The following is a 144179-nucleotide window of genomic DNA, read 5'->3' as shown; positions in this document are numbered from 1 at the left end:
ACTTTTTTTTCTTTTTTGGGATTTTTTTTAATTTAAAAAACTGGTTCTAAAACAGAAGAGCATAACAAGAAACAAAGAAACAACAAGTTTCCTTGTGGGAAAATGAAAAACAAGGATTTAAAATAAAAAAAATGTCAATGGTGGTTGGGTATGGCATGAAAAAACTCAGGGACAGAGGAGACCTTAGCAGAAAGGAGCACATGACACTTTGTGCCTCCAAGTTCCTCGCATACAGATGGTACTGTGATACAGCATTACAAGCCCCCAAGAACACGCTGATTGTTTTAGTACCAATTGTGCAATTTGGCACAAAGATGCAAACGTTCTTCAGATTTTTCTTAATTCAGGTGCGTCCTTTATTAAACATGCCCACAGCCTGCCAACACTTGTGTCGTCACTGGGTATTCACCCTACAACTTCATCAAGTCTCATTCTTAGTAAGGCCAAACAGACTAGTATCTTTAAATGATCCAGGCTCAAATCTCTTTCGATTTCAGAAGAGCTCAAACCGGGACAGTGTCTCGCACCCGGTTACAAAACAAAATTCCTTCTTTTTTTAAATGCCCAAGGGACCTGGCTCACCCGGGGGCTTTAAAAAAACAAAGCGCAGGAGACCGGGCTTGTTTTTCTTTAAAAAATGTACTGCAAAATTGCTGCGACATTTTCAGCAAAAATTATTTTAAAAAGTGCTTTTTTGCCCTGGCAGGGTCCCTCTGGGTCCCTAGAACCAGAGCTAAGGGCTCAGGGTGTCCCTAACCTGGCCCCTTTTCCTTTTTTGTGTGGTTTTTGGTGGGACTCTGCTGAAGACAAGTCCCAAGATGGCCGCCAATACTTCCTGGTTTGAAGGAAGAGAGACGGATGATGATTTGACATCTGAGGTGGTGTCCTTAGGCACAGGGGTGAAGAAGTATCCTAGGGAGGGAGAGCGGGGACCATGCCAGAATTAGAATACCAGTGTTAGGGCCTGTAGCCGGGCGATCCCGGCTACAAGTGAGGCGGATGACGTATCGGCCGAGGCCGATACGTCATTTCCGCGTCTTCCCGTTGCCAGGGAGACGCGGCCCGAGAGCAGCAGGCGGGACGGCGTTGCCCGGGAAACGACGTCAGTTTCCCGGGCTGGAGACAAACAAGAGGGAGACGCGCTGGGACGGGGAGGAGGAGAGAGGAACACGGAGACAGCGAGGCGCGAGAAGAGCGAGGAGGAACAGAGGACCAGGAGAGAAGCAGACGAGGAGCTGGAGGAGGGAGAGAGAGAAGAAGAGCTCCAGAGCCTGGAACCAGGAGACCAGCAGGAGGAACACTACCAAGCCAGCCACGACCCTGGAGGGTCGTGGCTAAACAAGGTACGGTCCTTTTGGACAAAAAGAAGGGAAATTGGAGGAAAGGGGACTGGGGAGGGGTCATAGAGGAGGGTTGGAAAGGGAGGTAGAGGGAAGGGCACTATCATTAGCTCACCAGTGTCACTTATTCCTACACTAAGGATAGATGTATTCACACTTGTCCCTAAAACACTCCTCACCGGCACCAACCCCCTCCTTTTGTGTGTACCGCCTCCCAGTCCAGAGATAAGAGAAAGGGAAGAACCCCAATTAAAAATCAATACTTACCTTAGCGTTTTCCCTTCTATTTCCGGCACCACCCTGGACTCCGACGAGCGAGCAAGACAGATGGCCCACCTGTAAAATAAGAAGCAAGAACATACAATCACGAACCTGGGGAAAAGATTCGAAAGAAGAAGAAAGCGACTAAGAAAGACAATAATACTTGTGGTTTTGTTAAACATATCCTACTTCCCGTATAACTATAAAAATAAACCACTTACCACTAACGAAACAACGCTTCAGTGGTCTTCGTACTGTTCGACCTGCGACAGTGGTGTCAGAAGTGGGATCAAAACCTGTGTGGCCTCCTCGCAGTAATCGAACAGTATAACAATGAGTGACCAACCCTCATTGGAGGATATGATAAAGCAATTGGCCGAGGGCCAACGTCATCTCCAACTGGTGTGGGAGGCCCACCAGCGAGAAGCCAAAGAGGACAGGGAAGCATTACAGTCGGCTTTGAAAAGTCAGGCGACCATCCTTGCGAATAATCAACTGGTCCATGAGACGGCCATGAAAAGATTGACTGAGACTATTGCTAGTAGTAAAGTGCATCCCAATGTCCCAAGTTCCGTGTTACAGAAATATCAAGACGGAGAAGACCCCGAAGCCTTTTTTACTAATTTTGAGAGAGTGGCATCATCCGCCCAATGGCCTGAGGATAGATGGGGTCAGTATGTCGCCCCCTTATTACAGGGATATTACAAGCAGCATATCAGGCAGCAAACCCGGGTGGAACCACGCCATACCAAGAGATAAAGACTAGTATCTTAGAACGTGTGGGACATGACATGGAATACTATAGGGTTAAATTTAGAAAAATCAAATGGGGACCGAATGAAGATCCCCGAACCTTTTATTATCGGGTAAAGGATTTGGCCTTAAAATGGTTGGGTTCTTCCGGAAATAGTAGGGAGGAAGTGATTCAAACAATTGTCCTTGAACAATATTTAGAGTCCCTGCCTACCACCACTAAGCACTGGATCCGTCAAAATCCCAAGGTGACTACTGACATGGCAATTGATCTAGCGTGTGCTTATCATCGCTCCACCGATGTGAGAAATATGTCAACCCGACCCAGCCTAAAGCCAGGACCTTCCAATCCTAAAATTACGCCAAGAACCTTTTCGGAGGAACCAGTACCTCACCGATTTCCTAACCCTCCACCGGTAGCAGGACCCCAATGTTACAACTGTGGGGAATGGGGCCACATTGCCCGAATGTGCCCCAGAAAACAGGATAGTAGTGAGCCAATGGAAATCGGAGTTACTAGGCGACGGGTACTGTGTACCGGAAGAGGTACCCAGAAGTTTAAACAGCTTCTGAAAGTCAACGGGAAAACAATATGGGCCCTTATTGACTCAGGGTGTAGCCAGTCGGTGGTGAGAAAAGACATAGTCCCCATAGTAGAGGAAAGAACAGAACAATGGGTGAATATATGTTGCATACACGGAGACAAGGAACAATACCCTTTATATGACGTCACAGTAGAATGGGGAAAACACCGGGATGTCTTACCGATGGGTATAATGTCCAATCTGATTGAGGAGTGTATCATTGGAACTGATTATGAACATTTCCAAGAAATACTGCATTATGTTCGACAGCCCAAACTGACACAGGATTGGTGGAGAGACGCTCCTTTTTCCGATAGCAGTATAGAAAGCCCCACAATCCGGAGGAAGTTATCACGCAGAGAGAAACGAATGGAAAAATTGAATTACTTGGGAAAAGAGAGATCAGGATCAAACACAGGCATTATTGCAGAAACCCATGAAGTCCCTGTCAGTTTTCCCCATCAGCAAAGAGCAGATCCTTCTCTCGCCCACGCCTGGAAGTCGGCCAGAGAAGAAGAAACTGAAGAGGTGGGTCCCTACTTTCTCATTAAGAAAAACCTCTTATATCGGATAACCACTACTGGTACCGGAGAACATAAACAACAATTAGTGGTACCCGATCATTATAGAAATCATGTCCTAACGATGGCACATTGTCAACCCGGGGGAGGTCATTATGGGAGGGAAAAAACAGAAGAATATCTTCTAAGACGGTTCTATTGGCCGGGAGTGTGTGCTCACATACGTAAATATTGTTCCCAATGTCCCAGATGCCAACTCACGGAACCCGGCAGACCTAAGAAAGCACCTCTGATGCCCCTACCCATCATAGACATCCCCTTCAGTAGGATAGGAATGGACCTGATTGGGCCTGTAGTACCATCCACAAAGGGTCACACGTATATCCTAGTCATGGTTGACTATGCCACACGATACCCCGAGGCCGTTCCCTTAAAAAGTATGACAACTAAGACAGTGGCCCAGGCAATGATAAACATTTTTTCCCGAGTCGGGTTCCCGCATGAAATACTCACTGACCAGGGGACTCCTTTTATGTCCACTCTCATGAAGCAAGTATGTAAGATCTTAGGTATTTCCCAAATCCGTACCTCGGTATATCATCCACAGACGGATGGACTAGTGGAACGATATAACCGAACAATAAAAACCTTATTGAAAAAAGTGATGGAAGAGTCAGGGAGGGACTGGGATCAAAAATTACCCTTAGTATTATACGCTATTCGAACACATGAACAGTCCTCTACAGGTCACAGCCCATTCGAGCTGGTGTTCGGAAGACAGCCGAGATCTCTTCTTGACATGGCCATCGAAACATGGGAGGAAGAGGCAGAAGAAGGGGGAAGGCCCCTTCTAGAGTATGCCCACAATTTAAGGTCACAGCTACAAGGTCTATGGGACACGGTCAAAGTAAATATGGAACAAGCTCAAAACATTCAAAAACAATATTATGACCGAGGGAGCAAGTTACGGGTTTTACAACCAGGAGATCAGGTTTTAATAATGCGTCCAACCTCAGAACAAAAACTAATCGCCAAATGGCAGGGCCCCTATAAGATAATAAGAGCAGTATCTCCGGTTACCTACCTGGTTGAATTATCGAACACTCCCCAGAAATCACAGATTTATCACCTAAATCTCCTTAAAAAATGGGAAGAACCAGACCCCTCGAACACTGCCAGCGTATTGGCAGGATTCCTATGTCCAAATAATAAGTCAAGTATTGAGTTCTGTCCAACCGAACACAGCCACGGGGAAGATCTACCCCCAGTAAATGAAACCTTAACAAAAGCAGAAAAGGAACAGGTATACAGCTTACTAGTACACTTCCAGGATTTTTTTTCAGCATTACCAGGTAAAACCACCTTGATAACCCATAAAATAAGAACCATACCAGGGAAAATTGTGAGGTTACGGCCGTATCGTATTCCTGAGGCGAGGAAGCAGATTATGGAGGCTGAAATACAGAAAATGTTAGAACAAGGGGTGATTGAACCGTCAAATAGTCCCTGGTGCTCCCCGGTTGTTTTGGTGCCAAAACCCGATGGTACTATTAGATTCTGTATTGATTTCAGGAAGCTTAACGAAAACTCCATGTTCGACACATATCCCATACCCAGAGTTGATGATGTATTAGAGAAACTAGGAAAAGCCAAATATATGACTACCTTAGATTTGACAAAAGGGTATTGGCAGATTCCCTTAGCCACAGAGGATAAAGAGAAAACAGCGTTCGCCACCCAGTCCGGTCTTTATCAGTTTACTGTGCTACCCTTTGGTCTCCATGGAGCACCAGCTACATTCCAGAGGTTAATGGATAAACTCTTAAATCCCTTCCAGTCTTTTGCAGCAGCCTACCTAGACGATGTAGTGATTTTTAGTGAAACCTGGAATGATCATCTAAAACATTTACACCAGGTTTTCCACACTCTTATCACCGCTGGATTAACTGCCAATCCTAAAAAGTGCGTCATAGGAACACCCGACATATCATACTTGGGCTACAAAATTAGTCAAGGGAACCTAAAACCTCAAACAAAAAAAGTAGAGGCCATACTAAATGCACCTACACCGACAACAAAGAAAGAGTTACGATCCTTCTTAGGATTAGTAGCCTACTATAGAAGATTCATACCTGATTATTCAACATTGGCCGCCCCTCTCACGGACCTTCTGTCTAAATCCCATCCTAATAGGCTAGCACCCTTTTCGGATCAACAGAAAACCAGCTTTGAACAACTAAAATTCTTCCTAACCAAAGACCCGATACTCCGATGCCCGGATTTTTCGAAACCTTTCCATCTCTATACTGATGCCTCAGATGTGGGTTTAGGGGGAGTATTGGCCCAACCCGACGGGGAAGGTAGGGATCATCCGGTAGTCTACGTCAGTAGGAAGCTGTTTCCCCGGGAACAACACTATCCGACCATTGAAAAAGAATGTCTGGCCATAAAATGGGCCGTGGATACATTACAATATTACCTTCTAGGCCGATCCTTCGTACTTTTTACGGATCATGCTCCCCTCACGTGGTTGTCTGCCCATAAGGATACCAATTCTCGGATTTTACGATGGTTCCTTGAACTGCAACCATTTTCCTTTCAGGTCCGTCACATCCCAGGTCACCAACAGGCCCCGGCTGACTATTTATCTCGCTTCCCAGACGCTGCTACGGTCCTCGAGCAGGACCTTTCATGGGGAGAGGTATGTAGCCGGGCGATCCCGGCTACAAGCGAGGTGGATGACGTATCGGCCGAGGCCGATACGTCATTTCCGCGTCTTCCCGTTGCCAGGGAGACGCGGCCCGAGAGCAGCAGGCGGGACGGCATTGCCCGGGAAACGACGTCAGTTTCCCGGGCTGGTGACAAACAAGAGGGAGACGCGCTGGGATGGGGAGGAGGAGAGAGGAACACGGAGACAGCGAGGCGCGAGAAGAGCGAGGAGGAACAGAGGAACAGGAGAGAAGCAGACGAGGAGCTGGAGGAGGGAGAGAGAGAAGAAGAGCTCCAGAGCCTGGAACCAGGAGACCAGCAGGAGGAACACTACCAAGCCAGCCACGACCCTGGAGGGTCGTGGCTAAACAAGGTACTGTCCTTTTGGACAAAAAGAAGGGAAATTGGAGGAAAGGGGACTGGGGAGGGGTCATAGAGGAGGGTTGGAAAGGGAGGTAGAGGGAAGGGCACTATCATTAGCTCACCAGTGTCACTTATTCCTACACTAAGGATAGATGTATTCACACTAGTCCCTAAAACACTCCTCACCGGCACCAACCCCCTCCTTTTGTGTGTACCGCCTCCCAGTCCAGAGATAAGAGAAAGGGAAGAACCCCAATTAAAAATCAATACTTACCTTAGCGTTTTCCCTTCTATTTCCGGCACCACCCTGGACTCCGACGAGCGAGCAAGACAGATGGCCCACCTGTAAAGTAAGAAGCAAGAACATACAATCACGAACCTGGGGAAAAGATTCGAAAGAAGAACAAAGCGACTAAGAAAGACAATAATACTTGTGGTTTTGTTAAACATATCCTACTTCCCGTATAACTATAAAAATAAACCACTTACCACTAACGAAACAACGCTTCAGTGGTCTTCATACTGTTCGACCTGCGACAGGGCCCTAAAGTGGTCTCTGCAGTAGACTGATACTCTGACATTCTGGAAGTGATGGGTGAGGGTGTTGTTGAGCAAGTGAAGCTGTATAGTGTAGAGGTAGCAACGCATAGACAGTCACAGGGTTAAAAGGGGTATGGTGGGATCCCCAGGAACTATTTCACTTAAGTCTGACGGGAACTAATGCAATGAGGTGTTTGGCACCGTGAAGGTGGAGGTGGGAAGGTTTCTGCAGATGTTTAGCAGATGGTGTCATGCAGAGGTTTTCTTAAAGCAGAAACAGTCCAGGGGTCACCAAGACTGTGGTTCAAGGAGTGGAGTTTGATGCAGGTTGGAGAAGGAGAAGGCAGCTGAGGTGGCTTTGAGGGAAGGTGACAAAAGGAGACAAACAACTCCTATCCTGATGGGGCTGGCCGTAGGACAGAATAAAGACAATACATCCAGGGATGCAATTTGGGTATCAAGGTAAAAAGACATTATGGGGGTCATTTCGACCCCGGAGGTCAAGGACCGCCGGGGCCGGGGTCGGCGGGAGCACCGCCAACAGGCTGGCGGTGCCACGCAGGGCATTCTGACCGCGGCGGTTTGGCCGCGGTCAGAACAGGAAAACCGGCAGTGTCCCGCCGGTTTTCCGCTGCCCTGGGAATCCCCCATGGCGGCGCTGCTTGCTGCGCCGCCATGGGGGATTCCGACCCCCTCACCGCCATCCTGCGCAGCGGTATTCTGGTGGTTCCCTCCAGGCGGGCGGCTCCCGCCGCCTGCCGGGGTCAGAATGACCCCCTATATAAGTTCAGTCAATAACAAAGAAAGCATTGAGGGTAAGGGACAGAGGGGGTCATTCTGACCCGCCGCCCGCCTGGAGGGAACCGCCAGAATACCGCTGCGCGGTCAAAAGACCGCCGCGGGTATTCTGGGTTTCCCACTGGGCTGGCGGGCGACCGCCAAAAGGCCGCCCGCCAGCCCAGTGGGAAACACCCCTCCATGAGGATGCCGGCTCCGAATGGAGCCGGCGGAGTGGAGGATGTGCGACAGGTGCAGTGGCACCCGTCGCGTATTTCAGTGTCTGCAAAGCAGACACTGAAATACAAAGTGGGGCCCTCTTACGGGGGCCCCACGACACCCCTCACCGCCATCCTGTTCCTGGCGGGCGGAACCGCCAGGAACAGGATGGCGGTGAGGGGGTCGGAATCCCCCATGGCGGCGGAAAACCGGCAGGGCACCGCCGGTTTTCCTGTTCTGACCGCGGCCAAACCGCCGCGGTCAGAATGCCCTGCGGGGCACCGCCAGCCTGTTGGCGGTGCTCCCGCCAACCCCGGCCCGCCGGGGTCGGAATGACACCCAGAGTGTATTATGAACCAGAGTATCACGTTTGATATGAAGAAAAGGTCAACCAGAGAAGCCTTGCCCTTTAGATGTACACAGATTTAATGGGGCTAAGTCAGAGATACTTCAGTTCAGCAAACTATCTGTTATCTGGTCTCCCCACTGGTGATCACAGGACTTAGGGTCCGCACCATCTTCAGTCAAAGATGATAGGGACCTAGGGATCCTGTTGCAACGTAAACATTTAGTAATGCTTTTAGTGACCAAGACATCAGCATTAGGTGATATTTATATTCAGTTTTCAAAAACCTAACATAGAAAAAGCTGCTATGACACATATTTTAAAAGTGCTCATGTTTTATTTGTGGCAGACACCAATGTGCCTACCTGAATTGACAATGTGCTAACAAGATTAAAATATTGATGACATATATTTTATATATTAGAGTAACTGTTGCTAGTGAAATGAATTTGATTTATAATGTTTAATGTGATTTACTAGTGTAAAGTTTTATACGCATAAACATAAATGGTACTTCTTTATAATACTTAATGTGATGCTTTAACAAAGTTTGCAATTATTAATGAAATGATTTTACATATTCTGATGATAAATTATTAATGCTGAATTTATAAGTTGCATATTATGTGTGTTTTATTAATGACTATATTAGCGCATTATGGTGGTCAACCGCCAGGGCGGAGGACCGCGGGAGCACCGCCGACAGGCCGGCGGTGCTCCAATGGGGATTCCGACCGCGGCGGTAAAGCCGCGGTCGGACCGGCACCACTGGCGGGGTCCCGCCAGTGTACCGCGGCCCCATTGAATCCTCCGCGGCGGCGCAGCTTGCTGCACCGCCGCGGGGATTCCGACCCCCCCTACCGCCATCCAGATCCCGGCGGTCGGACCGCCGAGATCCGGATGGCGGTAGGGGGGGTCGCGGGGCCCCTGGGGGCCCCTGCAGTGCCCATGCCACTGGCATGGGCATTGCAGGGGCCCCCGTAAGAGGGCCCCTACATGTATTTCACTGTCTGCTGCGCAGACAGTGAAATACGCGACGGGTGCAACTGCACCCGTCGCACAGCTTCCACTCCGCCGGCTCGATTCCGAGCCGGCTTCATCGTGGAAGCCTCTTTCCCGCTGGGCTGGCTGGCGGTCTGAAGGCGACCGCCCGCCAGCCCAGCGGGAAAGTCAGAATTACCGCCGCGGTCTTTCGACCGCGGAACGGTAACCTGACGGCGGGACTTTGGCGGGCGGCCTCCGCCGCCCGCCAAGGTCAGAATGAGGGCCTATATTTCTTATGTTAGTATAACTAAGCCTGCAGAATTGATATAAGCAGTAATGTAAATGTGATGAATCATTTCTTTTCCTCTAACATGAACTTTTACATTAGGTTGTTTTCCACGAACAGTAAAGGGTCCCAAAGGGTGTTCAAAATATAACACTTGATTCTGAAACATTTAGGCCTGCAGACTGAAAGCTAAAGCAGTTGATACTGTTAAACTCGACCTTTCTCACAAGAACGGTTGAAATCGTCTTACACCATGAAAGAACATGTGATGTATCAAGTGATGTACAAATTGTATTTAGTCTATTGCAGTTTTTCCCAACCTGTGGTCCGGGAACCCCTGAGGGTCTGTGAAGCCTCCTCAAGGGTTCCATGACTGCTTAAAAAAAGTAATGATTTTATCAGATTAAGGGGGTCATTCCAACCCTGGCGGTCGGTGTTAAAGCGGCGGCGAACCCGCAAACAGGCAGGCGGCCAGAAAAATTGAATTCCGACCCTGGCGGGAACCGCCAACACAGCCTGCCACTTTACCACTCCGACCACCACGGCGGTACAGACAAGCAGCGCAGCGGTCACCGACAACAGACAGGCGGCAGACAATGTACCGCCCACCCTATCACAACTCACCAATCCGCCACCTTTTCCGGGGCGGGAGCCCCGCCGATAAAAACACAGCGGAAACTGACTTCGAACGGGAAAGCGCTCACCTCCATACACCCCACGAGGAATCTGGACAGCATGGAACCCGAACTACACATCCTACCAGCTATTGTCTACCTGCTCCTCTACCAGGAGCACGAACGCCGGCGCAGAAGACAACGGTGAGTACTGCACCTACGACACAGGGGAGGGGGAGGAAAAAAATTACGGGGACACACATACGCCACACACCCACCCCCACCCTCACCCACTACAACACACACACATCAATGCAGAGCAACAAGTCAGAGTGACACCCCCCAACCCCCCCGGAAAAATGCAAAGACAAAATAAAATTATCATTAAGAATGAAGTATAATATAGCATAATTGAAGTTAAGTGAAATATGAAAATATAAATAAAATATATTACATCATGAACAATATATACATAGGTCAAAACTCCGGCCCATATTGGCTATCATCCATTGTTCGTGGGCCAATGGGCCTAAACACATGGGCAAAGCCCACACACGAGACCCGATTCCATTGGAGAGAACACTGCAGGGGCATCAGATAGTAAAACGACAGGCACCTCAGGGGGAAGGGAAGGGGGGCACCTCAGCCAGTTCAGTCCACGACGCCAGATCCACGAGGGGCCTCCATGCCCACTGTGCCATCCTGGGGAGTGCAAAGCCACAGTCCATCAAGTGGATTACAGACTCCACTGGTTCTGGAGGAGGCATGGTGCCCAGAGTGCTTCGTGAAGCCCTGACCGACACAGATCCAGCCCTGCCAATGGGCCAGCGGTGCTTGACAGGAAGGGCCCAGCGGAGTGGTGCTTGAGATGAAGGGCCCAGCGGAGCGGTGCTTGAGATGAAGGGCCCAGCGGAGCGGTGCTTGAGGTGAAGGGCCCAGCGGAGCGGTGCTTGACAGGAAGGGCCCAGCGGAGCGGTGCTTGAGATGAAGGGCCCAGCGGAGCGGTGCTTGAGATGAAGGGCCCAGCGGAGCAGTGCTTGACAGGAAGGGCCCAGCGGAGCAGTGCTTGAGATGAAGGGCCCAGCGGAGCGGTGCTTGAGATGAAGGGCCCAGCGGAGCGGTGCTTGACAGGAAGGGCCCAGCGGAGCGGTGCTTGAGATGAAGGGCCCAGCGGAGCGGTGCTTGACAGGAAGGGCCCAGCGGAGCGGTGCTTGACAGGAAGGGCCCAGCGGAGCGGTGCTTGAGATGAAGGGCTCAGCGGAGCGGTGCTTGACAGGAAGGGCCCAGCGGAGCGGTACTTGACAGGAAGAGCCCAGCGGAGCGGTGCTTGAGATGAAGGGCCCAGCAGAGCGGTGCTTGAGATGAAGGGCCCAGCGGAACGGTGCTTGACAGGAAGGGCCCAGCGGAGCGGTGCTTGAGATGAAGGGCCCAGCGGAGCGGTGCTTGAGATGAAGGGCCCAGCGGAGCGGTGCTTGAGATGAAGGGCCCAGCGGAGCGGTGCTTGACAGGAAGGGCCCAGCGGAGCGGTACTTGACAGGAAGGGCCCTGTTCAGCGGTGCTTGTCACGACGGGCCCTGTTCGGCGGTGCTTGTCACGGCGGGGCCCTGTTCGGCGGGGCTTGCCACGGCGGGGCCCTGTTCGGCGGTGCTTGTCACGGCGGGGCCCTGTTCGGCGGGGCTTGCCACGGCGGGGCCCTGTTCGGCGGTGCTTGTCACGGCGGGGCCCTGTTCGGCGGTGCTTGCCACGGCGGGGCTCTGTTCGGCGGGGCTTGCCACGGAGGGGCCCTGTTCGGGGGTGCTTGTCACGGCGGGGCCCTGTTCGGCGGTGCTTGTCACGGCGGGGCCCTGTTCGGCGGTGCTTGCCACGGCGGGGCCCTGTTCGGCGGTGCTTGCCACGGCGGGGCCCTGTTCGGCGGGGCTTGCCACGGCGGGGCCCTGTTCGGCGGTGCTTGCCACGGCGGGGCCCTGTTCGGCGGGGCTTGCCACGGCGGGGCCCTGTTCGGCGGTGCTTGCCACGGCGGGGCCCTGTTCTGCGGGGCTTGTCACGGCGGGGCCCTGTTCAGCGGTGCTTGACATGTGTTCCCAGGGAACCAGATCGGGCTAATATTTTCCGCTTAGTCGCCATCCGACCTTTCGCTTGCGGGGCCCTCCTGTGCTCGAGTCCTGGGCCCGTGGGTGTCCTCCTTCACACCCGAAATGGGGCTGGTGGGGCCCTCCTGGGCAGCTCGCCTGCTGCTGGAAATGTCCGCCCTGCTGCCCTTGCCCTCCTTCGCCAATTCTCTGGGGCCCTTGCCTCCCTTTGTGGATGTGCCAGGTGACGGTGCCAGGGTATTGCCTTTGGGGGCTGCCGTCTCTGGCCTCTCGCGCCGGCCCTTCCCTTTTTTAGTTTTTTTCCCAGGGGGTGGGCTGGCTGTCCCCTTGCTGCTGGCCGATGTTGCTGCCCTAGAAGCTGGTGGACTCCAATAGCCGTGGACTATGGTCCTTGTAGGTGCAGGGCTTGTGGTGGCTGAGGTGCTGTTTGGACTCTTACGAGATGGAGGGGGTGGGTCAGGTGATGCAAAGAGGTTCAGTTTGGAGAGGAAAAACTTTTTAGGAACAGTGGGAAGGGTAGGTGCAGTGGCTATGGGAGTGGAGGAAGAGGATGTGGTTGTAGGAGAGTCAAGTGTGCTGTCTTTGGGTGCAGGTGCTTGTGACGGAGGCTGTCGTGAGGTGGATGGCTGTTGGGTGGGTGGCTGCCTGCGTTTGTGTGGTTTGGAAGAGGGGGTGACAGACACACTGGGAGAGGACACAGGGGACGTGTAAATGGCAGTGGGGGTGGTGACTGCACGTGTGAGGAGTGTTCTGATGAGTGTGCTGGTGATGGACCTACTGGCTGATGGTGGTGTGCATGCAGGTGTGAGTGGAGACGTCACAGGGAGGGAGGAGGGAGACGAGGAGGAGGGGGACACAGAGGAGGCAGTGGCTGTTGGCATGTCTGCATGTGGATGTTGCATGTGTGAATGCTTTTGTGATCTGTGGTGCTTATGTCTGGATGAGCTGCCCTTGGGTGTTGATGTGTGTGCAGGCTGGTCTGTAGGTGTGGCTGGGATAGGCAGAGGAACAGGGGAGTGGGACTGGGATGAGGAAATTGGAGGGGGGAGGCAGGAGACAGGGACAATGGCTGCCGTCAGTGCTCAGGCCAGAGCGTTGAACGATCGCTGATGGGCAGCCTGACCCGAATGAATGCCCTCCAGGTATGCATTGCTCCGGTGCACCTCCCTTTCTACACCCTGGATGGCATTCAAAAGGGTAGACTGCCCAACAATGAGCATCTGGAGGAGGTCAATGATCTCCTCACTGAGGGCAGCAGGGGTAACTGGGGCAGGGCCTGAGGTGCCTGGGGCGAAGGAGATGCCCGCCTTCCTGGCCGAGCGGGCACGGGTCGAACGCTGAGGGGCTGCTTGGAGGGCGGAGCTGGTGCGTGGGTGGCGGCTGTACCTGTTGTAGCGGTGGGCACGGATGTTGCCGCCACCACAAGGGAGCTCCCTTCCGAGGACGTGTCTGTGTCGCTGACATCTCCACGGGTCCCCGTTGTGGAGCTCCCCTCGCCCTCCGTCTCACTGGTGTACTCGGAGTCGTTGCATGGCCCTCCGGGGCCATGTGAGATGCAGCTCCCTCGTGCTCCGATGCCACTTCTCCTCCGCCTGATGATGCTAATGCACACATGAACAGGAAGACCACAAAAAGGGGGGGGGAGAACAAATGACATGTTGAGTGCATGCACTGGCGACACCGTTGGTGGAGAGGACAGACACAGAAGCCCCCTGCACTACTCCGCGCACTCGGTGTACACTACTCAATTATTGTGACTTGGCCTACAAGCCTATGGACGACAACTGCACACATAGGTGACCCAGGGCCATGGATAGCTGTACTTAGCACCCTACAGAGGTGGGGGGCGGGGGCACAGGGCCATGCCTTACGGAGGGGACCAGCCTACAGAAGTCGCCCTGGCCTAGAGATACCCACAGCCCTCCTCCCCCACCCAGACACCTCCACTGTGCGCTAACATAGCAGAATGTGCTGGTACTCACCCCCTTGTGTCTGCTGTGATGTCCTCACGCGCCCATTCAAATCGGGGTAGGCCACCGCCAGGATCCGGGACATCAGGGGGGTCAATTGACGGGAGCCACCCCTCCTACGTTGGGAGGCCATCCCCAGCAGAGCCTCCGCGGTCTTCCTGCTCCCGCGGCGGATGTCCTCCCACCTCTTGCAGCAGTGGGTGCCCCGTCTGTTGTGGACCCCCAGGGTCCGGACGTCCTTGGCGATGGCACGCCAAATGTCGATCTTCTGATGGGCACTGACCTATGTGACATGGACAGGGTGGGGAAAAAAAAAACATCATTTTCTGCATGGTCGATGTGAGTGGCCCCCCCTCCCCAACCTTGCCATATGGCACATGCTCTCATCTGTCGTGCGATGCATGCCTCATTCGCTCCCCTCCCCACCATCTTTCATCCACCACACTCAACACAGGCATACCGCGACTGCCGGCGCACATCGTCATTGGCTCCTGAGACCCATAGGGTTCAATGTTAAACAATGCTGCTTTGCGCTGCGGTCTTCGACCGCCTACCGCCACGGTGTGCCACGCCAGCGCATTGACCTCACATCCCATTGTCACACTTCACAGGTCAGGCAGCTGCCATTTCATGGGCCCACATGGCTTAATTTGAACTGCGTCACACAGGCCTAGGCCTTGCATTGCCACTCATACAACCCATTCAATGCATAGCGATTCGTGTTCTGTGCAAGCTGTGGTTACGTACCTGTGGGTTGCTTGACTCTGTGCTCCATGTTGTCCTTCCTAGGCACCGTCCGCTGGGACTTGCGAGGAGATGGAGGAATGTTCCCGTGTGCAGACCGCTGGTGGACCTGTCGACAATGGAAGAAAGACATGTCATACTGACATACAGACTTGACCGAGCCCCTATACAGGAACTGTGTGCCCAGCTAGAGCCAGACCTGATGTCCCCCATTCGCCAACCCACAGGGATTCCCCCTCTGGTGCAGGTTCTGTCAGTACTCCATTTTTTGGCAAGTGGATCATTCCAAACAACAGTGGCCATATCATCAGGGATGTCTCAGCCTATGTTTTCTAAGGTTTTGTCCAGAGTGTTGTCTGCCCTGATGACATACATGCAGAGATAAATTGTTTTCCCTGAGGTGGGCAAATTGGCTACAGTGAAGGGTGATTTCTATGCCCTTGGCCATATCCCCAACATCATTGGTGCCATTGATGGGACCCATGTGGCTTTGGTTCCCCCCAGTGAAAGTGAGCAGGTGTACAGGAACAGAAAAAGTTATCATTCGATGAATGTCCAGGTGGTCTGTTTGGCTGACCAGTACATCTCCAATGTAAATGCAAAGTTCCCTGGGTCAGTGCATGACGCGTACATCATGCGAAATAGCAGCATCCCTTACGTGATGGAACAGCTACAGAGACACCGTGTGTGGTTAATTGGTGACTCTGGTTACCCCAACCTGTCGTGGCTACTGACCCCAGTGAGGAATCCCAGGACAAGGGCAGAGGAACGGTACAATGAGGCCCATGGGCGTACTAGGAGGGTGATCGAGCGGACCTTCGGCCTCCTGAAGGCCAGGTTTAGGTGCCTGCATATGACAGGTGGATCCCTAATGTACTCACCAAAGAAGGTGTGCCATATCATCGTGGCCTGCTGTATGCTTCACAACCTGGCTTTGCGACGCCAGGTGCCTTTCCTGCAGGAGGATGGTCCAGATGGTCGTGTTGTAGCAGCTGAGGAGCCTGTGGAGAGTGAAGAGGAGGAAGACGACGGGGACGACACAGACAACAGGGACACAGTGATACAACAGTATTTTCAGTAGCACACAGGTACGAATCAACCCCGCCATTTAACATTTACTTAAAGTCTCCTGCCTCTCTACTGTCTGTGTTTCCCCCCAGTTCCTGTTAACTGAGTTGTGACTTTCCCTTCCGTTTTCAGAGCTGTGGGCCCCACTGCGTGACCTCTGCTTTGTTTGCCCATGGACTATAGCTGTGTGACAGTGGTATGTTGTCATCACAATGTAACTGAACATTTTGGCACCGTTATGTCTAATACATTTGTTCAAAATACAAGCAGACTCCGGATTTTTTAAGTGCAATAAGTGATTTTATTAAAGTGCTAAATTTAGGGACATGATTGTAAAACGGTGATGGGTGATGGTGGAGTAATGTCCATGGCAGAGTCCAGTTTTCAGTCTCACAGGTGCATTGTCCATATGCCTGTGGAAGGATGGAGCAGGGGCAGTTTAAGTTTGGACAGGGTGACAATGTGGGACAGTGGGATGACATCAGGGGGTATCGTTTGCTGGCGGGGGTCTTGGCATCCTACTCTGTCTTCTTGTGAGATCTCAGGTACCGCTTGCAGGGTGGTTCTTCTGCAGGAGGTGGGGTTCTGGTGGCCTGTCGTTGTGTGGGGGCCTCCTCTCCACTAGCGCCGGCGGAGGTGGTAGGCTGTTCCTGGTCCAGGCTAGTGACAGGGGCCCTTTGTGGTGCCACATGGTCCCGCAATGTGGTGACTGTCTGGTTAAGGGCCACAACGATGGTCCCCATTGCGGAACTAATGTTTCTCAGTTCCTCTCTGAACCCCATGTACAGTTCATCCTGCAGTACCTGGATCTCCTGGAACCTGGCCAGTACCGTAGCCATCGTCTCCTGGGAGCGGTGATATGCTCCCATGATGGAGGAGAGGGCCTCTTGGAGAGTCGGTTCCCTGGGCCTGCCCCCCCCCCGTCGCACAGCAGCCCTCCCAGTTCCCCTGTTTCCCTGGGCCTCTGTCCCCTGGACCGTGTGCCCACTACCACTGCCCCCAGGTCCCTGTTGTTGTTGGGGTGGTGGGTCAACCTGGGTGCCCTGTAGTGGTGGACACACCGCTGATTGACGTGTCCTGGAGACAGAGGCATGGGCCCGCTGGGTGGGAGCTGTGCTGGTGTTCCCAGAGGGGGTTAGGTCTGCTGTAGCCTGTGGCTGTCTGTGGGGAACCGACTGTCCCGAGGTCCCCGATGGGCCGGGCTGGTCATCTGGGTCCAGGGAGACAGAGCTGCTGTCATCACTGGGGGCCTCTTCTGGGGGTGGGATGGACATCTCTGGACCCTCCTGGGCGGTGTGGTGGCGTTCGGGTCCTGCAGGGGTATAAGAGTATGGTTATTGCTTCTGTGTGTGCCATTTCGTGTAATGGGTGGGTGGCTGTGTACCCCAGTTCTGACATTCCCTTGTGGGGGCTTTTGTGACGGTGGCTTGTGGGGGAGATGGGTATGTGCAGTGGGCATGCTTTGGTGATGGGTGTCCATGCTTTGGGGAGGCATGCAGGGCTAGGTTGTGGGATGGGTGGGTTGTGATGGTGAGCCATTTGCAAGGAGTTGGTGTGATGGGGGTGGGGGGTGAGGGTGGGGGTATGATTTGGCATGCAGGTGGGGTGGGGGGAATGAAGTAGTGGAGATTTGACTTACCAGAGTCCATTCCTCCGCCTACTCCTTCGAGGCCCTCAGGATGCAGGATGTGCAAGACTTCCTCCTCCCATGCTGTAAATTCTGGGGGAGTAGGTGGGGGTCCGCCGCCAGTCCGCTGTACCGCGATATTGTGCCTTGATACCATTGAACGCACCTTCCCCCGTAGGTCGTTCCACCGCTTCCTGATGTCGTCCCGATTGCGTGGATGCTGTCCCACAGAGTTGACCCTGTCCACTATTCTGCTCCATAGCTCCATCTTCCTGGCAATGGTGGTGTGCTGCACCTGTGCCCCGAAGAGCTGGGGCTCTACACGAACTATTTCCTCCACCATGACCCTGAGTTCTGCGTCAGAGAACCTGGGGTGTCTTTGGGGTGCCATGGGGTGGTGTGGATGAGGTGAGGGGTGGTGTATGTGTTGTAGAGTGTGGTGAGTGTGGTGGTGTATGGTGTTTTGTGCGTGGAAATTGTGTGGGTGATGTTGTGATTTGCCTCTGTGTGATGGTCTACTCTATGCTGTGCTGTCTCTCTCTGTCCTTCAGTCGCAATTGTGGTCGTAAGGGTTTGTGGGTGATGTGGGTGTGTGTTTTATATTTAATTGGGTGTGTGGGAGTGGTGTGTGTATGTGTCTCAGGTGTGTGTATTTTGAATTGTCCAATGTGGTAGTGTTTTGTAAAGGTGTGTGTATTTTGACCACGGCGGTGTGTACCGCCAATGGAATACCGCGGTTGAAAGACCGCTGCGGGGATTTGTGGGTCGGAATGGCATGGGCGTATTTCTGTTGGCGTGACGGTGGAGGTTTGGTCATCGCCAGTTTTGCGCTGGCCGTTGCTGTGGCGGACTTTTGTTGATGTCGGGTTTTTGGCGGTTTGCCAGTTGCGGGTCAGAATGACCGTGGCGGTTTACCGCGACCGCAGCGGTGTTATGGCGGTCTTCTGACCGGCGGTAAGCGCCTTTTACCGCCGAGGTCAGAATGACCCCCTAAGTCCGCAGCTTTCAGTAATGATTCAGTTGTGGTTCCCCAGATATCAATAATGATTCAGTGGGGGTCCCTGAGTTCCAGTATTGATAATGTGGGCGTCCACAGAAGTCAAAGGGTTGGGGACCACTAGTCTATTGGATTCACACCGAAAGAAGAGATGACTTTGTACCAAACCTGAGAATTTTCTATTGTGTTGCAAATTCGATTTGCGCTCAAATTCTAATTGCACATTGCCCCTTTTGTGTGGTATGGACTCATCGAACTGACCAATCAAGCTGTTTTGAGTATTCTAATTAGGAAAGGACTTTGTAAGTTTCAGTCAGTCCCCTTTAGAGTCTTGTTCTGTAACTTGGTCCTTGGATGTTTCCTGATTGCTTCCCTGCCCAGCCTGTGTTCTGCACTTCCCCTGATGGTGCTTTCTAACGGACTTTGCTGGTGATCTACATGCTTTGCTTACGAAGCTGAATTGAATGCGGAACCTAGGAGAGGTATATTCTATTAAAAATGGTATTTTGCCCTGACCTGTGTTTCTTCATTAGAAGTTAGCATGCCAACACCTGCCTATTTATTTTTCTAGTTAGTCTAACTTAACCTGAGATGGATGACTTTCCAAATTATTTTTGTCTTCTTTTTTGACTTTTGCCCACATGTGTTAGCCCGTTCCCACACATGCTTGTCCTAATTTGGCTAGAAGTAGGGACAACCTATGTCCAAATCCTAATTCCTAAATCTTTGTAAATTGATTTGACTAATCTATTCACAGTCTGATTTAAAGAGTATTTCTGTTTCTCAAATTGTCCCATTATTAATATGTATTCTTCTTCTTGAATGTCTAATGGTGTTCATGTTGAGGAGATTAAACTTGTTTCGTAGATTTGATCAACCCATGGTTTATATTTACCTTTACAATCTGATTTTTTGCACACTATCTACGTGACTTTGGCTTTGTGGTTATAAAATAAAGCTAGGAAACTCTTATTGAATGGCATTTTCTTCTGTGGCTATATTGGTCATGGTGTTTAAATTTGTTGTTGGGTTTGAAATGATTACGTATGGTTAACCACACTTTTCACTGGGTCCAAAGATCCCTCGACCTCAGATAAACATTTTAGAATCCTACGAAGGACGAGAAAAACTTGTTAACAATCCCCCTTGCCCAAAATCTCTCCATGACTAAACAAGTCCCTCAAGTCACTTTCTGTTACTTCGCCATCTAGAGAATATCAGGAACATGTCCCTGGTTATCTCAGTCCTCACAGCTGGACTATGGTAAAGCCATATATCTCAGCATTCCTGACCATCTTATGCACCGTCTTCAGGTAACTCAAAAGCCTGCTGTGTATCTCAGTCTATCAGCACGCGCTCACATCTCTCATCACCTCCAGAGTCTACCCTAGCTAGCAGTGCAGATGCATGATAGTTTTAAAATTGTATGCTTTGCTCACAGGGCCTTAAACAATACTGGCCCGCCTCCCTTAAAAAAACGGACCTTTCACTGGCCAGCTCAAACACTTTCAGCCAGTCTCTTTTTTGCCTCTATATGTCAAATCCATCTCTGTAGGAGTGGTGGCAGGTCCTTCTCACATCTAGTGTCAAAAACCTGGAATCAGCTGCCAATTCATATAAGACAAAGGTCTGATTTTTCATCTTTGAAAAGACTGCTTTGTCCATCCTCCTTCCCAGAATTTTGTAGCGCCAGGATGTCCATTCGAGATTCGAGAAAGGAATATATAAATAAAGGTGACATGGTCTGTTTCATCAGAAGCTGCACATGGGTTAAGGAAGAAGAGACCGTAGAGAAACAGTTGTGATGTGAAAAGAAAAGATTAGATAAATTCAGAGACGTGAAAATGGGGTTTGGTAGCGTTTCCTGCAGAAGCAAAGATAGAGTGGGTTTTGGAGACTGCTCAATGTGTACCACGGCATAGCTTCAGGGGGGTGTTTGGGGTGTTAGACCCCCTAATAAATGTATTTTCTGATGAATAGATGGTTACAGGTACTTTTAGTCTGGTATGGTGAGCTGCCTGTTGGATTTCAACTGGGATATTTGCATGCACATACTGCTAAAAACACACACACATTCTCATCTCTGTTTTGAAAGCAGATTATTTTACAAAATATTGTGTTTCCCTTATTTCGTACCCCTACCAAACTGCGTTCCCCTCCCTTTCCACTGGCTTTTAATCCCCTCCTATGCACCTTGCTTGTTGTATAATGTACTTTAACATTATGGGGGTGATTCTGACTGCGGCGGACGGCGGTCGCCGCCCGCCAAGCGGTTCCCGCCGAAACACCGCTCCGCGGTCAAAAGACCGCAGCGGTCATTCTGGCTTTCCCACTGGGCTGGCGGGCGACCGCCGAAAGTCCGCCCGCCAGCCCAGCGGGAAACACCCTTCCCACGAGGAAGCCGGCTCAGAATGGAGCCGGCGGAGTGGGAAGGTGCGACGGGTGCAGTTGCACGGGCATGGGCACTGCAGGGGCCCCCAGGGGCCCCACGACACCCCATACCGCCATCCTGTTCCTGGCGGGTGAACCGCCAGGAACAGGATGGCGGTATGGGCTGTCAGAATCCCCATGGCGCGCCATGGCGGATTCCCATGGGCAGCGGAAAGTCGGCGGTACACTGCCGGCTTTCCGCTTCTGGCCGCGGCTGTACCGCCGCGGTCAGAATGCCCGGCGGAGCACCGCCAGCCTGTTGGCGGTGCTACCGCCAACCTCCGCCATGGCGGTAATTACCGCCAGGGTCAGAATGACCCCCTATATGCCGGGATGATTGTTGGGAAATACGAAGCTCACCCCGGCCCTCCAATATTACTGACCAAGCCACGCCCCTGTTGGAGTGTAACTTTTATGATCAATATTAACATGAAAAGCTTGCAAAATAATGTATAATAAAGCTGCATAGAAAATGTATTAATGTGGTGCTTAAGGCACGCGTTTGAAATGTACCCACGGGGAGTGGCCACCAATGTATACGATGATTAATGAAACTGACTAATAATGAGTTAATAATGTACTAATGTATGATTCTGTATTAGTATTAAGAGCTATGTGTTAAGGTTATGGTAAATTAATCACTAGGTCTTAGTTAGCAAGGGTCTGGGCCTAGCTGCCTGGTCTCATATTGAATGTGTTTTCCTAACGTGCAATGTGCTGTCTTCCTGAAGGACACGAAGCTGTACTTTTCCAGAGGCTAGAGAGATGTGTGTGTAACCGTAGTAAATTATTTCTCATGAGACCCGACTTGCTCAAGGAGACACTCTTGCCGAATGCAACAGTGTAATTCGCAACAGGTGCAAGGGCGCCTAGCTTAGGAGAGGACAATGGGCCAGATGTATGAAAGCAAATCAGCTATTATAGGGACACTCTTGCCATTACGCTGATAGTCTGCCTTAAGATTTTGCTGTTTTGATACTTTAAACCATCCTCTTTGCCTGTCAGTTACTTCTCCTCCTTATGAGGGAAGAGCCCTTTTGCCCTACCGTGCTGAAACTTTGCTGCTTATCCTGGCTGATGGCAAAACGACTGATGTCCTGAGGGCGAAGACTGACGCTGTATGCTGCCCTAATTGGAGGGGTAACTATATGATGATGAAATTGTAATTGCTTGTTTGCCTTTTCTTTCTAGGTACCAACTGCTCTTTTGAAAGAGGCCATAGTTAGATGTTTTCCAAATTTGTGTTGCTAAATTGTTTTGCATGAAGCCCAACATGCTGATGCTAATTCGAGGTTAGTTACGGAGTTCACTAATATTGGATGCAAATAGACAAATGACTGAATCTTTGCTTTGCTGAATAATGTACTAATGATACTCTGCTAAGGTTGATTCATGTTGGCTTCGTGCTTTGTTCTAATTTTGTATTGTTGATGTGTTTACTAGTGTTGAGACTAATCAACTTGCTAGTAGAGTGTAACAAATAGGGAATACATATCTTAAATCTAGGTTTGTGTGGTTATTCATGGCTGAAGGGTCATGGTGTGTTTGACTCTTATTAAATGTTCTTGATCAGTTCGATTGATTTGTCATTGTGAATATTGATTAGGGAATTGATCTATTGATTGAAATGTTGAATAGATATATCGTCCTAAGGACTCTCCAATCAGGGTCAAAAGGTTCTTTGGCCTAAAACGAGTCCCTGTGTAAGTTAAATTATTAGAGGTGGGACGCGTTATCAGTTCTGGTAGCAGGGGACGGTTTAGGCCTTTTGGGGCCCTAGGACGAGGGACCATTGTTTTAGAATTGTTTTTGAGATAATGCAAATTGGAGAGATGATGTGCCCCTAAGTCCCAAATGACTTTCCAGGAATCTCGGAGCTTGCTGAAGTGAGTAGGTATGTTCTCGGCGTTCTAGTGATACTGTGAGTGACATAGGCTTATGCATACCGCAGGTGAATTGTGAAGTTTGTGAGTATTGTAGGCCAGGTGATGTTTTAGTTGGAGTGTGCGTACTCCATACTCTTGTATGAGAGTAGGGAAGTCAGCGAATTTCATGTGAGTGTGGCGCTTTGTGCTAAAAAATTGTCCACGTGGTTGTTGGTGATGTACGGACCCTGCGTGGTCTAAGACTCCGGAGTATATTGATAAGTGTATGAGACACTTGGTCTATGTTGTAATTTGCGCGGTTTAATAGGTCAATTGGGTGTGGTTGACAAGTCGAGTTTGAGTCAATGTGAGTGAATGAAACTTCGATGGAGATTTGGTAAGTTCTAAAGTGCACTAGGACAAACCATTGACAAGTCGAGAGTAGAATTTGCGAGCCAAATTCTGCTTGCGAGTGCGGGATCTGAGAAGGAGAAAGTAGCGGCAGAGGCTTAAATTGAAATCTCTGTAAAGTTCTGAAGCGATTGTGTTACCCTTCCTGTAGTAAACCGGAAAATTTGAGTTTTTGATAGTGCTCGCAATATATTGCATTAGTTTGTGTGGGTCGAGAGTGAGAAGGACAAGCCACAAGACTTTGTCAGCCGCAGTGTGTGTGAGTGTGACGTCATTGGAGCCGCGCTGGGATAGGTCAGCTAGTGAGAAGGGTCGCGCACGGATTGGCAGCCGTCCGTGGGAGGCAATTGGTTGAGAAGGTAGGCAAAGAGAGTTCTGGGAATTAAAGTCACTTCCTGATTCGATTGTTAATAAAATTTGAGATGCAAAAATGAAGTTTTTCAAGGCTTTAAGGAGTGCTTTGAGGGGAGATGTGTACATTACAGTGAGTGTGGGGGAGCCCACACCGCCAGAGGATACGCCAGCTTATACCTTAATGGAGGAGAGGGAAGTCGCACCATGTCTTTGACTAAAGCAGTGGTGCAAATTGACAGAGAAAGATGGGTGTTTAGCTTTTCCGAAGCACGGATCGTTCAATATAATGATTTTAGAGAATTTGCGGAAGGCATTAAATGAGCAAAAGCCACCTCCGAGGCCAGCACAGTTTGAGGCGCTAGCAGTTTGGGAACTGATGGCCATACGACAAAGGCAACAAAAGTTTGAGAGGAGGATGAGGAAAGCAGAAAAGACACTAGCAGAGGCTAGGTGGGATAGTGAGCACAGGATGTGGAGAAGGGAAATAATAGACAGAGTTAAAATGTTTCCAGCAATAACACAAGAAGGGAAGTGCAAGGGAGTAAAGCCACCTGTAAGACGGATAAGGGCTCTAGAAAAGCAAAAGAGACTAAGAAGTCCTGGGCACATGCAGATGACTCAGATGATGATGAGTTCCTTAATCATTTGTTACATGATCGACCATCACCATATGCCATAGATGACAATAGACCAAGTACTAGTGCTGGTCCTGTAACTTCGACGCAAAACTAGGGAACAACAAAACAGATACAGGTAAACACTGCTGCAACACCAGCTCTGATACAGAATAGCGTCAGTGTGTCTACTGCTCCAGAGATGCAGACACAGTTGCAACCAACACCTGTTCAGAGGCTCTATCCTGATGTCCCAATATTGGAGACAACTACTGCCTCAGGCACAGCAACAGATGGTTCCGAATTATACCGCAGTCACAGGACCGCAGTAAGGGCCATATGTACGAACACATTTTCCCATAGACACAGAATGGGCAAAACTGCTTGCTACATCTGGCCTTAAGTCACAGCACCGATAATGAATCAGAATATGGGAGTTAATCCTCCACAGGGTTTTGGAAACAGACAGGCGCCAGCCGCCATATCCTTACCTATTACAGTTGGTCCGCCAGTACCATTATATGCACAGGCAAAGCCTAGTGTATGTGATCAGGGAGTAATGACTCAAGAGATGACAAGAGGAGGGTTTGTAGGGAGCTATCAAGGAATAACTCCAATGGAACAGACAGTAGAGAGATCCAGGTCCCTGTTAGACTTCAGTCCGATTGGGATTCCTCCAGACACCATGAGACAATCAGGTTTGGGACTGCTGACTCCGCAGATCTCAAGTGCGAATGTGCCGCAAATGCCAATGATGCAGGCTGGAAATATCTTGTTGCAAGGTTTAACTGCGCAACAATTGAATGAATGGCTAGATAAGTTAAACTCACCACAGACTACTCCTGCGACAGCAGAACAGTCGGAAAGAGAAGAATATCTGAATTTTGTGAGGTTGGGCATGGAAGCAGCTGAGCTAGTTGAAGGGAGCATGGGAGTGAACAGGTTAGAATCGTATACTGAAGCAGAATTGAGGTACCTGTGCCCAAAGATAACTAAGGAAGTGAGCAAGGTGCACCAGAGGTTAGCGAACTTGGCAGACAAATACGACATAGATCTAGACAATACTAAACATCTGAAGAGGAGTTACAGGTTAGACTTCGAGCCTAAGGATTTTGATCACATGAGGTCTACTGGGATGAAGGCACACCTTAAAGAAATTCTGCAGAGTGCGCAGGTTTGGGGAGCCTTAGAGAAGTGGGAAGGCAGATGGGAAAAGAAGAGAGATAAAAGTAAAAGTGACTGCTCAGAACAGCAGCAGGCGAAAGCCGTGGCAGATGCGGGTACAATAAAGATGCTACCAATGAGAGAAACGGCTGGAGGGGTTCTTGTCCATGTACCATGGTCGAGAGGTGACATTTTGTCTTTCACAAATGATTTTCCCCGGCTGAGGGAGAAGCCGGTAGAATGGTATCAGCAAACAGACAGGTTTGTGAAGCTTGCGAAGTGTCTTTGGGAAGACTTGAACACGCTGTTCGAGATCATAGTTCCAGAGCAGAACCGGCAAGGGACAGAGTCACAGGAGCACCGTCTCCTGAGGTAATGAGGTACTACAATAAGGTGACTGAGTTCTTGAAGCAGAAAGTTTCACCGCAGAATATTGATTGGCAAAAGATTGATGAAACGGCACAGGAGTCCAAAGAGTCGATACATGCCTACTATGAGAGGTTGTTGAAGGCGTTCAAACACTACAGTCGTACGGAGGTCATAGAGCCGAAGGACATGAATCACCTAGTGTTCAGGTTTGTTGAAGGGCTGAGACCTGAGATTAGCCAGATGATTAAGAATCATTTGATCTGTTGGCAAGCGAAGCCGATTGATGAGGTTATGCAGTATGCGAAATACTGTAGTGACGAGATTGAATTGAAGCAGAGAAAGTTGAAGGAGAAGGTGATGCAAATTAAGGCAGCGCAAGCAGAGATGAAGGGAAATGGCTTACAGCAGATGGTGCAACAGCCGCAAGGAAATGGGATGTTTCAGGCGCAAGTGAGAGACAGAGGTCGGGGAGGTTTTGTGAACCGTGGTCCAGATCTGAATACTGTAGCAGTTCAAAATGATGTGCAGGGGATGAAGAAGATGTTACCCTGTCATGTGTGCGGGGGCGTTGGACACTGGAAGCGGGAATGTCAGATGATGGTGCAGGAGGGTGTTGTTCAACAAAGCAATGATGTCAATGGATTTCAAAATGTTAATGGACCAAGAATGAGGGGTTCGAATCCGAACTTTCAGAATAACATGGTTCAGATGCAGGGTCTTCAACCCATGCAACAAGTGCAGATGCCACGTGTACAACCAGTGCAGATGCAACAAGTGCAACAGCAGATTCCTGTGGTACCTAGACAGCAAATGCAGTTGCCCTTAGCACCAATGGGACAGCAACAGGTGATGCCTCCTCAACAGGTCACAGGTCAAGGAATGAGTCAAAATAATGCAGTACAACAGTTCCCATTGCGTGGTGAGAATGGAATAAACAATGAATGGTCGGATGAAAGCTCAGATAGCGAGGAATGCAGGCTTGCAGCACCCTTAGAAGTAGATCAGAGGGGACCCAAGTGCAAGGGAAGGTAATGGGTCACAAGGTCTCATTTTTGGTTGACACAGGAGCTACACGCTCTACAGTCAGAAGTGCAGAGGTTTCGAATTTGCCTTTTTCGGGCGTATAATAAAGGTAGTAGGTGTGGCAAACCAGCTCCTGACTAGCCCAATCACAGATCCGGTTCAGGTTGAGATTGGTACTTTCCAGGGATTTCACAGATTTGTAGTTTGTGATTCGAGTCCCGTATCCCTACTGGGAAGAGACTTAGGACAGTATTTATACTTTTTTAGCGCCGCATTTGCGCCGCTTTTTGATGCAAAAGCGGCGCAAACTTACAAAATACAATTGGATTTTGTAGGTTTGCGCCACTTTTGCGTCAAAAAACGGCGCAAATGCGGCGCTAAAAAAGTATAAATACGGGCCTTACTGTGCAAGACGAGGTATTCAATCACCTGTTCCAATGATGGAATTGAGGTGCAGACAAACAGTGACGATGAAGGGGATGACGGACAGATCTCAGAGCCTGAGACGGAGACCACAGACGAGGAGTACCCCTTGATAAGCTTTTTCCCAATGTTCACAGTGACTGATCTGCCAGCAGATTTGCAGGGGACAGTGAAAGAAAAAATGTGTGGGACTTGACAGGAAAGGAAGTGGGTCTGATAAAATGGGTAGATCCAGTCAAAGTCAGTGTGAAGCCAAACGCTGTGTTTCCCCAAGTACCACGGTACCATATGACGCAAGATGTTCTTATACAGGTGACGCAGATAATTGCAGACTTTGTGAAGCAAGGGGTCTTGAAAGAAGATGGGCAGTCCATATAATTCACCTATAATGGGACTGAGAAAGCCTTGTGGGAAAGTTCGAACTGTCTAAGATTTGAGAAAGATCAATGACATAGTGGTGAAATGTTGCCCAGTGGTGCCAAATCCAGCTGTGATTATGTTCCAGGTCCCATGTGATGCAGAGTAGTTTACAGTCGTGGCCTTGTCCCAAGCATTCTTTTCTGTCCCTCTTCATGAGGACAGCCAATTTCTCTTCAGTTTCAAATTCTTGGACAAAGTTTACAGTTGGTGTCGAATTCCTCAAGGGTTTTCGGAATCACCTTCCATCTTCAATCAGATATTGAAGAAAGATTTGGAGTCATTGGAATTGCCTTTTAGTTCGACTCAAGTGCAGTACATCGATGATTTGTTAATTGCATCTAAGGCAAGAGATGACTGCAAGTATGATACTATTGCCTTACTGAACCATTTGGGAAAGAGTGGACATAAAGGGGGTCATTCCGACCCTGGCGGTCCATGACCGCCAGGGCCGGGGACTGCGGAAGCACCGCCAACAGGCTGGCGGTGCTTCCGGGGCCATTCTGACCGCGGCGGTAAGTTTGTGGGTGCCAGACGAGGGGAAAATGGTTTTGCCAAACAGTCTTCTGTCACATTTTGCAAGGTTTTATCATGGGCAAGCACATATTGGGAGAGATGCCATGATCAGGTTGTTCAAAATTGACTGGTTTAACCCGAAATTCAGACAAGATGCAGAAGTGATTTGTCACAGGTGCATCATCCGTCAGCAGATGAATGCGGGGAAAGGGACAGTGGTGAATTTGAGCCACATTGGGAGAGCAGGAGGTCCATTTAGCACAATACAATTGGATTTTATTGAGATGCCTGTGTGTGGAGGTCTGAGATACGTGTTGGTGATTGTGTGTATCTTTAGTCACTGGATTGAAGCATACCCCACACGTAGAAATGACAGTCTCACAGTAGCGAAGTTGCTGCTTAGGGAATTGATACCACGTTTCGAGTTTCCGATCTCTTTAGAATCAGATAGAGGAAGTCACTTCAACAATGAGGTGGTTAAGTTATTGTGCGCAACATTGAACATTGAACAGAAGCTGCATTGTAGTTACCGCCCTGAAGCCTCAGGATTAGTGGAGCAGATGAATGGTACCTTGAAGTCAAGAATGGCAAAAATGTGTGCAGCTACAAATTTGAAATGGCCTGATGCATTGCCTTTGGTGCTAATGTCAATGAGAAATACACCCAACAAGAAAACAGGACTGTCTCCTCATGAAATTCTCATGGGCCGAGCTATGAGATTGCCCGCGGTACCTGCAAATGCTCTTGTGAATATCACGGATGATATGGTGTTGGACTACTGCAAGGGTCTGGCTGACGTTGTCCGCTCTTTCTCTCACCAGGTGGAAGCAACCACATTGCCACCGATAAATTATCCAGGTCACAACCTGAAAGCTGGTGACTGGGTTGTTGTCAAGAAACACGTGAGGAAGTCGTGTTTGGAGCCACGTTGGAAGGGGCCATATCAAGTAATACTGACGACTACTACTGCTGTGAAGTGTGCGGGAATTCCAAACTGGATCCATGCCAGTCACACGAAGAAGGTGACGTGTCCAACTGATGAGGAAATTGAGTTGTCGAAAGTAACAACATCAGAAAAGGAAGTCTCAGGGCCAGAGAGTGATCAAAGGGGAACTGAGACAGAAGGAGAGCCCGTTGAGGACGGCTTGGTCACTCAAACAAAAGAGATCCAGAGGGGTGATGGTGAGCCTATCTCAACTGAGGCGCCAAGAGGTCCGACCTAGAGAGAGGTCCTCCCAGAAGGCTGTGGTATTGAAGTTGAGCCCCTGGCAGACCCAGAGGGCGAAGGAGTTGAGACGGAAGAGAGTCAGAGTGTCCAGACTCCTCCTGAGCCAATTGCAGGTCTATCAAGAGAGAACACCATAGAGTCAGAAGAGGGCAATGAGTTGCCACAAGAAAGATCAAAGACCAGAGAGACGTTGAAAGGAGATAAGTGGCCGGAATCGCAAGTGACAAAAAGAAAGGTGATTGTTGATGATACAATAGAGGAAGAGGTCGATACAACAAGGAAAGAAGACCTGAGCGAAGGAGAATTACAAGGTGACCGCAAGTTGAAAAGAAAGAGAATTGCGAACAGAAGGTACGCAGGTCCTGAATGCAACATCAGCTGAGTGGCAACAAGAGTTCTTGGCGTTCTGTTTTGATCGAGAAGTTCCAGGTCAGTACTTTGGAACCTGAGTCTGGCCAGAGGAAGAGACTGTGTTTATGTGAAAATTGAATTGAAGAAAGTTGAGAAAAGAGACTTATAAATTACCGGATGTGACATTGTTATCCTGAAGTGACTTTTGAGAACTGATTTTGACAAAGCTGCTAACCTGAATTGACAAGGATCCTGGGAGTGAATGGGAAAGCTGTAAATACTTGCTAAAGAAAGACTTTACCTAGCTTTGCTGAAGAAAAAAAAAAAAAAGAGAAAAGCTTTAACCATCTTCAGTTAGTTGCTGTTCACACTTATAACACTTTACTTTCTGATTCTTTACAGATCATGGCTAACACTAGAAATGATAATAAGGGAAGTAGGCGTTCCAAATGTTTGGGGGTTGCTTTGGTTGTCATGTGTGTGATATTCATTATAGTTTTGAGTGGGAATGCCTTTGGTGAACAGGAGTGAAACTACCAATGCTACATCTTCTGAGACCACTGCTACAGTAAAAGCTTGGGAGAGGTTCGAGCAAGATCTGAAATATTTGCATGAGAGAACTACCACAAAAGCGGAACTATCTACTAATGTTTTCTATAGCTTGCTGAGTGAGTATGTTGATACTATGGATGCGAAGGCTTGTTATGTGTGTATGCAGATTCCTGTTTCGGTACAAGAGGGAGTTACCTATCATAGTTTGCCCCTAACTTATGGGATACGCTGTAGTTTGTTACTAACACATTTCTATAACCAGGAAGAGGTTCAGTATTTCTATTCTAATCATGACCTTGTGTTTTCTTATGTGCCTATCATAGAAGATTTGAATAGTGTAGCTAAATACTATAGCATCAAATTAGTTAAGGGATTCTTTGGAGCAACACTAACAATTAGTACGTCATATGCACACCGCAATAACTTGACATGTTTGCTTACGCCTGTAGAGAAGAGCTTTCTAGAACACACGGAAGACAGAAGAAGGGCTTTGAAGGGGAAATTGGAGAAAGGCTTGCAGCAACGATCCTTTATCAGTAGTGAGAGTTATAGTGCAGTTAGAGAGCAGGGGAAATTAACTTTATATGCATTACACGTAGGTAGGCTTTGCATAATGCGACCAAAGTTATATCATGACAATGTGTTTGTGGGAACGAGTGAATGTAAGCATGTGTTTTTGTTTCAGAGTAAGTGGACGTTCATGTTAAATGGACAGGATCCAGCGATCCCTAGGATCTATTATATATGTCGACTTAATGCTTATTACCGTCTTCCAAAGGGATGGTATGGGACATGTTATTTGGGGATAGTTTTCCCAAAGATATATCAGCTAGAGGATTTGAAGAAGTTTCTGAAATTGTCTGAATTACTTCGTACTAGACAAAGGAGAGAGAGTGCTGCTGGTGTAGTAGGAGACATATTTGGGGCGATAATTCCTTCAGTGGGAGTTATCTTAAATTCGATAAAGATTCGAAAGTTGTCAACTATTGTGGATAACATGCTGACATATTTTACAGGAGCTATACTCCTGATGGATACTGAACTTGCTGCGGAGGGGGCCATGACTCTTCAAAACAGGCTTGCTTTAGACATTCTTTTAGAAAAAAATGGCGGAGTCTGTAAGATGCTTAATGAGCGACATTGTTGTGCCTATATTCCGGACAATAGTAATGAGATTAGAAGTATGCTTACTAACCTAACAAGAGATAGTGCAGATCTGAAGGAACTGAAAGAACCAGGAGTTTGGGAAAAGGTTGGAAAGGGAATTGCTAAAGTGGGAAGCTGGTTTAGTAAAATTTGGCATGGAATATTGGGAAAAATATTACAGGGAATATTGACTGTTTTGGGTTGTTTATTTGGATTGTGGTTGGCATGCAAAATTAGCAAAAGAATCAAATTGAAAAAGGCCATAAATAATCAGAGGAGGGAAAAAAAGAAAAGGGAGAAATTGTTCAGAGAAAAATTTGATGTGTCCAAAAAGGGGGAAGAAATAGAGATGAAAGAGTTCAGAAGATGAATAAGCTGAGAGGAAAGATTTGTGTGATGACAAGAGTCATCAAAGGAGGGATTGTTGGAGTGTAACTTTTATAATCAATATTAACATGAGAAGCTTACAAAATAATGTATAATGAAGCTGCATAGAAAATGTATTAATGTGGTGCTAATGCACGCGTTTGAAATGTGCCCACGGGGAGTGGCCACTAATGTATACGATGATTAATGACACTGGCTAATAATGAGTTAATAATGTACTAATGTATGATTCTGTACTAGTATTAAGAGCTATGTGTAAAGGTTTTGCTAAATTAATCACTAAACCTTAGTTAGCAAGGGTCTGGGCCTAGCTGCCTGGTCTCATATTGAATGTGTTTTCCTAACGTGCAATGTGCTGTCTTCCTGAAGGACACGAAGCTGTACTTTTCCAGAAGCTAGAGAGATGTGTGTGTAACCGTAGTAAATTCTTTCTCATGAGACCCGACTTGCTCAAGGAGACATTCTTGCCGAATGCAACAGTGTAATTCGCAACAGGTGCAAGGTCGCCTAGCTTAGGAGAGGACAATGGAACTACTGACTGGTGCGACAAGAGTAACTTTTCTTACCTGACATTCTACCCGTTAAAGACGTCAATCACAGGAACCAATAAACTGCGTGAGAACTGTCTACGGTGAAAATTCTAGTAAAGTGTGTGACGGATCATTGGACAGAGATAACGATGCACCAACTATTGCCCAGTTGGAATTTAGAGACTTGTCTGACAAGATTGAATATAATAATGGAACACAAGGAGAAATCAGCTATTATAGGGACACTCTTGCCATTACTCTGATAGTCTGCCTTAAGACTTTGCTGCTTTGATACTTCAAACCATCCTCTTTGCCTGACAGTTACTTCTCCTCCTTATGAGGGAAGAGCCCTTTTGCCCTACCGTGCTGAGACTTTGCTGCTTATCCTGGCTGATGGCGAATCGACTGATGTCCTGAGGGCGAAGACTGACTCTGTATGCTGACCCATTTGGAGGGGTAACTATATGATGATGAAATTGTAATGGTCTGTTTGCCTTTTCTTTCTAGGTACCAACTGCTCTTTTGATAGAAGCCATAGTTAGATGTTTTCCAAATTCGTGTTGCTAAATTGTTTTGCATGAAGCCCAACATGCTGATGCTAATTCGAGGTTAGTTAAGGAGTTCTCTATTATCGGATGCAAATAGACAAATGACTGAATCTTTGCTTTGCTGAATAATGTACTAATGATGCTCTGCTAAGGTTTATTCATGTTGGTGTCGTGCTTTCTTCTAATGTTCATGATCTTTGCTTTGATAAAGTCTTATTCAAGTTGCCATATTGTAGTATTGTTGATGTGTTTACTGGTGTTGAGACTAATAAACTTGCTAGTAGAGTATAGAAATAGGGAATAAATATCTTAAATCTTACTAAGTTTGTGTGGTTATTCATGGCTGAAGGGTCATGGTGTGTTTGATCAGTTTGATTGATTTGTCATTGTGAATATTGATTAGGGAATTGATCTATTGATTGAGATGTTGAATATATATCTCGTCCTAAGGAGTCTCCAATCAGGGTCAAAAGGTTCATTGGTCTAAAACGAGTCCCTGTGTAAGTTAAATTATTAGAGGTGGGACGCGTTATCACCCCTGATGGACACTTGCGAGTCAGACAGTTATGGACAGTATTTTCCAGTGCTGTTTGGTGATGCTGTTCCTAATCAGCAAGCAGATGTGCGTGCTTTAGATTCAGTGGGCGTCAAATAGCCCCCTCCCCAAACCTGTGGAAAGGTAGTGGCACGTGGCTTGGCATTGTAAGGACATTGGAAGTGTGTGATTGACGTTTTCACATCCTGTGAAAGAGCTAATGGTGACTCTTTATCCTTTGTGTTCATTCAACTTTTACTACACAGTTGGTGCCAGAAAATGGCATCAAAATTGCCTAGTACCTTTGATGACATCACATTCCTCACGTTTCATACTTTAAAGATGGACACAGAGAGGTGTCCTGAGACAAAGCACACGCTGACAGCTCTAAAGGACAATCCTTACTTTGGAAATGCAGGTTTTAGTCAGACTGCTTCCTGGGAACCGTGCTCCACAAAGCCCAGGAGGACATTAATTATTGTGGCCTAAAGAATTTCATTCTCTACCTTCTTCAAAAGGACAATTCTCCTCCTGGGGGGAAGAAATCACAAAGAACAGGCCAGTTCTGGTGAGATTTTCTCTACAACCTGGAACATAATCACCCCCCTGAGAAATGGAAAAACGTATACTGCCTTTCAAAACCTTCCTTTGAAATAATTTTCGAATAAAAGAATGTAATATCATAGGCTCTTCTCTGAGTTCTGCCTCTGTCCCACTTCTTGAGCAGGAAGGCAAAGCTGCCCAATGTTGTTCACGAGTAAATTTGCCCTGTGCACTACAATGTCAGTTACATTTCCTGCACTGCTAAAATATAGTTTGTCACTTTACACTTACTTGGTCTTGCAATATTATAGGCTTTTCAAAATAATTCAATTTTTTATTTGTTAAGCACACATTTACTCCTATGAACTGAATAAGAGGCATTTATTGTTACCCACCTCAATGGTACCCACTGTATGGACCTCAGAAGAAGGAAGAATGTGCGAATCCACTGGGATTTGAACCTGTAACCACGAGGTCAAACACAGATTTCGGGAAAGGGTGCATTATTGCAGTGGTTCCCAACCTTTTGACTTCGGTGGACCTCCACTTTAACATTACTGGAATCGGGGGACCCCACTGAACCATTATTGGAATCTGGGGACCCCCCACTGAGCCATTACTGGAAGCCGGGGACCCAGGCCTAAACATTGTTGATGATTTGAACCACAAAACAATACACAAAAATACAGAAACAAAAATTCCATCGAACATATACACAAATTATAACACATTTTATTTAATTTTCAAACAAATAAAATAAAAAAATAAAGATTTTCATTTTAATAGGAAGGTTGGAGCTTTTCTAAATTCAAGTGAAGCCACACATTTTCCATACTATTTTCTGTTTGACGCACCTGCACTGCTCCCACGAGTCAATCTGAGGCTACTAATTTAATTTTCAGCCTCCAATTTCAAATTCCTTGACATTTACAGTGCATTTAAACATTTTCATTCCCAAAACAAAGAAGTTCAGTCCCAGAGATTTCATAATGCTGACTTTTAAAACAAAAAATGGATTCTGTCTCCAATCCTGCACTTTTATCCTGCAAATCTATGATTTCAGGTGTGTTAATCTAACTGGAAACAAAATGAGACTAAAACAACCAGAATGCAGTAGGTTATCACACAAAAGTCCAGATCTTGAAACAGTGGGCCTGATTCACAAAGGTAAAGTTACACCATTGTGTAAGTTTACAATTGTTTGCTATTCACAAATACATTTTACTCGTAGTGTCTTTACGACTGCTGAGTCTCTGCAACAATAGGATTGTCCTATCTTTTTATGTGCAGATACTCCACAGTTGTCCAGCTACTAATAGTAAAGTACCTCTGTGAATAGCAAACAATTGCAACCTACAAAAAAGTGTAAGTTCACCTTTGTCAATCAGGTCCAGTGTCCATAAGGACCTGGTGGTAGGTGCTCACTTCAAGGCATATTTACAAGAAAGTTGCGCATCAGTCCTGATGCGCCATTTTTCTTGCGTCGCCCCTGCTCTATCTAACGACATCATGGTTGCACCGTATTTACAATTCACTGCACCACGGCGGTTGTTAGGACAATAGCATCAACATTTTTGACGCTATTGTGGTGCTTTGCTGCATTAGCATAAAAAATGTTGACGCTAGTGCAGCAAATCACAGGGAGGCCAGTGATTAAAATGGGTGCGTCATTTCAACGTCTGCTCTGAGCAGGCATTAAAAATGATGGAAAAAATGGCGCAGTGAAATGCTTTAAATTTCACTGCACCATTTTTCGGGCCTCCCTGCATCAGAACGCCCCTGTTGCGTACATTATGCCTGACGCATGCATAATGTGGCACAAGAGGTTGCAAAGTGGCGCAGTGCAGGTATTGAGCCACTTTATAAATACAGCATGGGGGAAAAGCCACCTTAGCGTAAAAAATAAATTAGGCTGTGGTGGCGCTGGGGGTTAGTAAATATGCGAAAACATACTGCGTGATTGTGAAGGTGCGGCCTCGGAGGGGCGGGGTTCAGAGTAGGGGTAGGCCATAAGACGTTCACAGCTATGGAGGGACATTGGAGGGGCAGGACCTGCCAAGGAGGAGGGATTTTATGCCCTGTGAAATTGGCAGGCCTGCTATAGATAGCTACACGTCCTCCATCTATAGTTTGAGTGCTGTATCAATGCCTAGAAGTGGTAAGCTTCTCTTAATAATTAATTGAGAAATGCTTGTGTGATTCTACTCCATTTAATATATACTGGCACAAAATAGCACCATAACCCTAACACGGTATAGAGCATAGCTTTATATTTTTTATAACAATAAGTTGATATTTATATAGCACTTTCATACAAAAAGCTTTATACGTAGCACTTTTGTATGCAAAAATGTTACTCAATGTAACCTGGTACTCATTGCAACCTGGTACCCATTTCGTGGATCTTGGATGGATGAACGGCTGTGTTCACCAGAGTGGCACCTAAACCTGTAATGTATCAAAATCTGTAACATACAGGTCACACACTCATCTCTGCAGCCAGTGCTCAACCCACAGAAATTTAATAAAACATTCATGCAAGATTTCAAAACTAAGATCAAGAAAATATTTGGCATAATCCTATTTAAACTATTAGATAGACGCTCAAATGTGTCCAAATGAGCAGCTGGACTAGGTGTAAGCAAGGTCGGTGGCACTGGAGCCCAGGAGATGCCCGCAGGGCCAAGGGGCTCCTTTTCTCTTGTTTTCACCGGGTCCCTGGAAGCCTTCATAGCGTACTTGTATGACTCTTTATGAATTGCAAAAAGACCCACTCGAGTCAACAGAGGTTTGACAGGGTTGTGATGTCATTTCCCATGATGCATTTGCCGAGAGACCAATAAACAATCGATATGCTAACGAGCAATTGCTCTTCACTAATTTTTTCCTCTGTGGTGCCATGAGCACTTACTAAAACAGTGCATGTTCTTCAAAATCTCATTTTTTAAAATCACATTAAATTATTCATCAGCTTTTTTATTGCTGAAAAATAAAGCGGAACCGTTTTTATGCTCATGTATAATGTATCTCTTCAATTTTCCAGATCTTAGAATCGAAGCGATGCGCCTTGTTTCCCTGATATGATGCTATCGAGAAATGTTTTAGCAGCGGAAAGATATGCATGCCCTGAAGGCTGGATCTGTATTAGTTTTGCTTGGGCAGCATGATGTTCAAAAACGAGCTTGTACTCTGCCACCCTAAAAATACACCATTTCCATTTTGCAGACGTTCTGATTTGGTTGCTTGAGAAAGCATCTCACAGGAAAACACTTTCCAGGAATAAATCTTCAAAAGGACTGCTTAATTAACTTTGTTCTAGGAGATGACTTTTCCACGTGTCTGACGTCATCCCGCTTGAGTTCTGTGCTCTTTGAGACAGTGGTCCAGCTGTGCGCCACCCTGGCTGACGTCTGAGCCACATTCATCACGTGATCAGATGTTGTGTTAGCACAGTTAGATTTACAGTTTATCGTAGAGCCTCTGTTAATGTCCACGAGAAGAATTAAGGCCCTGATTTAAGAGGGCCTACCGCCTCATTGAGTCACATTAGTGTTTTTTTTATGCAAATGTGGCCCAACAAGGCCAAAATCGCTGAGCCAGATTTACAAGGTGCCACAATGCATGTAATGTGCCAGTTTGTAACCCCTTGCACCACATTATGCCTGCGACAGAGGGGCAAAAACAAATGGTGCAAAGAAATCTAAAAATATTTTTTTTGTGCCATTTTTTCGGGCTTTTTGAACGCCTGCTCAGAGCAGACATTAAACGGGGCACACCATTATTTATAATGGCCCCCCATGTACCTTTCAGGGTTAGCGCCAAAATGTTGGCACCGACCCTGAGCAGTACATCAATAGCGCCAAAATTCTTTACACTATTGCCCCCTACCCAGCACCATGGTGCGCCATATTTTAAATACGGCGCACACATACTGGCGGTAGGGGAGCGCTAAGGGGTGCAAGAAAAGTGGAAGTGCACTGGGTGCAGCGCTACTGTTCTTAAATCTGCCCCTAAATACTGACAGGGGTTAGTTGATGTGCGATTCCAGCAGTTCAGCGCACATTGACAGTCCCTCCAGTTGGCCAGCTAAACCTGAAGCAGAAAAGAAAATAAAGTCCCTTTAGTCGGAGCTTTAAGTGGGAGGAAAAAACTGACGGGGTCTCTCAAAGGGGTGTGGGCAATATAATTAAGGGCATGGGTTAAAACATGCAAGTTAAAAATGTCTGTTTAGCATAGTGCACCTCTCAACCGGTATTTTTCTGCTTCTTTCTGCCATTGCATCCAGATATGTAATACAACAAGTAACTAAAGGCAGGGAGGAGAAATCCCCATCTTAGAGGGAGAATTGTCATGGTGGATGAAATATTAGAATAGAGCCACAATTGTTAGGAGCCCAAATACAAAATACAACCATAACTCAAAAAAGGCAAATGTGGGCCAGAGTAGTTGACAGGGTGAATGCTGTAGCAAACAACTTGAACATGCAGGAGGAAATTGGGAAAAGGTGGAACGACCTGCGGGGGAGAGTGTCACCTCAAGGCCCAGAGGACTGGTGGTGGTTCTTCCAGCCCCCTCTCACCACCTTTCCCTGGGAGAAGAAGGTCTTGCAGGTTCTACATTCTGAAGGCTTGACAGGAATCCCTAGTGGAGTAGAGGCTGGTAAGTTATACTTCTGAATGTGTAACTAAACATAAGTGTATTCTTTTTTTACTTTAGCTGTTACTAATGTGTTTCGCACATTTTTAAAACATAGAAACTCAAATATAAATCTATTAAATTATTTTTTTTTCATCATATTTGTAGCATTATTGTTGTATCTCTCATTTTACCATGGTCAATATGTGTTGTCACTATCTGTGTTTTTCTTCATGGTTATTTGATGTTTTTGTCTTATTTGTGTGCTTGAATGTATTTTGTTGTAGTTAAGATAAAAGGTTCCAATCTCCATTTAATTTTACATTACATTATTGTGCTTGTAAGTGTTTTTTCACCTAATAACATATTTCACATATGTTTTCAACATTGAAAATGTCTGTTCATATTCACTGCATATGTTTTACCATGTATGTTTAATTTACAATTTTGCAAGTGTTGTTATTGTTTAACTGAATGACTACCCCTACCATGATGCTTTCTCTTCTGTACTGTGTTGTGTTGAATGTTTGGTATATTTTATGTATGCTTTCTAATTAAACGTTTTATTTTCCGGATATCTCTTTACCTGCTTTTATGAAGTTTTTATGTGATTAATTTAAATTGTTTGTGTAATTTATCATAATACCACTGAAAGGTCTAATCATTCTATTACTTATCCTTTTCCTTTTTGTTTGCTTCATTTGTAGCTTTAAACTCATTTGATGTAAAATCCAGACTTTTACAATTTGGATTTTGTGTTATTCATATTAGCTCCAAAACCCAGAGTTCATGGACAGCCATCTGTTACTGAGGGTATCCGTACTCCATACCAAGAACATGCCTTCAGTGAGGACTCCACTCCTGCAAGTCCTGATAATAAGAAGCTGCCTTGTCCATATGATCTGCCTGGGCAGACAGCTCCAGTGATCTCACTCAGCCCACACCTACACCTCCCACCCCAGCTGTTACCACACTCCACTTCCTCTATCCAAAGGAACATCACCCTAATCTTGTGTCCCTCAGTCCTGGCTGCTGTTATCCAACACCACCTCCAGTTCACCCATGGCCCAGTGGGATGGGCACAGTGGATCAAGGACAAAGGCTAGTGGGGTTCAGGGTCGTGGGAGTCAATCGGTGGGCCAGAAAAATTAGACTACTGGGTTCACTGTCATCCAGGCCACCACTGACCAAGTCTTGGGATCCCTTTATCAGTTTCAAGACATGATGGGCCAGGTCCTTACAGAGAGCTTGGACATAAAGCAGTTGCAGAGGGAGCACAATGTACCTAAAGAGGGGCTCTGTCACAAGGGGAAATAGCTGCACCGAACTCAGTTCCTGCAAATATGGATCCACCACCCACCTCTCAGGAGGGGACATTCATTCGGACCACCAGAAGATCTCCACCTGCAGGAGACTCAGACCCTAATTTTGTCCAGTGCAGTGCTCAATTTGTGCTTGTTGTTTCAGGTGCAGAGCACCGGCACTTATTTTTGAGGGCCAGCGCTTATTCTTCTGCCTCAAGCATTTGCTGCGAGCAAAAGACACATTTGTCAAAGACGGAGGAAGAGAAAAACGAAAAAGCGTCACAATGGGAGAAAGCAGAAAGCTACAAGAGTGAGCTGAAGGGGCAGGGAGTGGCTTTCAATGTATTGAAGAGGCCCGAGATGGCTTCAGGATTACGCTGCCTCAGTATTCTGTGCTCACACATTTATTTGCCGCAGCTGCGCGTTTCAGAGGAGAGATCTGAGCACCGGCACGTTTTTATTTACAAATTAAGCACTGGTCCAGTGTATGACTACCATTCATGTTGCTGACTATTTTCTGGACACATTTACCCTTTTGATGCTGGTTTTACTTTGTATCTTAGATTTCAAATAATTTTGACTCTACAATAATAGTTTCATTCACCTTGATTGACTTTTTACATTTTTGTTCGGATTTTTGTTTACATCCTTTTTCAGTTTATTTAGGTCAGTTGAATAAAGTAAAACTGAAGAAAGTTAAAGACTGGTGTTGTCTTTCTTTTATCATTTCTTTCATTTTTTACCTTCAATCATACATACAAAGATTGTTAATCAAAAATAAAGTCCATGTAGTTAATGTTTCTCACATCTCTTAACAATTACAAAAAGACCAAACATAACAAATCAAAAACTAGTTTTTTAAATCAAGTTTTAATAAAGAATTGTTTGTCCTAGTTTTACAAAAAAAATACAAGCCACGCATAACCCAAATACCCTGTGCCATTTTTACTTTGATAGTTCCAGACCTAGACACCATGGAATAACGGGATAAAACCCAAATAATTATATTCGATATGCAAACTATTATTGATTTATGTCATCAGCTGAGCCAGAACTTCTGACTCACAATAGAAATCCCACATCAATAACACCAATGGTCAAAATCATGTCATAACCAACTTGTCCTATTAACAAAAGGTAAGTTTCGACTTTATAGCCCTTTCAATTTGCCAACTGTGTGGCCAACCCGCCACAGTTACGTTGGGGCAAAGACAAATCGTGATTGGCCTGGTGGACAAACTAGCTGTATTCCACCAGACAGCCACTTTTGCCCATGGCGCCGTTGATGCAGGAGGAAAATTCTGATGGAGATGGCGGCACTCCGACAGACTTTCGTACACTGACCCACCAGCATCTAAATAGAGCTGGTGGACCACCTAGTAGGTGAGCAGAGAACCCGATGGAAAAACTACGGCTGGACCAGATCCATTAATATCTAAATCAGGCCCCTAGTGTCTGTCAACCCAAAACCTAAGACAGAGTAATGTCTTATGTTAGACATTAGTTGTTCGAAGCTTCATGGATAAGTTCCCTTGAACAAAACTCACGGACTGTCACATGGAGTGATTGTGATATTGTTTTGGTCTGGCCACCAACTGCTTTATCTTTTGGAAAGCCCTCCTGTCACCATTTCACAGCACACTCAGCGCACACATCCAAAAACATGCACATAAATATAAAGGAAGGGACGTTTGGTTAGACTTCTTCATTGGTTTGTTTGGGTGAGCCCCCTTTAGTCATTGGCTTAATGAGCTGCGCATCACATTTTGGAACAGGCCACAGGATTGCACAAACGTATACCTTTTCTTAATATTTTCAGTAGGTAATATTGTAAAGTAGTATGTGTGTTTTTTTTGCTTTTGAAAGCATTACTGATTTTATTTCTTTTTCTCCTATACTTGTATCGCCAAAAACTGTATTGCATTTGTAATAAATTGTTGCTGCCTTTTATGTTGGTAGCAAGTTGCACAGAATACAGAATACCCTCACCTTACCTCCAATGTTGGGGGACAGAAGGCGTCTCTCAGCTGCTCTCTCCATTTCCACCCAGGTGAGCATTAGACTGAGGCGAGTTTCCCCAAATGTAGAGGTCTTCATCCTTTAGGACATTCTCTCTTGGAGGCCTGTGGCTGCATTCCCAGGGAGTACAAATGCCTCTGCAATACTTAAATAAAGATAGGTCTTGGTCATATGGCATACAGCAATTGAAGAGCATGGAATGGGGTGTGAACTTTAATCTTGAGTGCCATCTGAAAGGGTCAATGAGTTTGGTCAAACACTCCATGGGTAAAAGAACTAACTAGCTTGTAATTGTCCTGTTGTGTTTTTTTACCTGCAGGTAACTGCATATAAAATAGTGCAGATGCCTTAAGTTAAAAATAAATGCAAGTTAAACTAATCAGTGGGAAATGTACACTTTTACGTTATGAAGCCTCATTTGGGTAGCTACCACTAATGATGTCTGTTTGTGTGACCAGAGAGTCACAGTACTGAATTCTGGATGGTGCATTGGAGAATAGTGACTTGTGTATTTATGTGGCTACTAGGTCCCAGCCTCAGACAGAAAGCATTGTAAATATGTCATTATTTTTCAACTTTGTTACACACAGTATAAGCTAGACTACCACAAAATTGTTTAGTGCATTGCTTCCCAAATGTTTTAGCGCCACAGCCCAGTTTGTAGAACAACAAACTTTTGCAACAAACCTGGGCCCTGATTTATACTTTTTGACACAAACCTGCACTAACGCAGGTTTGCATCAAAAAGTATAGCGCCGCTTGCACCATTCCAGGACGCCAGCCGGGCGCCATATTAATGGAATGGCACGATCCGGCGCAAAGGGTGGGCTAGCGTCAGAAAAATTGACGTTAGCTGGGTGGGGGTGGCGGTATGGGAGATGGGTGTTTAGCACCAAAAAATGATGCTAGGTTGGTTAGAGTAAAAAAAAAGATGACTCTAACCAGATTAGCGTCATTTAAGGGCGCTAAACCTACCATGCCACATGACTCCTGCCTTAGAAAAGGCAGGAGTCATGCCAACCACCTCAATGCCCAGCACAGAGGAAAAGGGTCCCCTGGGCACGGCCATTGCACCCTGTGCCATGTATGGGGGGGGGCATACCTGGCCCCCCTATGGCATTTAAAAAAAATGGTAAACACTTACCTTTACTTACCTGTACTTACCTGGGATGGGGTCCCCCATCCTCCGCTGTCCTTCTTGTGTGGGTGGGGTGTCCCTGAGGCCTGGGAAGGGCACCTGTGGACTCATTCCATGGCGTTCCACCATGGAAATGAGCCCACGGGTCCCCTAACGCCTGCCCTGACCTAAGCGTTAAATAATGGCGCTACGCAAGCTTAACACCATTATTTAGGACCACCTCCCTCCCGTGCACCATTTTTGCACAGGAGAATAAATAAGGCACAAGGGCCCTAGAGTAATTTTCTGACCGGGAACGCCTACCTTGCATCTCATTGACGCAAGGTAGTTTTCCCCTGGCAAAAAATGACTTTAATTCCAATATTTTGATGCTAGATAGCTCTAGCGTCAAAATATAAATATGGAGTTAAGTTTGCGCTGAAATAGTGTAAAACAAATTACGCTATTTCAGCGCAAACAGAGTATAAATATGCCCCCAAGTGTTAATGCACATTATTTTTTTAACCTCCTGTAACATGATTTAAGTAGGACAATGCTGAAAATACACACATCACTAGACACACAAATGCTACTATACACTGGTATCATGTTGCATTTAATTTGTAAACAAGGTGCCTGATTTAGAGTTTGGCAGAGTGTGTTCTCTGTCCCAACTGAAACCGAGTACCCTCTCCGCCAAGCTGAAGTGCTGCCCGCCTCCTTTAGAGTCAGGCGAAAGCTAAGTGTGTCTCTCCACTGACGTACACCTCCGACGACCTGATGGAGGAAAGGCCATCGTAGGTTTGTCCATTTGTCCATCCGCCCTGTTTAGAGTGGGTGGAAAAATGGCCGGTTTTCACTGTCAGGGCAACAGAGTATTTACTCTGTCTTCTGACAGAGTAGAAGCTGATCTCGGATTTTTAATTCAAGGCCAAAGTTCCTTAAAATGTGAAAGCAAAGGCATTTATTTTGCTTGCATAGCTTGTGTTTGCTAATTTATTGAAGATGTCGAGCCTGCGGTGGAAAGTTACATGGCTATATTACAGAGTGGATTAATCCTGAATGTAGTGGCACAAGGGCCATCCGATATTAGCCATTTTTATATTCAATTTTATTCCATGACTGCTGGGAATGTATTGTTACTGTTCTACTGAGGAATTTTATTTCCTGCTTCCTCGGAGGAGCTGTATTTGGTACAGGCTGACAGCCCCCCTTGTCTCAAGATATATACTGTAACCATATTTGTAATTATGCCTCATGTTCTTATTTTTACTTTAATAGTTTCTAAATTTAGAAACAAATTGCAGTAAAACTACGAGCATGCATAATAATTACAAACATGCTTATTTACATACACCAAGACTTTCCATACCTCTGTCTTATCTGTCTGTCTGTCTGTCTGTCTGTCTGTCTGTCAATCTATCTGTGCAAGCATGCCTTTGTGTCCTTCACTCCAGAACTCCTTTCTTAGCTGGTGACACAATTACATTACCTCAGAAAAACAATAAATCTTTGTCACCATGTAGCTTCAAGAGACTCCACCCATTAAGTCTAAACTGAACCCCAAGCAGCCTTTATATTTGGTGATGAACCAGTTGCTACACTTTATTTCTTTCAGGTAGCAAACACTCTGTACAAAAGTTTGCTTCTTCTTCAGCTCTCTGTCCTTATCTCTGCCTCATACCACGGGAGTTTCTCCAGCTCTCCCCATCCTTTGAGTTCTGGCAGAGACACCTTAAGGTTGACATTAACCATCGGGAACAGCTGTTAGCCTGGGCACGTCATTCTCCATAGATCTTGCTCACGACCACTGCTTACATTGAGTTTACCTTCCAGGTTAGTTGATGGGTGGCATGGAGAAAGACAGCGGGTGGCAGTCAGATGCAGCCCTCTGACCTTCCAGACCTCTAAGACCTCAGAGTAATGGCCCAGGAGAAGTGGAAAGGAAGTAGATCCCTGGATAGTGTCAAAGAGATGGGCCAGAAGACGGTGTGGAATGTGGGGCCTCATTTTCTTGATTACAAATGGACAGAGATGCAATTGGGAAGAGGATTATATATGTGGGTCTTTTTTAGGAAACACAAATGCCCTCAATGCTATCACTGTAGTAGGTGTTCTGTTGCTGGAGCTAGGAGTGTGGGTGGCAAATGCACTGCAATTATGAATGTCGTACTATCAAAAACAATAGTGAGGGCCCATTTTCATACAAGTGTTATGGCCCAGGCCTCCTTTGCTGCTCAAGGAATAGGGCCTAAGCAACAGGATGCGAGATGTGGGGATTTTTTTCCATTTTTTACAAAAATGTGCAGACAGCCTGATTTGGGCTATGAGCCTGGGAGTGATGGCTCAGTGGAGTGGGCAGAGAAGACAGCGTGCTTTGCAGGACTGTAGGTATCACTTGTGCTGGTGATGCAGTGACTCCTGGGTGTGAAGGCCCAACTAAACTCCAATTATTGCTGTTGAATTATTCTTCTTTGCATTAGGGATGAATGCAAACTTGCAATGCCAGTGTTGCTTTGGGACTAGTAGTGGCCCAGGGATTCGAAAATTGTGCAGAGCCGGCACATTAGTTTTGCCTCAGGGATGTCAAGTAGGACCAGTGAGCAATATAAGGACTCAAGTTTTTAACAAAGACCAGAAGAGACAACTTCTTTTGAAATGCAGTAACTCTCAGTATTGAAGCAAGTGTATCAGTTGTAGAACCCAATGGTCTGAGGGGCCCACTACATAATTGTTAAGACTATCTTACTCTACAAAACAGGGACAGGCTTCTCATTTTCCTAGCAAGCATCAGGGCAGAGAGCACATTGTTGCAAAGAAAGGGCAGCATGCAGGAGTTAAGGTTTTTTTCTGAAAGAAACAGAGAGCTTGTTTCAACATTGGAGGCAGGGGTGTGATGAACCCCACACTTTAGCAGTTACAGGTGGGGTTCTTTATGGGACTCTTCTGTCTGCTATTCAGCAGAAAAAAGCTCATAGTAAACCTTTTAAAGGAATACATGTGCCAATATGAGAGCAGTGGGAGCAAAACCTGGTTAAATAGAAAATGGAAAGATGGGACAGTAAATAAAAGGAAGAGTGAAAGGTAGGATGAATGGATGAGTGGGTGGATGGATGAATGAGTGGGAGAAAGGATGAGTGAACGGATCAGTGGATGGAGAGAGGTGAAAGTATGACAGAAAAGGGAAATCTGACAGTGTGGATGGATGAATGCCTTTATTGATGGATGGGTAAGTTGAAGGATGGATGTATCAGTGAATTTACGTATGGATGGATGCATGCATTGATGGTGGCTGTGTGAATGAATGGTTAGATGGAATAGCACATTGATGGAATAGGGAACGGTTGAATGATTGTAAGAAGACTGAACGGATGACAGAATGTAAAGGTGAAATGGTGGATAGCAGCAGGGGGATGGAAGTGAGTGAATGGATGAATGGATAGAGGCTTGGATGGTTGAGACAAGGGAACACTTTGAAGGAGGTTTGGTCTCACTTGCTTCGCTAGCTTGATGCCATCAAAGCTTTGGTAAAAAGTGGAAGGTATGTTAATGTTCTGGCTACTCCCTTGGTTGCAGTGATGGGTAGGGATGGGCGGGAAGGGGTGAAAGAGGCAGAGGAGATACCCTGCCACTCAGAGCTGCAGCTATTATTAATGATGCAAGTACAGGTGATTTGGGGCCCAAGAGTGTGAGTGGCTCACACCTCATTTATTTATTAGCAAATTCCTGATTTTGTTAGATGCATTTGCTCTTTTATAAGCTTCACATTTACTGTGCATTATGAGCTACAGAAAAAGTACCCCAGTAATCATTGCATAAACCCCGCCCTTGTGCTCAGCCTAGTCCCTCCTGCTCGCTCAATAATGATCATAAAAGCACAATGTTTGAAGACCTCTGTCCTAGAGTGGGACAGCCACTGTTCCACCAGATATGCACGGCTACAGCTTCCCTGAGGTCTGTGCCTCAGCTCTGGTGCTGCCGGCACAAATCTGGTGCACCTGACATTGTGCTGAATGCAGCCCTTCTTCCTTCCTGTGAAGTATTGTTCTCAAGAATGTCCTCCCTGTCGCTTGCCTCAGGAGTATCTCTGGGCCACCTTGGCCACCTGGGCCCTTGGAGGTCAGGTACAGAAGGTGGAGGAGGGGTTGGGATCAGCAGCTGTGGTTAGAGGTTTGCAATTGACTATCTGTGAGGATTAGATTGGGTACAAATATGACCCAGCACACATTATGACAGAAACTTAAATTAAACCGTAGACAATTGCAAACCTTCCCATTATAACAATTTGAACCATTGTGCCCTCTCCATCCTCTGTCCAGTGTATTATTTGAGCCAATGGCTGCAGGTGGTGCCCATAGGCACTTGTTTTTGTGGACTGGGGCTTATTTAATCTCAGACATTGACTCAGAGCAAAAGGGAAATGCAAAAGAGAAGGAAAGTGTGAGGAAGAGAAAAATGGAAAAACAGTGACAAAGTGCTAAAGCAGCGATTCAAACCAGCATGCAAGAATGAGCTAAAGTAGCAGGAAACGTGTGCTGAAGCCTTTGGGGGCGGAGCTTGGTGCCAACCAAGATGGCCCCACCCTGCTAAAGCTCCTTCCTGGCGCCACTTCCCGAGGCAAGCAGCACCATTAATCTGGGGGAGATGTGTCCCACCTGAGGTGTACTGGTGGGTCCGAGGAGCCACTGAAACCGTCACCAGGCCCTCTTGCACTGATGAATGAAAGCTGGGCTTGGGGATGCTACAGTAGATGTGCCGCCTTGACTTGCTTGCTGCCCAGATGACTGTAATGATGGTTGCCTCCTTCCCTAACAGCTGCACCCCTTAGACCAGACTGTGCCCCTGAAGACCAAAGTGGCTGCTTTTTTCACCGCTGCTGGTTGTGGAATGTCATCTTGTCTGGGCGGAACGCCTGCCCGGGAATCCCGCTCTGATCCTCACATACCTCCTGGCCTACACCGCCTAACGGAGGGGAGAGTGACTGAACTCAGTACTGTGCTCTTACGCACTGGCCTTGTGGACTGATAGCAGCACTCATCGCCTTCCTGGCTCCCCACATTGCATTGGCCAATCCTGTTTGTCCACCTTTGAGGCCACCTGCAGCACCTTGTTCTGGATCAGAGACTGGGAGACCACACCGGGATTGGTGGTACCAGCATACGCTTGCTGTGTTCCTTGTGGGGGCTCGGCTACACCTGAGATGCCTGACCTAGATGGCTGTGGGAGGTGAGTGCTTGGGCTCAACCCTGCTGTGCATGCCAGCCATATAGCGATGCCTATGCACTCCACATCGAACATTGCTTGTTTCTACCTAAATTTGCAAATCTTCTACACTACAATCCCTTCCCCAGTACCGCCTCACAAGGTCTATGATCTTGAGACTGCTTTCTGCCAGCCCGCCTACTGGAACAAATTGCATGCTAGTGCTGTTCATGGAAGATCTGACCCCATGAGGGGGTGCCCCATGGGGTATTATGCAGGAGATCTACACTTTAGATTCCATACCCTTGCCTGTCCCCTGGATTTTGAACTTCCAAATCCAGACCTTGTAGGAAAGTACCATCTTGCCTGGCATGTTACCCCCATTTTTTCACTGTATATATGTTGTTTTAGTTGTATGTGTCACTGGGACCCTGTTCACCAGGGCCCCAGTGCTCATAAGTGTGCCTGAATGTGTTACCTGTGTAGTGACTAACTGTCTCACTGAGGCTCTGCTAATCAGAACCTCAGTGGTTATGCTCTCTCATTTCTTTCAAATTGTCACTGACAGGCTAGTGACCAATTTTACCAATTTACATTGGCTTACTGGAACACCCTTATAATTCCCTAGTATATGGTACTGAGGTACCCAGGGTATTGGGGTTCCAGGAGATCCCTATGGGCTGCAGCATTTCTTTTGCCACCCATAGGGAGCTCTGACAATTCTTACACAGGCCTGCCACTGCAGCCTGAGTGAAATAACGTCCACGTTATTTCACAGCCATTTTACACTGCACTTAAGTAACTTATAAGTCACCTATATGTCTAACCTTTACCTGGTAAAGGTTAGGTGCAAAGTTACTTAGTGTGAGGGCACCCTGGCACTAGCCAAGGTGCCCCCACATTGTTCAGGGCCAAGTCCCCGGACTTTGTGAGTGCGGGGACACCATTACACGCGTGCACTACATATAGGTCACTACCTATATGTAGCTTCACAATGGTAACTCCGAATATGGCCATGTTACATGTCTATGATCATGGAATTGCCCCCTCTATACCATCCTGGCATAGTTGGCACAATCCCATGATCCCAGTGGTCTGTAGCACAGACCCTGGTACTGCCAAACTGCCTTTCCTGGGGTTTCACTGCAGCTGCTGCTGCTGCCAACCCCTCAGACAGGCATCTGCCCTCCTGGGGTCCAGCCAGGCCTGGCCCAGGATGGCAGAACAAAGGACTTCCTCTTAGAGAGGGTGTTACACCCTCTCCCTTTGGAAAATGGTGTGAAGGCAGGGGAGGAGTAGCCTCCCCCAGCCTCTGGAAATGCTTTCTTGGGCACAGATGTGCCCAATTCTGCATAAGCCAGTCTACACCGGTTCAGGGGACCCCTTAGCCCTGCTCTGGCGTGAAACTGGACAAAGGAAAGGGGAGTGACCACTCCCCTGACCTGCACCTCCCCTGGGAGGTGTCCAGAGCTCCTCCAGTGTGCTCCAGACCTCTGCCATCTTGGAAACAGAGGTGCTGCTGGCACACTGGACTGCTCTGAGTGGCCAGTGCCACCAGGTGACGTCAGAGACTCCTTCTGATAGGCTCCTTCAGGTGTTGCTAGCCTATCCTCTCTCCTAGGTAGCCAAACCCTCTTTTCTGGCTATTTAGGGTCTCTGTCTCTGGGGAAACTTTAGATAACGAATGCAAGAGCTCATCTGAGTTCCTCTGCATCTCTCTCTTCACCTTCTGCCAAGGAATCGACTGCTGACCGCGCTGGAAGCCTGCAAAACTGCAACATAGTAGCTAAGACGACTACTGCAACTCTGTAACACTGATCCTGCCGCCTTCTCGACTGTTTTCCTGGTGGTGCATGCTGTGGGGGTAGTCTGCCTCCTCTCTGCACTAGAAGCTCCGAAGCAATCTCCTGTGGGTCGACGGAATCTTCCCCCTGCAACCGCAGGCACCAAAAAGCTGCATTACCGGTCCCTTGGGTCTCCTCTCAGCACGACGAGCGAGGTCCCTCGAATTCAGCAACTCTGTCCAAGTGACCCCCACAGTCCAGTGACTCTTCAGTCCAAGTTTGGTGGAGGTAAGTCCTTGCCTCACCTCGCTAGACTGCATTGCTGGGAACCGTAACTTTTGCAGCTACTCCGGCCCCTGTGCACTTCCGGCGGAAATCCTTTGTGCACAGCCCAGCCTGGGTCCACGGCACTCTAACCTGCATTGCACGACCTCCTAAGTTGTTCTCCGGCGACGTGGGACTTCTTTGTGCGACTTTGGGTGAGCACTGTTTCACGCATCCTTGTAGTGCCTGTTTCTGGCACTTCTCTGGGTGCTACCTGCTGCTGAGAGGGCTCCTTGTCTTGCTCGACTTCCCCTCTCTCTCCTGACGCAATATGCGACATCATGGTCCTTCCTGGGCCACAGCAGCATCCAAGAACGGTTACTGCACGATTTGCAGCTAGCAAGGCTTGTTGGCGGTCGTTCGGCGGGAAAACACTTCTGCACGACTCTCCAAGGCGAGAGGGATCCGTCCACCAAAGGGGAAGTCTCTAGCCCTTTTCGTTCCTGCAGAAACCTCAGCTTCTTCTGTCCAGTAGAAGCTTCTTTGCACCCGCAGCTGGCATTTCCTGGGCATCTGCCCATCTCCGACTTGCTTGTGACTTTTGGACTTGGTCCCCTTGTTCCACAGGTACCCAAGATTGGAAATCCATCGTTGTTGCATTGTTGGTTTGTGTCTTTCCTGCATTATTCCTCTAACACGACTTCTTTGTCCTTAGGGGAACTTTAGTGCACTTTGCACTCACTTTTCAGGGTCTTGGGGAGGGTTATTTTTCTAACTCTCACTATTTTCTAATAGTCCCAGCGACCCTCTACAAGGTCACATAGGTTTGGGGTCCATTCGTGGTTCGCATTCCACTTTTGGAGTATATGGTTTGTGTTGCCCCTATCCCCATGTGTCCCCATTGCATCCTATTGTAACTATACATTGTTTGCACTGTTTTCCAAGAATATACTGCATATTTTTGGTATTGTGTATATATATCTTGTGTATATTTCCTATCCTCTCACTGAGGGTACACTCTGAGATACTTTGGCATATTGTCATAAAAATAAAGTACCTTTATTTTTAGTATAACTGTGTATTGTGTTTTCTTATGATATTGTGCATATGACACTAAGTGGTACTGTAGTAGCTTCACACGTCTCCTAGTTCAGCCTAAGCTGCTCTGCTAAGCTACCATTATCTATCAGCCTAAGCTGCTAGACACCCTATACACTAATAAGGGATAACTGGGCCTGGTGCAAGTTGCAAGTACCCCTTGGTACTCACTACAAGCCAGTCCAGCCTCCTACAGATCTCACTACAGGGGCGCTTGGGGACACCCACCAACCAGACAACCTCTTCTCCGGCTGTTAGGTGTGTTACTTAATCACCTCTGCCACCCCTTCACGCCATGACCTAAACCCGTAGCCCACCAATTGCCCTTCTCAGTGGCAATAGCACGCCCAGCCCCAGGCCACCTGTGCTTCATCATCAGAGCAGTACCCCCTTTCCCCAAAGCCTATGGATGCTCTGATGAAGGTGAAGTTTGCGATTGGGTCCACCCTCTCCATGAACAACAAAATGATGGATCTCACTACAGAGGTGAAGTCCTTTCAGTTTGAGGTAACCGCCCTTCGCACTCACCTAGATACCTTGGATGCACGGGTAGACCAACTGGAATCACGGTGTAATGCTCTACTGGGTTGCATCAAGGACAACGAGTTTCTCCTCAATAAAGTTATGGACTTTGAAGATAGGACCTGTAGGGATAATATCCACATCTTTGGTGCTGGCTTTCTCGAAAGAATTTTTCCCCAAGGTGCTTGATGTCTGCTTTTGATATGATATGATAATTATTAATAAAGTATGCAAATGCCGGGAGACGTCTTGGCGATGTTACTGTTCCAAAGGATCTTAGTTGGAATTCGAAATAAGTCCTTACTTGCTAACAAATAACCACGTTTTTAAAGCTTTTCTGAAAAGAAGGAAATTGGTCATGGATTTCAGCGTAAGAGGTAGTCTGTTCTAAAGTTTGTCAGTATAGGCTATAAAACGTTTGCTGCCTCTAGAGGAGCGTCTGATCTTGGGGACTGTGACGTTTTGACGAAGTGGAGTGAAGCATCCTAGTGGGAATAGACAATGTGAATCTGTGCTTAAGATACTCCGGACCTGTGTCATGAAGGGCTTTGAAGGCGATACATAGGGCCTTAAAGGCAGTGCACATCCTGATGGGTAGCCATTGTAGTTTAGCTAGGGGTTTGTGATGCCGAGTGGAACCCAGGAATCCCTAGAAGAATGTGAGTTGCTACATCTGGAGGGTCTGAAATTTGTTCAGTAATTGCTGTTGCTGTTCAGTTAGAGGGCATTGCAATAGCCTATTTTGGACAGGAGGAGGGTCGTCATTAGAGTCTTCTGCAGTTCAAAGGGAATGCATGGAAAGATTTATTTTACTGTCCTTAGGGTAAAGAAGGATGAAGTGGTGATTGTATATTTCACCTTTGAAGGAGGGTTTGTCATCAAACATAAACCCTAAATTCCTTCCTTTCTTAAGTCTTAAGACTGGAGTCTGAAGTGTCCCTAGTTCTTGCGGCCACCAGGAGGTCGACCAGAAGTAGACATTGTTGCCAAAGAGAAGCACATCAGTCTTCCCCAAAATTTACTTGAGGCGATTGTCATTCATCCAGTTTCCTACTTTCAGCATAGATTAATGAAATATAGTGCCTGTGTCATTTAACATTACTGGAAAGCGAGACAACAATTTGTGTGTCATCGGCATAGGACACCAAAGAAAAGCCGAAGACTTTAATCAGACTGGCCAGTGGTGTGACATATATGTTAAAAAGCGTTCGCCTCAAGGTGGCCCCTTGAGGGAACCCGCACGGTAGGGAAAAGGGATTAGAGACAAAGTCATTCAGAGCAACAAATTGTTCCTGTTCAGAGAGGAAGGATTCCAAAAGAACCAAGGCTGCTCCTTTGGTCCAGTGTTATGCAGACGGTCAAGCAGCAGGACATGGTTGACCATGTCGAATGCAGCCAAGAGGTGTGGAAAACGTTTCCCTTATTTCCTCTGAGGCCACAATCAGGGCTGATTCCATATTGTGTCCACTCCTGAATCCAAACTGACTGGAATCTAGAAGGTGATGGTGTTTGCAAAGGAGGCTAATTCCTGGTTCATGACCTTCTTCACTATTTTGGCCGGCAATGGAAGGCGAGAGATTGGACAATAGCTGCTTGGTTCCTGAGGGTTGAGATTTGGCTGTTTAGGGAAGTACCCTGAGCTAAACATTTCATTAAAAACTCTTTTGAGGTGAGTAGCTATAATCTCTGGAGCTATCTGTACAGTTGAGGGCACGGATTGAACAGAGAGCCTGGGTTTATAGATTTAAGAGTTCTATCTGTTTAGCTAAGGGAGGTAAATGTACTGAAAGTTTCCAAGCCCGAGCAAGAAGGGGGAATCATCCCTCCTTCCTGAATTGGTTTTGTTTTTTGATGAAAATACACTTTACACTTCTTCTACTTTGGCTTGAAAAAAGTGTGCATGAGTGTTTCAGAAGGATTAGTTGCACCCAACTGTGTTTTTGATTGCGACATTGGAGAGTTTTTTGACTATTTTAAATACGTTGCTTTTTCTACATGTACCGGGGTCTTGTGTTGGCTGATAGATTGTTTACATTTATCTCTTTATAGGTTATCATAATTCTTCTTTCATCTGCATTCCTGTCTATGGCAGAGTTGTTTTTAGGTTCCTAATTTATCTATAAACCACAGTGCCGATGGTTTGTTTCTACGGTTTACATACGATTTGGGGGGGGGGTAAGTTGATCCACCACGGGACCCATCTAATTGGAGTAGTTCAGCATTGCTAGGTCTTAATCCCCTGTCTGATCAGGCTGGGACCTTGTTAGAGTCTGGATGAATTCATCCACTTTAATTTTGTTCCAAGAGCGAGCTGCTGGGGTGTGGTGGGAAACTTTAACGGTGGATGGTTTGTGTGGTAGCCTTATTTCAAATATTACCACCTTGTGATCTGACCAAGTCAGAGGGAGAGGGGCTGTGACATAAGAGCGGAATTGTCGGTGAAGATTCCACTAAGGTATGGCCCGCAAGATGCATTGGGGCATTTACCAATTGGGCTGGCCCAGGCTGGACAAAGTATCTACTAGTGCTTCTGTGTCTCTATCTGTCAGAGCCTCCAAATTAAAGTTAAAGTCTCCTAGTAGGGTGGAATCAGAGGAGCATATGCAGGATTCTAGGCGAGAACTAATTGCCTGTATGAAGGCTGCTATTGGACCAGGCGGGCGATAAAGTACTAGTCCATTAAAAGATTGGTTCTTCGAGAGCTCAGTGTTACAGGAAAGTACCTCACTGTCCGGAGAGGACAGTGGCATGAATATGGCTTCCATCTTTAGAGTTCTGTATGATCTAAAAATAGAATAATACCCAGTGGTAATAGCAGAAACCAAGTCTGGACCTGATGAGGGGTCAGCCCAAGTTTCAGTGATGAAAACCATACCTAGTTTGTGATGTTCTAAATATTCTGCAAACGTGATTTTATTTTTCACTAAGGCCTTGCATCACTTAATACACAGGAAATGTTTCCTGGCCTGGTGTGATCTGTTGGAAAATGTTACAGGCATTACCACCTGCCCTGCTCCTATCACTTGTTTTGTTAGTGCCTGCGTGAAGCTACACTCCTGACACCTTGGGTTAACAGGGTTGGTGGCAACATGAGGTCCTCATATGGTGCAACGAGGGCCCTTACCTGAGGCATTGCAGGTGAGCTGTCCCTCTCTGGAATAACACTGTCTCTGGGGAAATGGGGGTTTGAAATGAGCAGGGGAGTCTGCCGCTAGGTGCTGTCCGGGCACAGAGGGGCATGTACGGGCACTGGTGGGCTTGCCTTTGGTGCGCCTTCAGCATGCCAGCGACGTGCCTACTACTAGTGGACGCGCAGTTTAATGCTCTAAATAGCCTGCCATCCAAGGGGTGGGCGTCCGAGGGTGTAGCTTTGGTCCGACGTTCCTCTCCTCAGTGTGTCTGAAGAGGGGGGGTAAATTAAAAACGAACTGGGGTTTAGCAACCCCCCTAACCTTACCACGGGCTGCCTTGTGGAGGAAAGAACTTGCAATCAATATTAATTAACAGAAAACAGGTGAAAAGGAAAACATAAACTCAATTAAAACAAGGAGAGCCTTTTAAAACATGACGCGCACAATAACCCACAATAAGAGGCACCTTTTGAGCAGAGCCTAAAGAGTGCATAGGTTCCTTTCCCATGATATCAGACAGGATAAACCCCACGATTATCGTCTGCCTCCTGCGCCATCAGCATGCCCGGCCCATACTGTGATTGGGAAACAAACAACATCACAAATGCTCTATGAGGGCCGTCTCATCACCTTTACTGCGGATTACTCACAGACTACCAACATTGAATAGAAACAATTCTCGGTGCTGCCACCCTGGCTTGTTCTTAGGTCCTCAAATATGGCCTCTTTGATCCTGCACAAAGGAAAGTTACCCGGGGTGGGTCAACTCAGACATTTCTTGATCCAGGAGAGCAGGAGGCTTTCTTGGATGACTTTGACGACTCCTCTAGGAACACTGGACCTACCCAGGACACCATGACCTACACACCACTCCCGGAGGGTGATGGGTTCCAGACCCCCTGAAAGAGACCACATCATCCCAATCCTCGTAAGGATTCAGACCACCATAGCCTCAATCTGGTGGTTAAGGCCCTCCACAGGAGACAGGGCCGAGACAAATCCCGCTCCCCACTCAGGCATCTGACACCCCAGATCCTGGAAGGTTTGCCCACCACTGGCTGATCTGGCTCCTTTCGGCCCCATGTTCTGACCCGCTTTTCGTGCCTGACCACATTTTTGTCTTACCTACGGCCAGATCCCTTCCCAAACCCAATCATCTCCCTGATAGAACTTTAGCCCATGTAATGGCTTTAGCAAAGCTGCATTGTTTTTACAACCCGAGCCCATGATGATTACGCCACAGGACCCCGCACCATGGACGCTGGCTCTCTTTCTGTACCTGCCTCCTTCAGTGGCTCCCCTGCCACTGTGCTTCCTGATGATAATACATTGCTGCTGCTTATTGGTACCTATGGGGTCTGGTGATGGCCTGCTGCTACCTGCTGTCTGACCCCCCTACCCTCCTGGCCATGTTCAGTGACTCCAGATGTGGAGCATGCCCACCGCCAGTTCATAATATACATACTCTGGGCTCGGGAAGCGTAGGGCCACTGGGCACAGGTTTAGGCTCCCGACACAGACTTTCTTCCCAAGTTCACACATCCCTCTCTCTCTCCCTACGTCCACTCCCAGCCGGCCCTCCCCCATCGGTATCGCCATGGACTTTCAGGGCTTTAGCCCCTCCCATATTCATATCAGAGAGCCCACATCCCTATCCCTCCGCCCTGCCTGTACTCTGATGAGCGGATGCCATCATCCCCCCCTGTCACTTTATTGAATGCCAATGGTCTTTTGCACTTCATGAAACAAAAGAAAGTCCACCACTATCTTCAGATGGATTGAGGGGACATCACCCTAATACAGGAAACTCCTGAACCCCATTGAATCTTTAAAGCTCAAAGGGATTGGGTGGGTGCAGTTATTAGTAGTAGTCCTACCCGAATGACACAAGTCCCCTCTCCTCTCACTCAGGCCTGTTCCAAGAAATGTGGAGCGGCCATCCTGATGCAACAGAATCTCCCTGTAAGGTTCTTCGGTCTTGGACTGATGTAGAGTAATGGTGGCCTTTTGCTAAAGTACACTTCCTTGACCGGATGCTGATTCTGAGCTCCATTTATCGCCCAGCACTGCTAAGTCCCAGTTTCTTGCTGATCTCGCTCGTAGACTCAGCTTTTGGATGCACCCCTCTCTTACTTTGCATCAAGTGCAATTTAGTCCTAACCCCATTTTAGGTTGGACAGGATGGTTAGACATCCGTACAGTTGTACAGCATCTCATGTCAGACCACAGCCTCATTGATAAGTGGTGTTTACTACATCCCTCAGATAGGCATACACTCTCTTCTCCTGCCCACATGGTACACAGTCACGCATCAGCTACTTCCTCCTCCCCAGCCAGCTTTTCCCTCTTGTTACTGATTGCACTATCCTTGAGGTAGCAGTCTCAGAACATGGTATGTTCCAGTTCGATATAGACCTGGGTCCTTTCCAGCCCCTATGCACTTCCTGATCTTAAGGAATCCCTCCGGATCCACGTTCGCACTTACCTTAATGACAAGCTTAAGGAAACCCTCTGTGAATATTGCCGCCACTCTCTGGGATACTGGTAAAGCCACTCTGAAGGGTGCTAGGGATTCTGCAAAGGCCAAACTCTGAGCGCAAGGCACACTACGTGGTGTGCAGGATGAAATCCCCACCCTTCATCTTCGCTACTTGGACCCCCCCATAGATGACCATTAAAAAGCGCTCTTAATTGACAAACTCCACTTAAACGTGCTGTTCATGACTGCAGTGGAAAAGGCTCTGGTGCTGCAGTGGTGGCACATATATGATCAAGGTGACAAGACTGGCTATTACTGGTGAGCCAGTTACATCAACAAGAATCACAACTCGCTATCCCAGCAATCTGGGATGACTTGAGTGTGCTCCTGACACCCCTGAGACATAGAGAGGTTTGCCATCTTAAACTCTGGTCTCTACTGCTCTGAGACTACCCCCTCCTTTGAACAGATTGATGCCTTCTTGCAGTCCCTCTGCCTGCTCTCTCTCACAGATGAGGGATGGACCCTCCTGGAGGGAGATATTACGGAGGAGGGAATGGTGGAAGCTATTTCGTCCTTCTCCACCTGCAATTCACTGGAGGAGATGGGATCCCTGGTGAGTATTTTAAGATATGCAAAGCAGCCCTAATAACTCTCCTGACCTGAGCCTATAAGTAGGCTGCAGATACTGGCTCCTTAGAACTGGCCTCCAACACGCCACTATCGCTGCCATCTCTAAAGAGGGTAAAGGCTTGCTTGAATGCTCCAGTCACAACCCCATTTTTCTGATCAGTGTCGACCTAAGGATACTCGCTAAGATCTTAGCCACCTGACTGTGGAAGGTTGTCTTACAACTGATTCACCCTTCCTAAATCAGTTTTGTCCCAGATTATGCATCATGTGATCACCTTCACATTTTCACTTATGTTCTGTGGCATGTCAAGGATGACCCAGAAGAGAAAATATCAATCTCTCTCGACACCAGAAAAGGTATTTGACTGAGAGGAATGGCTTTATCTCTTTCACATACTAGCACAGATGGGCCTCAGAGGCCCAAAGTCCAGCTTCTCAATGACATCCAAGATGCTGAAGTCCGGTTTTGGGGTTTTGTGTCCAGACACTTCTCAATCCGCAGGGAAATGCAGATGAGGTGCCCCCTCTCCTTGCTACTGTTCCTCATTGTGATGGAACCCCTCTTGACTGAATTGTACTTATCCAAGGAGGTGAATCTCTGTGGGCCCCACAGGTTTGAAAGCCTTCTTCTACGCAGATGAAATTTTCCTTCTCCTGTCCCACTGGCACTCCTCCTTATTCTCCGTCATGTCTACCATCGCTTTCTCTCATCTTTCAGAATTCAAAATTAACAGGATGAAAAGGGAGGCCCTGCCCATTTCGACATGGATGGCCAGAGCCTGCCTTCACACTGATGAAGTGCAGTTTTGTCCTCACATGGCTGAAGTACCTAGGCATTCAGTTAAACACTGCCCTTCGCAGGATGGTGGAGGATACATTTGTACCACTTCCAGAATAGACCAGGCAGTATTTTCTCAAATGGGAGCATCAGAATCTCTCCATGTGGGCTCAGATACAAACCCTGAGGATGACGGTGGCACCCAGGTACAACTACGTCTTTGATATGTTGCTCCTGAGGATACTCCATGCACTACTACTGGGAATTCAGGCAAACATCTGTTCCTATATTTGAAGTGACAGGTGCCCTTGGGTCCAACCCCTGAGACTTTGGGCCTATAGAGCAGCCGGAGGTACTTGTCTACTGCATATCTCTTATTATTTGGCTTTTCAATTATCCCAGGCCAAAGGATCCTAGTAAAGCACCAATATGGGTAGCCATGGAGCACCGTCTCACAGGCGCTGCCTGCCCTACTACACTGTGTTACCTCCCACCATCCTAAATTCCCTGGAGGAAAAACCCAGTATTAGAAACCAAGGTTGCAGCTTGGGAAATGGCCCGCACCCTCATTGAGGTCAATTCCCTACTCCACAAAGCCACCCCAGTTCGGCACAATGCCGCCGTCCACATTGCAGGTGTCCTCTTTTACTGGGCGACATAGTATATTTATGGTATGACACAGATCGACTATCTTCTTGAGGAAGGCACCATGAAACCCTTCCCCTCACTTAAGGGAGAGTTCAATGTTACCCTGGCAGACTTCGGGAAACATCGCCAACTCACTGATTGTCTCCGGTCTATCCTTGGCCCGCTCTTGACAAATCACTCACCTTCACCCAATGCTACCTCCGTCTGTGGGTACAGGCGATTGGTCTCTGGTCTGTATGGAGTCATTATATGGGAGGCCCACTCGAAACCCACCTTGGCTCTGAACAGAACCACCTGGCAAACAATCCCGGGAAGGGACTATACCCCCAGAAGACTGGTCAGAACTCCTCAGCTCTCATGATTGATTTCTCTGTGACTTCTGCCTTAAGTCATTATCACTCAAAGTGCCACATGGCAGGTACTGGTCCCCGAAGAAGTTATGTCACATTGGTCTCTAGCCACTGCTGGAGGTGCCCAACAACTGAATGTAATGTGTCCCATGTACTGTGGAGCTGCCAGACGATACAGTCTTATTGGACCAAAGTATGGGCATACCTTCAGTGGTTTCACCCTCACCTTATTCACCCCTTAGCATACCTTTCTCTCCTCTGTGTGTTACTGATTGTCCTGATAATCACTCCCACTTGTGGGGCTACTGCACTAACAGTGGCCAAGATATCTATTACTTGCCACTGGTGCCAACCCACATGCCCTACCCCTACGGAGGAGGTTATAGCCTTCATTGGGTGGCTCTCTATGAGCAATTCACACATAAGCGTAATGACAAGAGGGATTTTTTTGAAAGGATATGGGATGCTTTTACTGAGATGGTCGACGATACAGCTAAACATTGTCTCCGTGGAGCACCCTACCCTTATTGTCCCTGCCACCCTTGCCCAACCTCCTACACCAAGAGCACAGTCTCACCTTAGGCCTTTTATCACTACAGCCGCTTGGGTACTGTCTCCTCCCCTGACACCTCTGTCCTACTGTATCCAGGCCTGCTTTAGGGGGGTGCGACAGGTGCAGTGGCACTGGGCACTGCCCAGAAGTAGGAACGTTGACCTCAGGGGGGCACTGTCTTTAGAAATCTCTTACAATTTAAAAGCACCTGCAGCAGAGTTCCTTGTGTGTCCAGCTTTCAGACAGCAATGAAAATGCCAGGATAGCTCTTTTTATTAATGTTCCTACTACTAGAGAGAGAGTGAGAGAGATGGGAGTTTTGTCTAGTGACAGTTTTGACTCACCATAAAGTAGCACAGAGGGTTAGTATGCCTGCTGCAAAGAACAGGCCTCATTTTATGTGGATAGCTGAGGGAATTAGTAAAGTCAGCCTTTATCAGCGCTTTAAAACAAATGAAATGTATGTGACAGAGGGGCTACGGAGAGGTGAGGGGCTCATTTGCTGGGTTGTAGTCAGGGAATCCGAGGAGGCAGTCATTGGGGGGATGCCAAAAAAAAGATTTTCGCACCAATTGCCATCAGCGCTAAAGCAGGCCCTGACCATATCCCATGCATGGTGTTTTGTCGCACTCCTGCCACACCATTATTACTGGTCTCCGCAGCCTACAGCATTGGCTCGCCACCGGGTCATTCTTGTCTTCCCCTCCTGTGCTTACCTGTGTAGTGTGCCCCCCCCCCCCAAAGAAAGTGGGTCTTTTTACTTATTTCTCTTTGTTGTCCCCCTCCCCCATTCTCTCTCCCAGGCCCTTATTATATCAGGTATAATTAGAAGTTGTTCTGTGACTGCCATAGTTAAATACTGTGAGCGCGTCTGGTCTTATTTGGTCTTTTATAGTTTAATTGATAAGGGGATGCGCTAGAGGTTCGATAGACCTTTTGTCTCTGTTAAGAGTGATTTACCATGATTTATCATGGTTACAAACCTTATGCATCACAAAATTACCAAATAACATTTCAAATTGTCATCATATATAATAAAGAATTTGAGTACGTAACATCATGCACCATGACCTATGTAGCCATGAATAACTACGCCTTTTGGTAAAGTTAGAATATTTATTTAACTATATTAGCAAAGCTTAAATCACGTAAAGCAACCTCAAAATTAACTGATAAACATAGATGAACAACACAGGTTGACCAAAGGACAAAAGAACCTTACTAACACATTTAATATCAAACATTAAATTGCTACTACACAAATTATTATCCAAAGATATAGCATACATTTAGTCATTAACAGTTGAACGAAATCAATCCTTGATTAGTTTGATTTCAGGACATCAATCTACCTAACCCTCTAATTCGAAGTGCATGCTGGGCTTTATGAAAAAAGCAAAAGTCAGACAAAAATTAATTAGGAAAAACATCTAACTATGACTCTAGCAAAAATGTAGCAGTCTGCACCTGGAAAAGAAAGAAAAGACCTGCAACAGAAAATAGCACTACATCTCATTATACCTCCCATTCATGGGTCGGCAAGCAGAGAATTATTCGTCAGCTGGGCATCCGTCTGGTCAGCATCCATAGTAAGGGGAATGGGATTGGTTCAGCCACAATGGGCTCTAAGTTAGCCAAACCAAGACAAAGGGACTTCAAGCAAAAACCTCTAAAAAGGGCATCTAAATCTCCTGTAGTCTCTCATGCATTAGCATCTGTTAGACCTTACAGCCTTAGGGTGGCCACCCTCAACTTTTTGCCTGCCTCCCTCCACTTTATGACACTGTTTTTGCTGGTTTTAGGACTGCTAACCAGTGCTAAAGTACATATGCTCTCTCCCTTAAAACATGGTGCCATTAGATCATACCCAATTGGCCTATTTAGTTTACTTATAAGTCCCTAGTATGGTGCACTATATGTGCCCAGGGCCTGTAGATTAAATGCTACTAGTGGGTCTGCATCACTGATTGTGCCACCCACATAAGTAGCCCCTTAACCATGTCTCAAGCCTGCCATTGCAAGGCCTGTGTGTGCAGTTTCACTGCCAATTCGACTTGGCATTTACATGTAATTGCTAAGCCTAAAACTCCCCTTTTTCTACATATAGGTCACCCCTAAGGTAGGCCCTAGGTAACCCATAGGGCAGGGTGCTGTGTACACAAAAGGCAGGACATGTACCTGTGTAGTTTATATGTCCTGGTAGTGTAGAACTCCTGAATTCGTTTGACATTGCTGTGAGGCCTGCTCCTTTCATAGGCTAACATTTGGGCTACCCTCACATACTGTTTGAGTGGTAGATTCTGATCTTAAAGGAGTAACAAGGTCATATTTAGTATGGACAGAATGGTAATACAATACCCTGCTGACTGGTGAAGTTGGATTTCATATTACTATTTTTGAAATGCCACTTTTAGAAAGTGAGCATTTCTCTGCAGTTAAATCCTTCTGTGCCTTACAATCCACGTCTGGCTGGGTTACTTTCTGCTCCCTTGTGCATTTCACTCAGACAACCCCAAACACAGGATGCTCCGTCACACCTGCACACATCTGCTACTGAATGGGTCTTCCTGGGCTGGGAGGGTGGAGGGCCTGACACTTACATGTCAAGGGACAGTGGCCTGCCCTCACACAATGGACTGCCAAACCCTCTACTGGGACTCTGGCAGACAGGATGGAACTGAAAGGGGACCTTGTGCACTTCTAAGCCACTCATTGAAGTCTCCCCCACTTCAAAGGCACATTTGGGTATTTAAACAGGGCCTCTGCCTCTACCAACTCAGACACTTCCTCTGAAAGAAACTGCACCAGAACCTGCAACCTGCCAAGGGAATTCACCTGACTGCTTTTGTGCAAAAGACTGCTGCCCTGCTGTTGCTCTGCTGCCTTGCTATCCTCTGGCTCTGCTGAGAAGTGCTCTCCAAGGGCTTGGATTGAGCTTGCATCCTGTTCCTTGAAGTCTCAGGGCCAAAAAGACTTCATCTCTGCCAAAGAACTCTTTGTGCAGTGAAAATTCGACACACAGCCTGTGAGAAAGACGCACAGCCTCCATCGCAGTGAGAAAATCACAGCACACAAAACCGGAAAAACACAGGCCGGCTCCTCGAGTGGAAATCGAAGTAGCGTCAGTGTTGTGACTGGAAATCCAACGCACGGCCCCCTGGATCGACGCATAGCCAAGCCGGAACGACGCAGCCCTACTTCCTGTGAGAAGAATGACGCATCGCCTGCCATGCATCAAAAATGTCCCCGCATCGCCCACTGGATCGATGCAGCTCCTGTGACTTTGTCCTGCATGCCCAGGATTTGTCCGCATCGTCCCGGGGGCGCCCAAATACCCCGCAACCCGAAGAGGATCTAGTCCGCGTCCCGGAAATCGATGCAAGGCCCTGGCCGTGTGAAAAACATTGATGCATCATCTGCTTGGACAGGAGGTAACCTGCCTGCCAGCCAAAGATCCCATTTCTAACATTGGTGATCAGCGGTGAGGATAGGACTTGTATGTGTGCAGTGTCATACAATAGCTACGTGTACACTTCCTGCCCACAATTGAAGGTCAACTTGATTTTTTATCCTTTTCTGCAATTTCGTTTTCTGACTGACATTTTTAACTAAATCCTCATTCAACCTGTCTCTGGCTGGGTCTCAAACAGGAGCTGAAGAATTTGACCTAGCCAAACTGGAGACTTACACTGTTAACCAACTGAAGGGGCTCTGCAAGGTGATGGGAGTACCTACCTGGGGTGCCTACAGAAAGGAGGCGCTCAGGGCCTGGGCCAAAGCCAATTCAGATGAGAATGTTGAGGAGGAGGGTCCAGAGGATGGCTCAGAGGATTTTTTGCCAGTAGTGGAGGATGTTACCCCTGAAATTGTGCCCCCTGCTAAACCAGGGAGCAGTGTCTCTAGCAATGGCCTGACCGCATGAGAAAGGAGGGAGGAGAGAGAATTTCAACTGCAAGTGGCAAAGTTAAACATGGAGGCAAAGGAAAGCAGAGAGAGAAGCCAAAGAAGCTGAGGTTGAAAGGGCTTTGGCTGAGAAGAAGATTCTTCTGGCTCATTAACTGAGTCTCAAAGAGCTGGATACCAAGGCGAGGCAGCCTGAGTCCAGCAGTGGTGGTGGCAGCACACATGCAGGAACTGCTGGGGAAAGGAAGGTTCGTATACCCAAACATGTAGTGCCAAGTTATGTGGTGGGAGATGACATTGATAAGTGGTTGCCTGCTTATGAAGTTGCACTAAGGGCTCATGGGGTCTCTGAAGAGCAATGAGGGGGGCATTGTGGTGGTATGTACCAGTAGTGGGGACGGACACACTACTTGTGTTGGATCCAAAGGATCAAAACACACACGCACCCATGAAAACTGCTTTACTTGCCAAGTTTGGGCTGCCACCTGAGAAATACAGTCAGAGGTTCAGGGACAGCACCAAACTGTCCACAAGAAACTGGGTAGACTTTTTGATTTCTCCAGTAAGGCACTGAATGGATGGGTGAGGGGCAGTAAAGTAGATGACTATTTGGGCCGATACAGTTTGATCCTGAAAGAGCATATGGTCAGTGTTTGCTTTGCAGAGTTGCGCCAGCACATAGTTGACAGTAAGCTGACTGATCCTAGAAAGCTTGCTGAGAAGGCCGACCTCTGGGTTAGCACCAGAGTGTCCACAAAGGTGGCCAGGGTTCCCAACAGAAGAAAGAGGGGGGAGAAAAACTTAAAAATAAGGAGTTCTCAAAAGGCCCCCAAAACAACTCCGGGGGGGGGGGGGGTGGTAACCAGTCCCCACCGGAATTTCAAAAGAAGCCAGGGTACTTTGACGAGAAGAAAGGGAAGTTTATCTACAAAGTCTTAGAGTGCTTTAGACATGGACACACTACTGCCTTTCTGCCCTCTGGCTCTGCTGAGAAGTCCTCTCCAAAGGCTTGGATTGAGTTTGCCTCCTGTTCCGTGAAGTCTTAGCGTCAAAAAGACTTCATCTCTGCAAAATAATTCCTTGTGTGGTGAAAACTCGATGCACAGCCTGCCAGAAACCATGCACAGCCTGTATCGGGGTGAGAAAATCACCACACGCCGACCGGAACGACACAGCCCATTTCACCAAGTGGAGATCGACGCAGCGCCAGCATTGCAACCAGAACTTCAATGCACGGCCCACTGCATCGATGCATAGCCCAGCCGGAACAACGCAGCCTGACTTCCTGCGAGAAGAAATTACGCAGTGACTGCCGTGCCTCAGAAATTTTCACGCATCACCCACCGGATCGACGCAGCTCCTGTGACTTCGTTCTGCACGCCCAGGATTTCTCTGTATCGTCCCCGGGGTGCCCAACTACCCCGTAACCTAAAGAGGTTCCAAGTCTGCACACTGGAAATCGACGCAAGGCCCTTGCCAAGTGAAAAATATCGATGTATCGTCTGTGTGAGCCCGGAGAAACCAACGCACACCTCCCCGTTTTCCACGCATCTCCTCCTCTGCGGCCCCTTGCGGATAATTTTGACGCAAACCAGGAACTTTGTGCTTGCAAGAGACACTTATTGCTTTTAAGAACTTAAGACTCTTTTTATAATTTTCTAAAGTGATATTTCAATGTGTACTTATCAAATCTTGATCGTTTTGACCTGCATTTAATCAGATAAATATTCTATATTTTTGGTGTTCATACTGCGTTATTGCATGATTTATTAGACAAATACTTTACACATTGCCTTCTAAGTTAAACCTGACTGCTCAGTGCCAAGCTACCAGAGGGCGGGCTCAGGGTAATTTGGATTGTGTGTAACTTACCCTGACTAGAGAGAGGGTCCTTGCTTGGACGGTAACCTGACTGCCAACCAAAGACCCCATTTCTAACAGCATCTAGGAATCTCCTGAGGTCAAATCAAGTATGCAACTCCACTCTCAACTAACTCAACCTTTCCAAAGGTAATGCTGGTGTATTAAAAATGTACAAAGTATTTTCTCACGTTGTCACTGGTCAGAATATCAGCTGTTCACAATTGAACCAATGGGTTTTCTTTCTTTAAATCTGTGATATAGTTAGACAGTCTTACACATGCGGTTGATTAGCTGCTCAACTCCTGTTCCTGTCACCAGTTGTGGTAGGTACCTTTTTAGTTGCATACTTTTGTCAGTGAGTCCATTGTTAAGTCCAGAAGAACATTTGCTTCTCATGCGTCAATGGAATATAAGTATCACAAAAAGTTCCTCTTCACTACAGCGGAAAAAGTCTCATGAGAAAGTTAAGACATCATCTAGTAAACATTGCACAATTATAAACTATTTGGTCAACTCTGCATGTACAAGGACAAATGAAGCACAAACATTTCTCCATGCATCAGAAAACTAATTTTGAATATTTATTTAATACTGATGAAACTTAACATGAGTCTTAGACGAATAGACCTAGAATTCTCAATTAGTCTATGCATAATACATATTCATTACACGTTAATCTGGTGTATTAGTTCACTTTATTTGATTATTGCACATTATTTAACCCATTAAATCATTTATTTATTTAAGTCATACACAAAATAGTGGCCACTATGGCGGGCACATTTTCCGTAAACATTTATTTTTCTCTATGTTAATCTAAACTATGTGGAATTCTTAATTACTTATCAATGCTAATTTATTATTGATTAAATCAGCTTTCACAATGCCACTATGTCATCCTTGAGTTCAGCTCCCTACGTCATTGCAGAGTCCTGCCATAGGAAACGTGCGTCTCGTGCGGAACAGTTAACCCACTGTCGCAAACCCTGGAACTGGCTCCATAGTGGTGTAAGGAAACTTGAAGGGGCCTCCCCCTTCATAGTACCTGGAAGGGCCCCCCTCCCACCTAGACCTAGTCAGAGGCCTGCCGCCTCTGCACAGTGTACTGTGCTGAGGGGCCCCATGGTGCTCATGGCACCCCCGCACAGCAGGGGCTGCGGAGGCCCTTGTTATGCCACTGCGGTTCCCCTCAAGACCCCACCACCTGAACTGAGCTTCCTTCTTTTGATTATTCCATTTGAGCGGCAGGACTCTGGTTGTTTGCTTTCTTTCTTTCCTTCTTTCCTTCTTTCCTTCTTTCTTTCTTTCATTTTTCTTTCTTGTTAGTGGTATTTCTTTTCCTTTTACTCTTCTCTCATTGATGTGTTTTACTGTATGTTCTTCGCACATATGAATAAAGGTTGCCAAAAAAGCAAAGAGCAGACAGCCTTGATGTGCGGCACCCTGGACTTCTGTAGCGCTGGCTCGGGCCTTTTGGCACTTTTCCTTTCACAAATTAAGCAGTGTGTTATCTCACGCTTTTTGGGCAGCCATTAGATTCCGGCTTCCCTCCTTCTGAACCTTTTCTGGTCCTCCTGTGATGACGCAGAAATGAAGGTTTTACATTTATTAGCGCATAAACGTAGTGCCGCAATAATCAAATGTGACTTTAACCGAACTAATAAAGATTGTACGGGGACAAATGTGCCCTCAGAGTAGTTCGCCAACATTTATAAGCGTGCTTTATATAACGTGATGTATTAGAATTGTACTAATCTGACATAACCATAAACGTGTGCCATGATTTGCTTGTTTGAAATGTTTTAACTTAGCATAACTTTAGTGGAGGCTTCGGCCTAGTTGCCTTGTCTCACGGTTTAGATGCTCGTGTTTTTCTAATGTGCTAATAAAACGTGTATTCTTGCTTGAAGCTGTACTTTTCCAGTGAGATCGGTTCACATGCGTATCTTTAAGGTTTCGTGCCAGCCTGGCATCTTCTTCTTTGCTCCAAGGTCAATCTGCAGGTGCAGACAATGGAAGCTCTGAAAGTGAGTTAATTGGTAAAATATGTTGCAACTTACGTTCCCGACTCCAAGGATAATGTATGCCTAGGTAGAAGCTTGTGAATTGTTGTTTTTGATTGGACAATTTGAAGCCAACCTATGAACCCTCCAATGGAAGACCCTACTGGATTTGAACTGTTGTTTATTTAAACCTGGTGCACAAGAAGAAAGCAGCCATTTTAGCCATTAGCCATTACCGGACATTTGCCAGCAGCCATTAGCCATTATGGCCCATCTTGCCGACCTCGTCATTTTGCCATCTTCTACGATGCCAATTGATGTTCGACGCCCTTTTGAATGAGACTTTGATGCTTTCTCTAATCGAGAGAAAGAGACTTTAAGTAATTCTCGCCCTAGAGACTTTAACTTTGATTTGCCCCTTTGCATAAAGTAGTAGTTTTGTCCTTTTATCTTGCCGCTGTGAGGCAATTGCCCCGTCCACCCTGCCCCTTTGCCCCCGTCCCATGCTGATCGAAACCGGTACCTGTGAGACGAAGACTTCCTTGAATGCTGATTGAATTTGGTAAATATGAAAGGAAAATGTACAATTGCATTGTGTTTCTTTTTAGGTAACCAACTGCTGATTTTTTATAAGAGCCCTAGTTAGGAGTTTTCCAAATTAATGTTGCTAAATTGTTTTTGCATGAAATCCCACATGCAGATGCTAATTTGAGGTTAGATGAGGATTCATTTGTTGCACGATGCAATTTGAGACCTTGTTATGCTGACTAATGTATGCAATTAGCCCATTACAGATTATAGTTTTAGTGGTTTGCGTTGCTATTATCGAATGCATTGTTATTCAAATGCTGCATAGATTGCATCTTTTTCGCCGTTATGGACAGCTATTAATGTTCATTTACATATATCATTTGGTGTTGAGACACATTTATATCGTGCTAGCTTTGTTAATATAGGGAAATAAATGCATTACCTTTGAATAAACTGGTGTGTTATTCATGGCCGGAAGGTCATGGTTCGCCGAAATGTTTTCTGGATTAATTGTGAAGTGTTATGTTGATCAGGGCATTGCTTATGTTCGTTATTGATTACTGTTTTGATTAAATTGACTAATCTCGGGTGAAGAGAGCCCCACTTGGTCAAAAGATTCATCGACCCAAGAGCGTCCAAATACAGGTAATTTATTAGGTCGGAACGCTCTATCAGTAGATGGTAGCAGAGGACGGTTTCGCCCTTTGGGACCCCGCTCGAGAGGTAACGGTTTCACCCTTTGGGACCTCACTCGAGAGGTAACGGTTCCGCCCTTTGGGACCCCACTCGAGAGGTAACGGTTACGCTCTTTGAGACCCCACTCGAGAAGTATATGGTGTTGAATTAGATTTTTCTTGGGTAAAACAGATTGAGAGAATGATGATGCCCTAAGTCCCCCGCGACTTTCCCGGGATCTCGGAGCTTGCGAATGGAGAGAATGGAGGTGTGAAATCGGCGTTGGCGGTACTAGTGACGGTATGAGTGAAGTTAGGATTTTGCGCTTGCACAGCTTATTGCCGCAGATTGTTTGAAAAGGTTGCGAGGATTTTAGAGAATAGCGGAGGTGCGACTCCGAGTGTGAGAGTAGGGAAGTCGTCGAACTTCATGTGCATGTGGCGCTTTGTGCAGAAAAAGGTCCACGTGGTTGTTGTTGTTGAGACGGGCCCTGCGAGGTCAAGAGACTCCGGAGTATGTTGAAAAGTGTATGAGACACTTGTTTTATGTTGTGGTCTGGTCGGTTTAATAGGTTGACCGGGCGTGGTCAACGAGTCGGTACGTGTGTTAAGGGAGTGAAAGAAAACTTCGACTTCGGGCTTTGACAAATTCTAAGTGCACTAGAATAGATCACTGACAAGTTGAGAGCAGAGTCTGCGGGTCAGAATTTGCTTGCGAAAGTGGGGACCGAGAAAGATGGAATAACTGCCGAGGCTAGTGAAAAATCCCTAAGGTCCTGAAGCGATTGTGTTACCCTTCCTGTAGTAAACCGACAGATCTGTTTTATTATTATTTGGTTGCTCGCGATACATGCTAGAAGTTGTTACGAGAGGAGCTGAGTGAAGGAGGACAAGCCGCGAGGCTTTGTCAGCCGCAGTGTGTGTGAGTGTGACGTCACTAGGAGCCGCGCTGGGATAGGTTGGTTGCAGAGAAGGGTCGCGCACGGATTGGACGCAGTCCGTGGGGCTCGATTGGAAGGGGAAAGGCAAGCGAAGAGTATTCCGGGAATTAAAGTCACTTATTGATTACAAACTTTGTGAAATAAAAGAAGAGAAAATTAAATTTTTTAAAGCATTAAAGAGTGCGATGAAGGGGGAGTCTTACATTAAAGCGAGCGTAGGAGAGGAGACGCCACCCGAAGGTACACCAGCTTACATTGTAATGGAGGAAAGGGGGGTAGCTCCGTGCCTTTGGCTAAAGCAATGACACAAGCTGACAGAGAGACATGGGAGCGTAGCGTTCCCGATCCATGGGACATTCAATATAAGGATCCTAGAGAATTTGAGATTCGCGATGTACGACATGAAGGTACCTCCAAGGCCAGCACAGTTTGAGGCTCTAGAGATTTGGGAACTAATGGCTAGACAGCAACAGCAAAAGAAGTTCGAGGCCAGGATAAGAAAGGTAGAAAAGACACTAGCGGACGCTAGGTGGGATAATGCACAGAAGGTGTGGAGGTCAGATATATTGCAGGGGATAAAATTGTTTCCCGCAATTGCTAAGTAAGAAGAGGCGACAGGCAAGAAAGCTACCTGTAAGACAAACAGGAGGTGTTCCAAAGATAGAGAGGACGAGGAAAAGTTAAGGAGAGAAGACGAGTCAGAGGATGAGGAGTTCATCATGCAATTGCTGAACGACCGTCCACCCCCTTATGCAGAGAATGAACAAGGTCCAAGTACCAGTTCTGCCCCTCCGGCACCGGTACAGAATAATGAAACTCCGAATTCAGAAACGCCATTGGGATCTAAGGACCCGAGTTTACTGTTCACCCCGCAGATACCGCAGGTTAGGAGAATATATCCAGATGTGCCTATATTGAAAACAGCAGAAAATTATCAGCCGCAGGTCCCAAGGTACTACAGCAGTGACAACAGTACGGGAATGATTCTAGATCCAACCGTAATGGGAGTACAGAATGGTCGCAACCCAACATTGGCACAAGCTGAGTCAACCCAGCTTTTGATGCCTCAAAAGCAGATGCAAGGGGGAACCGCACATGCTCAGATGACGGGGAGTCAGACGGGCATGCCGGCAATGATGACCCATAGTGTGGGAATGAACATGCCTCAGAACCTGGGGAATGGACAGAACCCAGATGCGATATCCCTACCCATTACTGTAGGTCCACCGGTACCTTTGTACATTCAGCCTAACTCAGGTATGAGCGGTCAAGGATCAGTGGTGCAGAATGGGACGGAAAGGAGGTGCATAGAAAACACTCCAGAGACAACTCCGATAGCGGCTCTGCCAACTGGATCTGGGTCCTTGATGGAGTTTAGTCCCATATGTGCTCAGTCAACAGTGGTGAGGTCGAGTCCCCCACTGATGATACCGCTATCATCGAACACTGAAAAGTTGCTGCAACCATCAATGGCAGTCGATGTGAATGCTACACTGATGGGGTTGAATGCGCAACAGCTGACACAGTGGTTCAACAGTCTGAATTCCACACAAAGCTCAGCCAGTGGGAAGGGAGAAGACTATCTGAATAGGGTAAGGTTGAACATGGAAGCAGAAGAATTGGTGGAAGGGACTATGGGTTTGAATAGGTTAGAGTCCTACTCGGAAGAAGAGCTGAGGTATCTATGTCCCAGGATTACGAGAGAAGTGAACAAAGTACATAGAAGGTTGCAAGAAATAGCTGACAAAAACGGGGTTGAGATAGACAAGACAAAACACTTGAGCAGGAGCTATAGATTGGATTTCGGGACCACAGACTTTGAACACATGAGGTCAGCAGGCATGAAAACGCACCTTAGAGAATTGCTGCAGAGTGCACAAGTGTGGAGGTGCTTAGACAAATGGGAAAGCAGATGGGCAAAGAAAAAGGAAAAGAGGAAAGATAGTGTCCCAGAGCATAAGGAGAAAAGACCACAGAGTAGTGATGCAATAACCATGTTACCAATGAGGGAGACAGCAGGGGGAAAATTAATACATGTACCGTGGCACAGAAGCGACATTCAGTCTTTTACGGATGATTTTCCCAAGCTGAGAGAGAAACCGATTGAATGGTATCAACAGACTGATAGGTTTGTGAAGCTTGCGAAATGTCTTTGGGAAGACCTGAACACCCTCTTTGAGATTGTGGTTCCGGCAGATTTGTGGGAAGACTGCAAAAGGGCTGTAGGTTGGCCGACAAGTGAACCAGAGAGAGACAGGGATACGGGTGCACCATCACCTATGGTAATGAGCTTGTACTATAAGGTGATTGAACATTTGAAGACGAAAGTTGCCGCGAAAAATGTGGATTGGCAGAAGATTGATCGAACTGCCCAAGAGGCTAAAGAGTCGATTCATGGTTACTATGAGAGGTTGTTGAAGGCGTTTAAGAACTACAGTGGCACGGAAACAATAGAGGCGAAGGACATGCTTCATTTTGTGTTTAGGTTTGTGGAAGGGCTGAGACCAGAGATAAGTCAGATGATAAAGACGCATTTGATTTGTTGGCAGTCGAAACCTATTGATGAGGTGTTGAATTATGCGAAATACTGTAGCGACGAAATTGAAGTGAAACAGAAAAGGTTGAAAAAGAAAGTGATGATGATGCAACTTAAAGCAGCTCAGACAGGTTTGCAAGGGTTCCAACAGCAGATACCGCAGCCGCAGCCGCAGGGAAATATGGTGTTTCAGCCACAGGCGAGAGGCAGAGGCAGAGGAGGCTTTGGGAGTAATGGTCCGGATTTGAACCCTGTTGCGATTCCGAATGGTGTGCAGGCAATGAAAAGGGTGATGCCGTGTCACGTGTGCGGAATCGTCGGGCATTGGAAACGCGAGTGCCTGATGGTGGTGCAGGAAGGTGCAGGTGTTGGTCAGCAAAACAATGATGTCAATGCATTCCAGACAATGAGGGGACCGAAAATGAGAGGTCCAAACCCAAATTTTCAGACCATAAATCAGCTGCAGGGATTACAGCCCATGCAGCCGCAGCAGATGCAGATGCCCCGTATGCAGATGACGCAAATGCAGCCAATGCAACAGCAGTTTCCCATGGTACCTAATCAGCAAATGCAAATACCTTTGGCACCAGTGAGTCAGCAGCAAGTGATGGTTCCTCCACAGGTCTCGGGTCAGGTGATGAATACAAATGGCACAGTACAACAGTTCCCACTACACAGTGAGAATGGAATAAACAATGTATGGGAAAGTGAAAGTTCAGATGAGGAGGGAAATTGTGTGCTTGCAGCATCCTTGGAAGTTGATCAAAAGGGTCCATATGTGGAGGGAAGAGTTATGGGTCATTGTGTTTCATTCTTGGTTGACACAGGAGCCACACGTTCAACTGTCAGGAGCATTGAAGTACCAAATTTGCCACTCTCAGGGAGAACAGTTCAAGTAGTGGGAGTAGCAAACAGGCACCTGACGAACCCAATCACAGATCCAGTACAAGTCAGAATTGGTAACTATCAAGGGTTACATAAATTTGTGGTATGTGACTCAAGCCCGATAGCACTGTTAGGGAGAGACCTATTGTGCAAATTGGGATGTTCGATTATGTGTTCGAACGATGGAATTAGAATTCAGACGAGCAGTGATGGGGAAGAAGAGGACAGTGTAGAAGGGGATGAGATGGAAACTGTCGATGAAGAATATCCTCTGATTAACCTTTTTCCGATGATAACTGAAGAAGATATTCCAGCTGAATTACGGGAAACAGTCGGAAAGGAAGTGTGGGATATGACAGGAAAGGAGGTGGGATTGGTGAAAGGAGTGGAACCAGTGAAAGTGACCGTAAAACCCAATGTAACCTTTCCCCAGACCCCGCAATACCACATGGCACAAGACACCCTCATGAAAGTCGCCCAACTCATTGATGAGTTTGTAAAACAGGGAGTACTGAAAGAAGTGTTAAGCAGTCCATGTAATTCACCAATCATGGGACTAATAAAGCCGAGTGGAAAGGTCCGAATAGTGCAGGACTTGAGGAAAATAAATGACATCATAATTAAATGCTGCCCTGTAGTACCGAATCCAGCTGTGATAATGTTTCAAGTCCCTTGCGATGCCGAGTGGTTCTCAGTCATCGACTTGTCACAAGCATTCTTTTCGGTGCCTCTTCATGAGGACAGCCAATTTCTCTTTTGTTTCAAATTCTTAGACAGAGTTTACAGTTGGTGTCGAATTCCTCAAGGGTTTTCTGAGTCACCGTCAATTTTCAATCAGATTCTAAAGAAAGACTTGGAAGCGTTAGAATTGCCATTCGAGTCAACCCTAGTACAGTACATTCATGACTTACTGATTGCATCTAAGACAGAAAGTGGCTGCACAGCCGACACCATTGCTCTACTGAACCATTTGGGAAGGAGTGGACACAAGGTGTCTCCTTCAAAGTTGCAGTTCTGTCAGAAGAAAGTGAAATACTTGGGTCATCAAATAGAGAAAGGGTCACGGAGAATAATGAAGGAAAGAATAACAAGTGTACTTCAAATGAGTCCACCAAAGACAAGGAGGGAGGTGAGGAAGTTTTTGGGGATGGTGAGCTACTGTCGCCAATGGATTCCCAACTTCTCAACTCTAGCAAAGCCTTTACTGAAACTGACCCAGAAGGATGCCTTGGATGAAATTGAGCTGAAAGGAGATGAGATGGATGCCTTTATTGAATTGAAAGAATGCATGTGCAGGGCTCCAGCTTTGGGTATGCCTGATTACACAAAGCCTTTCACATTGTTTTGTCATGAACGTGATGCATGTTCTTTGTCTGTCTTGACCCAAGCCCATGGTGGCATAAACAGACCAGTAGCGTATTTTTCAGCTACTTTGGATCCGGTCGCAGCAGCACTGCCAGGGTGTTTGCGCGCCGTAGCAGCAGTTGGTATCAGCCTCACTCAGAGTGAAGGAATAGTGATGGGACACCCATTAACAGTCATGGTCCCTCACTCAGTTGAGATACTTTTGACCCGCTCCCGAACGCAACACATGACTGGAGCAAGACTCACAAGGTATGAAACAATAATTCTGGGCTCACCGAATGTGCAGCTGAAAAGGTGCACTACGTTGAATCCAGCAACCTTGCTTCCCGGTGAAAATGCTGAAATTGAGAACGCTGAAGACGTCGACCATGACTGCCTTCAGGTGACTGAATTTTGCACAAAACCCCGACCTGACATTAAGGATACTAAGCTTGATGAAAATGACCAAATTGTTTTTGTTGATGGGTCATGTTTAAGAGATGCATTGGGAATATTGAAAGCAGGATATGCTGTATGTACTGTAACAGGTGTCTTGGAAGCGTCCTGGCTTCAAGGAGCTTATTCCACACAAGTAGCAGAGCTTGTAGCCCTTACAAGAGCATGCCAACTGTCTACATTGATGAAGGTTACCATTTACACTGACAGTCAGTACGGGTTTGGAATTGTGCACGACTTTGGGCAACTATGGTCACAGAGAGGTTTCCTGACCTCTTCAGGGTCCCCAGTGAAAAACGGGGAGAGAATAAGGGAATTGTTACACGCCATTCAGATGCCAGCCGAAATTGCAGTGGTAAAGTGTAGTGCTCATACAAAAGGACAGGACTATGTTTCTCTGGGAAATGCATATGCGGATCAGGTCGCAAGATTTTGTGCCTTGAACTGTATATTGCTCAGGGATGAATGGAATTTGATAAGTGAGCCAGAGCTCGAACCAGCTGAAGCATTTGCCTTGAAGGTCGTGGATACAATGGATGAACTAAAAGCATTACAGAATAGCGTCAGGGAGGATGAAAGAGCTTCCTGGATTAAGTCACAATGTACAAGGAGACCAGATGAGTTATGGGTTTCAAATGAGGGAAAATTTGTTTTACCAAATAGTCTCTTATCACAGCTAGCGCGGTTCTATCATGGGCAGGCTCACCTACGGAGAGATGCCATGATAAGATTGTTCAAAACTGATTGGTTTAACCCCAGATTCCGTCAAGTTGCAGAAGCAGTTTGCCATCGTTGTGTCATTTGTCAGCAGATGAACCCAGGAAAGGGAACGGTTGTGAACGTGAGCCACATTGGCAGGGCGGGTGGCCCGTTCAGCAGAATGCAGATGGACTTTATTGAGATGCCTGTGCATGGAGGTCTGAAGTATGTGTTGGTGATTGTGTGCATTTTTAGTCACTGGATTGAAGCATACCCCACACGTAGAAATGACAGCCTTACAGTTGCAAAACTATTGTTGAGGGAGTTGATACCACGTTTCGGATTCCCGATCTCTTTAGAATCAGATAGAGGAAGTCACTTCAATAACGAGGTGATAAAGTTACTTTGCGCAGCGCTGAACATTGAGCAAAAACTGCATTGTAGCTATCGCCCTGAGGCCTCAGGACTGGTGGAACAAATGAATGGTACACTGAAATCAAGAATGGCGAAAATATGTGCATTGACAAATTTGAAATGGCCTGACGCATTGCCTTTGGTGTTAATGTCAATGAGAAACACCCCTGACAGAAAGACTGGATTGTCCCCGCACGAAATTCTCATGGGCAGGGCCATGAGACTTCCTGCAGTTCCCGCAAACGTGCTTTTGAATATTACAGATGATATGGTGTTAGACTACTGCAAAGGTCTGGCTGACGTGGTTCGCTCTTTCTCTCACCAGGTGGAAGCAACCACCTTGCCACCGATCCAAGGTCCAGGACACACACTGAAAGCAGGTGACTGGGTCGTGATAAAGAAGCACGTGAGGAAGTCGTGTCTGGAACCCCGTTGGAAAGGCCCTTTCCAAGTGATCCTGACGACCACTACCGCTGTGAAGTGTGCGGGAGTTCCCAACTGGATCCACGCCAGTCATACAAAGAAAGTGTTGTGTCCCACAGATGAGGAAGTTGAAGCGCTGAAACTGCCAGTACCTGATAACAAAGTGCCGAGCGCTGAGACAGAGCAAAACAGAACTAGAAGCGAACAGGCAGAAATAGAGGAGAGAGAAATATTCTCTGAGGACGAAACAACCGATTCACTTGGGGAAGACCAAGGAGAAACATCAGACAGCGACGAAGCAGCTGAAGGTAACAAAGAGCCTGATGCAGCTGAAAGTGACAAAGAGCCTGAAGAAAGTAACGGTGACAAAGGGCTCGAAAGAGGTGAAGAAGCAGGAGAGCCTGATCAGAGGAGGGCTTTCCCAGAAGCAGACGGTACAGAAAAAGAAAAGGAAAACCTGATTGACTCCCCAGAAGAAGGGGACAAGGCAGAACAGAACGAAACTGTTCAAACTTCTTCAGAAGAGATCGCAGGTCCATCAAGTGGACACAGTGCAAAGAGAAGACCAAGTATATCACCAGTAAAACTAAGAACTAGAGGAACGTTGAACGACAGTGAAGGGCCAAGAGTGAAAGAGAAAATAAAGGAAGTGTCTGTCGTGGTACCAACATCAAGTGAAGAAAAAGACTTGGCCAAAGAGGAAAGTACCAGTGAGGCAGAATCAAAGAGAGATGCAAAATTGAAAAGGAAAAGGATACCAAACAGGAGATATTCCGGTCCAGAATGGGCATATGTAGTCAATGACGATTGGACCGACGAATTTGTATCTCTTAGCCTCGAGAACAAAGAAGAAGAGATACCAACAGAAAAGAAAAGTTTTATGGACACTATTGACTGAAAAAAAAACAAAAAAAAACTGATAAATGACATTGCTTGCTATAATCTAACGTGATACAACCAGCTGAGACATTGCTAAACCGGATGAGACATTTGCTAACTTGATAAGACTTTGATAACCTGATTGACTCTTAAACCCGATTTGAGACAACGTTGCTAAATGATAAAAGACTGAGTTATTGCCGAATTGAGACAAATGCTGCTAACCGATAAGTGACTGGGCTCCTGAAGAAAACTGTGTGAACATTGCGCTCGTTCAGCTTTGTAACTAATTGCTAAATCGTTTCTTTATAAGTGCTTCTAGCTCTCTGATTCTATACAGATCATGACTAGGTACGCTACACAAAACAGTAGAGTGAAATATTGTAAATATGCGTGTATAGGCTTGATAACTGCATGTGTACTAATAATAATGGCAATAGTGCTTGCAACGCGTGGTAAGGGTGAGAATGAGAAAATTGATGCTTCTACTTCTGCTCCTGTTACTGTCACTGAACTAACCGCATTGAAAAGACTAGAATTAGATGAGAGACACTTGCATGATAAAAAGGAACTTTCGTATAATGTTTTCTACCGCCTACTAACAGAATATGTTGAGACTATGGATGCGAAAGATTGTTATGTGTGTACACAGATACCGACATCGGTAACGGAAGGGGTGACTTGCACCACATGCCTCTTACATATGGGATTACATGTAGTTTAGTAACTTCTAGATTTTATGGTCAAACTAACATACAGTATTTTTACTCAAATTATGATGTTACCTTTGCATATGTTCCTATAATAACGCAACTAAGCCAGATTGCTAAAGATTAGGATGCTAAAATAATGAGGGAATTTTTCGAGCCAATGCAACCTTTTGAAACAGCTCACGCTCATAGGGAAAACCTTACCTGCTCGCTCACTGCAGTAGAAATAAGCTTTTTAGATCGCACAGATGATAGAAGGGCACAAATGAATGCGAAATTAGAAAAAGAGCTAAGTAAGAGGACTTCAGTAGATAATTATGCTTTTGCCGCAATAAAAACACAAGGAAGAATAGCTTTGGACGCTTGGCATGTAGGGAAATTTTGTATATATCGTGGTGAATCTTATTATGATAACATTTTCGTGGGAGCGAGTGAATGTAAACATACGTTTATCTTTAAGGCCAAATGGACATTCATGCTGAACGGACTTGACCCTGTCATACCTGGTGTATATTACATTTGTGGGCATAATGCCTATTATCGTCTTCCAAAGGGATGGTGGGGGAGATGTTGTTTGGGTATAGTGTTCCCAAAGGTTTATCAACTGGATGACCTATCGGTGATTCCAAAGACGTCTGGATCTCATCGTATCCTGAAAAGAGAGACCGCAGCTGCTGTGGTAGGAGATATATTTGGAGCCATGATTCCTTCATTGGGAGTTGTGTTGAATTCCATCAAAATAAGAAAGTTGTCTACTATAGTGGATAACATGTTGACAAAGTTTTCAGGTGCTATAATCCTGATGGATGCTGAACTTGCAGCAGAAAGAGCTATGACTCTTCAAAACAGGCTTGCCCTAGACATTCTTTTAGCAAAGGATGGCGGCGTTTGCAAAATGCTTGGTGCGCGTCACTGTTGCACGTATATACCAGACAACAGTGTGAAGATTAAAACAATGCTTGCAAATCTAACAAAAGAGAGTGCAGACTTGAAGGAATTGAAAGAACCAGGAGTTTTGGAGAAGGTTGGAAAGGGAGTTGCTTCAGTGGGAAATTGGCTTGGTGGCATTTGGAATGGAATATTACTAAAAATAATACAGGGAATACTAATAGTACTAATTTGCATCTTTGGGATTTGGGGAATAAAGAGGGGAATACTAATGATCATGGCAAGAATTAAGAGAAGGAAGGAAGAGAAAATGATGAAAAGAATGGCAGAAGAATACAAGGCAAGAACAAGGGGAACTAAAAGGCAAAGAGAACTGACAGAATTTTAATGGAATAAAATTTGTGGGAATAGTTTTGTGTGATGACAAATAGTCATCAGAGGAGGGATTGATGACGCAGAAATGAAGGTTTTACATTTATTAGCGCATAAACGTAGTGCCGCAATAATCAAATGTGACTTTAACCGAACTAATAAAGATTGTACGGGGACAAATGTGCCCTCAGAGTAGTTCGCCAACATTTATAAGCGTGCTTTATATAACGTGATGTATTAGAATTGTACTAATCTGACATAACCGTAAACGTGTGCCATGATTTGCTTGTTTGAAATGTTTTAACTTAGCATAACTTTAGTGGAGGCTTCGGCCTAGTTGCCTTGTCTCACGGTTTAGATGCTCGTGTTTTTCTAATGTGCTAATAAAACGTGTATTCTTGCTTGAAGCTGTACTTTTCCAGTGAGATCGGTTCACATGCTTATCTTTAAGGTTTCGTGCCAGCCTGGCATCTTCTTCTTTGCTCCAAGGTCAATCTGCAGGTGCAGACAATGGAAGCTCTGAAAGTGAGTTAATTGGTAAAATATGTTGCAACTTACGTTCCCGACTCCAAGGATAATGTATGCCTAGGTAGAAGCTTGTGAATTGTTGTTTTTGATTGGACAATTTGAAGCCAACCTATGAACCCTCCAATGGAAGACCCTACTGGATTTGAACTGTTGTTTATTTAAACCTGGTGCACAAGAAGAAAGCAGCCATTTTAGCCATTAGCCATTACCGGACATTAGCTAGCAGCCATTAGCCATTATGGCCCATCTTGCCGACCTCGTCATTTTGCCATCTTCTACGATGCCAATTGATGTTCGACGCCCTTTTGAATGAGACTTTGATGCTTTCTCTAATCGAGAGAAAGAGACTTTAAGTAATTCTCGCCCTAGAGACTTTAACTTTGATTTGCCCCTTTGCATAAAGTAGTAGTTTTGTCCTTTTATCTTGCCGCTGTGAGGCAATTGCCCCGTCCACCCTGCCCCTTTGCCCCCGTCCCATGCTGATCGAAACCGGTACCTGTGAGACGAAGACTTCCTTGAATGCTGATTGAATTTGGTAAATATGAAAGGAAAATGTACAATTGCATTGTGTTTCTTTTTAGGTAACCAACTGCTGATTTTTGATAAGAGCCCTAGTTAGGAGTTTTCCAAATTAATGTTGCTAAATTGTTTTTGCATGAAATCCCATGCAGATGCTAATTTGAGGTTAGATGAGGATTCATTTGTTGCACGATGCAATTTGAGACCTTGTTATGCTGACTAATGTATGCAATTAGCCCATTACAGATTATAGTTTTAGTGGTTTGCGTTGCTATTATCGAATGCATTGTTATTCAAATGCTGCATAGATTGCATCTTTTTCGCCGTTATGGACAGCTATTAATGTTCATTTACATATATCATTTGGTGTTGAGACACATTTATATCGTGCTAGCTTTGTTAATATAGGGAAATAAATGCATTAACTTTGAATAAACTGGTGTGGTTATTCATGGCCGGAAGGTCATGGTTCGCCGAAATGTTTTCTGGATTAATTGTGAAGTGTTATGTTGATCAGGGCATTGCTTATGTTCGTTATTGATTATTGTTTTGATTAAATTGACTAATCTCGGGTGAAGAGAGCCCCACTTGATCAAAAGATTCATCGACCCAAGAGCGTCCAAATACAGGTAATTTATTAGGTCGGATCACCGCGACCCTAGCACCCAGAGCTGTGCGACCTGTACGCAGCACTTGTCTAGCTTGTATTACCCTAGGCAGCAGGTGACCAACTCCTGCTTATTAGGTTTCTACAAATGGAAGGTGTTTAGTCTTCTCTGGTTGTAAAACACATCTCTACTCCTGGCCTTTACTGCTCAACGTAAACTTTTGTGTTTACTTTTGTGACACATGAGACTCCTTCAGTCCCATCCCCTCTTCACTCACTTTTTTCACTTCATTTCAGGCCCTATCTATGGCCATCTCCTTGTTTCCTCTTGGTATGGTCTTTCCATTGTTTATTTCTTCCCAATGCCTTTACCTTACTTGTCGGCTCCTTCCTTCTTACACGATCCGAATTACAATTTCTCTACTCTCGCAAAACACAGCCCTTGAGCTACACTAGGAGCCAGATGTACGTAAAAAATTTTAATCAGGACTTTTGCGACAAGAAAAAAGCATTTTGGTAAGTACAAACCCTATTTTGCGATTCGGTAATTTATTTACTGAATTGCAAAATAGGTTTGCTAGTCACAATTAGGAATGGGCGTTCCCTTCCTAATTGTGAGTCGCAGTGCAATGTATGATTGTTTTGTGACTGTGAATGCGGTCTCAAAACAATCGCAGTTAGCACCGGTTTTAAATTGGTGCTAACCCATTCGCAAACTGGACCCCATGGGACCTCTTCCCCTTTGTGAATGGTAGCAAAAATATTTTTTCAGAGAACGCAGTACGGACCACTGCCTTCTCTGAAAAAAATGAAAAGAAAACATTTCATTTTTGTTTTTGAAATGCATCCCGTTTTCCTTGATGGAAAACGGGCTGCATTTTAGAAAATTGCATTATTTAAAAGAAGTCACCGACATGGTGGTCTGCTGTCCCCAGCAGGCCACCATCCCTGTGAGGACAGACATTCCCAATGGGGTCAAAAATTGCGACCTACCTTATAAATATTTATGAGGTAGGTAATTTGCGACCCCACTGGGAATCGCAAACAGTGTCATCGACACTGTTGAACATCAGGTTTTGCAAGTCACAAATTGCGAGTCGCAAAATCTAATATTCGTACATGTGGCCTTAGGTGTCAGGCTTTTTTCTGTATTTTTCTGATTTTCAGGATGTGTTAAAGCATCGTGGGGCATATTTACAAGCCCCTTGCGCATCCGTAACGAGGCATTTTCTTAAGCCATATTTACAAAGTGGCACAATGTATGCATTACAACACTTTGTGAACCCTTGCGCCACATTATCAGATCTAAGTCAACCCAAATCGAGACCTTACCTTAGTGGTTAAAGGTATTTTGAGGAGGGAAATAGACATAATACACAATCACTTTATATTCTAATAATGGTATAGTAAATGATTTAAGGCCATGGGAGGTAAGGCTGTAACAGGCTGCACACGTTTTAGCACACCTGTTTTTAGGTCTCAGTGCAGACAGCTTTACATGTCTTTTGTCCAGCCCTGTTGTTTCCAATACAACCAGACTGGGCTTCCTGTTAGCCCCTCACTCATGACTAAATGCCTTTGTTGTCTATCTCAGGTGTCTCCCTTTGAGTCACAAATTTTCCGCCTTATTTTTGTGTTTGTCCCATCCAGGATAATTTCAGTCTTATATTTTATGATTGGTTGACTTGTTTGTATCCTTCCACTGGTAAAGTCGCTTGCATTTAGAGAACTGCTTTTTTCCTCTCTATTGTAGCTCTACATGGGAGTGCATGTGTTTTTTGCTCCTTCGCCAGGCTGCTGCTTTCCCCTTACTTTTCCACACCCCCATCACTCTCTATGTTGCTTTTCTCCACCACCTTATCAGTCCTGCTAATTGTTTCAATACTCTTACTCCTCCCCTCCATTGGTGCTCTTTTTTCATCTGATGCTAGCCACCGGTCCTCCTTCCTACCTACTCCCTGTTTGATCTATTTTTTTATTTTTTAGAGAACATGACAGCTGCAAAGTGCTGCAAGCCACTTGCCACATTTTCCCAGTTTTGTGTGACTTCTTTTCTCTTGTGTTCTTTTAACTATTTACATTTATAGGTCTAACTTTGATGTCTGCCATGTTAGAATGGTAAATTAAAAATTTGTCATGTGAAAAGTCAGCAGCGTCTCTAGGTCCTTTGATTTGAACTGCTTCTGATAGGACCCACAGGATCCTTAGAGAGTAAGAAGCAGGAGAGGCTGAAGAAAGGTTACACCATTCAGCAGCAGCTCACAGTGACCCATGCCACAAGCTGTTGAACGTGCGGAGGAGCCCTGACCTTCAATGAAACTGCCACCTGTAAGCACCATGCTTCCCTTAGCAGCACCTCTAAGGCTAGATCAGCAGCTTCAAGGGAACCTCAGCTTCGCAGGCAGCAGGGCAATCAGACTTTGACTTACTTCAGGTACTAATGCATTAGGTCTGCAGTGTGCGCTCCACAGGGCTGTGCTTTCCCCCGCCCTCCGTGGCCTAGTGTAACAACTCTGCAGTGTGCGCTGCCCCTATACACCATTGGCCTAGTGCTGGAGTCCTGCTAGATGCACCATGCAGGGTTGTGTCTTTGAACATCAAATAGCACTTTGATCAAGTGCTGTAGTCATGGCTGTAGTCATGGCCTACCTCTGAACCCAGGGCCTGAGCTTCATACATACTATTTGTGGTTCAAATGTATTACCATAGTATGGTAATGTTCTCAGTATAGTAATGGTTGCAAAGAAACACATACACCTGGGTACAACATTCTGTCTGGGAACTAACAATTATATCAATGTATTTACTGCACCCGCCCATTTCCTTCCACCAGCACCAATGTAAGCCCCACAGCATGGGTAGTTTATTGTAGCTATTAAAACTATCATGGGTGTCATTGATACTCCTGGAGACTCAACCTGCAGGTATTATTTCCGAAGGCTTCTTAAATTGAGTAAAGAATCTATTTTAAACAGTTTGCCAATTTGTGGCAAATCCTATTGCTATGTACTGATTTGCTTTCTGTGTGTACAATATAACTGTGTGCCATGCTAGATTAGTAAACTAAAAATTAACACTTGCATTGTGGCACACAAGTGAGCACACATCATGACACAAAGCAATTCTTTCATGAGCATCAGTGGCCATCTTGGAATGGGATTTCTGTGATAGAAAAAGTATTGGTATGACCAATAGCCCTTTAGAGCTGAGACTTAGTGGCTTTGCCAGGGCTTCTTTTAATTGCTTCCTTTAAATGAACTCGGAGCTGCTTGGTCTAACTTTATGGCCTGTGACAGTCATTGTCTCTTGGGTAAAAAATAGGAAAATAATCAATACTGCATACCATATGCATTTTCTTTTATCTCTTGAAGTTGCCCCTGAAAAGGCAGAGTCACAGGGTGGCTGCTGAGCCATGGAGGCATTGAAATATTCATTGAGTTCCTGGATACAAGGTTGACTCAGGTGCAGTTAAATTTTATGGACTTCGCAATAAACCAGATAGCGCTGTCTTCTAAAGTTCTTAATTAAATTGTATTGGCTTGGGGCAATTATTCTATTTTACTTTCTGTGTTTATAGGTCTCTTTTGCCACAATAAAAATAAACTGAAACCTACCTATTCTCTGTGCCATCCAAAGCCTGACAGACTGCTTCGGCTGCTGTTGGTACCTTTGAACATCACTGTGGGCCCTGTGGAGTGATGAGGCATCAAATCCCAACTGAGGTACAGGCCATGTAAGTATTTTTTATGATATTGTTATAGTGCAATCCTAGCCAAAAGGCAGTGAAGCTTTGTACATAGTCAAAGGCAAGCTTAAAGTCAGTGAGTAACAGAAGAGGAGTCTGAGTTGTGGAGGGTTAATGGATTGTTGTGTAGTGTTCTTTAAAGAGACAAGACTGTTTCCTAAATTTGAGCAGTGTTGAGGCAGTCCTGATGGACACTGGGATGTTGTTCTAGACCCTTCGTACATAGAAAGAATAAGAATTGCTGTTTGTTTTTTCTTTTTTTACACTTCCTAGTCTACAGTCTGATTGTGTTGTGGTTGCAGGTGTGCCCAGCTCCCCCAGAGATGCTGAGCTTGTCTGCAAGATAAGCATACATGCTGGCTCTAATAACTTTGTAAAGGATGCAGTTCATTTTGAAGATAGTGTGGGCTGGCAAGGGAAGCCAATGGAGTTCCATCAGGATGGGGGGTGATGTGATCATATTTCTTCAGGCCATGTGTGACTTTGGAAAGCAAAATCTACCTCACCACCCATGATATAAAACAGAATATTGAAGTATCTGTGGTAGGATGGCATGTGTTTTTGTTTCCAAGCTTATGGATTTTCCATAAAACCCCTTGCTAGGCCTACAGCTCCTAGTGTGAGTCTCAGTCTGCCTACATTTGATAATTTTAATTTATGTTCTCTGGCTTGAGGAGTGTGAAAAGATACCTGTACAGTGAGCAGTCTCACAGCACTTTGAGTCACAGGAAACAGGTTACCTTCTGGCGTGTATCAGTCAGCTTTTACTAGCTTGGGATGCAAGATAAAACCCAGCATAGTATTACCTATGTAGATACCTGGGTGGGTTATGAACCTGTTGTAGAGATCTATGTATCATTTAGCGTCTTTTTCCTATTTGTTCTATATTAATATTTCTGCTGCTATAGTTGTGCCTTTTTAAATGTGCAGCAAATATTGAAATTACTCATTGACAGGGAGATTCAGCAACCTCCTTTTTTGAATGTATTGTTGTGGAACTCAAAGGTTCTCATTTTATTGAGACAAAAGGCTGAGTGGAGCTGGAATTTGAACCTGTGACCATGAATTTAAACACAGATTGGCAGAGGACATACATTAGGCCACTGAGTCACAAGGCTTCAGTGACTACATAGTGTTTATTACATTTTATTATTACCCCATCTTATTACCACCACCTGAGTGCACCCACCTCCCCTCCAGGAGGGTACTGTACCACTGCACCCTGGATCTGCAGTCTCAGTGGTGTGCACTGCAAGTTCTGACAGTTTAAAATCTGTGACTCAGCCTTTAATTCTATCTAGGGCCCTACCAATCAGAATTTTACAATGACCCTGAGGTATGGCATTGCAAGAACCATGAGTGTTGAATTACCAAACTGCCAATGGTAGAAGAAGTGACACCACATTCCTTTGGACCTTAACGACATCACAGGAAGTAATACACACTTGGCCCTGATTTCTTTCCACAAAGGCATGTCGCATAACCCTAACATCACACTGCACTCTCATATGCCCACTTACACTCATTGTTATTTATTCTCACTCACATTCACTGTTAATTTCATTTATGCTCACTCCTACTTACTGACACGCGAGCCCAGTTTACTTAACTCTTTGCTCCCTTTTTGCTTCACTTTTGGGATGCAAACCTGGGGCAAAATGTTAGGGTGGGATTTACTACCCAGCGCAAATCCTGATTTGCACTGGATAGTATCACAAAGTAAAGCAAAATTGCACTATATGCTGCTTTGTGTCCTTTTGCTCCATAGATAATGCATTGGCATTACAATGCTACCACCCATGTATTTTGATTCAAATCCCTATTTAATCTTCATCTATCTAATCTAGGGAGTGGGGGGCGAGGGAATGGCACTGCTGTACTCTTTTCTTTGTGATTGTGTTCAACTGGATACTATGAATCAGTTTACATCTGAAACATTCTCACTACCATGTGGGGTCCTGCAGGGCTCACCTTTGAGACCCATGCTTTTCAATCTGTCTGTTACCCATCTGGCATCTTTTTTTTAGATCATTTGGTTGTCTAGTTTCATACACAGATGACACCCAGATTGTGGTGTCTCTGAGCAACACGTTTAGGGGCTGTATGAGAGCTGTCAGCCAATGGATGCTTGATAACTCCTTGCAGTTAAATTCACCCCAAACAGAGGTTATTTTGTTTGTCCATAATATCTCCCCTGCATGGTGGGTCCGATGTCTGCGGTACGCTCCTCATACCTGTAAAAAAGGTCAAAGATCTGGGCGTTCTGATGGATGACAAGCTGACTTTCAAGAATCAAATTAATAAAGTAATTTCAACCTCCTTTTTCATCCTGCGAGTTATCAGGAAAATTGAGCAATTAATCACACTGGACCTTCTGAAAATAGTCGTCATGTCTTTGTCTTAACTAGGGTGGATTACTGCAATGGCCTATAGTTAAACCTCCCGAAAAGCTCATTGCAAAAGCTGCAAATTCTTCAAAATGCAGCTGCTAGAATTGTCTTAAAGGTACCCAGATTCCACTCAACTTCTCAAGCCTTAAACAAGCTCCACTGGTTACTGGTAAGAAAATGGATTATTTTTAAAGGCCTTGTGCACTGCATATCAGGCTTTGCATGGACCAGGACCAGCCTATCTGAAGGATACGTTTAGATGGTATGTTCCTGGCAGGAGGCTTCGTTCCAGTTTAGCCAACTACCTGGTGGTTTTGCTTTATAGGCTCTCCACCTGTTAGGGAGGAGCCTTGTCCTCTGCACTGCAAGATTCTGGAACTTACTTCCATTAGATCTTAAATCAGCTTCTACACTGCTTTTCTTTAGCAAAGCCCAGAAAACATGGCTTTTCCAGACGACATTAATGTAGCCAAATTAAATCTGCAGTGTACACAGGGACATAGACCTCAAAACATCTTGTGGTTAGGCAGAGGGCAGATGGCTCTCCTGCGCTATCCTACCTATGGATACATCACTGCCGCCACCTCACATCTGGATGGTAGCGTTTCTCACTGACTGTTTCATGTTTGGTATGGTGATAAACATTTTTTGGTATATTGCATTACTTTTAGTGCTACATATCACTGTATATCAGCTAGTATCACACCTTTTCTGGTGGTAAAAGTGGTACTATTGGTTCTTCAGGCTTTTGTTACAAAATCCACTATTTACAACTAGTACTCCTGCTGTTTTATACATTTAATGAAGTAATGGATGCTGGCTCAAAGCCAGCAGTATAATTTGGGGGGCAAGGCCCTCAGCCAAGACCAAACATTAAAGCTGTGCTCTATAGGTGCATTCTTTCCAAAATGCTGGATGTACTACTAAGTATTGACCCCCAGAATATTGTGGTTTAGAAATATCGAGGACAGAATATCGAAAGATAAGTGCATGTAGCATGGTATAGATTCATTTTTCCTAAATTCACATCTACATACCTTGAAGATATATATGTGTGTATGTATATATATATATATATATATATATATATATATATATGTTGCATAGGTACATAAATGTGGAGTAAGGTATAGAAAATGTATACTTACTTACCTGTCAAGATATTGAATTTGATATTCTGTCCTCGATATGTAGTGCCGTTGATATTCTGCTTTAGATATTTAGGATGCACACCGTGAGATTCTATATGAAAGGAATACATGGTACAGCAGAATGTAATCATTTTATAGCCTATTAAGTGGCCTTATCTTTACTGTTGGGTAGCCCACCTGATTCTGTCACTCAGCGCCAAGACGCCTCTACGAATTCGCTGCGCTCTACAAATGTTCAAATCAAATCTACAAACATTGGTAGACAGGAATTTACATAAAAATCATTCAACATTTTCAAAGCATGCGTAACAAGAGATATTTTTCATCTCTCCTTGTGTTTTCAACTTTTCATGTGTGCTGCATTGTACAGCACACATACAAAGTGGTAAAAGCTTTACAACATAGCTTTATACTGGAAAGGATCCCTTCCAGTACAAACCCTATGCTTCAGAGAATGCACACACTCTTGAGCTATGGTGCTGTAATGTGTGCGTTGAGGAGTGGCTGCCAAAAGTGTACTAGTGCACAGGAGGAGAAAAAATACACCATATCTTATTCAGATATGGTGTATTTTTTCTTTCTCCGTTTGACACAAGGCAGCAAAGCAACTTTGTTGCAGCATTTCTTGCATCAAGGAATAGTAAATCTGGGCCTCGATCTCATACAGTTTCACTCACTGCCTGACTCTCACTCACTTTCACTTATACACACATGATTACAAACACACACACATTCTCACACATACTCATGCTGTCTCGCATAAACACACTCAAGCACAGACCCAATATACATTCAAACCCATTTTTATTTAGTGTTAGACCTGGCATCCATTGCATGATTCTCCCCTAATGTTTTACCTTCAACCCTTCCATTTTATTGACTTCGATTTTGCTGGTTTTAGGACTGCATTATTTACGACTGCTAACCAGAGCAAAAGTACTTGGGCTTTCTCCTTTGGACATGGTAGACTTGGCTTACACCCAATTGGCATATTTCATTTACTTGTAAGTCCCTAGTAAAGTGGTACTCATATCCAAAGCCTGTAAGTTAAAAGCTACTACTGGGCCTGCAGCACTTATTGTGCTACCCACTTAAGGAGCCATTTAACATGTTTCAGGCCTGCCATAACAGCCTGTGTGTGCAGTATTTAAACTACTATGTCAACCTGGCAAAATAAACCATTTGCCAGGCCCAAAACTTCCTTTTTATTGCATATGTTACACTTATAGTAGGCCCTGAAAAGCCCAAAGTGCAGAGTTTAAAAAGTTGGACAGGTATTTTTAAGTTTTACATGTCTTGGTAGTGAAAAACTCCTGAATTTGTTTTTCGCTACTGCAAGGCCTACCTCTCCCATACGATAACATTGGCTTACCTCATTACATTGAATAGGTGATAACTTTCAATTGGGAACAATTAATTAAATTAAAAGCTGCTTTAATGGTAAAGTCGGATTTGTAATCACAATTCTGAAAATGTGACTTTTAGAAAGTTGGCATTTTCTTGTTCTAACCATTTGTTGGCTGCAGCCTGCTCTTAGGTCACATGACTAGGTGTGACTGGTAGTTAGTCTTTGTGTATTGCTCCCAGACAGTGAGACAAAGGGAAGTTAGGTGTTGGCAGGATGGATCATCCCTGAGTTGATGAGGGGGAGGAGCTTTCACCTACCACACTTGCACATCACAAAGGCTCTGCCTGAGCACTCGTACAAAGGGTTAAACACCGTTTATTTGTGACCCAGGACAAGCTGGGACCAGGATAGGGAGGAAATCGATGCCTGACACCTCTAGGGATGGAAACCTCTAGAAGCTTTCTCTACTTTAAATTGGGCACCAGGTATAAATACTGAACCCTAATACCCAACTCTTAAGCACATTTCTGGACCTATGGACTGTGCCAGGAAGAAGGACTGCTACGCTGCTGAAAGAACTGCCACTCTGCTGGACTGTTGCCTGGAAGGGCTGCTGCGCCACTGTGCTGACCTCTGACCCTGTGCCCTCTTGTCTGGGTGAGAAGGACTGGACTTGCAACTCAAAATTCAGGACCCCAGAGTGACTCCAAGGGCTAGTTGGCTGGCCTTCTGATGAGAAGCCTCAGGGACAGAACAGGCTTCCAACAACCTTGAACCCAGTACCTAAATTCTTCCCTTCGGGAATTCTGCCCTCCTAATTAGTGCCATCCCAGTCCTGGATCCTTAGAAGTGGGCCTAAAGGTGCTCTGCCAGCTCATCTATTGGTTCAACAGAATCGATGCATCTCCTTTGCGAGGCAGCACATCTCCCACAGAACCTGTGCGTCACCTTTGCTGGTCAATGCATCGCCTTCATAACCGGTGCTTCGCTTCTGCTGTGTGGACTTCCACAACACAAGGATTTTGCATCGTGCAGTGCAGCCAATTGGAAACGCTGCTGTGCAATGCATCTCCACACAAACACATCTCCTCACCCAAAGCAGCCCATGGAAAGTGCCGCAGGACAATGCATTGTCATGCAAGGAGATCGCATTGCACTTTGCAGTTCCTGAAACTCCTGCTGCGCAACACGTCTCCTCGCCTGGACCTCACATTGCTGTGTGATGCATCCTCCATGTGGGACTCTGCATCACTATGCAACCAGGATTAAAATACTTGGTTCAGCGGACGTCAGTGGGTCCCTATAGCTGGCTCGCACTCCATTGCAGTCATCCTAAACATGTGACTTTGTCTTGGTCTGTCGGGACCAGCTAACCACAGTTGCAGCTTTTTGCTTTTTGGTGCTGTTTTCACTTCAGTCTTTGTAATTGCATATCTCTTGTTCTACTGATTGGAGTTTTATTGTTTATGTCTTATTTTACATATTTTATTTTTTTTAATTGGTGTGGGTTTTTTCTTGTGTTGTGTTATCACTTTACTGCTATTTAAAGGACTGCATAAATACTTCACACATTATCTCTAAGTTAAGCCTAACTGCTGTGTACCAAGCTACCAGAGGGTTGAGCATAGGTTAATTGTGGGTTTGCTTGTGACTCCACCCTGGCAAGAATTGTGGTTGCTGTTTGAGTAGGGTTCCACCTCCCTCAAACAGTAATTACATTTCTTACACTTGCCACAACTACAACCAAAGGTCCTGTTATAGCTAAGTATGGTCCATTTTTATTACGCTAAAAGTGAATGGTAGAATAATATTCACTATTAGTAGAATAAAAAATGAACAGAAAATAAGGAATGCAGACAGTATCTTGCGTTCTTGGTACTGATATTACCACCTCTGAGGCCAGAGGTTGCAAAGGCAGTATCAGGGGTGGCAAGTGGCAAGCAAGGGGTCGCAGCTGCTAAATGACTTTCATGCCAGGACCTGTGCCCAAATTGTTGACTTCTTCATGATGGATAAGCAACAATCTGTATATTCCCGCCATTTCACTCTGACCTCAGAACCTTAAGATACGGAGCTCCGCAGAGGTCCACTTTGTCGCCTTGCTTGTCTACATGTGCCCCCTGAACCATTTTGCTCCATCACTTTCATACGTATGTTGGGGATACACAGCTTTGTTTGTTTTATTGCTTTGTGTGTGGCGTGCAGCACCACTCTCTTAAGGGCATAATTTTCATAGTAGCATTATTGGCTACTTTGGTGTCTGAAGGCAGGTGTGAAATCATCAGGGAACAAAGTTACTGATATCATGCACAATTGCACAGAAAGAAGTACGCTGTAACACTCCCATTATAAGAAAAGAGTCTGTAATTGCCCATCAGAAGGGTCTCAAAAGACAAAACCTGTGGCAGGATAGTCACAATTAGAAAATGTACATGCAAATAAAACATATATGTATTTGGAGTAGCGTATTCCTTATTATTCCTGTAAGAACATTCCCAACCTATGGCATGATGAGAAAAATGTTAAATAATGACTATTTTTATGTAGCACTAAGTACTACATTTCTGCTGTTTCCAAGTGCTGTAAAAATAAAAGAAGTTATTATTACCCAAGAAAGTCTGCATACTGACATCAGGTTAATGAAAGAACATTATGTGGATCATTCTACTCAATTCACATGATCTTCATGGGAACATTGGTGAGTGACTCATTTTTTGAGAGTTAACTAAACTTTTTTAATTTTCCCCATACTTTACAATAGGGAGGCTCCACGGTTGGTGTGGAGATCTCCCAATGGTAAAGTGTAGGGAGAATTGTAAAAAGTTCATGAAACTTTATAATAAATTAGTAAAATATGTTATGTTAAATATTATTGCAAATGAATTTTATATATTTCATTTAAAATTAAGAACACAGTAAAAAATGCTGGAGCAATTAAATCTTTATTTTAATTATAATGAATTGAATTAAAATGGTTTTTCTAAAGTCTAATTTAAAAAAATTAATGTCACCTAAAGTAAAATACATCTTTTTATTATGCATTAATCATTATTAAAAGTGATAAAAGTTATGTATATAATTAATTAAAAGTAATTTAATTATAATCTAATAATAAAAAACAATGGTACATTAATTTATACATTTTATAAATTCAAAAAAGGTTGTTAAAATGCCATATTAAATAATTAATAGGTTTTATTTTTAGATATTTGTTAACATAAAATTATATTTATTTACATTTTTAACTACATGAAATAAATTAACATTATTTCCTATGGGGTTTTATTTTAAGCCCCGAAGTCCATTATTTTATAAGGGAGGCTGTTGCTGTAACAGTGAGTGGCCATGTGTGGTTCTGGACATACTACTGGTTATTTTTGGCAGTAGTAACTTTCACTTGTAATTTGGCTCCAGACACATGTAAATCCACACTTTTCAGTAACTTTACAATTGGATTTTGTGAACAGCCCAAAGTAGTAGAATTACTCAAAAGTGCAACTGTAAACTTATTTGTTTAACCTAATCACAAGTGTAAGTTACCTTTGTGAATAGCCCTGTAAGTGTGCAAACATAGGGAAATTAAAAGAAACAAGGGGAAAACCTGAGTGGCATTAGGGTCCTGGGGTCAGTACATATTTAATTATAATTTTAATGAAAAACAGTGATCCCTTATACAGCAAAACAATATAAACATTAAATGAATTCACATGTGATGAAAAACATATAAACCTGTAACGAACTGGGGGAACATTATAAGGACTCTTCAGAAATGTGGAGCGGGGGGCGGAGGTGAAATAAAACACATAAAGAAAACAGGAGTGAGCAGAACGTGTAGTAGACTCAACACAAAAATATACACATGAACCAAATTTACAATCTTTACAAAAAAAGGCACATACTGACACATTATAAATTCAGAGAAACAGAAGATATGAATAAAGAATGATGATGAAAGATAAAATCACAAGGGGAGAAAGGTTGAAACTCCTGGAGGCACCCCACAGTGGGAGGGGGAATCTGTAGGTCACGGGAAAAACATAAATGACAAGCCCCCAAGAAGGAGAATGTAGAAGAATAAATGGGGAAAATATAGTCCCTGCACCAGGGCGGTGGGGCCCCGAAAAGTTGAGGGGAGAAGGGGGTTTCCCTAGTTAGATGGTTCTATGACCTGTGAGGGCCAGGAGGCAAAAACCGAGAGGGCGAAGTAGCCAGGGAAATGAGAAACTGTTGAACCTGTTGCGTTCTGGGACTGCACCGGGAAGGATACTGCATGGAGGACCAATAAAAGCCCAATAAACCCGGTGATAGGGTAGATACAAAGGCGGGCCAAGGCCCGATTGCCAATCTGGGAATGGCTAGTTTTAGCACTTTTGGTGCGGTTATCTTTTTTGGTGCCCCTCCTCCCCATGACCTCCTCTTTGCAAAAGTGCACCTCATCTCTCCATAGCCCCTCTCTCACATACATTTCATCTGTTTAAAAACGCTGGTAAAAGGCTGGCTTTACTAATCTAACCAGCTAACCGCATAAAATACAAATCTGTTCTATGCAGCAGGCATAGTACCCCTCTGTTCTACTTTATGGTGAATAAAAACTGCCACTAGACAAAACTCTGATCTCTTTCTCTAGCAGAAACATTACTCACGAGTTACCTTGACATTTTTATTGCTGTCTGATAGCTGTAGCCACAAGGAACACTGCAGGAGGTGTTTTTAAATCGTAAGTTATTGCTAAACACAGCACCCCATGGGGTCAGACCCCTCCCTTCCCAGTCAGCGCCCAGTGCTACTGCACCGGTCGCACTGCCCTATAGTGGGCACTGAATCTGGTAATCGTTGATACGGGAATGAGGCGTTCTCAGAGGAACCAGTGAGGGAGGGAACCGCAGGCTAGTTTATAGGAATGGTTCCTAAATGGAAAGTCAATTGACTGAAGGTGGGTGTGGAAGAAGGAACTGCGCTATCTAGAAATAGTGTGGCACAAACCTCTAGGGTGGCACAGCCTTTACAGTGGCAGTGCAACTAACAGTTACTTTTGGGAGCATGCCATGTGTACAGGAATGCCTAGAAAATCCATGTTAAAACCTCAGGAACTAATAGTGCAGTTTAATCAGCACGCCACTGGGACGGGAAACATTCCTAAAACAGTCTGTAGGAATACTCTGGGAAGTCATCACTCAAAGTGGGCTCTGGCCCAGGCCCCCAGGCTTTCATGGGACCCCCTAATACAGCCAGCTCTGTTCTGCAGAGTTTCTAGCCCTGATGAGCTTGAAAAGGTCTTAAACAGGTTGCTTTAAATACTGTTTTTCTGTAATTTATTTTGAATGTGAGTGATGTGTGAGAGTCTATTACAGACATTGTGAAGTTAAATATTGTGTTTATGTTTCATGCAACAGCCGTAAAGAGTTTATTTAAGGTCAAAACAGGACCTAGGATATGAGAAGGGGAGGGTGTCACAAAGATAATTTGCAGTAATATTAAGGAGCTGCTGCTGTGTTACAATATTAAAACACACGTCACCATCCCTGAATATTAGATGCAAACACTTTTACAATTTGGAGTATGCCTGTGCTCTATCAGTGACCTGGCCAACCAAATGGCCTGTCCTCATTCACAAAACGTCAGCGTCTCTGCCTGAAGGAGTAAGGTACGGGATAAAATTTAACCTCCATCAGCAGTCAATGAGCAGGGAATGGCCTCGGGCCTAAGTGCCGCGATTTCGCACCGAGTAGAGCACAACTTCATAACCGGAGCTGTCAGCAGCGAACGTGCCTAGGGCGGCCGGCCCTGTGCACCAAGCTAGAAGAAGGCAAACACGGAATGTCCCGCCAGCACCTGCGGTGCAGAGACAGAAATAGATGCAAGCCACGCGCACACATGAATACTCTTAAAGCGAGCCTCAGGCGCACGCGCCCCCGTCACTGGCACTTCCTGGGCACAGCCAGGTTATATGTGAGGCCGATCTGCTGCTTGATGTCACACCCAGGGAGCCAAACGCACAGCACTTGGTGGTAGCGCATAGCGTTGCTTGTGGCATCCTTCTTCGGTGTGTTGAATGTTGGCGTGAACGTAGGAGGTGTGGATGTTTAGACCGTTTGTACCATTGTATTGTAAAATTAATGTAGCGCTTATCCTAATTTGAGGTACTGACGCGTTTCCACACATGGGATGGGTGCTTCACCATTTAAGATTTAGAACCTCATTACGAGTCTGGCGGTCACTAGACCCTCAGACTCACGGATGGCGGTCGGACCGCTGCCAATTTGGCGGTCCAAGCGCCACATTAAAACCATGGCGGTTGGGCTGCCAGGGAACCGCCAACTCCACCAGGATTGGAGATCCCTGGGGTCTGAAGGTGGTGGCAGTTCTAATCCACCAGGGCAGCGCTGCAAGCAGTGTTGCCCTGGGGATTATGACCCCCTTCTCCGCCAGCAGTTTCATGGTGGTATTGCTGCCATGACAAGGCTGGCGGAGAATGGATGCAGAGGGCACCAGGGGGGCCTCTGCAGTGCCCATGCACTTGTCATGGGCAGTGCAGGGCCCCCCCTGGCCAGCACCCTCGCAATGGTCACTGTTTGCAGACAGTGAACGTTGCGAGGGTGCAGGTGCATCCTGCTCACTACAGCATTGCTGCCGGCTTGATTAAGAGCCAGCGACAATGCTGTTGTCGTAGTTTGGACTCTTGCTCTGAGCAAGACTGCTGGTTTAAGGATGACAGTACTTTTGTTTGTAGGCAACTGCGTCTTTCCTACAAACAAGTCGCAACTGTTGTCCCAACCTTACCAGCTCACTAGCAGCACCTCACCAGAAACACAATAGTAAAAGGTGATTTATGGCAGCCGTTTACGCACAGAAACACAAAAATAAGATATTTCAGGGAGTGGAGTGTCGTGGTTAAACGGAGATTACTCTTTTCTCACCGATATATTATGTCTCATACAAGCATAGGCAATGACACAGATGCAGTAAAGTTATAATAGCTTTTTATTTAACATAACTGCAATTTGCGATAAGTTGCATGGACTGCAATGATTAGGATAATGAATAAAGCAAGTAACAGTATTGAGAAGATGAGAGTCATTGTTACAAAGACCCCCACCATTTTGCAATACATAGAAAAGATATATGAGATGTAAGATGCCCTAATACCCTAATGTTAAAAGGCCTAACCTCCTACCTAAAGGAGAGCTGGGTTTGTTAAACCTAATCTGCCAATGCAATGCCCATGAGAGGAGCCCCCAGCCCTCGTTACCTTGGAATGAGGTCTCTATCTCAGACCCCGCAGGGACACGAAGACTGGGTCAGAGTCAAGACGACTGCAGCATCGGTATCAGCTATGGTGGCGATGCCCTCTGGTCGGAATCCCTCTGATTATCTGTCTAAAGTGTAATGTATTTATACAGATCTACAAGGTCCCCTGACGTAGGTGTATTCCTAAACAGGCATGCTTGGGACGGCAATTAATATCAACAATCCCTCAAAAGTATAGAGAGGGAAAATCCCTAAGTGTGAACACCTACTGTTTGTTTGTCTTTGGTGCTTGATCTTGACGCCTTGGTGCGGTGACACTGATAATGTAACTCATAACAAGTGGCCTAACAATAAACAAGGCAGACATCTTAGAATAAATAAATAATTAAATGGGCTAAGACAGAGAAAGCTAAGTAGGTTAAAAGTCACTAGGTGACGGGGGCACGAGTCTACAAGCCAGAGGCTAAGCTAACTCCTGTTATCCCATTAAAACGAACTAGGATTCACTACACTGTAGGCTGTTTCCCACTAGGCCAGCAGGCGGAAATTCAGGTTTCCGCCCGCTAACCTAGCGGGAAACTCTTAATGGCACCGGTGGGGAGGTAGCCTGTGTGGCGGCAACCTCCCCGTTGGAAGTTCGGCAGATGGTAAAAACTGTCTGTCAAACTCATAATGACCCCCTTAATGTTTTTAGGTTGAGCGTGCAAGCACTTTGACCTGTTGTTAGTATTGTGGGCTTTTAACCACACCCACCACATGCCTATCACTTTCACTCGTTCGTGGGCTTGCTTTTCAAAAATCCTTTGTTACCATTGGTAAATGCTTTACGTTTGTCCCTACTTTGGCCAGTTTTCTTACCGCCTTAGACACCGACTCTGTTGCATGGATAATTGCACGCTTGCTGATACGTTTGACTGCAAGCGAACCTCTTTTTCCTTTTATGTCTTTCCTTTGCGCTCATGCTCATGGCGGCCGTGGCACTTTGAATGGACTTGCTTATGTCAACTGTTTTACTTTTCATTTTCAACTTATGTGGCAAGAAAAGTCCAGTTAGGAATTTATAGTGCCAATAGCTCGAACTTGAGCAAATGCGAGACCCATTTCAACGCAAATGCTTCTTTTTCTTTGTTTTGATCCTATGTGACAAGGGTTTCCAAGCCCTACATGAGCACCACCGAGGTGCAGTTATCAAGCTATGGTTCACAGTTCGAAGCAGTGTGGTAGATGATGAAGTGTGAGGGATAGGCACCCAGTTTATGGTTTTCAGTCAGCTGGAACCTTTATTGTATTTCTAAAGAATGCAGTCCACTAATCCAGTCACCTCAAAGGGGTGTACATTCTGGCTTTTTTTGTTGAAGGTATCTGATCAATTATAGATTGGTAGGGGAGGTGGACAGAAGACCTGCTGTGTAGTGCTTAATTTGAGCCAGTAGTTTCTGGTGCTCAGCATCAGCACTTAACTGCCAAAGCACCAGCACCTATCACACTCTGCCACATAGTGCTGCTGTTTGTCTAAACTAAGGCCCTCATTCTGACATTTGCGGTAAGTGCCGCTTACCGCCATGCTGACTGCGCCAACATACCACGACCACGGCAGTGTACCGCTACTCATATTATGACCCCCACATAGAATTCCACCATTCTACAGACACACACACTAGTCTGCCACACCAAAGGTCAGTGATAAACTGACGGTACCAAAACCCACACCGTTACGCCAACAGAAATACGCCCACAGCATTATGACCCATGAATCACCACGGCAGACATTCAACCGCGGTAAACCATTGGCAGTACATACCGCCGCGCTCAAAATACACACACACATACAAAACATCACCACATTGGACAATTCAAACTACACACACCTGACACACATGCACACACAACACCCACACACCCACAACTCTATAAAACACCCCCCCATTACCAACAACCCTTTACCACTACAAACAAGTTACAACAGAAAGAGAGACAAGCCAGGAGCACTCACGGAATGAGAGCCACAGAACACCATCACCCATACACCATCCAGGTACCTCACAGCACACACCCCAACACATCACCCCACAAACACACCACACACACACTCACACACACCACACACACTACACCCATGGTACCACAGAGACACCCCAGGTTCTCAGAGGAGGAGCTAAGGGTCATGGTGGAGGAAATCATCAGGGTAGAGCCACAGCTATTCGGAACACAGGTGCAGCAGATGTCCATTGCTAGGAAGAAGGAGCTATGGCGGAGAGTCATGGACAGGGTCAACGCCATGAGACAGCACCCCAGAACAAGGGATGACATCAGGAAGAGGTGGAACGACCTACGGGGGAAGGTGCGTTCTGTAGTAGTAAGGCACCAGAGACCTGTACCGAGGACTGGCGGTGGACCCCCACCTCCTCTTCTACAACTAACAACATGGGAGGAGCAAGTCTTGGCGATCATGCATCCTGAGGGCCTGGCAGGAGTAGCAGGAGGACTGGACTCTGGTAAGTCAAATCTTTACTACTTTCAGCCCCCCATCTGCATGTCATCACAAACTCCCACCCCTATCCTCACCCCCATCACTTCACCACCTCAGATATACTCCACCATCACAACCCACCCATCCCAATACCAAGCCCTGCATGCAGACCAATGCACGGACCCCCATCACAGACCTACATGGACCCCAATCACCACAGCATGCCAACCAAATCACAACTTACACAAGCCAAAGCTTCCTTGGTAATAACAACCATAGAGGGGAACATACCCATTCACACTATGTCACTCGCAGTAACAATAACACTGCACTTACATCCCCACAGGACCCCCCACACAACGTCACTGGAGAGTAGGTGCCAGCAACATCCAGTCCCCCCCAGAAGAGGCCCACAGTGATGATAGCAGCTCTGCACGCCTGGATCAGGATGACCAACCTGGCCCATCAAGGACCTCTGGACAGTTGGTGACCCAGGCACAGTCCCATACCACCACAGAGCCTCCCCCCTCTGGAAACACCACCACAGCACCCACCCAGCGGGCCCATCCCTCTGTCCCCAGGACACGTCAATCATCAGTGTGTCCACCACTACAGGGACCCCCAGGCAACCCCACAAACACCAGACGATCAGGGACCTGGGGTCAGTGGCAGTGGGCACACGGTTCAGGGGACAGAGGCACAGGACAAGAGGGAAGCTGGGAGGACTGCTGTGCGACAGGGGTAGGACAGGCCCAGGGAACCGACTCTCCACAAGGCACTCACCAACATTCTAGGAGCATACCACAATTTCCAGGAGATGATGGGCCAGATACTTGCCAAGTTGCAGGAAACCCAGCAGCTGCAGAAGGAACAGTACCTGGGGATCAGGGAGGGCCTGAGGGACATCCACACCACCCTGGTCACCATTGCAGGGGTGCTGGCAGACATGGCCAACACCATGAGGGAGGCAGTGGCACACCAACGGGCCCCTGACACTGGCCACACTGATGAACAGCCCTCCACCTCCGCTGACGCTAGTGACCAGGGGGCCCGCCACAGGAACAACAGGCCACCAGCACCCCTCCCACTGCAGAAGGAGAACCACCATGCAAAAGGTCCCTGCGATCCAGGCACAAGCCAGAGAACATTGCCAAGACCACTGCAAGGAACTAAGACTCCCCTGAATGTCACCCTTGTGTCCTACCCTGTCACCCTATCCACCTTGAACTGCCATTGCCCCACACCCTATGCCCCCTTGGACAACGCATCTGTTATACCAATAGACTGGACATTCCTCCATCATCAACCCAGCCCATTGCAATACACCCTACACTTATTATCACATAAATAAACACCCTTGGAAACTAATACAAGTCTGGAGTCTGTTAATTGTAGTGGGCAGCAGTAAACACACCAGGAGCCAGAGTGGGGCAAGATATCTGAAAATAGAGATGCCAAAGGGTACAGTAAGTCGCCATAGTGTTCGGAAAATCAGGCTGCCATGTACAATGTCCGACACAAAACTGCAGGTGAAGTTACAGTGTCTTACCTGTGTGTCACTGGAAGTACTTTTGAATTATAGTTGTTCTGTTGTCCACATCCTCTTCCTCCTCTTCGTCACTGTCCACAGCCTCCACCGCTGCCGCTCGACCATCTCCAACCTCATCCTCCTGCAGAAAAGGCACCTGGCGTCTCAAGGCCAGGTTGTGCAACATGCAACATGATCTGGCACACCTTCTTGGTTGAGTAGCACAGGGATCCACCTGTCAGATGGAGGGACCGGAATCTGGACTTGAGGAGGCCAAGGGTGCGCTCAATGATCCTCCTTGTTCACCCATGTGGCTCATTGTAGTGTTCCTCTGCCCTTGTCCTGGCATTCCTCACTGGGGTCAGTAGCCATGAGAGGTTGGGGTAACCAGAGTCACCTGTGAATATCGAGGGATACCTGTTAGCCAGACACTTACACTTAGGGCCAACCCCACACCAATATACCAATAGACACTGGGTGGGGACCATGGGCTCACCTATTAGCCACACCCTTCTCCTCTGTAGTTGAGGCATCACATATGGAATGCTGCTATTCCTCAAAATAAAGACATCCTGCACAGAGCCAGGATACTTTGCATTGACATGGGAGATGTACTGGTCCGCTAGGCACACTATCTGCACATTCAGAGAGTGAAAGCTCTTCCGATTTCTGAACACCTGTTCATTTCTCTTGGGGGGGACAAAGGCACTATGTGTACGATCAATAGCACCAATGATGTTGGGGATATGTCCCAGTGCATAGAAGTCAGCCTTCACTGTGGCCAAATCCTCCACCTGGGGGACTACGATGTAGCTGTGCACGTGTTTCATCAGGGCAGAAAAACACTCTGGTCAGCACGTTTGAGAACATAGGCTGTGACATCCCTGCTGCCATGGCCACTGTCGCTTGGAAGGACCCACTTGCCAAGAAATGGAGCACTGACAGGACCTGCACAAGAGGGGGGATACCAGTGGGGTGGTGGATAGCAGAGATCAGGTCTGGCTCCAGTTGTGCACACAGCTCATGGATTGTGGCCCTATAAAGTCTGTAGGTTAGGATAATGTGCCTGTCCTCCATTGTCGCCAGGTCCACCAGGGGTCTGTACACGGCGGTATGTCTCTATCTCCTATTCATCCTCACCGGTTGAACTTGAGGGTGAAAAACGGTGAGCAGATGGTCATATTCAAACATATACTCAGATTACTATGCCTTGCTTTTTTTTAAAGAAACAGTATGTGAACTTGTAGGTCCGTTGATGTGCCTATGTCTGCTGTGACGCAGTTAGGTGCCATGGCCTGTTCCCCCTGAAATGGCTGACGCCTGACCTGTGAGGAGGGACAAGTGGGAATGAGGTAATTCCACTGACGTTGTGCGTCGTAGCGGGAGGCGGTCGATGACCGCCAAGCAACACATCATTGGTTATCATTGGGGCCTAAAGGTTCCAGGAGCCAATGGTGATGTACGCCGGCGGTGACGGTACGCACCGCCGTAGATGTGACTGCCATTTTCTATCTGTTCACTCACTTGCTACCTGACCTTCAACAGGAGAGAACCTACACTGCAAGTGCTGCTGTGACCTGTGTCTGGAAGCGACCATGGCTTGAGTTTCTGGGGAAAGGGCCCCTGACTTCACTTCCGAGGAGTTGGAGAGACTAGTGGATGGGGTCTTACCCCAGTACCCTTTACTTTATGGTCCTCCAGACAAACAGGTGAGTACACTGTGAGCACGATGCGTGGGGCATGAATGTATGGAGTGCTGTGTGTGTAAGCCTCGTGCGGGGGGTTGCTAAGGGGTCCTGGGCAGAGTGCTGCATGTTTGGTGGGCAATGTCTTGCATAAGGTGATGGGAGGAATATGATGGGCCATGAGTGTAACAGTCCGGACGGTATGACTAATACCTTTTCTTATGTATCTTTTTCTGCAGGTCAGTGTCCATCAGAAAAAGGGTATTTGGCGTGCCATCACCATGGAGGTGCGGACCCTGGGGGTCTTTGACAGGCGGAGCACCCACTGTCGAAAACGGTGGGAGGACCTGCGCAGCTGGGCAAGGAAGATTGCTGAAGCCCAGTTGGGGATGGCCTCCCAACCAGGAAGGGGTGCCCGTCGTACCCTGAACCCCCTGTTGTTCGGCATCTTGGCGGTGGCCTACCCGGAGTTGGATGGGTGCTTGAAGGCATCACAGCAGCCACAAGGGGGTGAGTACAGTTTCAGAATCATTAAGTGGTGTGCATTGAGGTGTTACCTGGGTGGGGGATGTGGGTCTGTGGGTGCCACTAGGCCAGGATGAACATGGCTGGGTAGGTTCCATGATGGGCACGCTCAGATGCACTCCAACCCCAATAATGCTAGTGGGCATCTACTACTGTGCAGGGTCCTGTAGGTTTCAGGTGTTCAGCTAGTGGCGTTAGGCATTGTACCCCATGGCCTAGTGACAAGCATTGTAACTGGTATTGCATGGCCTAATGCAAAGGGCTGTTCCCTGTGAGTTGTGTACGCCAATGGTAGTACTGTTGCTGGCATTGACCAAGTATATCCTCTGTCTCTCCCCCCCTTTATGTTTTGTCACCCTCTCATTGTGTGCATTAGCATCGTCTGGCGGAGGAGCAGAGGCATCGGCGACGGAGGGAGCTGCATCCCACATGGGCCTGCAGGCCTAATCTACAGACAGTGAGGGCACCAGTGTGAAAGAGGGCGAGGGGAGCACCACGACGGAGACAGGAGGGGACAGTTCTGACAGCGACACCTCCTCTGATGGAAGCTCCTTGACGGTGGCGGACACCTCTGTGCTCACCCCAACTAGCACAGCCCCCCCAGCAGCCCCTCACTGAGTTTCCCATGCCCGCTCACCCAGGAAGGTGGGCATCTCCTTCGCCCCATGCACCTCAGGCCCTGGCCCAGTTAGCCCTGCTGCTCTGAGTGAGGAGGCTATTGACCTACTGAGATCCCTCTCTTTTGGGCAGTCAACCATACTGAATGCCATCCAAGGTCTAGCAGGGCATTTACAATAAACAAGTGCATTCCTGGAGGGCATTCACTCTGGCGTGGCGGCCCAACAGAGATCATTCCAGGCTCTGGCCAGCTCACTGATGGAGGCCATTGTCCCTGTCTCTAGCCTCCCACCTCCAACTTCCTCTACCCAGTCCTATTCCCCTCAACCCCAGCCTATCCCAAGCACACATTTAGACTTGGATGCACACAAATCAACACACAGAAGTGGCTCAGGCAAACACAAGCACCACACTTCATCCCACAGGCACTCACACAAGCACCATCCAGATGCAGACACACCAACATCCACTGCCTCCACTGTGTCCCCCTCGTCGTCGTCGTCCACCTCCTTCCCAGAGCGTCTCCACTCACACCTGCATGCACTACATCCTCATCCACTGCCTCCATCACCAGCACGCCTATCACTACACACCCCCTCACTGGCAGTCACCACCCCCACATCCATGCACACGTCCCCTGTGTCCTCTCCCACTGTGTCTGTGCCCCCTCCTCCCAAAGTACACAAACGCAAGCACTCAGACACCCAACAGCCATCCACTTCATGATAGCATCCAGCCCATGCACCTGCACCCAAACACAGCAGACATACACTTCCTACAACCACTCACTCTTCCTCCACTCCCAAACCTTCACCCTCTTCCAGCCTCAGTGTCCCTAAAATGCCTTTCCTCTCCACCCTTGACCTATTCCCTGCCCCTTCCCCCAGTCCTTCACTTCGGGCCAGGGTGGGCAGAACCCAGCCCAGCACCTCAGCCACCCAGTCCACAGCCACTGTAGTTTCTGCAGCTACTGTATGTGTGAGAGGCTCCAAGGAGGCACCCGTCAGCACTGCCAGTTTGCCTGCACCACCTGCCAAGGGCAAGAAGGGGCCGCCAGCTAGCAAGGGCAGGAAGGGAACACCAGCCAGCAAGGGGAAGGAGGCACCACCAGCTGGCAGCAGCAAGGAGGCACCACCAGCTAGCAAGGGCAGGAAGGGAACACCAGCTGGCAGAAGCAAGGAGGCACCACCAGCTGCCAAGGGCAGGAAGGGAACAACAGCTGCCAAGGCCAATGTCAAAGGAACAGACGCCATAGGCAGGATGGATCTGGTGCCTGGGGCTGGAGCAGCATCTGGGCAAACAACACCAGCCATGGCATTTCAGCCGTCAGAGGCTGCAAGGGAAGGGCTGGAGCCTCCCCCAACCATTGACAGCACCACCACCTGCACCACTGTTAGCAGCACCACTGCCAGCAGCAGCAGCCCCAGTGGGCAGCCGTCCGAGGCTGCAGGGGAAGGGCTGGAGCCTCCCCCCACCACTGACAGCACTGCCACCTGCACCGCCGCCAGCACCGCCACCTGCACCACTGCCAGCAGCACCACTGCCAGCAGCAGCAGCCCCAGTGGGCAGCCATCCGAGGCCGCAGTAGAAGGGCTGGAGCCTCCCCCCACCACTGACAGCATCGCCGCCAGCCCTGCAACTGCCACCACTGAGCAGCCGTCACCACCGGCGAGCAGTGTGTAGTCATGACTACATGGGCTGTAGTGCGTCCTGGCCCCTGCAACAACTGTAGGTGTGACACCCAGATGAAAGACTGTGACCTTGCACCATCCAGGATCTGCATCACAGGGCACAAGGCCCCCTCCAAAACCAGTGGAAGAAGGCATCCACTCACCCCCTCCTTGCCAGGATGACGCACACTGGGCACAAGGCCCCCTCCAGAACCAGTGGAAGAAGCCATCCACTCACCCCCTCCTTGCAAGGATGAAGCACACTGGGCACAAGGCCCCCTCCAGACCCAGTGGAAGAAGGCATCCACTCACCCCCCCTCCTTGCCAGGATGAAGCACACTAGGCACAAGTCCCCCTCCAGAACCAGTGGAAGAAGGTACCCACTTGAGAGACTGTGGCTTTGCATTCCCCAAGACCTAACAGTGGGCAAATCACCCACTAGAGAGACTTTGGCCTTGCACTACCCAGGACCAAGCAGTGGGCAATCCACCCACTTGAGAGACTGTGGCTTTGCACTCCCCAGGACACCGCAGAGGGCATGTAACCCCCTCCAGGAGCAGTGGCGTTATACCATCTTCCGGCTGAGGTGCCCCTCATTCCCCTTCCCCCTGAGATGCCTGTGTATCTTCGACCTGATGCCCCAGCAGTGTTCTCTCTGTATTGAGGCAGGAGTCAAGTTTGGCCTTGGCCTATGTGTTATGGCCCTGTGGGCCATGGATATTTTGGAGTGGGCATTGTCCCTCCATTTGTATATATTGTACATACTGTTTTGTGCTTTAAGGGCGTATTTATCTAAACTTTTAATATTGCACTCATTTTAATCAATTCCTTTTGTCCTTGCGTTATTCCTGAGGGTTACGGGGTGGATATGTAATGTTGTTGCATCTGTTTGTGTGTATGGTGATGGTGGTGGGGGGGTGCTGTGTGTTCCGTGTGTGTGTCACTCTGTTTTTCCTCCACCCCCCTTGTGTGGTAGGTGCGGTACTCACCGTGGTCGTCGTCGCCGCCGTTTGGGTTTCTGGTGTAGGAGGCGGTAGACCAGCATGGGAAATATGTGCAACTCAGGCTTCATGGTGTCATGGTTCTTCCTTGAGTCTTGAGAGGTGAATCATTTCCCTTCTGTGTAATGTTTCCGCCACGCTTTTGATGGCGTTGGTACCGCCCTGGAAAAGGTGGTGGATTGGCCTCTCAGAATACAGTGGACGGTACATTGTCTACCGCCTGGCTGTTGGAGGTTACCGCCACAGTGCTTGTTGCTACCGCCGCGGCTGTCGGATTGTTAAAGTGGCTGTCTGTGTTAGCGGTTTCCGCCGTGGTCAAAATTCCATTTTTTTTACCGCCGGACTGTAGGTGGTATTACCGCTGCTTTAACACCGACCGCCAGGGTTGTAATGAGGGCCTAAATGTTTATCTAAATTAGAGAGGAACCCAACAAAAGTTGTTTAATAATAATACAATGTGCATCCATAAAAAATTCTCATGTCTGCTACCCAAGCCTCAGGGGCTCTGTAATAGTCTGAATTGTTACACTTGTAGGGTGTGATGGTTAGTAGTTGTGTTGATATTGTCATTGGCGGAGCTGGCAGGGGCAATGGGTGGTGCTAGTTGCAGTGGCATTCTGACAAGGGCCCTGGCACTTATGTTTTTACAAATTACAAATTTACAAATTAAGCACTGTTGATGTGATGGGTTTTGTTACAATTATCCCTTATATGAAACTCATAGTTTTTGGAAAGTACCATCTTGCCTGGCATGTTAACCCCATATTTCACTGTATATATGTTGTTTTAGTTGTATGTGTCACTGGGACCCTGTCAGCCAGGGCCCCAGTGCTCATAAGTGTGCCCTGTATGTGTTCCCTGTGTGATGACTAACTGTCTCACTGAGGCTCTGCTAACCAGAACCTCAGTGGTTATGCTCTCTCTTTGCTTTCCAAATTGTCACTAACAGGCTAGTGACCAATTTCACCAATTCACATTGGCATACTGGAACACCCTTATAATTCCCTAGTATATGGTACTGAGGTACCCAGGGTATTGGGGTTCCAGGAGATCCCTATGGGCTGCAGCATTTCTTTTGCCACACATAGGGAGCTCTGACAAATCTTACACAGGCCTGCCACTGCAGCCTGAGTGAAATAACGTCCACGTTATTTCACAGCCATTCACCACTGCACTTAAGTAACTTATAAGTCACCTATATGTCTAATCTTTACCTGGTAAAGGTTGGGTGCTAAGTTACTTAGTGTGTGGCAACCTGGCACTAGCCAAGGTGCCCCCACATTGTTCAGGGCAAATTCCCCGGACTTTGTGAGTGCGGGGACACCATTACACGCGTGCACTATACATAGGTCACTACCTATGTATAGCGTCACAATGATAACTCCGAACATGGCCATGTAACATGTCTAAGATCATGGAATTGTCACCCCAATGCCATTCTGGCATTGGGGAGACAATTCCATGATCCCCCGAGTCTCTAGCACAGACCCAGGTACTGCCAAACTACCTTTCCCGGGGTTTCACTGCAGCTGCTGCTGCTGCCAACCCCTCAGACAGGTTTCTGCCCTCCTGGGGTCCAGCCAGGCTTGGCCCTGGAAGGCAGAACAAAGGACTTCCTCAGAGAGAGGGTGTTACACTCTCTCCCTTGTTTCACAGGTACTCTCGTCTGGAAATCCATCGTTGTTGCATTGCTGGTTTTGGTCTTCCTTGCAGAATTCTCCTATCACGACTTCTGTGCTCTCTGGGGAACTCAGGTGCACTTTACACCTAGTTTTCAGGGTCTTGGGCTGGGCTATTTTTCTAACCCTCACTGTTTTCTTACAGTCCCAGCGACCCTCTACAAGCTCACATAGGTTTGGGGTCCATTTGTGGTTCGCATTCCACTTCTAGAGTATATGGTTTGTGTTGCCCCTATACCTATGTGCTCTCATTGCAATCTATTGTGACTGTACATTGCTTGCATTGCTTTCTATTGCTATTACTGCATATTTTTGGTATTGGGTACATATATCTTGTGTATATTTGCTATCCTCATACTGAGGGTACTCACTGAGATACTTTTGGCATATTGTCATAAAAATAAAGTACCTTTATTTTTAGTATATCTGTGTATTGTGTTTTCTTATGATATTGTGCATATGACACCAGTGGTATAGTAGGAGCTTTACACGTCTCCTAGTTCAGCCTAAGCTGCTCTGCTAAGCTACCTTTTCTATCAGCCTAAGCTGCTAGACACCTCTTCTACACTAATAAGGGATAACTGGACCTGGTGCAGAGTGTAAGTACCCCTTGGTACCACTACAAACCAGGCCAGCCTCCTACATTGGTTGTGCAGCGGTGGGATAAGTACTTGCAACTACTTACCACTTTGTCATTTTGTACTTTTCATAAGAGAAAAATATACAAAACAAGTTCAGTGTATGTACACCTAACCAAAAAGTTTTGCTTTTCTTCTCTGACTCTATTGCTAAGTGCTGAAAAGTACCTCTAAACTTTCAAAAAGTTTCTTAAAAAGTTGAAAAAGTTTTTTTTCTGTTCCTTAAAAAGTTCTGAAACTTTTTCTTTCTTTTTCTGTCCCTTAAACCTTTTCCTATCATGTCTGGTACAGGTCAAACTCTGGATCTGGCCAGCACAGCTTATGACCACCTTAACTGGAAAGGTGTAAGGAGTCTCTGCATTGATAGAGGTTTAGGGGTATGGAAGAATCCCTCTAGAGAACTGTTGGTTAATATGCTCATTGAGAATGATAAGGCCATAGCTGGCACATCAGGTGACAGATTAGCTGATGGTTCACACTCTGATTCTGGGGTAGCCCCAGCAAAAGTGTTAGATGGGAACCTTCCCAACCTGCCCCTTAGCAGGCCACCTAGTATGGCTGGTACTAATGTGAGCTCTCATCACAGTAGGGATGTCACTCCTTTAGGCCAGGTTGTTAGAGTGCCAACTGTTAGGGACAGGTCTCCCTCTGTTCATTCACACCATTCTTCTGTGTCTAAGCATGCCCAACCCACCCACCCTGATGACAGAGTGTTAGAAAGGGAACTCAATAGATTGAGAGTGGAAGAGTCCAGGCTGAAGCTTAAAAAGCAACAGCTGGATCTAGACAGGGAAGCATTTGACTTAGAAAAAGAAAGACAGAGGTTGGGGTTTGGACCCCATGGTGGCAGCAGCAGTATTACAGATAGTAATCCTGTAAAAGAGCATGATTCTAGGAATCTGCACAAGATAGTTCCCCCTTACAAGGAGGGGGATGACATTAACAAGTGGTTTTCTGCACTTGAGAGGGCCTGTGTTGTACAGGGGGTCCCTCAAAGGCAGTGGGCTGCTATCCTATGGCTATCTTTCAGTGGAAAGGGTAGGGATAGGCTCCTTACTGAGAAGGAAAGTGATGCCAATCATTTTACAGTTTTAAAGAATGCACTCCTAGATGGTTATGGCTTAACCATTGAACAGTACAGGATCAAGTTCAGAGAAACCAAAAAGGAGTCTTCACAAGACTGGGTATACTTTGTTGACCATTCAGTGAAGGCCTTGGAGGGGTGGTTACATGGCAGTAAAGTTTCTGACTGTGAAAGCCTGTATAACTTAATCCTGAGAGAGCATATTCTTAATAACTGTGTGTCTGATTTGTTGCACCAATATCTAGTGGACTCAGATCTGACCTCTCCCCAAGAATTGGGAAAGAAGGCAGACAAATGGGTCAGAACAAGAGTGAACAGAAAAGTTCATACAGGGGGTGACAAGGATGGCAAGAAGAAGGATGGTAAGTCTTCAGACAAGGGTGGGGACAAATCTAAAAATGAGACTTCATAAGGCCCACAAAAACACTCTGGTGGGGGGGGTGGGTCCAAATCCTCTTCTAATCAAGTAAAGAAACCATGGTGCTATTTATGTAAAGTAAAAGGCCATTGGACAACTGATACCAGTTGTCCAAAGAAAAGTACCAAGCCTCCCACTACCACAACCCCTACTGCTACACCTAGTGCCCCTAGTAATAGCAGGGGTGGTGGGAGCAAACCTACTAATAGCCAATCCAAGGGAGTAGCTGGGTTCACTTTTGGTAATTTAGTTGGCGTTGGACTTGTTAGGGAGACCACAAAGGCTGTGTTAGTCTCTGAAGGTGCCATTGATTTGGCCACCTTGGTTGCTTGTCCCCTTAATATGGATAAGTACAAGCAACTTCCCCTAATAAATGGTGTTGAGGTTCAGGCCTACAGGGACACAGGTGCCAGTGTTACCATGGTAATAGAGAAACTGGTCCACCCTGAACAACACCTACTTGGTCACCAGTACCAAGTGACTGATGCTCATAACAACACTCTTAGCCACCCCATGGCTGTTGTGAATCTCAACTGGGGGGGGGGGGGGTTACTGGTCCAAAGAAAGTTGTGGTTGCCTCAGATTTACCTGTAGACTGTCTACTAGGGAACGATTTAGAGACATCAGCTTGGGCAGAAGTGGAGTTGGAGGCTCATGTAGCAATGCTGGGCATTCCTGGGCATATTTTTGCTTTGACAAGGGCTCAGGCCAAAAAGCAAAAAGGACAGGGTGACTTGGATCCTGGAACAATGGACCAAGTGCTCCCTAAAGCTAGGGTTAGTAAAGGTAAAACACTACCTACTATCCCTCCCTCTACAGTGGATTCAACTTCTGAGGAAGAAGAATTTCCACCGTTGGTAGAACCTTCACCAGAGGAGCTGGAAGCAGACACTGCTGAGCTTTTGGGTGGAGGGGGGCCTGCCAGGGAGGAGCTGAGTGTGGCACAGCAGACCTGTCCCACACTAGAGGGTCTAAGACAGCAAGCTGTCAAACAGCAAAATGGGGATGTCAGTGACTCTCACAGAGTTTACTGGGAGGACAACCTCTTGTATACAGAGGCAAGGGACCCAAAACCTGGAGCTACCAGGAGATTGGTTATTCCCTTGCAATACAGAGAGTTCCTTCTAACTCTAGCCCACGACATTCCCTTGGCTGGACATTTGGGACAAATGAAAACATGGGACAGGCTTGTTTCCTTGTTTCATTGGCCTAGAATGTCAGAGGACACAAAGGAATTGTTTAAGTCCTGTGTCACCTGTCAAGCCAGTGGCAAAACAGGTGGCACCCCAAAGGCACCCCTTATTCCACTGCCTGTGGTTGGGGTTCCATTTGAAAGGGTAGGGGTTAACATAGTTGGCCCCCTTGACCCTCCTACTGCTTCAGGCAATAGGTTTATTTTGGTGGTAGTGGACCATGCCACCAGATATCCTGAAGCAATTCCTCTAAGGACCACTACAGCTCCTGCAGTGGCAAAGGCCCTCCTGGGAATCTTTTCCAGGGTGGGCTTCCCAGAAGAGGTGGTATCAGACAGGGGTAGCAACTTCATGTCTGCTTACTTGAAGGCCATGTGGAAGGAATGTGGTGTAACATACAAATTCACCACACCCTATCATCCACAAACAAATGGACTGGTTGAGAGGTTTAACAAAACTCTCAAAGGAATGATAATGGGACTCCCTGAAAAACTACGGAGGAGATGGGATGTCCTGTTACCTTGCCTCCTTTTTGCTTACAGGGAGGTACCCCAAAAAGGAGTGGGCTTCAGCCCCTTTGAACTCCTATTTGGACACCCTTTAAGAGGTCCTCTAACACTTGTAAAGGAGGGTTGGGAACAACCTTTAAAAGCTCCTAAGCAAGACATAGTGGACTATGTACTTGGCCTAAGATCCAGAATGGCTGAGTATATATAAAAGGCCAGCAAAAACCTTCAGGCCAGCCAAGAGCTTCAAATGCAATGGCATGACCAGAAGGCTGTTCTGATTCAGTACCAACCAGGGCAGAAAGTGTGGGTCTTGGAGCCTGTGGCCCCAAGAGCACTCCAAGACAAATGGAGTGGTCCCCACATTATTGTTGAGAAAAAGGGAGAAGTCACCTACTTAGTTGACTTGGGCACTGCCAGGAGTCCCCTTAGGGTGCTCCATGTCAATCGCCTGAAACCCTACTATGACAGGGCTCATCTCACCCTGCTCATGGCAACAGATGAAGGACAGGAAGAAGAGAGTGACCCTCTCCCTGATCTCTTCTCTTCCACAGAACAAGATGCTCTAGTGGAAGGTGTAGTTTTGGCAGATTGTCTTACTGCTGTGCAGAAAGACCACTGCATAAATCTCCTGGGTCAGTTTTCTGAACTCTTTTCTACTGTGCCAGGCACCACTTCTTGGTGTGAGCACACTATAGATACTGGAGACAGCTTGCCTGTCAAAAGTAAGATCTATAGGCAGCCTGACCATGTCAGGGACTGCATAAAACAAGAGGTTCAGAAAATGCTTGAACTGGGAGTGGTTGAGCACTCTGAAAGTCCATAGGCCTCTCCTATGGTACTTGTACCAAAGCCTCATTCCAAAGATGGGAAAAGGGAAATGAGATTTTGTGTAGACTACAGAGGTCTCAACCAGGTAACCAAAACTGATGCTCACCCTATACCCAGGGCAGATGAGCTAATAGATACACTGGCATCTGCCAAGTATCTAAGCACCTTTGATTTGACTGCAGGGTATTGCCAGATCAAGTTATCAGAGGATGCTAAAGCAAAAACTGCATTTTCCACCATTGGAGGGCACTACCAATTCACAGTAATGTCCTTTGGTTTGACAAATGCACCTGCCACTTTTCAGAGGTTGGCGAATACAGTCCTGCAAGGGTTGGAAGCTTTTAGTGCAGCATATCTAGATGATATAGCTGTCTTTAGCTCCACCTGGGATGATCACCTGGTCCACCTGTGGAAAGTGTTGGAGGCCCTGCAAAAGGCAGGCCTCACTATCAAGGCTTCAAAGTGCCAGATAGGGCAGGGGAAAGTGGTTTATCTGGGACACCTTGTAGGTGGAGAACAGATTGCACCACTTCAGGTGAAAATCCAAACTATCATAGATTGGGTTCCCCCTACAACTCAGACCCAGGTGAGAGCCTTCTTAGGCCTCACTGGGTATTACAGGAGGTTCATAAAAAACTATGGCTCCATAGCAGCCCCTCTTAATGACATCACTTCAAAGAAAATGCCTAAAAAGGTATTGTGGACAGCTAACTGTCAAAAAGCTTTTGAGGAGCTGAAACAGGCCATGTGCTCTGCACCTGTCCTAAAAAGCCCCTGTTACTCCAAAAAATTCATTGTCCAAACTGATGCATCTGAATTAGGGGTAGGGGCAGTCTTATCACAACTTAATTCTGAGGGCCAGGATCAACCTGTTGCTTTTATCAGCAGGAGGTTGACCCCTAGAGAAAAGCGTTGGTCTGCCATAGAGAGGGAGGCCTTTGCTGTGGTCTGGGCACTGAAGAAGTTGAGGCCATACCTGTTTGGCACTCACTTCATTGTTCAGACAGACCACAAACCTCTACTTTGGCTAAAACAAATGAAAGGTGAAAACCCTAAATTGTTGAGGTGGTCCATATCTCTACAGGGAATGGACTATACAGGCTAGTGACAAATTTCACCAGTTCACATTGGCATACTGGAACACCCTTATAATTCCCTAGTATATGTTACTGAGGTACCCAGGGTATTGGGGTTCCAGGAGATCCCTATGGGCTGCAGCATTTCTTTTGCCACCCATAGGGAGCTCTGACAATTCTTACACAGGCCTGCCACTACAGCCTGAGTGAAATAACGTCCATGTTATTTCACAGCCATTCACCACTGCACTTAAGTAACTTATAAGTCACCTATATGTCTAACCTTTACCTGGTAAAGGTTGAGTGCTAAGTTACTTAGTGTGTGGGCACCCTGGCACTAGCCAAGGTGCCCCCACATTGTTCAGGGCAAATTCCCCAGACTTTGTGAGTGCAGGGACACCATTACACAAGTGAACTATACATAGGTCACTACCTATGTATAGCGTCACAATGGTAACTCCGAACATGGCCATGTAACATGTCTAAGATCATGGAATTGTCACCCCAATGCCATTCTGGCATTGGGGAGACAATTCCATGATCCCCCGAGTCTCTAGCACAGACCCGGGTACTGCCAAACTACCTTTCCCGGGGTTTCACTGCAGCTGCTGCCAACCCCTCAGACAGGTTTCTGCCCTCCTGGGGTCCAGCCAGGCTTGGCCCAGGAAGGCAGAACAAAGGACTTCCTCAGAGAGAGGGTGTTACACCCTCTCCCTTTGGAAAAAGGTGTCAGGGCTGGGGAGGAGTAGCCTCCCCCAGCCTCTGGAAATGCTTTGATGGGCACAGACGGTGCCCATCTCTGCATAAGCCAGTCTACACCGGTTCAGGGATTCCCCAGCCCTGCTCTGGCGCGAAACTGGACAAAGGAAAGGGGTGTGACCACTCCCCTGACCTGCACCTCCCCTGGGAGGTGCCCAGAGCTCCTCCAGTGTGCTCCAGACCTCTGCCATCTTGGAAACAGAGGTGCTGTTGGCATACTGGACTGCTCTGAGTGGCCAGTGCCAGCAGGTGACGTCAGAGACTCCTTCTGATAGGCTTACCTGTGTTGCTAGCCTATCCTCCTTCCTAAGTAGCCAAACCTCCTTTTCTGTCTATTTAGGGTCTCTGCTTTGGGGAATTCTTTAGATAACGAATGCAAGAGCTCATCAGAGTTCCTCTGCATCTCTCTCTTCACCTTCTGCCAAGGAATCGACCGCTGACTGCTCTGGACGCCTGCAAAACTGCAACAAAGTAGCAAAGATGACTACTGCAACCTTGTATCGCTGATCCGGCCGCCTTCTCGACTGTTTTCCTGGTGGTGCATGCTGTGGGGGTAGTCTGCCTTCTCTCTGCACTAGAAGCTCTGAAGAAATCTCCCGTGGGTCGACGGAATCTTCCCCCTGCAACCGCAGGCACCAAAAGACTGCATCACCGGTCCTCTGGGTCCCCTCTCAGCACGACGAGCATGGTCCCTGGAACTCAGCAACTCTGTCCAAGTGACTCCCACAGCCCAGTGACTCTTCAGTCCAAGTTTGGTGGAGGTATGTCCTTGCCTCCCCACGCTAGACTGCATTACTGGGTACCGCATGATTTGCAGCTGCTCTGGCTCCTGTGCACTCTTCGAGGATTTCCTTTGTGCACAGCCAAGCCTATGTCCCCGACACTCTAACCTGCAGTGCACGACCTCCTGAGTTGTCCTCTGGCGTTGTGGGACCTTCTTTTGTGACTTCGGGTGAGCTCCGGTTCACTCTTCTTCGTAGTGCCTGTTCTGGCACTTCTGCGGGTGCTTCTTGCTTCTGAGTGGGCTCCTTGTCTTGCTGGGCACCCCCTCTGTCTCCTCACGCAATTGGCGACATCCTGGTCCCTCCTGGGCCACAGCAGCATCCAAAAACCCTAACCGCGACCCTTGCAGGTAGCAAGGCTTGTTTGCGGTCTTTCTGCGTGGGAACACCTCTGCAAGCTTCTTCACGACGTGGGACATCCATCCTCCAAAGGGGAAGTTCCTAGTCCTCTTCGTTCTTGCAGAATCCACAGCTTCTACCATCCGGTGGCAGCTTCTTTGCACCCACAGCTGGCATTTCCTGGGCATCTGCCCACTCCCGACTTGAGTGTGACTCTTGGACTTGGTCCCCTTGTTCCACAGGTACTCTCGTCTGGAAATCCATTGTTGTTGCATTGCTGGTGTTGGTCTTCCTTGCAAAATTCCCCTATCACGACTTCTGTGCTCTCTGGTGAACTTAGGTGCACTTTACACCTACTTTTCAGGGTCTTGGGGTGGGCTATTTTTCTAACCCTCACTGTTTTCTTACATTCCCAGCTACCCTCTACAAGCTCACATAGGTTTGGGGTCCATTTGTGGTTCGCATTCCACTTCTAGAGTATATGGTTTGTGTTGCCCCTATACCTATGTGCTCTCATTGCAATCTATTGTGACTGCACATTGCTTGCATTGCTTTCTATTGCTATTACTGCATATTTTTGGTATTGTGTACATATATCTTGTGTATATTTGCTATCCTCATACTGAGGGTACTCACTGAGATACTTTTGGCATATTGTCATAAAAATAAAGTACCTTTATTTTTAGCATATCTGTGTAGTGTGTTTTCTTATGATATTGTGCATATGACACCAGTGGTATAGTAGGAGCTTTACACGTCTCCTAGTTCAGCCTAAGCTGCTCTGCTAAGCTACCTTTTCTATCAGCCTAAGCTGCTAGACACCTCTTCTACACTAATAAGGGATAACTGGACCTGGTGCAGAGTGTAAGTACCCCTTGGTACCACTACAAACCAGGCCAGCCTCCTACAATAGTAAAATATCTAGAACCACTCCAAATATGTAGCTATTTGGAAACTGCAGAGGTGGACTAAATTGGAGTTCTCCGGTGGTCAGTGGCATGTAGAAAATCTCTTCCGCTATTTCATGTCTGTCTGTGGATGAAAGACATAACCTGTTGTGGTTCCATCTTATATGTGGGTAAGAGGGCCAAGTAGCATAAGGGAATTATTATGCAGCCTGTTTGAGTTACAATTACTTGCCTGACCGCTAAGTGTTATAGTATTAGTAATGGTGAAAGCCAGGAGGTTCACGTATCAATTTACATTAGTATATCATAGTGAGGCTCGATGCAGGTCACCTTTACATAATTTACTGGACATAGAAAGTAGTTAGAGTGTTTGCAAGCATGAGGAGAGTGTGCTTGTTGGGCGGTTCCACATCTGTGGCCTGTAGATTGTACATGAAGGAGCAATTATTTTTCTGGGTTCTATCTCAGGGTTGTAGGTTGGTGTAGTTATCTTTGGAACAACCATGTTTTCACCTCTCTTCTGAACTACAAATGTGCCTGTATTCTTTGAATCTTGACTGGTAGTGAGATCCAGAGCTCAACGGATTGCACTGAGAAAGCAGTGCCACCTATGGAGTTCTTCCAGTATATTGGTTTGGTGACCTGTGTGCAAGCCTGGAGCACAGTGTCCTATTTTGTTTTGTATTGCTTGAGTTTAATTTGTTGATTTAGCAGTCCTTTTCTTCTGGATGCTCTCTGGGCGATGCAAAGTGCCTTGAATATTGCTCTTGTAGCAAAAGGTGTCCAATGAAGTGATTGCAGGACTGGTGTCACGCAGTCTCTCAGGAGGAGGCAGAGAAGGAGACTTGCAGCAGCTTTTTGGATGAGTTGTGTTTTGTGTATAATAAGAAAGGGGGCCTACTGAGGTTTAGGCTGCTAGCGTAGTTGAGCTTAGAGAACAGGTTGTTTCATTGAGTAGAAGATGCTCTTTGTGACCTTGTTGATAAAGTGATATCAAGGAAAGGGCTGAGCTTTGTCTGTCTTTGAGGTAGGAAGCAAACCATTTCAGAGCATTTTCATATATTCTTAAATTACGGAGTCTTCGTAGTAACATGGTGATGGACAGTACTAAATGCTGCCGATAACTCCAGAACCAGTTAGGCGGGCACTCCATTCTTGTGCATTCAGAATTTCAGGCCATCCCATACTGGTACGAGAATTAACTCTGTGCCTCTACCTGGTCTGAAACCAGATTGTTAGTCTGACATCTAGTCATGCGTGGAAGATGCGTGAGAGATGCGTGGAAACTGTTCTTTCAAATATTTTATTGGGGAACCAGACTTTAGATAATATCTGCAGTTTGCTGGGTAGTACGGTCAAGGATCTTCTTGAGGAATGGTCTAATATAGTGTTGCATATGTTTTCATTATCATAATGACACTTCTGCATTCGGGCGGCAGAATTACCTGTACTGCAGGGGACAGAGTCTGATCCAGCACCATGTGCCACCTGTCAGCCTAATCCGGGTTTGTTCTGGCTAACTGGCAGTGCCTCATCTCCATCCAAGAGCAGGGATGATTGGGGCAACCGGGTGCATTACATACTTGACCCCTCAGGGGAATTGTGGTCACTCAGATCTCATCCGTTTCTCTCAGTTACCATAGTCTCACATATGCAAGGACAATCAGAGGCTGAGTATAGTTCAATAAAGTTTTATTGAAGTAACTGTATCTTAGATAATAAGGCATGTATTGCAATAACTAGGATGATGAAGCCCAACAAGATTAAAATTGTGACAAGGAGAGTAAAACACACAAATAACACTACCATATTGTCACTAGAGTTTGTAGAGATAGTTCCTACCCTAAGCTATGTTAGAGAACAGCATGTTAAACTCTAATTCTGCCTTTCAAGTTTCCCCAGGGAAGACATCATCCCTCTTACTTGAGCAAAAGGCTTGTAGTCTACGTAAGCGGCTGCAGCAAAGCAATCAGCAATCAGCATACAGTCGTGATCATCTGGCTGGAATCTCCCTCTAGTATACATGGGTCAAAGTAGTCTTTTTATAATAAAGCAGCTGATGTTCCAAGAAAGGACCCCCACATACGTGTGTATGTTTCTGTGAACATTGAAGACAAAGCGTACCACTTTTGCCAGCAACCTATCTTACTGCAGTCTTGAGAGAAGCACAGAGTGAACGAAATGTCTTGATTAAGAACTCAGTGCTGACCTAGGTGAAGAACAGCTAGATAGAAAAAATAAAAGAACACAAATGTAGCTAATGTTAAAATAATAAACAAAGCTGAATAAAATATATCTAGGTTAAAGTGCACAGCGGCAGGCCTAGTTTGCTAAAATTACGTGTATAAAACTATAGCGAAACTTGCTACACAACAAGCCTGTCTGCCAAACTCCCGACAGGGTGGCCGCTGCCTACACGACAACCTCCCCACAGGAGTTATTAAGAGTTTCCCACTAGGTCAGAAGGCAGAAACCTGATTTTCCACCCGCTGCCCTAGCAAGAACGGGGCTACAGCATTGTCTCCGGCTCACAATTGAGCCGGAGGCAATGCTGTAGCCTGCAGGATACACCAGCACCCTCACAACGTCCACTGTCTGCAGACAGTGAACATTGCAATGGTGCTGAGAAGGGGGAGCCCCGCACTGCCCATACCAAGTGCATGGGCAGTGCAGGGGCCACCCTGGGGCCCCCTGTACCCATTCTCTGCCAGCCTTTTTATTGCGGTGCTACATGATTAGGACTGCCACCAACCTCCAGACCGCCGGTATCTATGATCCTGGCAGAGCTGGTGGTTCCCTGGCAGCCCGACCGCCAGGGTTGTAATGTGACGGTCCAGAGACTGCCAGACTCGCAATGAGGCCCAATGTCTGGATTATGTTTCCAGGTGAATGCCAACTCCTTCAAATTCACCACATCAACACTACCACTACTGAGAATGCCACTACTGAGTATGCTGGTAATTTGGATTTTAAATTCAAAGGAAACAATTAGTATGTTCAAGCTAACTTAATTTATTTAAATTAAGTTAATATAATTTAAGGTTAGATTTAGTATTACTTCAAAGTTGCATATTTAATGTAAATTAGGACTTGTGTTAGAGTTTGAACTATGATAACCTTAAAGCTATTCACATTTTATTTCAATTAAATGTAATTGAATTTCAGATCAGGGGTAGAATAAAGGGTGGGTAAATTATAATACTTTTATTTGAATTTAATTGTATTTCATTTGGGGTTTAGGTCAGTATTGGTCTCCGGTTAAGGAGATTTCTTTCTTTCAAATGAATTGAATTTATTTTAAATGACACATACCTATACAATTAGCATTAGGATTAAATTAAGGCTACATATTTAAAGTAGTGTTATTTGACTTTATTATTTGGAACGGTTATTGGTAGGGTGATATGCATGTTTCCAATTAAAATAGTTTATCAATGTAATTTAAAATAATTTACCCCAATGTATTTGTAATTAATGTATCATTGTGGTTAGCATTAGGGTTATGATAGGATCACTTATCCAATTTTGTTACATTTACTTTATTTTACTGTTATTTTATTAAGTATACTTTAATTTAATTAAATGAGCATCAATGTTACATTTGGGGTTATGTTAAGATTTCTTACTTAATTCAGTTACATTTACATGTAAAATGGAATGTAAGAAGCAGTGTTAATGTTAAGGATAAAGTAAATGGCAGACCAAGGTAGTAGTAATTTGCATTACATAGTTATCTTGAATTTGCGTTAGTCAATGAATTGGCTTTAATGCAGTGGTAATTTTAGTGACTGTACCATGAGAAAACAACATAGAACTCTTTTCCGGTCTAGAGATTCATGGAGAGAAACCATGGGTAGGCCTACATTTCAACCCTTTTGTACTTGGGCTGGACATAGGCCAAGTGAAGTAGCTCACCAGACTCCTGTGGGCCTGGTTGATTTGTCTGCTCCTGGATCATAGTCTCTGTATTATGTTACTCTTATTAGCCATTAACTGGCTGACTGGTGTCAGGCAACTATAGAAATGTGTTTTTGGTCTCTGCATAGGACAGAGATAACTTAAAGTCCTGAGGCTGATTTAAAAGCCCCTAGCGGCTCCTTGAGCCACATTAGCATAATTGTTTTTTACACTAATGTGGCCCAACGAGGCCAAAATTACTGCGCTAAATTTAAAAAGTGGAGCAATGCACGCATTGCACCACTTTGTAATCCTTTGCTCTACATTATGCTTGCACGAGGCCCATTAGGGGGGGCCAAAAAAATGGCACAAAGTTGAGGCATTTTTTCCGGCACTTTTCATGCCTGCTCAGAGCAGGTGATAAAAGGAGGCACACCATTGTTTACAATGGGCCTCAATGGGCTTTGCAGGATTAGCGTCAACATTATTGACGCTAATCCTGCAAAGCTCTGAACTGGCGTCAACAATTTTGATGCTAGTTCTGCTAACTAACGTCATGGTGCGCCGTATATTAGATATGGCGCACAGATGGTGGCATTAGGGGGGGCGCTAATGGCCCCAAGAAAAGTGGCGCTGCACAGGGTGCAGCACCACATTTCTTAAATCAGGGCCCAGGGGTGAATCATCAGCCTTGTGATAGAACTGTACACTGTCCAACTGTAATAACTCATTAACTTTATTAATAGTGACAGACAGATGTCAAAAACAAAGATAAATGTGCAGTCCTTGGGAGACCAACATTTGAGATTTACAAATTAATATGGGTATTGAATAGACTGTTTATTTGTCATAAACAATTGTGTCTATTTCACAGGTGTTTGTCTGATATGCAGAAAGATCTTGTAGAGGACTGATGCCACTGCATAGCACTTTTCAAGTATTGAGGACAATTGGTGGATAGTGATGGGCATTTCATAGAAAAAGCAGTACTAAGATCTAATATTTGAAGTAAAAAAAAGCACAGGTGAGCCTTCAGTCCACTTCATATGGCTGAGCTCAAGACAGAGGAGAAGAAAAAAGTATTGTTAGAGGGAGAAGACCTGTTACTGTAGATTTCTGCCTTTTGATTATTTGAACTTCACTTATGGTTGCCAGCCAGCAGGTTTTTGAGAGCCCACCATAGGCATCTGCTTGGCTCATAAGTTGAGAGTAGTCATGTTAGGTAGTTAGATGCAAGCAGGAAAAATGGCTACAGGTGCTAATGACTGCTACTGGCATCAGTGTTGATCTGCAGGTAATAAGTTTGAACTCTGGCAATTCCACCTCCACCATCCATCCTCCTGCACTGGCAAACTGACGTTTGGGTAATTGGATAATAGTAACTCATATTATCTGCAGCACTTAGAAATACTAGTCAATCTGTTTGGGTTTATATTTTTCTCATGCGTTTGTAACTAACTGTAACTTTTTCCAACCATTCCACTAAGGTTCCATTGCTGGGCCTAGTCTTATTAATTGGTTTAAAGGTTCATTATTCAAATTTTGCATAATAGTATGACATCTCCGGATGAGGGTGACATACACGCTGGATGCTTACGTAAAAGTGGGCTAGTGCTTATGAACTGAGGTAGTGATGTAGATGATTCCAATATGCCAAGAGAGTTGTTACTTACAGTCATGGCACAATTAATGTGATGTTTTCTTCATTTGTTATGCAAGAATTGTTTAGAAGAACCCACAGGCTTTGGAGGGTAAGACCTTCTCATTCTATTAAATGTCCTTGTAATATTCTGACAGACATTACTGAGAAAACTCTTCTATGCTATAAGGGATGCTGCTCGAATTGTTTCTGATTTTTGATACTCATTTGGGACCTGTAATTATTTCTGATTTTGACAACTGTGTCTAAATCTTTATCTCAACCTTCATGGCATTTATTCCATAATGCATGGCTTTCAGAATTTTGTAATGAAACCCTTTAGCTTCTTCCTGATTCAGAACTCTGTTAATGAGTGGTATCAATTACCTATGTATGCTATTCTGCTTAATTGATGTCAAGGAGGGTGGCATTTTATGCAGGATCAACCTGGAGCAGAACGGCCTAAGGTGAATTTTGGGCTGATCTGAATTTTTGGGATGTCCTAAATATTGAGTTACGGATCCATTTCCACAGCTGTGCGATATGCTATTTAAAAATAAGTTAGTATTGAGTCAGAAGTTCTGTCAGACAGGCAATAGCTATCAGTGTAAGAAATATATTCCATCCTATCGGTCAGACCATCGCTTAAAACTGATCTTTTGCAATCTGTTCAACTATTCCCAAAACTGGTACCTAAGATGTTAGGCATATGATCCTCATCATCCAATGAATTTAATGAGTCAAACTATACCTCGTGAACCTTCTTTGATCTGTCATTAACTTAAAATTGTTGTTGTGGCAGGTACTGAAGGTCATGACTGATCCTACTATATTGTCCTTGCTGGAACTATGTTTAGCTGACCACTTGTGGTAAAGGGCAGTAAACCACCCACGTATGAGGCTTTGATCGTAATATATAAAGAAACAAAGCCAACAAAAGATGAGTTGTGTTCCCCATGGCCTAAGGATTTCAATTGGTGCCCCAACTTTCTAGATCTCAGATGACTGTCCAGCACAGAGTTAGTAGGCAGGGAATACCACCTCTGTGCCATGAACCCAGAAAGAATTAATGAATGAGTTTCTCAAATTGACTGGTAAATTTCTATTATGATCTTCTTGATTGTTTGATACTCCGCAATTCTATACCCAATTTACAGTGGAATGTTACATCATTACTTATATGTAGACACGAACTAGCTTGGTTACCTTGCATAAATGAACTTGCAGATATGCCTTAAGGTGCTTGTGTTTATTTACATTCCATTAAAGCAAAGAGGATAAAGTTGAGAGCTTATTGCTGGCACAATTCAGCAGGTCTCAGAAAAAATGATATACCTGTTGCTGATAATACTAGGCAGTAGCCTGTCTATCTCTCACTGTTAATGTTTAATAGCCACTGAATACCACTCAAGAGGCTGTGGCTTTTTCACTGCTCCATACACGCTGCCAAGGGATGTTGTGGTCTGCATGGTCTATGGATTAGATGGTCACTCTGACCTCTGTCACATTTATTTATAGTCGTTCGTGCTCATGGCAGGGACAAGTTTCTTAACTGGAGTACATTAGGACTTCCTTCTCTACTGGTCCATGTTTTAATTTTTCACTGGTGACACCGAGTACCAGAAAATGTGAACCCCATTCGGAATAGCTGCCCCCCGCCTTACTGCAATAGGTGCAGAAGGTAATGGTAACCACGCAAGGCTTGAAAGATGTTTTCACACTAGTAAGCTCTCATATTCAAGCATAGTGTCTTGCTTATCTGAAAAGGAGTCTAAGCTTTCCAGCCCTCATAGCAGACACAAGAAGTGAACATTTCCATAAAGGGGCCATCTTCACAATGATGTCACAATAGGTTTTGCAACACAAGCAGACATCATCAAACAAAGGAATCTTATTTATACTTTTTTTGCGCCGCGTTTGCGCCGCTTTTTGGCGCAAAAACGGCACAAACTTACAAAATACAGGCCCATATTTATACTTTTTGACGCTAAACTGCGCTAACGCAGTTTAGCGTCAAAAAATTTAGCGCCGTCTAACGCCATTCTGAAGCGCCATGCGGGCGCCGTATTTATGGAATGGCGTTAGCCGGCGCTAGCAGACCGGCGCTGCCTGGTGTGCGTGGAAAAAAACCACGTAGACCAGGCAGCGCCGGCGTAGGGGGAAAATGGCGTTAGGGCGTCTTAAAATGGGGCAAGTCAGGTTGAGGCAAAAAAATCGCCTCAACCCGATTTGCGCCATTTTTTTCGACGCCCAGACGCCATTTAAATGACTCCTGTCTTAGTAAAGACAGGAGTCATGACCCCTTGCCCAATGGCCATGCCCAGGGGACTTATGTCCCCTGGGCATGGTCATTGGGCATAGTGGCATGTAGGGGGGCACAAATAAGGCCCCCCTATGCCACCAAAAAAAATTAAAAAATATAAAAAATTATACTTACCTGAACTTACCTGAATGTCCCTGGGGTGGGTCCCTCCATCCTTGGGTGTCCTCCTGGGGTGGGCAGGGGTGGCAGGGGGGGTCCCTGGGGGCAGGGGAGGGCACCTTAACGCCTACCCTGACCCAGGCGTTAAATAGTGGCGCAAATGCAGGGTTTTTTGACCCGCCAACTCCCGGGCGTGATTTTTGCCCGGGAGTATAAATACGACGCATTTGCATCGCCGTCATTTTTTGAGACGGGAACGCCTTCCTTGCATCTCATTAACGCAAGGAAGGCGTTCACGCAAAAAAATGACGCTATTTGACCATACTTTGGCGCTAGGCGCGTCTAACGCCAAAGTATAAATATGGCGTTCGTTTTGCGCCGAATTTGCGTCGAAAAAAACGACGCTAATTCAGCGCAAACGGAGTATAAATACGGGCCACAATTGCATGTTGTAAGTTTGCGCCGCTTTTGCGTCAAAAAGCGGCGCAAAAGCAGCGCAAAAAAAGTATAAATATGGGTATTGTCTGTGAGTGTTGATGATATAACATTAGGTAAGAAGGGAAGGTTTTAACTTTTTAGGAATGTGCTAAATTGCAATGAGTACGGGCATTTTGTCCTTTTCATCCAGCGGTGTTCTGCTTGAAGGCTGGTAAATTGTAGCCCATTTAACAGTTGTTGGAGAAAATGTCTCCACTCTTTATTCCCCTTTTTTATGTGCCAAAATGTATTGTCTTTGTGAGAATATCGTATATTCCTTTTCAGTTGTAACAAACACACTTTTTAGACTTTTCATTGATCATAAACACGCTATTCTGCATTTCTCAAGAAATGTATATCCCTCTTTCATTTCGGGTTTATAGTTATTACGGCAGTGTAAGCTGTTTACCATCTGTCGTTCAATTTCAGACCTTTTTTTACTATAGTTTATTATCATTTATTCATTAGCAAACATCTAGTGTGCTTCCTGTATTATTTTCCAATGCGATTTTAAAGACACTTAGCAATACAAATCAGAATTCATATCAAATGGGCATCCAAATTATTTTTCAAAAAGCAGTGTTTTAGATGAAAAGTCGAAAGAAGAGGCAATCTTACACAGAGATACTAAGCATCCCCTAAAGAATTAGATTTCATCCACACTGTGTATGGATGGAAGTTCAACAGCAGGAGTAGGGGGACACTACAAGAGAAAAGCCATAACTATCTTAAGAATGTCTCTAGGGGAGGAGTATCTGCTCCTGCAAGGTATCATATCAACTTCGTGTATGAACATCATTAAGAATGCAGTAGCCATTGTGACCACACAAATCTGTGTGCTAATTTATTCTATATATTTATTTGTTAATGCACTAGTTTTGTATAGTGCTGGCTTGTGATGGAGGACTGCAGCAGATGATTATCTAGGTCTAGGCTAAACCAATCTACTTCCTGATGGAAGCAGGATAAATGTTCGTGATGGATCAGAGATCTGGTGGTTTTTCATGATTGGCCTTCACCAAAGAACATTACTCATTTGAATGGGACCCTTTTCTTATTGGTGGAGTCTATCCCAGAAGATTCAGGGGGTCATTCTGACCTCGGCGGTAAAAGGCTCTTACCGCCGGTCAGAAGACCGCCATTCTACCGCCGCGGCCACGGTAAACCGCCACGGTCATTCTGACCCACAACTGCCAAGCCGCCAAAAACCCGACATCCACGGAAGGCCGCCTCATCAGCGGTCAGCGATAAACTGGAGATGACCAAACCTCCACCGTCACGCCAACACAAACACGCCCATGCCATTACGACCCACGAATCCACGCGGCGGTCTTTCAACCGCTGTATTCCATTGGCGGTACACACCGCCGCTGTCAAAATACACACCCAGCATCAAAACACAGCCACATTGGACAATTTGAAATACACACACCTGATACACATACAAACACCACTCCCACACATCCAATCAACTATAAAACACACACCCACATCACCCACAAACCCCCACTACTAGAAATTCGGAGAGAAGGCGAGAGAGAGAGAGAGAAGGCACAGCTTTCGAAAAGCCCAACCCACACAGGAACACAACATCATCACCCACACTACATCCATGCACAAAACACCACACACCACCACACACACCACACTCATCACCACAAACACCACCCCACACCACCCCATGGCACCCCAAAGACACCCCAGGTTCTCGGACCAAGAACTCAGGGTCATGGTGGAGGAAATAATTAGGGTAGAGCCCCAGCTATTCGGCACACAGGTGCAGCACACCACAATAGCCAGGAAGGCGGAGCTATGGCAAAGGATCATCGACAGGGTCAACGCTGTGGGACAGCATCCCAGAAACCGGGAAGACATCCGAATGCGCTGGAACGACCTATGGGGGAAGGTGCGGTCGATGGTGTCAAGACACAACATCGCTGTGCAGAAGACTGGTGGCGGACCCCCACCCACTCCACCCGAATTCACAGCATGGGAGCAAGAGGTATTGAACATCCTGCATCCTGAGGGCCTCGCTGGAGTAGGCGGAGGAATGGACTCTGGTAAGTCTAATCTTAACTACCTTACCCCCCCCAACCACCAGCATGCCAACCCACACCCCCACCCTCACCCCCAACCCCCCAGCACACATCCTCCCTGCCAATGTCTCACCAGCACAACCCACCCAACACAACACCAAACCCTGAATGCCAACACAAACCATGGACACCCATCACCTAAGCATGACCACTGCACATACCCATCCCCCCCCACAAACCACCCTCACAACTCCTCCCACAAGGGAATGCCAGCACTGAGGGACAAGGGCACCCCCAAATCGCACGCCATGGCACACACAGAAGCAATAACCATACTCTTTTACCCCTGCAGGGCCCGAACGCCAACACACCGGCCAGGAGGGTCCAGATTTGTCCATCCCGCCCCCAGAACAGGCCCCCAGTGATGACAGCAGCTCTGTCGACCTAGAACCTGATGACCAGCCCGGACCATCGGGAACCTCTGGACAGTCGGTTCCCCACACACAGACACAGGCCACAGCAGACCCAACCCCCTCTGGGAATACCAGCACAGCTCCCACCCAGCGGGCCCATGCCTCTTTCTCCAGGACGCGTCAATCAGCGGTGTGTCCGCCACTACAGGGCACCCAGGCTGACCCACCACCCCAACAACAACAGGGACCTGGGGGCAGTGGTAGTGGGCACACCGTCCAGGGGACAGAGGCCCGGGGAAACAGGGGAACTGGGAGGGCTGCTGTGCGAGAGGGGGTGGACCGGCCCAGGGAACCCACTCTCCAAGAGGCCCTCACCACCATCATGGGAGCATACCACCACTCCCAGGAGACGATGGCGACGGTACTGGCCAGGTTCCAGGAGATCCAGGCACAGCAGGAGGAACGGTACATGGGGTTTAGAGACGAACTCAGGAACATCGGTTCCGCAATGGGGACCATCGTCCTGGCCCTCAACCAGATAGTCACCACATTGCGGGACCATGTGGCACCCCAAAGGGCCCCTGTCACTAGCCCGGACCACGAACAGCCTACCACCTCCGCCGGCGCTAGTGGACAGGAGGCCCCCACACAACGACAGGCCACCAGAACCCCACCTCCTGCTGAAGATCAACCACCCCGCAAGCGGAACCTGAGATCACACAAGAAGACAGAGTAGGATGCCAAGACCCCCGCCAGCATAAGATACCCCTGATGTCATCCCACTGTCCCACATTGTCACCCTGTCCAACCTTGAACTGCCCCTGCTCCATCCTTCCACAGGCATATGGACAATGCACCTGTGCGACTGAGAACTGGACTCTGCCATGGACATTACTCCATCCCCACCCATCACCGTTTTACTATCATGGACCCATATGCAGCACTTAAAAGAAATCACCAATTGCACTTCAAAAATCAGGAGTCTGCTTGTATTCTTTACAAATGTATTACACATAACGGTACAATAATGTTCAGTAACATTGTGATGACAACATACCAATGTCTATAAGCATTAGTCCATGGGCAAACAGAGCAGCAGTCACGCTGTGGGTCATACAGCTCTGAAAAGGGAAGGGAAAGTCAAAAATCAGTTAAAAGGAACTGGGGGGAAACACAGAAAGTAGAGATGCAGGAGGGCAGAAGTAAATGTAAAAAGGCGTGGGTGATTCTTACCTGTGTGCTACTGAAAATACTGTTGTATAACTGTGTCCCTGTTGTCCGTGTCGTCCCCGTCGTCTTCCTCCTCTTCACTCTCCACAGGCTCCACAGCTGCTACAACACCACCATCTGGACCATCCTCCTGCAGGAAAGGCACCTGGCGTCGCAATGCAAGATTGTGAAGCATACAGCAGGCCACGATGATATGACACACCTTCTTTGGTGAGTACATTAGGGATCCACCTGTCATATGCAGGCACCTAAACCTGGCCTTCAGGACCCCGAAGGTCCGTTCTATAATCCTCCTAGTTCGCCCATGTGCCTCATTGTAGCGTTCCTCTGCCCTGGTCCGGGGATTCCTCACTGGGGTCAATAGCCAAGGCAGGTTGGGGTAACCAGAGTCACCTATTAGCCACACACGGTGTCTCTGTAGCTGTTCCATCACATAAGGGATGCTGCTATTTTGCATGACATACGCGTCATGCACTGATCCAGGGAACTTGGCATTTAGATGGGAGATGTACTGGTCAGCCAAACAGACCACCTGGACATTCATCGAATGGTAATTTTTTCGATTTCTGTACACCTGCTCATCGTCTTTTGGGGGGACTAAGGCCACATGGGTCCCATCAATGGCACCAATGATGTTGGGGATATGTCCAAGGGCATAGAAATCACCCTTCACAGTGGCCAAATCACCCTCCTCAGGGAAAACAATGTATCTCCGCATGTATTTCATCAGGGCAGACAACACTCTGGACAAAACCTTAGAAAACATAGGCTGAGGCATCCCTGATGACATGGCCACTGTTGTCTGAAAAGACCCACTTGCCAAAAAATGGAGTACTGACAGAACCTGCACCAGAGGGGGAATCCCTGTGGGTTGGCGGATGGGGGACATCAGGTCAGGCTCCAGCTGGGCACACAGTTCATGTATAGTGGCTCGGTCAAGTCGGTATCGAAGTATAATATGTCGTTCTTCCATTGTCGACAGGTCCACCAGCGGTCGGTACACGGGAGGATTCATCCTTCTCCTCGCAAGTCCCAGCGGACGGTGCCTAGGAAGGACAACATGGAGCACAGAGTCAAGCAACCCACAGGTACGTTCACCCAGCTCGCACAGTACACGAATCGCTATGCATTGAAAGGCTTGTATGAGTGGCAATGCAAGGCCTAGGCCTGTGTGACGCAGTAGCAATTAAGCCATGTGGGCCCTTGTAATGGCGGCTGCCTGACCTGAGAAGTGTGACAGTGGGATATGAGGTCAACGCGCTGGTGTGGCACACCGTGGCGGTAGGCGGTCGAAGACCGCAGTGCGAAGGCGCATTGGTTAACATTGAACCCTATGGGTCTCAGGAGCCAATGACGATGTGCGCCGGCTGTCGCGGTAAGCACCGCGGCGGTACGCACCGCCGCGGGCGTGACCGCCATTTTCTATCTGCTTAACCACTCGAGACCTGACCATCCACAGGAGAGGACCTATACTGCAAGTGCTGCTGTGACCTCGGTCTGGAAGAGACAATGGCTGCTGCGACTGGGGAAAGGGCCCCTGCCTTCACTTCAGAAGAGTTGGAGAAACTTGTGGATGGGGTCCTGCCCCAGTATGCGCTACTCTAAGGTCCTACAGACCAACAGGTAAGTACACTGGGTGCATGTTGAATGGGCTATGCCTGGGTTGTGTATGGTGGATGAAAGATGGTGGGGTGGGGAGCGAATGAGGAGTGCAAGGCACGACAGATGAGAGCATGTGCCACATGGCAGGGTTGGGGAGGGGGGGGCAATCACATCTAACATGCAGAAAAATGATGAAAATTCCTTTCCCACCCTGTACATGTCAAATAGGTCAGCACCCATCAGAAAGTCGACATTTGGCGTGCCATCGCCAAGGAAGTCCGGGCCCTGGGGGTCCACAACAGACGGGGCACCCACTGCCGAAAGAGGTGGGAGGACATCCGCCGCGGGACCAGGAAGACCGCCGAGTCACTGCTGGGGATGGCCTCCCAACGTAGGAGGGGTGCCAATCGTACCTTGACCCCCCTGATGTCCCGGATCCTGGCGGTGGCCTACCCCGATTTGGATGGGCGCGTGAGGACATCACAGCAGACACAAGGGGGTGAGTACCAGCACATTCTGCTATCTTTACACGCAGTGGAGGCGTCTGGGTGGGGGAGGAGGGCTGTGGGTGACATTAGGCCAGGGCGCTTTCTGTAGTGTAGTCCCCTCCTTTAGGCATGGCCCTGTGCCCCCGCCCCCCCCCTCTGTAGGGTGCCAAGTACAGCAATCAATGGTCCAGCATCACCCATGTGCGCATTTGTTGTCCATAGACCTGTAGGCCTAGTCACAAGTACTGAGTAGTGTACCCCGATTGCGCGGCGTAGTGCATGAGGCTCCTGTGTCTGTCCTCTCCGCCAACGGTGTTGACAATGCATGCACTCAACCTGTTTTTATTTCTCCCCCCACCCTTTTTCTTTATCTTCTTGTGCATGTGTGCATTAGCATCATCAGGCGGAGGAGAATTGGCATCGGAGCACGAGGGAGCTGCAACTCACAAGGCCCCGGTGGGCCATGGTACAGACACCGAGGTCACCAGTGATACGGAGGGCGAGGGGAGCACCACAACGGGGACCCGTGGTGACACCAGCGACACCGACACGTCCTTGGAAGGGAGCTCCCTAGCGGTGGCGGCAACATCCGGGCCCCCCCGCCTCTACAGGTACAGCCGCCACCCAGCGCACCAGCTCCGCCCTCCCAGCAGCCCCTCAGCCTTCGCTCCATGCCCGCTCGCCCAAGAAGGCGGGCATCTCCTTCGCCCCAGGCACCTCAGGCACTGCCCCTGTTACCCCTGCTGCCCTCAGTGAGGAGGTCATTGACCTCCTACAGATCATCATTGTTGGGCAGTCTACCCTTTTGAATGCCATCCAGGGGGTAGAGAGGGAGGTGCATCGGAGCAATGCATACCTGGAGGGCATTCATTCGGGTCAGGCTGCCCATCAACGATCGTTCAATGCTCTGGCCTCAGCACTGACGGCAGCCATTGTCCCTGTTTCCAGCCTCCCTCTTCTAACTGCCTCCACCCTGTCTCTGTCTCCTGTTCCTCAGCCTATCCCATCCACACCATCAGACCAGCCTGCACACACCTCAACACCCAAGGGCAGCTCATCCAGACATAAGCACCACAGATTACACAAGCATTCACCCAAGCAACACCCAGATGCAGACATGCCAACAGTCACTACCACCTCTGTGTCCCCCTCCTCCTCGTCTCCCTCCTCCCTCCCTGTGACGTCTCCACTCACACCTGCATGCACACCACCATCAGCCAGTACTTCCATCACCAGCACACCCTCCAGTACAGTCCGCACACGTGCAGTGACCACCCCCACTGCCATTTACACGTCCCCTGTGTCCTCTCCCACTGTGTCTGTCACCCCCTCTTCCAAGACACACAAACGCAGGCAGCCACCCACCCAACAGCCAACCACCTCACGACAGCCTACGTCACAAGCACCTGCACCCAAAGACAGCACACCTGACTCTCCTACAACCACATCCTCTTCCTCCACTCCCATACCCACTACACCTACCCTTTACATTGGTCCTAAGAAACTTTACCTCTCCAAACTTAACCTCTTTGCCCCACCTGACCCACCCCCTCCATCTGCTAAGAGTCCCAAGAGCACCTCAGCCACCACCAGCCCTGCTTCAAGTGTCACCATTGTGCACGGGTTTTGGAGTCCACCCTTTCCCAGCACTGATACATCGGCCAGCAGCAAGGGGACAGCCAGCCCCCCCCCTGGAAAGAGGACCCGTAAAATCAAGGGCCGCCGCGAGAAGACTGACACGGCTGCCCCCAAGGAGCAAAGTCCTGGGCCGTCACCTGCCACAACATCCAGGGGAGGCAAGGGCCAGAGAGCCTCATCGAAGGAGGGCAAGGGCAGCAGGGCGGAGAAGTCAGCCAGCAGGGGCGCGGACCAGGAGGGCCCCACAAGCCCCATCCCGGGTGTGAGGGAGGACACCCACGGGCCCAGGACTCCGTCACAGAAGGGTCCAGCAACTGCACGGTCGGAGTGCGACTAAGCAGGGAGTCCTGGCCAGGTCTGGCTCCCTTGAATGACTGGACAAGCACCGCTGAAGAGGGCCCCGCCGTGAAGAATGGCACCGCTGAAGAGGGCCCCGCCGTGAATAAAGGCACCGCTGAAGAGGTCCCCGCCGTGAAGAAAGGCACCGCTGAAGAGGGCCCCGCCGTGAAGAAAGGCACCGCTGAAGAGGGCCCCGCCGTGAAGAAAGGCACCGCTGAATAGGGCCCTGCCGTGAAGAAAGGCACCGCTGAAGAGGGCCCCGCCGTGAAGAAAGGCACCGCTGAAGAGGGCCCCGCCGTGAAGAAAGGCACCGCTGAAGAGGGCCCCGCCGTGAAGAAAGGCACCGCTGAAGAAGGCCCCGCCGTGAAGAAAGGCACCGCTGAAGAGGGCCCCGCCGTGAAGAAAGGCACCGCTGAAGAGGGCCCCGCCGTGAAGAAAGGCACCGCTGAAGAGGGCCCGCCGTGCAGAAAGGCACCGCTCCGCTGGGCCCCGCCGTCTCAAGCACCGCTCCGCTGGGCCCTTCCTGTCAAGCACCGCTCCGCTGGGCCCCGCCGTCTCAAGCACCGCTCCGCTGGGCCCTTCCTGTCAAGCACCGCTCCGCTGGGCCCCGCCGTCTCAAGCACCGCTCCGCTGGGCCCCGCCGTCTCAAGCACCGCTCCGCTGGGCCCTTCCTGTCAAGCACCGCTCCGCTGGGCCCCGCCGTCTCAAGCACCGCTCCGCTGGGCCCTTCCTGTCAAGGACCGCTCCGCTGGGCCCTTCCTGTCAAGCACCGCTGCGCTGGGCCCCGCCGTCTCAAGCACCGCTCCGCTGGGCCCTTCCTGTCAAGCACCGCTGGCCCATTGACAGTGCCGGTTCTGTGTCGAGCTAGTGTTCACGCTGCACTCGGGGCACCCTGCCTCCTCCATGACCAGTGGAGTCTGTAATCCACCTGATGGACTGTGGCTTTGCACTCCCCAGGATGGCACAGTGGGCATGGTGGCCCCTTCGTGGTTCTGGCGTCGTGGACCCCTGTGGCTGAGGTGCCCCCCCTTCCCTTCCCCCTGAGGTGCCTGTAGTTTTGTCATCTGATGCCCCAGCAGTGTTCTCTCCAACGGACTCAGGTCTCCGGTGTGGGCTTTGCCCATGTGTTTGGTACACATTGGCCCACGGACTGTGGATATTTGACACACTGAGCAGGACTTATTGACTTTGTACATAGCTTTCGCACTGTTCATGATTTTTGCTTTGATATTTCATAACAATAATTTTCCATGACTTCAATGAACCTAATTTGACATAAATTTAATTTAAAATGTTATTATGTCTTTGCATTTTTCAGGGGGGTTTGGGGGGAGTCACTCAGTTGTTGCTCTGCATTGGTATGTTGATAGTTGGGGGGGGGGGCGTAAGTGTGTGCCCGTAACCTTTCGTCCTCCCCCCTCCCCTGTGTCGTAGGTGCAGTACTCACTCTTGTCTTCTGCGCCGGAGTTCGTACTCGTGGTAGATGAGCAGGTAGACAAGAGCTGGTAGGTTGTTTAATTCGGGTTCCATGCTGTCCTCCGTCCTCGTGGAGTGTATATAGGTGAGCGTTTTCCCGCTCGTAGTCTGTTTCCGCCGTGTTTTTATCGGCGGGGCTCCCGCCCCGGAAAAGGTGGCGGATTGGTGAGTTGTGATACTGTGGGCGGTACATTGTCTGCCGCCTGCCTGTTGGCGGTGACCGCCGCGCTGTTTGTCTGTCCCGCCGTGGCGGTCGGAGTGTTAAAGTGGCGGGCTGTGTTGGCGGTTCCCGCCAGGGTCAGAATTCCATTTTTTTAACCGCCAGCCTGTTGGCGGGTTGGCCGCCGCTTTATCACCGACCGCCAGGGTTGGAATGACCGCCTCAGTGTGCAGTGGGACACCTCCATGGACAAACATGTTTTAATTTTTCCTTGCTCACTGATAGACGAGAAGGGCTACTGAAGCCTGGTTTTAATGAGTTATATGTTGTGTTCCTAGCACTGAGCAGATCTCCCTCAGTACTTCTTGCAATCAGGTTTGCCTTGTGGGCATCAGCCTATGATTTGAAATATATGGTTGAATCATGGTATGTAGGTATTTTTGTTACCTTCTTGCCCATGTCTTAAAGATGGTACACAGTTGGTTGAATTTTCTCGTCTGGTAACGAGGAGCCAGTGTAGGTCTGTGCGGGCTGCTGAGATGTGATCCATTTTTTTAAAAAATTTAAGCAGTCTGGATGCTTGATTTTACAGTCTCTGTAATTTTGGAATCTGTTTCTTGTGGATCCAGCATCAACAATGTTGCTGTAATCAAGTCTTTTTAGATGAGTAACTTGCTACAGTGGAAGCAATCTTCTCTGTCACATGAGGTAGACATTGTAGTTTTTGACCACCTAGGAGACATGCTGATTAAAGAAAGGATATTTGCCAAAACAATTGGATTGAACATAGTTTGAAGACCAGGTGAGTGGAATGCTATTCTATGAAGAGTTCCCACTCTGAGCATTTTGTTTCTGTAGACATTTAGGCAGCGAGAGCTCTCCACCAGATAAATGTGATTTTCTGTTCAGTTTTTCTTGGTTACCCACAAAGATATGTAGCTGGAAGTGTGTGTTCCTTTGGAACTAAATGTAATATGATGATCTGGGCCAAGGGGCTTATGTACATGTTGAAAACACAGAGGGGGTTATTCCAACTTTGGAGGAGGTGGTAATCCGTCCCAAATGTGACGGATTTACCACCAGCCGTATTACAAGTTCCATAGGATATAATGGACTCGTAATACGGCTGGTGGTATATCCGTCACTTTACCGTCACTTTTGGGACGGATTACCACTTCCTCCAAAGTTGGAATAACCCCCTGAGTGTTCAGTTGAGATTCCTGCAGGAAACCCTGTGTTATATCTTTAACTGTGAAAGACACAGAAACAGTTGAAATATGCCAACTGCAATTTGAAGAGAAAGGCTTGTACCACTGAAAACATATACCAGACATTCCTGGCCGATTTTCCAAATGTTTCTATGGTATTCTTTATCCCACCATTTCAGAAATAGCTGACAAAATGATCAAGATAATTATTACCTAATGTTCCTTAATAGGAGAGGTGAACATGGCTCCTAGAATGTTGACTATTGTGACTACAGTCCTTTTCCCAGTCTAAGTTTGGAATCTCTATAATGTAGGATGTTATTTGCTTCCATTAGTTGTTTTTGTTGAAGTGTAAGTTTGCCTTCCTTGATCTTACTAATAAACAAAAGGTTCAATATTGGTCTATGATTAGCAAGGTCCTGTGGGTTGCCCAAAGGTTTGTTCACTGAAGAGAGTATACTTGGATGTTTCAAAATCTAGTTATTTATTTCTTCATAGAGAGTCTTTTATTATTTCCATTATTTCTTTGCCCAGGCTTATTCTTTTTTATTGTAAAGGCCAGACATAGTTCCAAAGGGACAGTTGAGGCTTTCACTGTAACAGTCAGACTAAGTTCTTGCTCAAGCCTCTATGCAACAAAAAATGAGAACATTGAGGCTGTCATGGATACATGGGAGATGTTGTTCTATGAGATGTGTCAGCGCAGATCTTAAGGATCCTATTTTTAAAGAAAATTGAAGGATTCTCACAGTGCTTATTTGGCATAAATGGCAACCCCGTGGTCTTTCACTCAGTTATTTTGCTAAATATTTTGAACAGTTCTCTAAATTCGTGCGTGACCTGATTAATTCAGATTTTGTAATGAGCTTCCTTTGGTTTCTGTACTTCACACTGATATCCCCAAGTATGGAATTTACCTATCTATCTACTAATATTTGCTTTAGATTTTCTCCATTATAGTTCCTATTTTTGATGCAATCTTTTCATGCTGAACTGGCCAGTGTTGCATGTATGTTGGCACTCTTAGTGACTTATTTTGTTCTTTTGAATGAAATCGGAGCAATTACATCAAGCATTCTATTGATGGTAGTGTGTAGGCAATCAAGGAGAACAACCTGTAACGAAGATTGTTGTAACAGATGAGAGACCTTCGGAGGTAAATACTTCATGGAACTTTGTTTAAGTAACATTCCTTCATTGTTTGAGTTTGTATTAAAGGTCCATTCAGGATGGTCTTGTTCTTGTTTTGATTTTCAGTTAAGTGTGATGAACAAACTGACTGTCAATGGTTTGTCAATGTGGTTTATGCCTGCGGGTTGAAAGCACAGGTACATTTCAGTAGGAATGCCTGCCCTGAAAAATGGGTAGGTGCTTAATTTATTTGGACGAATCCTGGTGTGTCTAAATATTCCACCCTTTGAGCAGCTGGTTAGATGTTTGGGCTACATACCTAAACATTTAAGTATGCCACATGCATTATTTTGGCTTGCATCATCCTTGCCAGATCTTCTATAGCTATGTTGAACTCAGAATTGTATCCCAGTTTGCGATCTATTCATGAGATGATAAATGAGTAATCTGGCTAAAGTAGAATACTCACTAATGTATACTCGGATGATGCTTACCTTGATCCTGTGAACTCCGTGCATATCAGCAATTTATGATGAGGGCCAGGGCATCCTTAGTAACATGCAGTCTGTTCTTTTAGAGCATGTGAAAGTTTGAGCATATAAGGAGACACATCCTGTGGCTGCATCAGAGGAAGATTAGGTCTCAGTAACCTCTAAAACGGTACTCCTCCTCTATCAGAGCATATATTTTCAGGAAATGTTCTGCTTCTGTGTCAGTGTTTATGATGCCAGTCTTGATGGATTTGCAACTCAACTTAATAGGACTCACTGGTATGTTGGAGACTTCATATTGCGATCATAGTTGGTCTATGCATTTCGATTGGTCTTCTAGTACTGAGCATCTCTTCATGTATGCTGGATGAAGACTGGCTCTGGGGTGATGTAGGTTTAAATTCATCGATATTGTAGTGATGAGTAGTAGAGGTATCAACTTTATTGGTTCACCCTTTTGTGACTATGTTCCTCATTACGAAGCCGCCCGCCAAGATCGGACCGCCGGGCGGCCGCCAATGCAACTGCACTCCCGCCGCGGCCATTAGGAGATCCCCGCCGGCCCAGAGGGGACCTCGGCCGCAGCACAGGAGCTGGCTCCAAATGGAGCCGGCGGTGGTGCGGCTGTGGGATGGGTGCAGTTGCACCCATCGCGCTTTTCACTGTCTGCATGGCAGACAGTGAAAAGCTGCACGGGGCCCTGTCAGGGGGCCCCTGCACTGGCCATGCCAGTGGCATGGGCAGTGCAGGGGCCCCCAGGGGCCCCGCGACTCCCCGTACTGCCAGCATTTTCCTGGCGGTTCAAACCACCAGGAAAAGGCTGGCGGTAGGGGACTCGTAATCCCCTGGGCAGCGCTGCCCTGGCGGATTAAAACCATCTGCCGCGGTTGTAATGCCCAGTGAAGCACCGCCAGCCTGTTGGCGGTGCTTCCTCCGGAACAGCCCTGGTGGTCTTGGACCGCCAGGGTTGTAATGAGGGCATATGTGTCAGTGTTGAGTGATGAGCAGTGCAGCATGCGGTTAAGAATGGTGGGCCCATGATAGATAGGAATGGTGAGACGTCAATAAATAGGAAGATGTTAACTTCAATCTTTTTCATAGTTACAAATGTCATGGAAATACACATCAGTTCTGTGTCTCTCTCATGGATGCTCAGGTCCATGTTCAATGAGGGCTGTTATTCTGATTTGTGGGCAAATGGAAGTATGTGTCTGAATCAGAATTACAGTACGGATAGTCATATCGCAATTTGTTTACATTCAAATTTTTGTATGAAAAATCTGGCAGAAATTGCATAGTGACAGTCCTACACATATTAGTTTTACACCTTGAATGGGTGAAATTGTGTTTCACTATTCTGGACATCTTCTGTTTTCTAGTGAGCAGGAGGAAGTTTGAGAAACACTTGGACCACTAATTAGAATTCAGATGAAAAGTCCATTATTCGTTTACTATTCCTAGGGTAGAATGACCCATCCATAGTTCAACCTTCAAGGTGTCACATGTAGTGATTTGTTTGAATCCACCACTACCCTTATTAGAACTGACAGGTGTCATATTTTTCTGGCCTGGAAATGAGGTTCTTTGTAAATCAGACTTTCTTAGTTACAGATTCTCATAATTTAGAGGTGAATGGCACAGTCACCTGCTTTGGATGTCATTACATATATATATATATAAAATATAAAACTAGCGGTAAACAGTAGGTAGTTATAGTTGGGATCTAGTTTCTATAGGAAAAGCGTTTTTTGTTTTGATAATAGCTTTTCCAAAATTGGATTACCACTCATTTCAAGTGCTGTAAAGAAAGTTGTCGGGTGATTCATCAAGTGTGGGGGGGGTTGAGGTAAGTGGGGGGTTCCATAACTCATTTTCCTCATGCAATGTCCTATAAGGATTTTAGTGACAACTACAGCCTGAACTGCTCGGTGGAATTACACCAAATTTGGCAGAAAGCTAGATCTTGGTCCAGAAAGATCTCTTTTTGTAATTTGATGTAAATCTGTTCAGTAAATCTGGAGTTATTAAAGAAAAAAGATGAATGTGAGGTAACTCCGACGACATTGGGAGTCGCAGTGGAAGGTTGTCTTGCACCACTGTGTACTTCCTCATTGGATAATATGGGGCTCTATGGAGTACAGTGGCCAATGGGGATCTGCGCCGGTGGTGACAGTGTACACCGCCGTGGGCGTGACTGACATTTTCTATCTCATTCCTTACTTGTTTCCTGACCTTCAACGGGAGAACACCTACACTGTGTGTGTTGCTGTGACCTGTGTCTGGAACCCACCATGGCCTGTGTGACCGGGGAAAGGGGCCCATGCCTTCACCTCGGACGAGTTGGAGCAACTGGTGGATGGGGTCCTACCCCAGTGCAGACTGTTGTATGAGCCTCCAGACCAACAGGTGAGTACACAGTGGGCATGATGCATGTAGGAAGGATGCATGGGGATGTGTGTGCATGTATCATGTCATTGTGGGGGGGAATGTCTTGTGGTGGTGTACATTGTGTGCGCTGGGCGATGTGTGTGCCAATGGTGATGGAAACAGGTATGGTGGGCAATATGTGTGACAGGCTGGATTGTATGTGTAATGGTGTCCTCCTGTCTGTATTACCTCTGCAGGTGAGTGCCCATCAAAAGAAGGGATTATGGCGTGCCATCGCAAGGGAGTGCGGCCCCGGGGGACTATGGCAGATGGAGCACCCACTGTCGGAAACGGTGGGAGGACCTGAGATGCTGGGCATGAAGACCGCGGAGGCCCAGCTGGGGATGGCCTCCCAGCAAGGAAGGGGTGCCCGTCGAATCTTAACCCCCATGATGGCCCGCATACTGGCGGTGGCCTACTCTGAGCTGGATGGGCACTTGAGGGAATCACAGCAGCCACGAGGGGGTGAGTACAGTGGGTATCATTAAAAAATAGGCAGGTGGGGTGGGATCCGGGTGGTGGATGTGAGTTAATGGGTGCCCCTAAGGCCAGACCAGACATTGCAGAGAGGGTCAACTCGAGGGTAATGGGTGTATTTCAAATACAGGTAACCTAGCTTCTTGGCCGTCCATTTCAGGCAGGGCATCGTGGGTCCCAGGAGGGGTGCAGTTGGTGGTGTGTGACTCTCATCTTGTCATAGCATCTAGCCATGTTACTGGCAGTGCAATATATAGGGCTTAATCCTGTTCCCTGTGTGTGATGGTGCTATGTATGCCAACTGTGGTGTTGGTGCAGTCACTGACCCAGTGTTTCCTTTGTCTCTCTCTCTCTCCCCCTTTTTTGTTCTGTCATCCTGTCCTTGTGTGCATTAGCATCATCTGGTGGAGGAGCAGGGGCACTGGCGACAGAGGGAGCTGCATCCCAGAGGACCCAGGAGGAAAAGTCCACCGATGCCGAGGGAACCAGTTGGAGGTAAGGAGAGGGGAGCACCACAGAAGAGACAGGAGGTGACAACACAGACTCAGATCCCTCCTCTGATGGAAGCTCACTGGTGGTGGTTGACACCTCTGTGACCACCCCAGCTGCAGGTACAGCCGCCACCCCCCGAACCAGCACCACTCTCCCAGTAGCCCCTCTGCAAGTTGCCTGTGCCCGCTCACCCAGGAGGGTGGGCATCTCCTTCGCCCCAGGCACCTCAGGCCCTGCCCCAGTGAGCCCTGCTGCCCTGAGTGATGAGCTATTGACCTCCTGAGATCAATCTCTGTAGGGCAATCAACCATTGTGAATGCCATCCAGGGGCTGGCATCCCAGATGCAGCAATGCAATGCATTCCTGGAGGTTATTCACTGTAGATTGGCGGCCCAACAGAGATCGAATCAGGCTCTGGCCTCCTCTCTGATGGCAGCCATTGTCCCTGTTTTTTCCGTCCCCACTCCAACTACCACTTCCCAGTCCCATTCTCCTCAACCCCAACCCATTCCAGGCACACATACTGACAAGCGTGTACACAAGACAACACCCAAGAGTGGCAAAGGCAAACACAAGCACCAACCTTCATCCCATAAGCACTCACACAAACACCAGACAGTTGCAGACACAAAAACATCCCCTGCCTCCACTGTCTCCCCCTCCTCCTCCTCCACCTCCCTCCCAGTCACGTCCACACTCACACCTGCATGCACTGAATCAACATCCACCACCAGCATCACCACATCAAGCAACACATACAGCTCACTAGCAGACACCTCCACAACATCCAGGCACGCGTCCCCTGTGTCCTCTCCCACCCTGTCTGTCCGCCCCTCCTAAAGTACACAAACGCAAACATTCACACACCAGACAGACATCCACCTTACATCAGCACACTGCCTATGCACCTGCACCCAAATCCATCAGACATACACCTACAACCACTCCCTCCACCTCCACTCCCATCACGCCTCCCACCCCACGGTCCCTAAGAAGCTTTTCCTTGTCTAACTTGAACTCTCCCCCCCCCACCCAACATCCTGCCTGTAGGAGCAGGGTCCCAACGACCCAGCCCAGCACCTCAGCCAAACAGTCTATGAGGACAGTGGTGGCACCACCTAGTCGTGGTGGGAAGGATACCACAACTCCAGGCAAGAAGGGGAAGGAGCATGCACCTCCAGGCAAGAAGGGGAAGAAGCCATCAACCCCTGCCAGGAAGGGTGAGGAATCCATGCCCCTAGTCACGGAGAGGACGAAGCCCTCTACTCCAACGGAGGCTGTCAGGGTGACACCTGCACCACCACCAGGGGTCACGGGGCCCCACTGCCAGCTGAGGAAGTGCAGCCATCAGCACTTGCGGAGGCTGCCCAGGAGGCACCTCCATCTGCCACCACACTGGAGCAATCACCACCGCTGTACGAGAGGCCCCCTCCAGAACCAGTGGGCAAGTCACTCCCCTGAGAGACTGTGGCCTTGCACTCCCCAGCAGGGGAGCAATGGGCATGGAGCCCCCTCCAGAACCAGTGGGAAAGTCACCTACTCCAGAGACTGTGGCTTTGCACTCCCCAGGACAGAGCAATGTGCATGGAGCCCCCTCCAGAACCAGTGGGAAAGTCACCCACCTAAGAGAGACTGGCCTTGCACTCCCCAGAACAGAGCAATAGGCATGGAGCCCCCCCAGAACCAGTTGGCAAGTCACGCACCTGAGAGACTGTGGCCTCGCACTCCCCAGGACAGAGCAATGGGCATGGAGCCCCTTCCAGAACCAGTGGGCTTGTTCCTGAATCCGTCTGAGGTGCCCAGTCTACCCCCCTGAGATGCCTTCCCACTTGCAAACTGATGCCCCTGCAGAGTTCTATCCAGATGAACTCAGGATTCGAGTTGGGCCTTGGACTGTGCCCTATGGCCATGTAGGCCCTTTGAACATTGGACTGGGCAATGTCCCTTTGTGTACATATCTGTTTCACTGAGATTCTGATTATTTATTAGCTGTTGACATTAATACATTCACCTTCGTGCATTCCTGTTGACCTTGCATTGTTCTGCTGTGTATCGGGTGCAAATTGTTTTTCATGTGCAGCTGGACGTGTGTATGGTGTGTGTGTGTTGTGCATGTGTGTGTCACTCTCGTTTTCCTCCCTCCCTCCATCTTCGTCGGCGTTGGTGTTCCAGGTGGAGCATAACGTAGAAGATCATCAGGAAAACTTGCAGTTCGGGTTCCATGGTGACGTTGTTCTTCCCTGTGTCTCCGATGGTGAGTCTTTTCTCTTCAGTAATGTGTTTCCACCAGGCTTTTGATGGCGTTGGTACCGCCACAGAAAACATGGCGGTTTCCTGTGTCATAATATGGTGGGTGGTACTTTGTCTCCCGCCTGGCTGTTGGCGGCTACCACTGTGGTGAGTGTTGTTACCTTCCTAGCGGTTGGTGTGGTACATTGGTTGTGTATGGGAGTTATCACCTCCATGGTCATAATTTGGCGGTAGTTAGCGCCAGCCTGTTGGCGGTATTACTGCCACTTTATCACTCACCGCCAGGGTCATAATGAGGGCCTAAATGTTTACCCGTCCCCAATCAAAAGTTAGCACTTATTAAATGTAATGATGCAGCCCAATGTTATACTATGGGAGAAGTAGGGCTCACAGTAGTATGAAT

Source organism: Pleurodeles waltl, chromosome 1_1 (genome assembly GCF_031143425.1).
Source record: "Pleurodeles waltl isolate 20211129_DDA chromosome 1_1, aPleWal1.hap1.20221129, whole genome shotgun sequence".
NCBI lineage: Eukaryota > Metazoa > Chordata > Amphibia > Caudata > Salamandridae > Pleurodeles > Pleurodeles waltl.
This window is presented reverse-complemented; position numbering follows the sequence as displayed.